This window comes from Aquarana catesbeiana, linkage group LG01 (genome assembly GCF_042186555.1).
Source record: "Aquarana catesbeiana isolate 2022-GZ linkage group LG01, ASM4218655v1, whole genome shotgun sequence".
NCBI classification, from domain to species: domain Eukaryota; kingdom Metazoa; phylum Chordata; class Amphibia; order Anura; family Ranidae; genus Aquarana; species Aquarana catesbeiana.
In genome coordinates this window covers 940,149,736-940,293,914 of record NC_133324.1, presented here as the reverse complement: position 1 = coordinate 940,293,914, position 144,179 = coordinate 940,149,736, and positions in this window count along the sequence as shown.

Below are 144,179 nucleotides of genomic sequence, written 5' to 3'. Positions count from 1 at the left end.
TTTGGTGTCTGTTGTTGTCAGAAAGTGGTTACCCATACCCGGTGGGAAGTCTGGATTATCTTTTAGCGGTGTGAGCGGGCTTAGCGGGGAAGAGAATTTAGACTGCTTTTCTAGGATGTGGAAAATGTCTAGGGAGGTACCAATAAGTGGATGAGTCTTTACCGTGTGGGGATATGTCAGTTTTGAAACCCAAGGTAGAAATTGAAGTGGGAGAGAGCACATATCGTTTTCTATGGTGACCCAGTCCTTATTTTTTGAGTGGCAATGCCAATCAATGATACAGGCAAGATGGGAGGCATGGTAATATCTCTTAAAGTCAGGTATCCCCAGACCCCCCAGTTTTTTGGGTCTGGTAAGGAGTGAGGCTTTAATGCGGGGCGGTTTGTGGACCCAAATGAATCTCATTTGTAGTGCGTGTAGTTTTTTGAAAAAACTATGGGGGATTTTTACAGGTAAAGTGCGTAATAAGTATAGGATTTTTGGCAGGACAGTCATCTTACATATGGCTGCCCTGCCGAACCATGAAAAGTATGAGGTGTGCCAGTTTTGTAGGTCTTTTTCAATAGTTTTAAGAATAGGTGGAAAATTCCGTTCATATACTGAGGAGAGTTTAGGTGTCAGCCAGGTGCCCAGATATTTTATTGCATTGTTCTCCCATTTAAAGGGGCTGTTGCTCTGAGCTCTATTCAATTTATCAGTCGGCAGAGTAATGTTCATGGCTTCAGACTTCGAAAAATTGATTTTAAGGTTGGAAACGTAGCCGTATATGGAGAACTCTTTTAATAATGAAGGGATGGAAATGTGTGGGTCTGTCAAAAAGAATAAAAGATCATCTGCGTAAGCAGCAACTTTGAATTCTCTGTTAGTTAGATTGAAGCCTCTAATGGAGCTATTCAATAAGATATGTCTAATGAACGGTTCCAGTGATATGATGAAGAGTAGCGGAGACAGTGGACACCCCTGTCTAGTCCCGTTTTTTATACTGACACTCTCTGATAATGTGCCATTAATTTTAATTTTGGCTGAGGGATTTTGATACAGAGCCGAGATCCATGTCAACATATGTGGACCCAGTCCTATGTGCTCACAGGTCTTCATCATATAATCCCAAGCTACTCGATCGAAGGCCTTCTCAGCGTCAGTGGACAAGAGAAAGCCCTCGATCTTTCGCTGATGGGCTGCATAAATCAGGTCCAATGATTTCGTAACATTGTCTTTAGCTTCCCTATTGGGGACAAAGCCCACTTGGTCTGGTCCAATTATATCATGCAGTAGAGGCTTCATCCTATTGGCGATAATTTTGGCTAGTAACTTGACGTCAAGGTTCAATAGAGAGATCGGGCGATAGCTGGCGCAATGTGTTGGGTCTTTGCCTTCTTTAGGTAGTACTGTTATGTGTGCTGCCAGGAAGTCATGTGGGACGGATCTCTGAGTAGATAGTGAGTTCAGTGCGTTTGTTAAAGGGGAAGTCAGGATGTCTAAAAATGTTTTGTAATAAATGGCGCTAAAGCCATCTGGGCCTGGACTCTTTCCTGTTTTCAACTCTTTGATAGCTTTCTGAATTTCTGAAGTTTCTATTTGTTTCTCTAATTGTGAGATGTCCTCTATAGCTAGAGGTGGGAGTTTGGATTCTTTTAGGTAATTTTTTATGGCCATATCCCTATCTCTCACTACGTTGTTGGGTTTATGTTGGGGTGGGAGGTTATATAGCGCCGTGTAGAATTCGTGGAAATGTTGTGCAATTTTATTCGTTGCTCTATCTATTTTACCTGCTTTATTCTGGATGCCTAAAATTGAGTGTTGGGAAATTTGACCTCTCAGTGCTCGTGCTAAAATTTTTCCCGTTTTGTCCCCATGTTCATAGTAGATCTTTTTTTTGAAGAAGAGAAATCTCTTGGATTTGGTTTCTAGAATGTCTTTGAGGGACTTTCTTGTTTCCAATAATAATGTCGCTGATTGGGTAGTAAGTGATTGCTTATGCTGGGTTTCTAAGTCACGTATTTTGTTAGTCAGTTTATTTATTTCCAACTCAGTTTCTTTTTTCCTTCGTGTGCCCATTTGGATCAGTTCCCCTCTGATGTAGCATTTGTGTGCCTGCCAGACCATTAAGGGGTCTGCTGTCGGGGTGACGTTAAGTGTAAAGTATTCTCTTAACGATGACGTCAGTTTTGGTAGTAAGGATGGGTCTGTTAAAAGTGACGAATTTAATCTCCACGTGCTGGATTTCACAATGGGTTCTAATATGTTCAGTGTAATGGCTATTGGGGCATGGTCAGAAATGGACTGTATGCCTATGTCCGCCTCACTTAATGTGTCAAGGTCCCTTTGTGAGATGAATAAGAAGTCTATTCTCGCGTGTCGGTTATGTGGTATTGAGTAAAAGGTGTAGTCTCGATCCTCTGGGTGTAGGGATGAGCCGAACACCCCCCGGTTCGGTTCGCACCAGAACCCGCGAACGGACCGCAAGTTCGCACGAACGTTAGAACCCCATTGACGTCTATGGGACTCGAACGTTCGAAATCAAAAGTGCTCATTTTAAAGGCTAATTTGCATGGTATTGTCCTAAAAAGGGTTTGGGGACCCGGGTCCTACCCCAGGGGACATGTATCAATGCAAAAAAAACTTTTAAAAACGGCCGTTTTTTCGGGAGCAGTGATTTTAATGATGCTTAAAGTAAAAAAAAAAAAGTGAAATATTCCTTTAAATATCGTACCTGGGGGGTGTCTATAGTATGCCTGTAAAGTGACGCGTGTTTCCCATGTTTAGAACAGTCCCTGCACCAAATGTCATTTTTAAAGGAAAAAATCTAATTTAAAACTGCTTGCGGGTTTAATGTCATGTCGGGTCATGGCAATATGGATGAAAATCAGTGAGACAAACGGCATGGGTACCCCCCCAGTCCATTACCAGGCCCTTTGGGTCCTGTATGGGGAACCCCGCACCCAAATTAAAATAAGGAAAGGCCCTATATACTCTGAACAGCAGTATACAGGCGGTGCAAACAAGACAGGGACTGTAGGTTTGTTGTTAAGTAGAATCTGTTTGTAATTTTGAACGGGTACATTTTTAACGTGTTTAGCTCCAGCCAAAAAATCTTTTTTAAGCTTTTTGGAAAACATAGGGAAGGGTTATCACCCCTGTGACATTTGTTTTGCTGTCTTTCCTCCTCTTCAGAAGATTTCACCTCACTTTTTTGTCCCAATGAAAAATGTTTTTTGAAAATTTGGGTTTTTTTGTGGAACAAGGATTGGAAAGCATCAGTGGAAAGGAGAAATTGTTTTCCCATATTAACTCTTACAGGAGAGAATTTCCCTTCCTAGGGGTAGATTTCATCTCACTTCCTGTTGTCTCCTTCCGTTTGCAAGTAGGAGTCGTTTGTAAGTTAGATGTTTGAAAGTAGGGTCCTGCCCTATATACTCAGCAGAAATTTGGGCCTTAGGTGTTGCTGTGGCCACAACACTGTAAGCCCTCACAGGGCCCTGCTGTGAAATATTAGATCAAGAATTGTAATTACATGCCCCTGTTGAACAGGAGCTGAAAAATTAGGCCTTAGGCACTGGTGCTGGTGCCACAACACTGCAACCCCTCACAGACACTCTAGTTGGAACGCAGGAACGAGCCCTGCTGCAAAGTATTGCATCAAAAATTGTAATTACACGCCCCTGTTAGACAGGGGCAGAAAAATTGGTCCTTAGGCACTGGTGCTGGTGCCACAACACTGCAACCCCTCATAGACACTCTAGTTGGAACGCAGGAACGAGCCCTGCTGCAAAGTATTGCATCAAAAATTGTAATTACACGCCCCTGTTAGACAGGGGCAGAAAAATTGGGCCTTAGGCACTGGTGCTGGTGCCACAACACTGCAACCCCTCACAGACACTCTAGTTGGAATGCAGGAACGAGCCCTGCTGCAAAGTATTGCATCAAAAATTGTAATTACACGCCCCTGTTAGACAGGGGCAGAAAAATTGGGCCTTAGGCACTGGTGCTGGTGCCACAACACTGCAACCCCTCACAGACACTCTAGTTGGAATGCAGGAACGAGCCCTGCTGCAAAGTATTACATCAAAAATTGTAATTACACGCCCCTGTTAAACAGGGGCTGAAAAATTGTGCCTTAGGCACTGGTGGTGGCGCCCAGAACCAAAAATGTTCTTACAAGCTATCAGCGTGATGATTGAGGAGGAAGAGGATAATTACTCACTCAATTAGTCACTCAGCATCAGCATAGGCAGTCTTTGAAGGGATCTGAAAAAAATTATTCAGTTACATCAGCATCAGGTGCTTGGTAGCTGGTGGTGATCCAAGACTGATTCATTTTTATGAAGGTCAGCCGATCGACCGAGTCAGTGGACAGACGCACCCTGTGATCGGTTACCACGCCTCCAGCAGCACTGAATGTGCGTTCCAAAAGAATGCTGGATGCAGGACAGGCCAGTAGCTCAATTGCATACTGTGCAAGCTCTGGCCAGTGATCCATCCTCAAGACCCAGTAACCCAGAGGATTTTCGGTGGGAAAGGTGTCCAAGTCTGATCTTGCCCCTAGGTATTCCTGCACCATGTAAAACAGACGCTGGCGATGGTTGCTGGAACCGATCATACCTTGGGGCTGCGGACCAAAAAATTGTCTGAACGCATCGGTCAGACGGCCACCTTCTCCACCGCTCCTTCTTTGACTGACCGAAGCCTCAGCAACACGTTGTCCAGAAACAGGAGTTTGTAACCTCCCAGTCTCTGGGAACGCGTTGCACAGACCTTTCTGCAAGGCCTCCCGAAGATGTTTCATCCTCTGCTCCCTCTGCGATGGCAAGATAAGGTCCGCAACCTTACCCTTGTAACGTGGATCAAGGAGGGTTGCCAGCCAGTATTGGTCCTTCTCCTTGATACCACGAATACAAGGATCCTTACGCAGGCTTTGCAGAATCAGGGAGGCCATGCAGCGTAGGTTTGCTGAGGCATTCGGTCCGGAGTCCTCTGGGTCACTAAGGACAACAACGTCCGCAGCCACCTCCTCCCAGCCACGTACAAGTCCATGTGTTCCTTGGGACTGATCCCTTAAAGACTGCTGATGCTGAGTGCCAGGCTCCACCTCCATACTGACACAATCTTCCTCCTCCTCCTCCTCCTCCTCCTTGTCCTCTTCCTGTGTGATCGGCGGGCACGCAGGAACACTGTCTGGATAAAGGGGGCCTTGAGAGCTAAGGAAGTCCTCCTCTTCCTGCCTCTGTTCTGCCTCAAGTGCCCTGTCCATTATTCCACGCAGCGTGTGCTCCAACAGGTGGACAAGGGGGACAGTGTCACTGATGCATGCACTGTCAGTGCTCACCATCCTCGTGGCCTCCTCGAATGGTGACAGGACAGTGCATGCATCCCTGATCATGGCCCACTGGCGTGGGGAAAAAAACCAAGGTCCCCTGACCCTGTCCTGGTGCCATAGTCACACAGGTACTCATTGATGGCCCTCTGCTGCGTGTGCAGCCGCTGCAGCATGGCCAATGTCGAGTTCCACCTGGTGGGCATGTCACAGATTAGGCGGTTCTTGGGCAGGTTAAACTCCTTTTGGAGGTCCGTCAGCCGAGCACTGGCATTATATGACCGGCGGAAATGCACACAGACTTTCCTGGCCTGCCTCAGGACATCCTGTAAGCCCGGGTACCTGCCCAAGAACCGCTGCACCACCAAGTTAAGGACGTGAGCCAAACAGGGCACATGGGTCAGTTGTCCCTGTCGGAGGGCAGAGAGGAGGTTGGTGCCATTGTCGCAAACCACCATTCCTGGCCTAAGTTGGCGTGGCGTCAACCACCTCTGAACCTGCCCCTGCAGAGCTGACAGAACCTCTGCCCCAGTGTGGCTCCTGTCCCCCAAGCACACCAGCTCAAGCACCGCATGGTATCTTTTGGCCTGCGTACTTGCGTAGCCCCTTGAACGCCTACGGAGCACCGCTGGTTCCGAGGAAGAGGCCATGGAGGAAGAAGAAGAGGAGGGGGTGGAGGAGAGAGGTGTGTCACAATCAGCATTTTGGAGGCGTGGTGGCGGAACAACCTCCAACACTACTGCACCTTGTCCTGCATCCTTCCCAGCTGCCAGCAGAGTCACCCAATGCGCCGTGAAACTTAAGTAACGTCCCTGTCCATGCCTGCTGGACCATGAGTCAGCGGTAATATGCACCTTACCGCTGACCGCCCTGTCCAGCGAGGCATGGACATTGCCTTCCACATGCCGGTAGAGAGCCGGAATCGCCTTCCGTGAGAAAAAGTGGCGTTTGGGTACCTGCCACTGAGGAACCGCACATTCCACAAACTCACGGAAGGGGGCAGAGTCTACCAACTGAAAAGGCAGCAGTTGAAGTGCTAGCAATTTTGCCAAGCTAGCATTCAACCGCTGGGCATGTGGATGGCTGGGAGCAAACTTCTTTCGGCGGTGCAGCAGCTGGGGCAGGGAAATTTGCCTGGTACAATCTGACGTCGGTGTACCAAAAGCAGATTGCCCACAAGTACTTGGCTGTGACACACCTAATTCTACACCTTCATTCCTCTCACTGCAGGTCTCAGAGAGGACTGAAGGTCTAGTGGGGTTGGAAATCTCAGCTGATGAGGAGCAAGGAGAGATCCTCTTTGTTCTTTGGTGTGGGTCTTTTAGATATGCTTGCCAACGAACTGCATGGCAGGTCAACATATGTCTGGTCAAGCATGTGGTACCCAAGCGGGAGATGTTTTGGCCACGCGAGATACGCTTGAGACATATGTTGCAAATAGCAGCGGTGCGATCTGATGCACTCGTCTCAAAAAAGGCCCACACCAAAGAACTTTTTGAATAACGCGCAGAGACTGCAGCGCCCTGCACATGTGGAGCTTTGGGGTGTGATGCAGTCAATGTGCTGCCCTTAGGCTGGCCCCTGGAGGGCATCCTGCCTCGTTGGTGATGTGCCGCCTCCTCCTCCTCCTCCTCCTCTCTCCTATCAGGCACCCACGTTGAGTCAGTGACCTCATCATCCCCTCCCTCCTCATCACTGGAGCAAACCTGGCAGTATGCTGCAGCAGGGGGAGCATGACTGCCAGATTGCTGTCCTTCTTGGGCACCCCCTCTGTCCGTGCTCATGTTACTGCCTTCATCGAGCTCAGTATCATCATCAGAGCCTTCCAAACGCTGGGCATCCTCCTGGAGCATGTACCCAACACTGTGGTCAAACAGTTCGAGGGAATCCTCAGGAGGACATGGTGGAGCTAGGGAAGGAGTCGCTGATGACATTGAGCTGAGGGAAGAGGCCGCTGCTTTGCCAGACAAAGCACCCTGGGCATGGGTGAGAGAGGATGAGGAGGATGAGGACGGCTTGGTCATCCACTCGACCAAGTTTTCTGCATGTTGCGGCTCAACACGGCCAGCTGCCGAAAAAAAGGCCAAGCGTGTCCCATGGCCACGTGCTGATGAGGATGCACCGTCTCCACGACCAGCACTAGACACAGAGCCTGCTTGCCCTCTCTTATTGGCTTTTGACTGTCTGCCTCTCCTTCTTGGCCTTCCAGACATACTAATGGCCTGTAGCTGCACTAAGCTGGGATAGAACACCTGTAATTTTCTTCAGGTAGCTTTATATACTGTAACCAGACAAGCCTGCCTGTCAGTAGGAAGATAACAGGAACGGATCTAGCTGAACACTGTGAGCAGGACCCACTGCACTAAATGTAAATAGCAGGAACGGATCTAGCTGAACACTGTGAGCAGGACGCACTGACTGCACTAAATTTAAATAGCAGGAACGGATCTAGCTGAACACTGTGAGCAGGACGCACTGACTGCACTAAATGTAAATAGCAGGAACAGATCTAGCTGAACACTGTGAGCAGGACGCACTGACTGCACTAAATGTAAATAGCAGGAACGGATCTAGCTGAACACTGTGAGCAGGACGCACTGACTGCACTAAATGTAAATAGCAGGAACGGATCTAGCTGAACACTGTGAGCAGTACGCACTGCACTAAATGTAAATAGCAGGAACGGATCTAGCTGAACACTGTGAGCAGGACGCACTGACTGCACTAAATGTAAATAGCAGGAACGGATCTAGCTGAACACTGTGAGCAGGACGCACTGACTGCACTAAATGTAAATAGCAGGAACGGATCTAGCTGAACACTGTGAGCAGGACGCACTGCACTAAATGTAAATAGCAGGAACAGATCTAGCTGAACACTGTGAGCAGGACGCACTGCACTAAATGTAAATAGCAGGAACGGATCTAGCTGAACACTGTGAGCAGGACGCACTGACTGCACTAAATGTAAATAGCAGGAACGGATCTAGCTGAACACTGTGAGCAGGACGCACTGACTGCACTAAATGTAAATAGCAGGAACGGATCTAGCTGAACACTGTGAGCAGGACGCACTGACTGCACTAAATGTAAATAGCAGGAACGGATCTAGCTGAACACTGTGAGCAGGACGCACTGACTGCACTAAATGTAAATAGCAGGAACGGATCTAGCTGAACACTGTGAGCAGGACGCACTGCACTAAATGTAAATAGCAGGAACGGATCTAGCTGAACACTGTGAGCAGGACGCACTGCACTAAATGTAAATAGCAGGAACGGATCTAGCTGAACACTGTGAGCAGGACGCACTGCACTAAATGTAAATAGCAGGAACAGATCTAGCTGAACACTGTGAGCAGGACGCACTGCACTAAATGTAAATAGCAGGAACGGATCTAGCTGAACACTGTGAGCAGGACGCACTGCACTAAATGTAAATAGCAGGAACGGATCTAGCTGAACACTGTGAGCAGGACGCACTGCACTAAATGTAAATAGCAGGAACAGATCTAGCTGAACACTGTGAGCAGGACGCACTGCACTAAATGTAAATAGCAGGAACGGATCTAGCTGAACACTGTGAGCAGGACGCACTGACTGCACTAAATGTAAATAGCAGGAACGGATCTAGCTGAACACTGTGAGCAGGACGCACTGCACTAAATGTAAATAGCAGGAACAGATCTAGCTGAACACTGTGAGCAGGACGCACTGCACTAAATGTAAATAGCAGGAACAGATCTAGCCTAATCTATCTAACTCAAATCAAATGACACTGTCTGTCTCTCTCTCTATCAGCACACCGGAACACACTACACAGGGCCGCCGTGCAGGCGGCCTTATATAGTGTGGGGCATGTACTAAATCCCCTGAGCCATAATTGGCCAAAGCCACCCTGGCTTTGGCCAATTACAGCTCTCTCTACTGACGGCGCTGTGATTGGCCAAGCATGCGGGTCATAGTGCATGCTTGGCAAATCATCAGCCAGCAATGCACTGCGATGCCGCAGTGAATTATGGGCCGTGACGCGCCACACGAATTTGGCGCGAACGGCCCATATCGTTCGCAATTCGGCGAACGACCGAACAGCCGATGTTCGAGTCGAACATGGGTTCGACTCGAACACGAAGCTCATCCCTATCTGGGTGTAAAAATCGCCATGTGTCTATCAGTGACAGAGAATTTATTAAATTTTTAATTTTTTTGAGAATTTTATATGTGAGATATGTTTTCCCAGTGGAAGTGTCTTCAGAGGGGTTAAGAGGGACGTTAAAATCCCCTCCCAGTATCACGCGTCCCGCATGGAAACTTGTCAGTGCTGCAATCATTTTCTGACAAAATGTGATTTGCCCTGAATTCGGAAAGTATACGTTGGCCAAAGTTATGGTAGTTCCGTGACATGATCCCTTCAGGAAGATGAATCTTCCTTCTGGATCCACTACTTTATCTGTTAAGTCAAATTTTGCGTCTTTGTTGATTAGAATTGAAACCCCTTTGGATTTAGAAGTATTCTGTGTAGCATGGTGTGCCTCTGTGAAGTATCTGTCAGTTAGTTTTGGTATATGATTCGTTTGGAAGTGTGTTTCCTGGAGGAAAACAAAATTGGGCCTACCTTTCTTCAGTTCTCTGAGGAGAGAGGATCTCTTCTCAGGGATGTTCAAACCCTTCACGTTGTGTGAGATGATTGTGGGGTTGCGTCCTAAGCCTGAGTAAGCCATGGTGAGAAGTCAGAGAGAGATGGTCCAATATTCCCCTGTACCCTGCTTAGTGGGGAATACAAACAAACAAAAAACAAAGAAAAAAGGATTAAATTAACTGAAATTAAATTAAATAAAATTAAAATTAGATTAACTGAAATTATTTACGGTAACAAAAAATAAAACAATGTGAAGTTATATACCGTAAAATGAGGAATATGTGGACAACAGATATACGTCCGTTGTCTGAGGATTGTATCGCTCTGTACAGGTATATATATGTAAAATAGATATCCCAGAGAGGGATAGGAAAAGAAGTAAGGAGTTAGGTTAAAGAAGTGAGAGTGGAGAAGATCTAGGTACTTCCTCCTCGGGCGAAATAGTACGCCCTGGAAGATCAAATTTAGTGCGATTCAATGGGCACAACCGTTGCCCACCGCACACACTATTGTGGGGTTGGGGAAGGAACCCAGCGAGGGGGACCCCTGAGAGCAAACAGCCATCCACACGTGACGTGGGTGTCTATATAGTCTGTGGAAGTTAGGTGTTGTTCAACAGTGGGTGAACCAAGCCTGGCCAGACTACGGCCTAGTATTCTCATTTAAAGTGCTAGAAGGTCTGATCTGCACTATACAACTAGTTAAACAACAATTAAAGAAAAAAAAAAAAGAACTCAATAATAATAGTCAGCCATCTATAGGCTCATTTTTTGCCACCCTGTTAAGCGGTTATGATTTGCAAATTAAGGGATATTTGTACAACTCTTATGGTTGTCTATAACTATGGATGAGTTCATCGTTACTCTTGGTAAGTTGTAGGGTGAACACGAAGCCCTTCAGTCCTCACAGGTGCGATCTGAGTTTGAGACAGAGTCCATGTGAAGCGTGAAGTAGGCCGTGTCCCATATCCCTAACTGTCTCCTAGCCATAAGAGGAGGACACAGCCATTGAGCACATCATAAACGAGAAGTGAAGTCACAATGGTCAAGAAGAAAAATAAAAAACAAAGACCGTTTCAAACACACTACTGCTTTTCCTTCATGCTTAGATGTATCTGTTAGGAGTATTGCAATAAGCAGAAAGTCCACTCCTAAAAAACCCCATCGGTGCACTGAGATATGTTAAGCAAGCTGAGATTGGTTATACTTAACCGAAGACCATACATGACCATGAGATGTGAGAGTAACTCAGCTCAAATTGGGTCTGGTAGCGTCAGAGTTCGAGGCAAATGAAAAAAATAAAAAAAGAACAAACAGATGAAAAAATAAAAAGAACCATAAAGCAGATCTGTGTCTCTCAAAAATAAACCAAACCGCTTGTATGGAAGCTATCCATGAGAAACATTGGTAGACACGGTTTCCACAGTCATAACTATGTGAAGGTATAACTGATGCTGTTAATCCCGTTCCTCCATCATGCTTCCAGCGGGATGTGAGCGGCTGCGCGGTGTGCCATTAGACTGTGGCTCAAGACGAGAGTGCTTCTGTTTCTTTGTATGTTGTTTTTCAGGCGTGTTTAGAGGAGAGCGTAGAGGGCTCCGTACTTGGGGTGGAATGATAAATTCCTGGTACCAGTCCGGAAGCTCAATTACTCCAAGTTGGAGTGCATCACAAAAATCCGGGAGGTCTTCTGGCGAGCGAAGCGTGTGCTGTCTGCCATCAAAAGTGAACAATAAGGCGAAGGGAAAGCGCCAAGTATATCTGATCTCTTTCTCCCTTAGTTTATCCAGTAAAGGTCGCAAGGCCCTGTGATTTTTCAGGGTGATCTGAGATAGATCTTGAAATAGTTTAATGCATTCTCTGTTGAAAATGATTTGGTCATTCCTGCGGGCTTTAAACATTATTTCCTCTTTGAGTGCAAAGTTTTGCAAGCAGCAAATTATGTCTCTTGGGGGTAAAGTGTCTGGACCCCTGGCTCTCAGAGCTCTATGCGCCCACACAAACTCAATTTCTGTGTCTTCAGGCTTTTCTAAGAGGCTGTTGAAAACTCTCTGTAAGACTGAGGGGATTTGATCAGCCAGGACAGATTCAGGGATGCCGCGGACTCTTATATTATTGCGTCTTCCTCTATTGTCGAGATCCTCTAAATGCCTATTCATTTCTATGAAATGGCGTGCATGGGAGGAAGTAACTTTATCCAGTCTATGGATTCTGGTGTCCCTACGCTTCCCTGCTGTTTCTTCAGCGGCCATCTTTTCTTGTAATACTAATAGGCTGGTTTTGAGGTCTGTAATTGCAGCAGAAAATGAGGCCTTTATGTCGGCTGCGAAGCCTGACATGTCCTCATATGTGAGGGGGTGACCCGCTCGTGAGCTTCTCCTACCGTACTCCTCTGCTGCCGACTGAGAGTCCTCACTGAATTCATCGTCCGCGTGAACCGGCGCCATCTTGCCCCCCTCCATATCTTTCAGAGCCGCGGCCTGGTTCCTGAAAATGTCAGAGATATCTCTCCCAGCGCTTGAGGCCATGGATCTCCGCGATCGGGTGTGATGAGGGTGTTTGGTTTGTCTGCTCATCCTCTGTGCTGAGTGCAGAAAAGACGTGCTTGGGCCGAATGTCTGGCGGAGCTCTGGAGTTAAGCTGCCATCCTCGCTGCGCACCAAGCCACGCCCCTGGGTCACTTTTATTCCTATTACAAGGAATGTAAACATCCCTTGTAATAGAAAAAAAACATGACAGGGCCTCTTAAATGTGAGATCTGGGGTCAAACAGACCTCAGATCTCATATTTACATATAAATGCAATTTTAAAAAAAAAAGGCATTAAAAAAAAAAAAAATGTTCCCTTTAAGACCATTGGGCGGAACAGACGGTTGACGTCACTTGCGTCATCCAATGTTATGGAGCGGGGACCATCTTTCCCTCACTCGGGTCCATGTCTCAGAGGGGAGAGGACCCGATCGGTTCTGCCTCTACCAATGGCTCCGGAGATCTTGCGGTGAAACTGCCACGGAGACAACTTTTATCAGAAAGAGGACCCTCTGCCATTTAATAATATACCAGGATTATGGCAGCTATCCAGTATTCTACGTCAAAGTACAGACGTAAATTTATAAATCATAAATATCCTAAAAAATCTTTTGCAGCTCCCAATAAATCTTTATTGAACAATAAATGTGTGTTTTTTGTGCATTAATATGGTGTAGGCAGAGTCAAAGATGATTGATACATCCAAGGCTCTTTTTGTTTTACTTTAAAGGTTATAGCCATTACATTTGATATATTTAATACTAATTTACAGTATATTAAAACTAAGATTTTTGTGAGTTTCTTATGCCGCGTACACACGAGCAAACTTTACGGCAGACTTTGTCCGGCAGACTTTTCAACAGACTTTATGATGGACGGATTGGTACGTGATGACGTACGACCGGACTAAAACAAGGAAGTTCATAGCCAGTAGCCAATAGCTGCCCTAGCGTCGGTTTTTGTCCGTCGGACTAGCATACAGACGTGCGGGCTTTTCGACCGGACTCGAGTCCATCGGACAGATTTGAAACATGTTTCAAATCTAAGTCCATCAAACTTTTGAGAAAAAAAAAGTCTGCTGGAGCCCACACACAATCGAATTGTCCGACGGACTCCGGTACGCCGGACCAAGTATGCCGGAAAGTCCGCTCATGTGTACGCGGCATTAGTGATCTAACCAAGCTGTTCTGATAGTGTGAAGGACAGGGGAGATATTAAACCCCTAATGTCTCCATAAAGAGTATCTGTCACCTTCCCAATGATATCACATTGGGGATTAATAACCCTTTGTTATGGCAATCAAGGAAAAATACAACCATAAATAAATAAAAATATAAATAAATAAAAGAAAAAAAGTTTTTTAAAAAATATAATAAAATGTGTTAAAAAATAAAACAAAATTGCTGTAACATCTGTTGCCTGCATACATGCGCAAACACACACCCAGGGTGCGCATGGGTATGTAAACTACGGTTACACCACATGTGTGAGGTGTCACTGTGAACATCAGAGGGAGCACAATAATTCTAGCACAAGAGCTTCTAGTTAATTCTAAACTGATGAGCTGTAAAGACTTTTAAAGCATCATCTATGACATTTTTTTGGGTACCATCATTTTTTGAAATATCACAGGCACACGCAACTATCATCTTTTTATTTTACATGGCCTCTGCTTTCAGAAAATATATAATGTTCTGGGGGTTTAACGTTTTTGTGAAGGCGGAAGGTTTTTTTTATCTTAAGGCATTCTATGCCTTAAGATAAAAAGCGTTCTGTTTGCAGCAGCCCCCCTCAGCCCCTCTAATACTTACCTGAGCCCCATCTCTATCCAGGGATGTTGCAGCAGTGTCTCAGCTGCCCAGGACTCCCCTCCTCATTGGCTGAGACAGCAGTGCAGCGCAATTGGCTCCCACTGCTGTCAATCAAAGTCAGCCAATGAGAAGAGAAAGGGGCAGGGCCGGGCCTCGGCTCTGTGTCTGAATGGACACACAGAGCTGTGATTCGGCTCAGGAGCTCCAATAGCAAGCTGCTTGCTGTGGGGGCACCCAACAGGAGGGAGGGGCCAGGAGCACCGAAGAGGGACCCCAGAAGAGGAGGACCCGGATGCTCTGTGCAAAACCACACTACAGGGAAGGTAAGTATAACATGTTTGTTATTTAAAACTAGAAAAAAACAAGACTTTACAATCACTTTAAGTGATTTTATTGCCAAAATGAAGCTTTTTACATGTGTGCAAAAAATGAAAAAAATTTCTGTGGTGCCGAACTGGGAAAACCTTTCTGTGGAAGGAGACAGAGACAAGCCTTCAAATTAGGAAAGTCACAATTCTCATATTGTCCCAGGTTTGTGATCAAGGAATAACTGAAATTGGAGGATCAGCATTTAGACCAGGAAACTAATATTTGTAGAAGGAGAGGTCACCAATGACAGTCCAATACTTCCACAATACAGGTTTCTAAACACGACATTAAAGGCAACTCCTATTTTTACATTTTCACAGAATCCCTTTAATTTCTAATCACTGGATTAGAAAATGAGGATGTCATCAATTACATTCAAACAAAAGAGAAAAAAAATAGAAGGGAGGACAAAGAAAAATGTAAACTATACTGTAAAATGCAACTTACGGTTGACAGAAAAGTATCCTGCATTTGTCTTCTATATGTGTGTGATCTAAAGTAATTGTGGATATTGTGAACACTCCTCCAATGATTAGATCACCCTCCTGATAGAAATCCATCTCTACTCCTCTCAATTCAAACTGGACCTTAAAGATCGGTTCTGAGCTCTGAGTCTTATATATAAAAAATGTCATCCTCAGAACAATCCAGAAGAGCCAGCTTTTATAGGAATTAGAGGAAGATAAGGTTTTGATCTTCATATACATAGAAAATAAAACGATCTCTGCCATTCTGAATATCACAGACTGTGTACATAATTCTGTGACCTGATGCTGAACATTAATTAGTGACATTCCCACAGTAAGTTAGTGACAATGTAATCATCTCTCCTCTCCTCTCTCTTTTTATGTATTTCAATTTCTCATTGTACTGAATATGTTTCTTTATTCTCCTTCTACTTTCAGCTGTTTTGCTTGCTGAACTTTCCATAAATGCAACATTTTAAATCTGCTTTATTTTATTTCATTTTTTTTTAGCAATACATATAAAAAATATTATTTACTAGCAAAAACACACAATGATCCTTATCAAATTTGTCTCTCACATCTTTACACCCCCTATGGACCAGAGCAGTTCTTACATTTCTGCTGTTTGAGCTGTTTGTTCAGCAATAACTTTATCATACTTTGCCTTGAGATAAGATAACAGATTAATTTATCCATACAATATAATATATATATACACACAGTATCTCACAAAAGTGAGTACACCCCTCACATCTTTATAAATAAATTTATTATATCTTTTCATGTGACAACACTGAAAAAATGACACTTTGCTACAATGTAAAGTAGTGAGTGTACAGCTTGTATAACAGTGTACATTTGCTGTCCCCTCAAAATAACTCAACACACAGCCATTAATATCTAAACCGCTGGCAACAAAAGTGAGTACACCCCTAAGTGAAAATGTCCAAATTAGGCACAAAGTGTCAATATTTTGTGTGGTCACCATTATTTTCCAGCACTGTCTTAACCCTCTTGGGCATGGAGTTCACCAGAGCTTCACAGGTTGCCACTGGAGTCCTCTTCTACTCCTCCATGACGACATCACGGAGCTGGTGAATGTTAGAATGTTAGAGACCTTGTGCTCATCCACCTTCCATTTGAGGATGTCCCAGATGCTCTGGAGACCTGCTTGGCCAGTCCATCACCTTTACCCTCAGCTTCTTTAGCAAGGAAGTGGTCATCTTGGAGGTGTGTTTGGGGTCGTTATCATGTTGGAATACTGCCCTGCGGGCCAGTCTCCGAAGGGAGGGGATCATGCTCTGCTTCAGTATGTCACAATACATGTTGGCATTCATGTTCCCTCAATGAACTGTAGCTCCCCAGTGTCCGCAGCACTCATGTAGCCGCAGATCATGACACTCCCACCAACATGCTTGACTGTAGGCAAGAACACTTGTCTTTATACTCCTCATCTGGTTGCCGCCACACACGCTTGACACCATCTGAACTAAATACATTTATCTTAGTCTCATCAGACCACATGACATGGTTCCAGTAATCCATGTCTTTAGTCTGCTTGTCTTCAGCAAACTGTTTGCGGGCTTTCTTGTGCATCATCTTTAGAAGAGGCTTCCTTCTGGGACGACAGCCATGCAGACCAATTTGATGCAGTGTGTGGCAGATGGACTGAGCACTGACAGGCTGACCATCCCACTCCTTTAACCTCTGCAGCAATGCTGGCAGCACTCATATGTCTATTTACCAAAGACAACCTCTGGATATGACACTGAGCATGTACACTCAACTTCTTTGGTCGACCATGGCAAAGCCTGTTCTGAGTGGAACCTGCCCTGTTAAACTGCTGTATGGTCTTGGCCACCGTGCTGCAGCTCAGTTTCTTGGCAACCTTCTTATAGCTGAGTTGCCATACTGAACTTCCAGTGACCAGTATGAGATAGTGAGAGCGATAACACCAAATTTAACACACCTGCTCCCCATTCACACCTGAGACCTAGTAACACTAACGAGTCACATGACACCGGGGAGGGAAAATGGCTAATTGGGCCCAATTTGGACATTTTCACTTAGGGGTGTACTCACTTTTGTTTAGACATTAATGGCTGTGGGTTGAGTTATTTTGAGGGGACAGCAAATTTACACTGTTATACAAGCTGTACACTCACTACTTTACATTGTATCAAAGGGTCATTTGTTCAGTGTTGTCACATGAAAAGATATAATAAAATATTTACAAGCATGTGAGGGGTGTACTCACTTTTGTGAGATAATGTTTACGTATATGTATATACATATAAATACAGCGTATATAATATATTTATTAGCACAAACTGGGGGATTTACACTAGAGGGATTATACTGTGGGGAGTACACTGCAGAGAGTACACTGGGGAAATTAATCTGGGGGAAGTAGACTGTAGGGGTACACTGAGGAGATTACACTGGGAGGATCACACATTGGGGGATTTACATTGGGGGAGTACACTGGGGGGATTACAATGCAGGGAGTATACTGGGTGGATTATACTTCGGGAAGTATACTGAGGGGATTGCATTGAGAGGAATACACTGGGGGGATTACACTGAGGGGATTACACTGGGAGGTTTTCAGTGGTGGGATTACACTAGGGGGTTTACACTGCTGGGAGTACACTAGGGGGATTACACTGAGAGGATTACACTGGGGGGAAGGGATGAGCTTCGTGTTCGAGTCGAACCCATGTTCGACTCGAACATCGGCTGTTCGCCCGTCCGCCGAATTGCGAACGATATGGGCCGTTCGCGCTAAATTCGTGTGGCGCGTCACGGCCCATAATTCACTGCGGCATCGCAGTGCATTGCTGGCTGATGATTGGCCAAGCATGCACTATGACCCGCATGCTTGGTCAATCACAGCGCCGTCAGTAGAGAGAGCTGTAATTGGCCAAAGCCAGGGTGGCTTTGGCCAATTATGGCTCAGGGGATTTAGTACACACCCCACACTATATAAGGCCGCCTGCACGGCGGCCCTGTGTAGTGTGTGTTCCGGTGTGCTGAGAGATAGAGAGAGAGAGAGAGACAGTGTCATTTGATTTGAGTTAGATAGATTAGGCAGAACAGTCAGTCAGTTAGCTGCACTTACAGTGTATTGTGTATATATATGCATCCCAGGTGTTGCATATATATATATACACTGTATTCAGTTTAGCTAGATCCGTTCCTGTTATCTTCTATCTAGACTATTTACATTTAGTGCAGTGCGTCCTGCTCACAGTGTTCAGCTAGATCCGTTCCTGTTATTTACATTTAGTGCAGTGCGTCCTGCTCACAGTGTTCAGCTAGATCCGTTCCTGTTATCTTCTAGACTATTTACATTTAGTGCAGTGCGTCCTGCTCACAGTGTTCAGCTAGATCCGTTCCTGCTATTTACATTTAGTGCAGTGCGTCCTGCTCACAGTGTTCAGCTAGATCCGTTCCTGCTATTTACATTTAGTGCAGTGCGTCCTGCTCACAGTGTTCAGCTAGATCCGTTCCTGTTATTTACATTTAGTGCAGTGCGTCCTGCTCACAGTGTTCAGCTAGATCCGTTCCTGCAATTTACATTTAGTGCAGTGCGTCCTGCTCACAGTGTTCAGCTAGATCCGTTCCTGCTATTTACATTTAGTGCAGTGCGTCCTGCTCACAGTGTTCAGCTAGATCCGTTCCTGCTATTTACATTTAGTGCAGTGCGTCCTGCTCACAGTGTTCAGCTAGATCCGTTCCTGTTATTTACATTTAGTGCAGTACGTCCTGCTCACAGTGTTCAGCTAGATCCGTTCCTGCTATTTACATTTAGTGCAGTGCGTCCTGCTCACAGTGTTCAGCTAGATCCGTTCCTGCTATTTACATTTAGTGCAGTGCGTCCTGCTCACAGTGTTCAGCTAGATCCGTTCCTGTTATTCACATTTAGTGCAGTGCGTCCTGCTCACAGTGTTCAGCTAGATCCGTTCCTGCTATTTACATTTAGTGCAGTGCGTCCTGCTCACAGTGTTCAGCTAGATCCGTTCCTGCTATTTACATTTAGTGCAGTGCGTCCTGCTCACAGTGTTCAGCTAGATCCGTTCCTGCTATTTACATTTAGTGCAGTGCGTCCTGCTCACAGTGTTCAGCTAGATCCGTTCCTGCTATTTACATTTAGTGCAGTGCGTCCTGCTCACAGTGTTCAGCTAGATCCGTTCCTGCTATTTACATTTAGTGCAGTGCGTCCTGCTCACAGTGTTCAGCTAGATCCGTTCCTGCTATTTACATTTAGTGCAGTGCGTCCTGCTCACAGTGTTCAGCTAGATCCGTTCCTGTTATTTACATTTAGTGCAGTGCGTCCTGCTCACAGTGTTCAGCTAGATCCGTTCCTGCTATTTACATTTAGTGCAGTGCGTCCTGCTCAGTGTTCAGCTAGATCCGTTCCTGCTATTTACATTTAGTGCAGTGCGTCCTGCTCACAGTGTTCAGCTAGATCCGTTCCTGCTATTTACATTTAGTGCAGTGCGTCCTGCTCACAGTGTTCAGCTAGATCCGTTCCTGTTATCTTCTAGACTATTTACATTTAGTGCAGTGCGTCCTGCTCACAGTGTTCAGCTAGAGCCGTTCCTGTTATCTTCCTACTGACAGGCAGGTTTGTCTGGTTACAGTATATAAAGCTACCTGAAGAAAATTGCAGGTGTGCAGCTACAGGCCATTAGTATGTCTGGAAGGCCAAGAAGGAGAGGCAGACAGTCACAAGCCAATAAGAGAGGGCAAGCAGGCTCTGTGTCTAGTGCTGGACGTGGAGACGGTGCATCCTCATCAGCACGTGGCCATGGGACATGCTTGGCCTTTTTTTCGGCAGCTGGCCATGTTGAGCCGCAACATGCGGAAGACTTGGTCGAGTGGATGACCAAGCCGTCCTCATCCTCCTCATCCTCTCTCACCCATGCCCAGGGTGCTTTGTCTGGCAAAGCAGCGGCCTCTTCCCTCAGCTCAATGTCATCAGTGACTCCTTCCCTAGCTCCACCATGTCCTCATGAGGATTCCCTCGAACTGTTTGACCACAGTGTTGGGTACATGCCCCAGGAGGATGCCCAGCGTTTGGAAGGCTCTGATGACAATACTGAGCTCGATGAAGGCAGTAACATGAGCACGGACAGAGGGGGTGCCCAAGAAGGACAGCAATCTGGCAGTCATGCTCCCCCTGCTGCAGCATACTGCCAGGTTTGCTCCAGTGATGAGGAGGGAGGGGATGATGAGGTCACTGACTCAACGTGGGTGCCTGATAGGAGAGAGGAGGAGGAGGAGGAGGAGGAGGAGGAGGAGGAGGAGGCGGCGGCACATCACCAACGAGGCAGGATGCCCTCCAGGGGCCAGCCTAAGGGCAGCACATTGACTGCATCACACCCCAAAGCTCCACATGTGCAGGGCGCTGCAGTCTCTGCGCGTTATTCAAAAAGTTCTTTGGTGTGGGCCTTTTTTGAGACGAGTGCATCAGATCGCACCGCTGCTATTTGCAACATATGTCTCAAGCGTATCTCGCGTGGCCAAAACATCTCCCGCTTGGGTACCACATGCTTGACCAGACATATGTTGACCTGCCATGCAGTTCGTTGGCAAGCGTATCTAAAAGACCCACACCAAAGAACAAAGAGGATCTCTCCTTGCTCCTCATCAGCTGAGATTTCCAACCCCACTAGACCTTCAGTCCTCTCTGAGACCTGCAGTGAGAGGAATGAAGGTGTAGAATTAGGTGTGTCACAGTCAAGTACTTGTGGGCAATCTGCTTTTGGTACACCGACGTCAGATTGTACCAGGCAAATTTCCCTGCCCCAGCTGCTGCACCGCCGAAAGAAGTTTGCTCCCAGCCATCCACATGCCCAGCGCTTGAATGCTAGCTTGGCAAAATTGCTAGCACTTCAACTGCTGCCTTTTCAGTTGGTAGACTCTGCCCCCTTCCATGAGTTTGTGGAATGTGCGGTTCCTCAGTGGCAGGTACCCAAACGCCACTTTTTCTCACAGAAGGCGATTCCGGCTCTCTACCGGCATGTGGAAGGCAATGTCCATGCCTCGCTGGACAGGGCGGTCAGCGGTAAGGTGCATATTACCGCTGACTCATGGTCCAGCAGGCATGGACAGGGATGTTACCTAAGTTTCACGGCACATTGGGTGACTCTGCTGGCAGCTGGGAAGGATGCAGAACAAGGTGCAGTAGTGTTGGAGGTTGTTCCGCCACCACGCCTCCAAAATGCTGATTGTGACACACCTCTCTCCTCCACCCCCTCCTCTTCTTCTTCCTCCATGGCCTCTTCCTCGGAACCAGCGGTGCTCCGTAGGCGTTCAAGGGGTTACGCAAGTACGCAGGCCAAAAGATACCATGTGGTGCTTGAGCTGGTGTGCTTGGGGGACAGGAGCCACACTGGGGCAGAGGTTCTGTCAGCTCTGCAGGGGCAGGTTCAGAGGTGGTTGACGCCACGCCAACTTAAGGCAGGAATGATGGTTTGCGACAATGGCACCAACCTCCTCTCTGCCCTCCGACAGGGACAAATGACCGATGTGCCCTGTTTGGCTCACGTCCTTAACTTGGTGGTGCAGCGGTTCTTGGGCAGGTACCCGGGCTTACAGGATGTCCTGAGGCAGGCCAGGAAAGTCTGTGTGCATTTCCGCCGGTCATATAATGCCAGTGCTCGGCTGACGGACCTCCAAAAGGAGTTTAACCTGCCCAAGAACCGCCTAATCTGTGACATGCCCACCAGGTGGAACTCAACGTTGGCCATGCTGCAGCGGCTGCACACGCAGCAGAGGGCCATCAATGAGTACCTGTGCGACTATGGCACCAGGACAGGGTCAGGGGAGCTTGGTTTTTTTTTGCCCACGCCAGTGGGCCATGATCAGGGATGCATGCACTGTCCTGTCACCATTCGAGGAGGCCACGAGGATGGTGAGCACTGACAGTGCATGCATCAGTGACACTGTCCCCCTTGTCCACCTGTTGGAGCACACGCTGCGTGGAATAATGGACAGGGCACTTGAGGCAGAACAGAGGCAGGAAGAGGAGGACTTCCTTAGCTCTCAAGGCCCCCTTTATCCAGACAGTGTTCCTGCGTGCCCGCCGATCACACAGGAAGAGGACGAGGAGGAGGAGGAAGATTGTGTCAGTATGGAGGTGGAGCCTGGCACTCAGCATCAGCAGCAGTCTTTAAGGGATCAGTCCCAAGGAACACATGGACTTGTACGTGGCTGGGAGGAGGTGGCTGCGGACGTTGTTGTCCTTAGTGACCCAGAGGACTCCGGACCGAATGCCTCAGCAAACCTACGCTGCATGGCCTCCCTGATCCTGCAAAGCCTGCGTAAGGATCCTCGTATTCGTGGTATCAAGGAGAAGGACCAATACTGGCTGGCAACCCTCCTTGATCCACGTTACAAGGGTAAGGTTGCGGACCTTATCTTTCCATCGCAGAGGGAGCAGAGGATGAAACATCTTCGGGAGGCCTTGCAGAAAGGTCTGTGCAACGCGTTCCCAGAGACTGGGAGGTTACAAACACCTGTTTCTGGACAACGTGTTGCTGAGGCTTCGGTCAGTCAAAGAAGGAGCGGTGGAGAAGGTGGCCGTCTGACCGATGCGTTCAGACAATTTTTTGGTCCGCAGCCCCAAGGTATGATCGGTTCCAGCAACCATCGCCAGCGTCTGTTTTACATGGTGCAGGAATACCTAGGGGCAAGATCAGACTTGGACACCTTTCCCACCGAAAATCCTCTGGGTTACTGGGTCTTGAGGATGGATCACTGGCCAGAGCTTGCACAGTATGCAATTCAGCTACTGGCCTGTCCTGCATCCAGCGTTCTTTCGGAACGCACATTCAGTGCTGCTGGAGGCTTGGTAACCGATCACAGGGTGCATCTGTCCACCGACTCGGTCGATCGGCTGACCTTCATAAAAATGAATGAGTCTTGGATCACCACCAGCTACCAAGCACCTGATGCTGATGTAACCGAATAATTTTTTTTGAATTCTCAGATCCCTTCAAAGACTGCCTATGCTGATGCTGAGTGACTATCCCTGAGTATTTATCCTCTTCCTCCTCAATCATCACGCTGATAGCTTGTAAGAACATTTTTGGTTCTGGGCGCCACCACCAGTGCCTAAGGCACAATTTTTCAGCCCCTGTTTAACAGGGGCGTGTAATTACAATTTTTGATGTAATACTTTGCAGCAGGGCTCGTTCCTGCGTTCCAACTAGAGTGTCTGTGAGGGGTTGCAGTGTTGTGGCACCAGCACCAGTGCCTAAGGCCCAATTTTTCTGCCCCTGTCTAACAGGGGCGTGTAATTACAATTTTTGAAGCAATACTTTGCAGCAGGGCTCGTTCCTGCGTTCCAACTAGGGTGTCTGTGAGGGGTTGCAGTGTTGTGGCACCAGCACCAGTGCCTAAGGCCCAATTTTTCTGCCCCTGTCTAACAGGGGCGTGTAATTACAATTTTTGAAGCAATACTTTGCAGCAGGGCTCGTTCCTGCGTTCCAACTAGAGTGTCTGTGAGGGGTTGCAGTGTTGTGGCACCAGCACCAGTGCCTAAGGCCTAATTTTTCAGCTCCTGTTCAACAGGGGCATGTAATTACAATTCTTGATCTAATATTTCACAGCAGGGCCCTGTGAGGGCTTACAGTGTTGTGGCCACAGCAATACCTAAGGCCCAAATTTCTGCTGAGTATATAGGGCAGGACCCTACTTTCAAACATCTAACTTACAAACGACTCCTACTTGCAAACGGAAGGAGACAACAGGAAGTGAGATGAAATCTACCCCTAGGAAGGGAAATTCTCTCCTGTAAGAGTTAATATGGGAAAACAATTTCTCCTTTCCACTGATGCTTTCCAATCCTTGTTCCACAAAAAAACCCAAATTTAAAAAAAACATTTTTCATTGGGACAAAAAAGTGAGGTGAAATCTTCTGAAGAGGAGGAAAGACAGCAAAACAAATGTCACAGGGGTGATAACCCTTCCCTATGTTTTCCAAAAAGCTTAGAAAAGATTTTTTGGCTGGAGCTAAACACGTTAAAAATGTTCAAAATTACAAACAGATTCTACTTAACAACAAACCTACAGTCCCTGTCTTGTTTGCACCGCCTGTATACTGCTGTTCAGAGTATATAGGGCCTGGTGGCCCCACACCTTTCCTTATTTTAATTTGGGTGCGGGGTTCCCCTTAATATCCATACAAGACCCAAAGGGCCTGGTAATGGACTGGGGGGTATCCATGCCGTTTGTCTCACTGATTTTCATCCATATTGCCATGACCCGACATGACATTAAACCCGCAAGCAGTTTTAAATGAGATTTTTTCCTTTAAAAATGACATTTGGTGCAGGGACTGTTCTAAACATGGGAAACACGCGTCACTTTACAGGCATACTATAGACACCCCCCAGGTACGATATTTAAAGGAATATTTCACTTTTTTTTTTTTTACTTTAAGCATCATTAAAATCACTGCTCCCGAAAAAACGGCCGTTTTTAAAAGTTTTTTTTGCATTGATACATGTCCCCTGGGGTAGGACCCGGGTCCCCAAACCCTTTTTAGGACAATACCATGCAAATTAGCCTTTAAAATGAGCACTTTTGATTTCGAACGTTCGAGTCCCATAGACGTCAATGGGGTTCTAACGTTCGTGCGAACTTTCGGTCCGTTCGCGGGTTCTGGTGCGAACCGAACCGGGGGGTGTTCGGCTCATCCCTACTGGGGGGGAGTACACTGAGGGGATTACACTGGGGGGAATTACACTAGGGGGATTACACTGGGGGGGATTACACTATGGGGATTACACTAGGGGTTTTACACTGCAGGGAGTACACTAGGGGGATTACACTGGGAGGATTACATGGGGGAGTACACTGAGGGAATTACACTAGGGGAGGGTTACACTAGGGGGATTGCACTATAGGGATTACACTATGGGGATTACACTGCAAGGAGTACACTAGGGGGGTTACACTGAGAGAGAGTACACTGAGGGAATTACCCTATGGGAATTACACTAGGGAGATTGCACTGCAGGAAGTACACTGGGGGATTACACTGTGGGGATTACACTGGGGTATTTCAGAGGGGGGATACACTAGTGGGATTACACTGTGGGGAGTACACTGAGGGGATTACACTGGCCATAGTACACTAGGGGGTTACACTGCAGGGGGTACACTAGGGGGGTTACATTGGGGGAATTACTGTACACTTAGGGGATTACACTACAAGGATTACACTGCAGGGATAACACTGGGGGGGGAATTACACAGGAGATAAACAAAAGGAGAAACAAAACTGAAAATTTTATACTTACCTGACGGTATTTTTCCTTTCCTGATGCAAAGCATGACAGCATACATATATGGGATAGGCTCCGCCTCTCGCCCAATCAGGACTGGTTATACTATATTTAGAGAAAATGTATTAGTTATCCACTCGGCTTATTACAGAACGACTGAACCCTAGGGTCATTAACGCTGCTGGATCCACTTTATAGTGAGTCAGGAATGTATCATATGTTGACCATGTTGCAGCTCTGCAAATAATTTCTGGGGATACCCCCCTGAATTCTACCCATGATGCCGCCAGGCTTCTTGTCGAATGTGCTCTTACATTTGTTGGAGGCTCCAGGCCTCTTGTTTCATAAGCTCTCATAATGGTCCTGACTAGGGATGAGCTTCGAGTTCGAGTCAAACTCATGTTCGACTCGAACATAGGCTGTTCGCCTGTTCGCCGAACAGCGAACAATTTGGGGTGTTCGCGGCAAATTCGAAAGCTGCGGAACACCCTTTAAAAGTCTATGGGAGAAATCAAAAGTGCTCATTTTGAAGGCTAATATGCATGGTATTGTCATAAAAAGTGTTTGGGGACCCGGGTCCTGCCCCAGGGGACGTGGATCAATGCAAAAAAAAGTTTTAAAAACGGACGTTTTTTCAGGAGCAGTGATTTTAATAATGCTTAAAGTCAAACAACAAAAGTGTAATATTCCTTTAAATTTCGTACCTGGGGGGTGTCTATAGTATGCCTGTAAAGGGGCGCATTTTTCCCATGCTTAGAACAGTCTGTCAGCAAAATGACATTTCAAAGGAAAAAAAGTCATTTAAAACTACTCGTGGCTAGGGATGAGCTTCGTGTTCGAGTCGAACCCATGTTCGACTCGAACATCGGCTGTTCGGTCGTTCGCCGAATTGCGAACGATATGGGCCGTTCGCGCCAAATTCGTGTGGCGCGTCACGGCCCATAATTCACTGCGGCATCGCAGTGCATTGCTTGCTGATGATTGGCCAAGCATGCACTATGACCCGCATGCTTGGCCAATCACAGCGCCGCCTTAACAGAGAGCCGTAATTGTCCAAAGCCAAGGAGGCTTTGGCCAATTATGGCTCAGGGGATTTAGTACACGCCCCACACTATATAAGGCTGCCTGCACGGCGGCCCTGTGCAGTGTGTTCCGGTGTGCTGAGAAATAGAGAGAGAGAGAGACAGTGTCATTTCATTTGAGTTAGCTAGATTAGGCAGGACAGTCAGTCAGTTAGCTGCACTTAAAGTGTATTGTGTATATATATGCATCCCAGGTGTTGCATATATATATATATATATATATATATATATATATATATATATATATATATATATATATATATATATATATATATATATATATATATATATATATATATATATATACACTGTATTCAGTTTAGCTAGATCCGTTCCTGTTATCTTCTAGACTATTTACATTTAGTGCAGTGCGTCCTGCTCACAGTGTTCAGCTAGATCCGTTCCTGTTATCTTCCTACTGACAGGCAGGCTTGTCTTGTTACAGTATATAAAGCTACCTGAAGAAAATTACTGGTGTTCTTTTGATCCTATTAGTACCACAGTCAGGCAGCTAGACTATTTACATTTAGTGCAGTGCGTCCTGCTCACAGTGTTCAGCTAGATCCGTTTCTGTTATCTTCTTACTGACAGGCAGGCTTGTCTTGTTACAGTAAATACAGCTACCTGAAGAAAATTGCTGGTGTTCTTTTGATCCTATTAGTACCACAGTCAGGCAGCTAGACTATTTACAGTTAGTGCAGTGCGTCCTGCTCACAGTGTTCTGCTAAACCTACAAGTTAGTGGGGTGTGTCCTGCTCACAGTGTTCAGCTAAACCTACAAGTTAGTGGGGTGCGTCCACCTCACAGTGTTCAGCTAAACCTACAAGCTAGTGGGGTGCGTCCTGCTCACAGTGTTCAGCTAGATCCGTTTCTGTTATCTTCTTACTGACAGGCAGGCTTGTCTTGTTACAGTAAATACAGCTACCTGAAGAAAATTGCTGGTGTTCTTTTGATCCTATTAGTACCACAGTCAGGCAGCTAGACTATTTACAGTTAGTGCAGTGCATCCTGCTCACAGTGTTCTGCTAAACCTACAAGTTAGTGGGGTGCGTCCTGCTCACAGTGTTCAGCTAAAGCTACCTGTAGAAGGTTGGTGGTGTTCTCATACTACAGGCAGGCAGTTGATTTTGCTAGCTGCAGTATCAGTACATATATATATATATATATATATATATATATATATATATCCCAGCTTAGTGCAGCTACAGGCCATTAGTATGTCTGGAAGGCCAAGAAGGAGAGGCAGACAGTCACAAGCCAATAAGAGAGGGCAAGCAGGCTCTGTGTCTAGTGCTGGTCGTGGAGACGGTGCATCCTCATCAGCACGTGGCCATGGGACACGCTTGGCCTTTTTTTCGGCAGCTGGCCATGTTGAGCCGCAACATGCGGAAGACTTGGTCGAGTGGATGACCAAGCCGTCCTCATCCTCCTCATCCTCTCTCACCCATGCCCAGGGTACTTTGTCTGGCAAAGCAGCGGCCTCTTCCCTCGGCTCAATGTCATCAGTGACTCCTTCCCTAGCCCCACCATGTCCTCCTGAGGAGTCCCTCGAACTGTTTGACCACAGTGTTGGGTACATGCTCCAGGAGGATGCCCAGCGTTTGGAAGGCTCTGATGATGATACTGAGCTCAATGAAGGCAGTAACATGAGCACGGAGAGAGGGGGTGCCCAAGAAGGACAGCAATCTGGCAGTCATGCTCCCCCTGCTGCAGCATACTGCCAGGTTTGCTCCAGTGATGAGGAGGGAGGGGATGATGAGGTCACTGACTCAACGTGGGTGCCTGATAGGAGAGAGGAGGAGGAGGAGGAGGAGGAGGCGGCACATCACCAACGAGGCAGGATGCCCTCCAGGGGCCAGCCTAAGGGCAGCACATTGACTGCATCACACCCCAAAGCTCCACATGTGCAGGGCGCTGCAGTCTCTGCGCGTTATTCAAAAAGTTCTTTGGTGTGGGCCTTTTTTGAGACGAGTGCATCAGATCGCACCGCTGCTATTTGCAACATATGTCTCAAGCTTATCTCACGTGGCCAAAACATCTCCCGCTTGGGTACCACATGCTTGACCAGACATATGTTGACCTGCCATGCAGTTCGTTGGCAAGCGTATCTAAAAGACCCACACCAAAGAACAAAGAGGACCTCTCCTTGCTCCTCATCAGCTGAGATTTCCAACCCCACTAGACCTTCAGTCCTCTCTGAGACCTGCACTGAGAGGAATGAAGGTGTAGAATTAGGTGTGTCACAGCCAAGTACTTGTGGGCAATCTGCTTTTGGTACACCGACGTCAGATTGTACCAGGCAAATTTCCCTGCCCCAGCTGCTGCACCGCCGAAAGTAGTTTGCTCCCAGCCATCCACATGCCCAGCGGTTGAATGCTAGCTTGGCAAAATTGCTAGCACTTCAACTGCTGCCTTTTCAGTTGGTAGACTCTGCCCCCTTCCGTGAGTTTGTGCAATGTGCGGTTCCTCAGTGGCAGGTACCCAAACACCACTTTTTCTCAAGGAAGGCGATTCCGGCTCTCTACCAGCATGTGGAAGGCAATGTCCATGCCTCGCTGGACAGGGCGGTCAGCGGTAAGGTGCATATTACCGCTGACTCATGGTCCAGCAGGCATGGACAGGGACGTTACCTAAGTTTCACGGCGCATTGGGTGACTCTGCTGGCAGCTGGGAAGGATGCAGGACAAGGTGCAGTAGTGTTGGAGGTTGTTCCGCCACCACGCCTCCAAAATACTAATGATTGTGACACACCTCTCTCCTCCACCCCCTCCTCTTCTTCTTCCTCCATGGCCTCTTCCTTGGAACCAGCGGTGCTCCGTAGTCGTTCAAGGGGCTACGCAAGTACGCAGGCCAAAAGATGCCATGCGGTGCTTGAGCTGGTGTGCTTGGGGGACAGGAGGCACACTGGGGCAGAGGTTCTGTCAGCTCTGCAGGGGCAGGTTCAGAGGTGGTTGACGCCACGCCAACTTAAGGCAGGAATGGTGGTTTGCGACAATGGCACCAACCTCCTCTCTGCCCTTTGACAGGGACAAATGACCCATGTGCCCTGTTTGGCTCACGTCCTTAACTTGGTGGTGCAGCGGTTCTTGGGCAGGTACCCGGGCTTACAGGATGTCCTGAGGCAGGCCAGGAAAGTCTGTGTGCATTTCCGCCGGTCATATAATGCCAGTGCTCGGCTGACGGACCTCCAAAAGGAGTTTAACCTGCCCAAGAACCGCCTAATCTGTGACATGCCCACTAGGTGGAACTCAACATTGGCCATGCTGCAGCGGCTGCACACGCAGCAGAGGGCCATCAATGAGTACCTGTGCGACCATGGCACCAGGACAGGGTCAGGGGAGCTTGTTTTTTTTTCCCCACGCCAGTGGGCCATGATCAGGGATGCATGCACTGTCCTGTCACCATTTGAGGAGGCCACGAGGATGGTGAGCAGTGACAGTGCATGCATCAGTGACACTGTCCCCCTTGTCCACCTGTTGGAGCACACGCTGCGTGGAATAATGGACAGGGCACTTGAGGCAGAACAGAGGCAGGAAGAGGAGGACTTCCTTAGCTCTCAAGGCCCCCTTTATCCAGACAGTGTTCCTGCATGCCCGCCGATCACACAGGAAGAGGACGAGGAGGAGGAGGAGGAGGAAGATTGTGTCAGTATGGAGGTGGAGCCTGGCACTCAGCATCAGCAGCAGTCTTTAAGGGATCAGTCCCAAGAAACACATGGACTTGTACGTGGCTGGGAGGAGGTGGCTGCGGACCATGTCGCCCTTAGTGACCCAGAGGACTCCGGACCGAATGCCTCAGCAAACCTACGCTGCATGGCCTCCCTGATCCTGCAAAGCCTGCGTAAGGATCCTCGTATTCGTGGTATCAAGGAGAAGGACCAATACTGGCTTGCAACCCTCCTTGATCCACGTTACAAGGGTAAGGTTGCGGACCTTATCTTGCCATCGCAGAGGGAGCAGAGGATGAAACATCTTCGGGAGGCCTTGCAGAAAGGTCTGTGCAACGCGTTCCCAGAGACTGGGAGGTTACAAACTCCTGTTTCTGGACAACGTGTTGCTGAGGCTTCGGTCAGTCAAAGAAGGAGCGGTGGAGAAGGTGGCCGTCTGACCGATGCGTTCAGACAATTTTTTGGTCCACAGCCCCAAGGTATGATTGGTTCCAGCAACCATCGCCAGCGTCTGTTTTACATGGGGCAGGAATACCTAGGGGCAAGATCAGACTTGGACACCTTCCCCACAGAAAATCCTCTGGGTTACTGGGTCTTGAGGATGGATCACTGGCCAGAGCTTGCACAGTATGCAATTGAGCTACTGGCCTGTCCTGCATCCAGTGTTCTTTCGGAACGCACATTCAGTGCTGCTGGAGGCTTTGTAACCGATCACAGGGTGCGTCTGTCCACTGACTCGGTCGATCGACTGACCTTCATAAAAAAGAATCAGTCTTGGATCACCACCAGCTACCAAGCACCTGATGCTGATGTAACCGAATAATTTTTTTTGAAATCTCAGATCCCTTCAAAGACTGCCTATGCTGATGCTGAGTGACTATCCCTGAGTAATTATCCTCTTCCTCCTCAATCATCACGCTGATAGCTTGTAAGAACATTTTTGGTTCTGGGCGCCACCACCAGTGCCTAAGGCACAATTTTTCAGCCCCTGTTTAACAGGGGCGTGTAATTACAATTTTTGATGTAATACTTTGCAGCAGGGCTCGTTCCTGCATTCCAACTAGAGTGTCTGTGAGGGGTTGCAGTGTTGTGGCACCAGCACCAGTGCCTAAGGCCCATTTTTTCTGCCCCTGTTTAACAGGGGCGTGTAATTACAATTTTTGATGCAATACTTTGCAGCAGGGCTCGTTCCTGCGTTCCAACTAGAGTGTCTGTGAGGGGTTGCAGTGTTGTGGCACCAGCACCAGTGCCTAAGGCCTAATTTTTCAGCTCCTGTTCAACAGGGGCATGTAATTACAATTCTTGATCTAATATTTCACAGCAGGGCCCTGTGAGGGCTTACAGTGTTGTGGCCACAGCAACACCTAAGGCCCAAATTTCTGCTGAGTATATAGGGCAGGACCCTACTTTCAAACAACTAACTTACAAAGGACTCCTACTTGCAAACGGAAGGAGACAACAGGAAGTGAGATGAAATCTACCCCTAGGAAGGGAAATTCTCTCCTGTAAGAGTTAATATGGGAAAAACATTTCTCCTTTCCACTGATGCTTTCCAATCCTTGTTCCACAAAAAAACCCAAATTTTCAAAAAACATTTTTCATTGGGACAAAAAGTGAGGTGAAATCTTCTGAAGAGGAGGAAAGACAACCAAAACAAATGTCACAGGGGTGATAACCCTTCCGTATGTTTTCCAAAAAGCTTAAAAAAGATTTTTTGGCTGGAGCTAAACATGTTAAAAATGTACCCGTTCAAAATTACAAAGAGATTCTACTTAACAACAAACCTACAGTCCCTGTCTTGTTTGCACCGCCTGTATACTGCTGTTCAGAGTATATAGGGCCTGGTGGCCCCACACCTTTCCTTATTTTAATTTGGGTGCGGGGTTCCCCTTAATATCCATACAAGACCCAAAGGGCCTGGTAATGGACTGGGGGGTACCCATGCCGTTTGTCTCACTGATTTTCATCCATATTGCCAGGACCCGACATTACATTAAACCCGCAAGCAGTTTTAAATGAGATTTTTCCTTTAAAAATGACATTTGGTGCAGGGACTGTTCTAAACACGGGAAACACGCGTCACTTTACAGGCATACTATAGACACCCCTCAGGTACGATATTTAAAGGAATATTTCACTTTTTTTTTTTTTACTTTAAGCATCATTAAAATCACTGCTCCCGAAAAAACGGCCGTTTTTAAAAGTTTTTTTTGCATTGATACATGTCCCCTGGGGTAGGACCCGGGTCCCCAAACCCTTTTTAGGACAATACCATGCAAATTAGCCTTTAAAATGAGCACTTTTGATTTCGAACGTTCGAGTCCCATAGACGTCAATGGGGTTCTAACGTTCGTGGGAACTTTCGGTCCGTTCGCAGATTCTGGTGCGAACCGAACAGGGGGGTGTTCGGCTCATCCCTACTCGTGGCTATTAATGAATTGCCGGTCCCGAGTCTCCCAACAATACACATAAAAGTTCATTGATAAAAATGGCATGGGAATTCACCACAGGGGAACTCCGAACCAAAATTAAAAAAAAAAATGATGTGGGGGTCCCCCTAAATTCGATACCAGGCCCTTCAGGTCTGGTATGGATATTAAGGGGAACCCCGTGCCAAAATTTAAAAAAAAATGACGTAGGGGTCCCCCTCAAAATTCTTACCAGACCCTTCAGGTCTGGTATGGATTTTAAGGGGAACCCCGCGCCTAAATTTTTTAAAAAATTGGCGTGGGGTCCCCCCAAAAATCCATACCAGACCCTTATCCGAGCACACAACCTGGCAGGCCGCAGGAAAAGAGGGGGGGACGAGAGAGCGCCCCCCCTCCTGAACCATACCAGGCCATATGCCCTCAACATTGGGAGGGTGCTTTGGGGTCCCCCCTAAAGCACCTTGTCCCCATGTTGATGAGGACAAGGGCCTCATCCCCACAACTCTGGCCGGTGGTTGTGGGGGTCTGCGGGCATGGGGCTTATCAGAATCCGGAAGCCCCCTTTAACAAGGGGACCCCCAGATCCCGGCCCTCCCCCCTGTGTGAAATGGTAAGGGGATATAAAAGTACCCCTACCATTTCACAAAAAAACTGTCACAAATGTTAAAAATGACAAGAGACAGTTTTTGACAATTCCTTTTTTTCTTCTATCTTCTTTCTTCTAACTTCTTTCTTCCTTCATGCTTGGGTTTCTTCCTCCATCTTCTTCCTCTTCTGGTTCTTCTGGTTGTTATGGTTCTTCTGGTGTTCTCGTCCAGCATCTTCCTCCGCCGCGCCTCCTTGTCTTCATCTTCTTTTCTTCATCTTCTTCTAGGGCCGCTACGCATCCACGATTGGATGGAAGGCTCCCGCTGTGTGACGCTTCTCCTCTTCTGACGGTTCTTATATAATGGAGGGCGGGGCTACCCGGTGACCCCGCCCCCTTTGATGCACGGGGACTTCCCTGTGGCATTCCCTGTGACGTCAGAGGGGAGCGGGGTTACCCGTAATGTAACGGGTGACCCCCTCTGACATCACGGGGACTGCCACAGGGAAGTCCCCGTGCGTCAGAGGGGGCAGGGTCACCGGGTGGCCCCACCCTCCGTTATATAAGAACTGTCAGAAGAGGAGAAGCGTCACACAGCGGGAGCCTTCCATCTAATCGTGGATGCGTAGCGGCCCGAGAAGAAGATGAAGAAAAGAAGATGAAGACAAGGAGGCGCGGCGGAGGAAGATGCTGGACGAGAACACCAGAAGAACCATAACAACCAGAAGAACCAGAAGAGGAAGAAGATGGAGGAAGAAACCGAAGCATGAAGGAAGAAAGAAGTTAAAAGAAAGAAGATACAAGAAATAAAGGAATTGTCAAAAACTGTCTTGTAATTTTTAACATTTTTGACAGTTTTTTTGTGAAATGGTAGGGGTACATTTGTACCCCCTTACCATTTCACACAGGGGGGAGGGCCGGGATCTGGGGGACACCTTGTTAAAGGGGGCTTCCAGATTCCGATAAGCCCCCCGCCCGCAGACCCCCACAACCACCGGCCAGGGTTGTGGGGATGAGGCCCTTGTCCTCATCAACATGGGGACAAGGTGCTTTAGGGGGGCCCCAAAGCACCCTCCCAATGTTGAGGGCATGTGGCCTGGTATGGTTCAGGAGGGGGGGGGGCGCTCTCTCGTCCCCCCTCTTTTCCTGCGGACTGCCAGGTTGCATGCTCAGATAGGGGTCTGGTATGGATTTTGGGGGGACCCCACACCAATTTTTTTTTAAATTTTGGCGCGGGGTTCCCCTTAAAATCCATACCAGACCTGAAGGGTCTGGTATGTATTTTGAGGGGGACCCCTACGTCATTTTTTAAAAAATTTTGGCACGGAGTTCCCCTTAATATCCATACCAGACCTGAAGGGCCTGGTATTGAATTTATGGGGACCCCCCACGTCATTTTTTTTTTTAATTTTGGTTCGGGGTTCCCCTGTGGGGAATTCCCATGCCGTTTTTATCAATGAACTTTTATGTGTATTGTCGGGAGACTCGGGACCGGCAATTCATTAATAGCTGCGAGTAGTTTTAAATGACTTTTTTTCCTTTGAAATGTCATTTTGCTGTTAGACTGTTCTAAGCATGGGAAACATGCACCCCTTTACAGGCATACTATAGACACCCCTACAGGTACGAAATTTAACCACTTGACGACCGCCTCACGCTGATATACGTCAGCAGAATGGCACGGACAGGCAAAATCATGTACCTGGTACGTGATTGCCTTTCCGCGGGCGGGGGGTCCGATCGGACCCCCCCGGTGCCTGCGGCGGTCGCCTTTGGTCAGGCAGAGATCAAAGATGAGGGGGAGGCCATCCGATCGTGGCCCCCCCTCGCGATCGCTCCCAGCCAGTGAGATTCTTCCCCTGCCTCTGTGTAGTACACAGAGTCAGGGGATGTGATGTCATCTCTCCTCGGCTCGGCATTTTCCGTTCCGGCGCAGAGAAGAGAAGACTGAAATGTGAGTGCACAACACACACACATCACAGTAGAACATGCCAGGCACACATAACACCCCCCTGTGCCCCCCAATCCCCGCCCCGATCACCCCCTAATCACCCCTCCCCCCCCTGTCACATTGACACCAAGCAGTTTTTTTTTTCTGATTACTGCATGGTGTCAGTTTGTGACAGTTACTGTGGTAGGGCAGTTAGTATTAGCCCCCTGTAGGTCTAGGGTACCCCCCTAACCCCCCCTAATAAAGTTTTAACCCCTTGATCACCCCCTGTTGCCAGTGTCACTAAGCGATCATTTTTCTGATCGCTGTATTAGTGTCACTGGTGACGCTAGTTAGGAACGTAAATATTTAGGTTCGCCGTCAGTGTTTTATAGCGACAGGGACCCCCATATACTACCTAATAAATGTTTTAACACCTTGATTGCCCCCTAGTTAACCCTTGCCCCACTGATCACCGTATAACTGTTACGGGTGACGCTGGTTAGTTTGTTTATTTTTTATAGTGTCAGGGCACCCGCCGTGTATTACCTAATAAAGGTTTAGCCCCCTGATTGCCCGGCGGTGATATGCGTCGCCCCAGGCAGCGTCAGATTAGCGCCAGTACCGCTAACACCCACGCACGCAGCATACGCCTCCCTTAGTGGTATAGTATCTGAACGGATCAATATCTGATCCGATCAGATATATACTAGCGTCCCCAGCAGTTTAGGGTTCCTAAAAATGCAGTGTTAGCGGGATCAGCCCAGATACCTGCTAGCACCTGCGTTTTGCCCCCTCCGCCCAGCCCAGCCCACTCAAGTGCAGTATCGATCGATCACTGTCACTTACAAAACACTAAACGCATAACTGCAGCGTTTGCAGAGTCAGGCCTGATCACTGCGATCGCTAACAGTTTTTTTGGTAGCATTTTGGTGAACTGGTAAGCACCAGGCCCAAGCAGCGTCAGGTTAGCGCCAGTAGCGCTAACACCCATGCACGCACCGTACACCTCCCTTAGTGGTATAGTATCTGAACGGATCAATATCTGATCCGATCAGATCTATACTAGCGTCCCCAGCAGTTTAGGGTTCCCAAAAACACAGTGTTAGCGGGATCAGCCCAGATACCTGCTAGCACCTGCGTTTTGCCCCTCCGCCTGGCCCAGCCCAGCCCACCCAAGTGCAGTATCGATCAATCACTGACACTTACAAAACACTAAACGCATAACTGCAGCATTCGCAGAGTCAGGCCTGATCCCTGCGATCGCTAACAGTTTTTTTGGTAGCGTTTTGGTGAACTGGCAAGCACCAGCGGCCTAGTACACCCCAGTCGTAGTCAAACCAGCACTGCAGTAACACTTGGTGACGTGGCGAGTCCCATAAGTGCAGTTCAAGCTGGTGAGGTGGCAAGCACAAGTAGTGTCCCGCTGCCACCAAGAAGACAAACACAGGCCGTCGTGCCCATAATGCCCTTCCTGCTGCATTCGCCAATCCTAATTGGGAACCCACCACTTCTGCAGCGCCCGTACTTCCCCCATTCACATCCCCAACCAAATGCAGTCGGCTGCATGAGAGGCATTTTCTTTATGTCCTCCCGAGTACCCCTACCCAACAAACCCCCCCAAAAAAGATGTCGTGTCTGCAGAAAGCGCGGATATAGGGGTGACACCCGCTATTATTGTCCCTCCTGTCCTGACAAATCTGGTCTTTGCATTGGTGAATGTTTTGAATGCTACCATGCACTAGTTGAGTATTAGCGTAGGGTACAGCATTGCACAGACTAGGCACACTTTCACAGGGTCTCCCAAGATGTCATCACATTTTGAGAGACCCGAACCTGGAACCGGTTACCGTTATAAAAGTTACAGTTATAAAAACAGTGTAAAAAAAAAAAAAAAAAAACACAAAACAAAATATAAAATAAAAAAAAATAGTTGTTGTTTTATTGTTCTCTCTCTATTCCCTCTCTATTGTTCTGCTCTTTTTTACTGTATTCTATTCTGCAATGTTTTATTGTTATTATGTTTTATCATGTTTGCTTTTCAGGTATGCAATTTTTTATACTTTACTGTTTACTGTACTTTATTGTTAACCATTTTTTTGTCTTCAAGTACGCCATTCACGACTTTGAGTGGTTATACCAGAATGATGCCTGCAGGTTTAGGTATCATCTTGGTATCATTCTTATCAGCCAGCGGTCGGCTTTCATGTAAAAGCAATCCTAGCAGCTAATTAGCCTCTAGACTGCTTTTACAAGCAGTGGGAGGGAATGCCCCCCCCACCGTCTTCCGTGTTTTTCTCTGGCTCTCCTGTCTCAACAGGGAACCTAAAAATGCAGCCGGTGATTCAGCCAGCTGACCATAGAGCTGATCAGAGACCAGAGTGGCTCCAAACATCTCTATGGCCTAAGAAACCGGAAGCTACGAGCATTTCATGACTTAGATTTCGCCGGATGTAAACAGCGCCATTGGGAAATTGGGAAAGCATTTTATCACACCGATCTTGGTGTGGTCAGATGCTTTGAGGGCAGAGGAGAGATCTAGGGTCTAATAGACACCCAATTTTTTCAAAAAAGAGTACCTGTCACTACCTATTGCTATCATAGAGGATATTTACATTCCCTGAGATAACAATAAAAATGATTTAAAAATAAGATAAAAAAGCAAAAAAAATAAAAAAAAAAAAAAAAAAAAAAAAAAAGCACCCCTGTCCCCCCCTGCTCTCGCGCTAAGGCGAACGCAAGCGTCGGTCTGGCGTCAAATGTAAACAGCAATTGCACCATGCATGTGAGGTATCACCGCGAAGGTCAGATCGAGGGCAGTAAGTTTAGCAGTAGACCTCCTCTGTAAATCTAAAGTGGTAACCTGTAAAGGCTTTTAAAGGCTTTTAAAAATGTATTTATTTTGTTGCCACTGCACGTATGTGCGCAATTTTAAAGCATGTCATGTTTGGTATCCATGTACTCGGCCTAAGATCACCTTTTTCATTTCATCAAACATTTGGGCAATATAGTGTGTTTTAGTGCATTAAAATTTAAAAAAGTGTGTTTTTTCCCCAAAAAATGCGTTTGAAAAATCGCTGCGCAAATACTGTGTGAAAAAATGAAACACCCACCATTTTAATCTGTAGGGCATTTGCTTTAAAAAAATATATAATGTTTGGGGGTTTAAAGTAATTTTCTTGCAAAAAAAATAATTTTTTCACGTAAACAAAAAGTGTCAGAAGGGGCTTTGTCTTCAAGTGGTTAGAAGAGTGGGTGATGTGTGACATAAGCTTCTAAATGTTGTGCATAAAATGCCAGGACAGTTCAAACCCCCCCCAAATGACCCCATTTTGGAAAGACACCCCAAGCTATTTGCTGAGAGGCATGTCGAGTCCATGGAATTTTTTTTTATCATTTCAAGTTTATTGAAAGAAAGAAAGAAACATAGAAATGCTTTGTACATTGCAAATTTCGCAGGTGCAACTGCGTACTTTTCGTCTTTTACAAAATAAATTGTTAGTGTCAAGTTCGTATAGAGGTCTCATTACTTTTCAAACAACAAGAATCTAAGGTTGTTTCTATTAAGTTAATTTTGTGTCTGTATCAAATATAGGATTTCTATCTGCACTGCACTATCTAATGCAACAGAAATCTCCTATCAGCTATTCAGAGTATTTATTGTTGATAACCTGTAGAAGCGAGGTCTCTGTAGTTATCTGAAACAATCTTACTCATGCCTAAGAGAGAAGTACATGTAATTTATGTATATACCAGTGAGAACATATGTTAAAGGTCAGTCAGCGAGAGATAAGGTAGTAGATGTAAAGGAAACAGTAAGTGAAAGTGGAGTAGGAAAAAATGGAGTGGAGGACACCCATAAGGTATAGAGGCAAGACCCCCGTCCAGGGCCCCAGCGTCTTCCCACCTATAATTCAGGTAGGAAAATCTGCAGAGTATTTGAAAAGCAGCCACGGCTGCCACGTTTTATGGAATCGTTCAATATGGCCTTTGTCTTGGACCAGTGTGTCTTCCATTCCGTGGATTTCGCTAACCTTCGACAACCACCCCCTAACAGAGGGAGTAGACGTAGACAGCCAGTGTAGAGGAATTTGAGATTTAACTGCATTGAGGAGATGAATCGTCAATGAGTGTTTATAGCGTTTAAAAGAGGAATTGGCCAGATGTAATAAACAACATGCTGGAGTTAGCTCCACTCTAGTTTCTGTAATTTTTTTAATTAAGGCCTTTACCTCATTCCAGTATGGTTCGATTTTGGAGCAGTGCCACCAAATGTGGGCTAGTGTGCCCTTCTCAGAGAGACATCTCCAGCATGTGTCCGGTTTTTGTGTATCCCATTTGTGTAGTTTGTCAGGAGTACTGTACCAGTGGGTCAGGAGTTTGTAATTTGTCTCTTGCAGTTTTGTGCTTATGGAACATTTATGTGCTGAAATGGCCACGTACCTCCATTGTTTGTCTGAAATCTCCGTTTCAAGTTCCTCCAACCATCTCCTCCTGTGCCCGTCTGATGTATCCGCTCCCGAGCGACTCAACCACACGTATGCAATAGAGGTAGCCTTTTCAATTGGAATCCCCTCCCTACAGACTGACTCCAAGGCTGTCAGGGGTCTATGTAGTGTTTGGGGTTCTTTAATGTTACCTAAATAACTTCTTATCTGGAAGTATGTCCACTGCTTCAGTTGGGGTCGGTTTATTTCTGTCTTAAAAGACGACCAGTCTCTGAATTTGTTTTCAGTAAAGCAGTCCCCAGCCAATAGGGGCTCACTCACCGGAGTCGACTTGAGGGTCGGGTTATGTAGACCTGGAGTAAAATCTGGGTTGTCTGACAGGGGCGTTAGGGGACTAGGTATTGTGGTCAGTTTTTTGTGTTTAGCTATCAGATTAATGACCTTCAACGTCGTGCCAGTGATCGGGTGTGTTCGGATGACGTGAGGTAGTGTTTTGAGGGAGGACCATGGTAAGTATTTAAGCGGAAGCATTGCAAGTGTTGTCTCTAGTGCAACCCAGTCCTTCATCGAATCATGGCAATGCCAGTCTATGATTCTGGTTATATGTGAGGCCTGATAATATCTGCGGAAGTTCGGGAATTGAATTCCTCCTAAGTCTTTGGATTTAACCAAGGTGTCTAGTTTGAGTCTGGGTTTTTTATGTTGCCAGAGAAATCTTGTGACCATTGTATTAAGTTCATTGAAAAACTTCTGAGGAATCTCTATCGGTAACGAGCGGGTTAGATACAGAAATGTGGGCAATATAACCATTTTTACTATGGCCGCTCTATCGAACCAAGAAAAAAACTTCTCATTCCACTTTGTTAGATCTTTCGCACAATTTTTAAGAAAGGTCACAAAATTTTTCTCAAAAGCAGTTTTTAAAGATGGTGTAAGCCAGATCCCCAAATATTTTAGTTTGGTCTTATCCCAGTTGAAAGTCGAGTTTGCCTGTGTTATCGTGAGCAGTCTGTCTGGAAGGGAGAGGTTCAAAGCCTCTGACTTTGTGTAATTGATTTGTAAGTTGGATACATATCCGTATTGTGCAAATTCATGTAATAGGTTAGGCAGAGTTGTAGTCAGTTTCGTTAAAAAAAACAATAAATCGGGGCGTGGCTTGGCGCGCAGTGAAGATGGCAGCACAGTGAAGGAGCTCTGCAGCACACGCGGCCGTTCACAGCTCTCCACCCGACCCACAGCGCTCAAATGCCGAGCAAGAAGCCTCAACCGACCCCGCAGTCTCGCTCACGCCGTTACTCGGGGTCTTCAGCGAACATTGCGGAGATCTTTAAAAATCAGCCGGCGGCCCGTAACAGCGAGACCAGGTCTAAAATGGCGCCGACTTACCATGAGGACGACGGCAGTGAGGATTCACAGTCAGCTCCAGAAAGCTCAGCCAGGGGTAAGTCCAGAGTGGATCACCCCCTAACATTCTCAGATATGTCAGTGTTTGCAGCTGACATTAAAGCTACCTTTTCAGCCGCTATTACGGACCTAAAAACGAGCATGCTTGTCCTTAATGAGAAAATGGCGGTGACTGAGGCAGAAGGAAAACACAGAGACCGGGCTATTCACAAACTTGAGAAAATCACAGTTACACAATCACAACATTTTATAGAGATGAGTAGACACATCGAGGACCTCGATAACAGGGGCAGAAGATGTAATATAAGAGTAAGGGGGATCCCTGAATCGGTAGACACTGACCAGATTGTACCAGCATTAAAAAGAGTATTTAACAGCCTACTCGAAAGGCAGGAGGACATTGAAATTGAGTTTGTAAGGGCACACAGAGCACTCAGGCCTAAGGGACCTGACACAGCGCCACCTAGAGACGTGATCTGCTGCCTGCAAAGCTTTGGGCTGAAAGAAGCAATAATGCGCAAAGCAAGAAGAAATGATCAAATCATATTCAATGGAGAGACAATAATGCTTTTCCAGGATCTCTCTCAGATCACGTTGAGAAACAGATGTGCATTACGTCCCCTGTTGGAGAAGCTGAGGGAAAGAGATCTGAGATATTCCTGGCGTTTCCCATTCGCTCTTACGGTCACGTACAATGGTCACCAGTACACTTTACGTACCCCAACAGACCTCCCAGATTTCTGTGCAGCATTGGATCTAGGCCTGATTAGTCTTCCAGAGTGGTATGCCGACTACATACAGCCCCCACTGGAACGAACCCCCCCGTCGTCGCCATCCACCACACCAGATAAAAGGCTGTCTAAAAAATATAAAAGTTACCGTGGCAGCAGCTCCAATCAAGGAACTCCACAGAGACTGCTGGGAGACAACAGAGATCAAGAAGATGAGTGAGTTCACCGTACTCAAACCTCACTGCCTTGCACAATACTAAATCTTCAGCTCATACGGTCTTTATTCTGCAAAGTTTGGTTTTACCGTTGACTAAGGGATATCCTTCCAGACTGCTCTCGACATCCAGCACCTTTACAGGAGCCCGTGCCTTGGTTGGGTAAAGTAGAATTTAAGACACATATAACGATCATTCACTTGATGGTGCAGGATTCCTACAGTTGGGCACGGTCACCCATGACTCTGATTTACATGTACCCACCAAACATAATCAAATGTGACTTTTAATCATCCATGGCCTCAGCTTGGTTTACTGATCATCGCACTGAGACATAAGCCATATCCCACTGGTTACAGCTAAACCATAAAATCTTATTACCTCTGCAGGAGCTACTCCCAACTGACGTGTTCAGCTTCCAGTTAGGTCATATAACCTAACTACGTACGGTCGGGACACCACCCATAATCTTATTTACTTAATATATGGCTTGATGGATATGTGGGTACATCTTAGAACTGTACTTAGTAGCTGACAAGCTATGAACAGAACCACCTCCTGACCCAAAGACTATACTTCAACCATTTTTTGTGTTATTTAGGTTCAGGTATCGCTTATGAATATGAGAACAAATTATATGATTATATGTTTATATGTCTATATTAATCACTTTAGAGACAGTAGACTATTACATAGGATATTATCCCTGGTCCATTTAAAACATATGCAGAACTGGTTTGATGACCGATAGATTTAACAAGTTAACATAAGTTTCGTGTACACACCAGGGTCGGGTGTGATCCCTCTTTTAGCTATGTTATACTCCATTAATACAGTTCGGCTGCGTGTGCGGCACCCAGGAAGAGTTTTTTTTTTCCTTTTTTCTTTTCATTTTTTTTCTTTTTTTACATAGGTGTGCTGACACTTGGTTGTTTGCGCCTCCCTCGAACCCCACAGTGTATCTTCGCGACTTTGAAAAAGGGACGCGGGCTACAACATATAGAATTGGCAGACTGCGTCCGTGGATAGAGTGGTTAGCTCTTCTGCGAGACGGTCTCCCAATACTTCGCTCAGACTCTACATATTTCCTTTATATCTTTCTTCCTCTTTTCTATTCCCTTAATACTTTAACTATTACTACTCATCACAGTACTGAGTGGACAGTAAGGTTATTGTAGAATTGTTGTGCCAGGTAATCGATTAAATACTGATTCGTGTGCCGAAGTTGTGATCTCTCTACAGAAGGGTGGACCGAGCACCTTCTCCTAATCTTCAGCCATGGCCTATTCCTCCTTGGGACACTGCCCATTGATAATCTCGCACAATATCAGAGGACTCAACATACCAGAACGACGCTCCACCATCCTAAGAGAACTTAAAAAGGGTAAGCCCCATTTTGTATATCTTCAAGAAACCCATTTCAAAACTCAACAGACACCAAAACTCACGGACTCATACTTTACGAGGGCATTTCATGCCACTAACTCTGAATCAAAATCAAAGGGGGTTTCCATCTTGATTAGTAGGGAAGCTCCCTTTGAACTAACGGAACAATTGTGCGATTCAGAAGGCAGATTTGTCTTCTTGAAAGGAACTTATGGAGGTATTCCGTTGACACTAGCCAACGTTTACTTTCCTAATAGACGACACATACCTTTTTGCCAAACCATTGTCAGGAAGCTCGCGGGGTTTGCATCGGGATGCTTGATCTTGGGAGGAGATTTTAACATACCGTTGAATCCTCTAGCAGATACTTCCAATGGAAAGACATGTATCTCATACAAAATCCTTAAAAGGATCAAATCCCTTTTGCAGTCTCTGCAGCTGATAGACACTTGGCGCTTCGCAAATCCTGACGGAAGAGATTATACACATTTCTCTATACCACACTCAAGATATGCCCGCTTGGACTACATTTTTGTGTCACAGAGAGACCTTGCCCAAGTGACGGGAGCCAACATAGGTGCCCAAACGATATCAGATCATTCACCCATTTCCCTCACCATGAATTTACTAGGCCCCACAAAACGACAACCGACATGGCGGCTGAACGCGTCGATCCTAACTGACCCGTCCTTGGTAAAAGAACTGAGTACCAATCTGACACAGTTTTTCGAAGAAAATAACACCCCAGATATAGATCCTCTGATGGTATGGGAGGCCCACAAGTGTACTATAAGAGGGAAACTAATCCAGATGGGCTCTAAACGTAAGAGAGAGAGAGAAACCCAAATTAAAACACTGATAACACAGATCAACGCTCTAGAAAGACTGCACAAACAATCCCTTTCCATTTACTCAGCCACGAAACTCCTAGACAATAGGAAAGAATTACAACAGATACTGGACACAACAGCCAAACGAATGCTGTTTTTCAAGCGTAAAGTCTATTATGAATCGGGAAATAAGACAGGCAAATACCTAGCAAGAGCACTGCGAGATCATAAGCGGAACAATCACATAGCAGGTATTAAAAACAAAAATGGAAAACTCGATGTAACAACGGAAGCGATAGCGGAACACTTTCACGCCTTTTATACCAGACTATACAATTTACCAAAACAACACAAACAACCTCACATGACAGGGGATAGGGCACATATTATCCAAGAATACCTCACCCAAAGTGGATTACCAACCCTTAACACCTCTGACTCTAATTTATTAGAAGAACCTATTACATCCCTAGAATTGAAATTGGCTATAGCTCAACTCAAACCGGGCAAAAGCCCAGGGCCAGACGGCTTTTCTGCAATTTATTACAAAACCTTCACTGACACTCTCACAGAACCTCTTAGAAATGCATTGAACTCCATGTCATCACCAAGGGGACTAACACCCGATTTTCTCTCAGCACACATTGCGATCTTGCCAAAAGAGGGAAAGGACACTGGGGAATGTGCTAGTTACAGACCCATATCCTTGCTAAATCTCGACGTTAAATTATTCGCGAAAATTCTTGCACTAAGGTTGAGTCCCCTCTTCCCAGGGCTGATAGGACTGGAGCAAGTGGGCTTTGTTCCAGGCAGAGAAGCCAAAGATAATATTATCAAGGCCTTGCTTTTGATCCACACAGCAAAAACGCGAAATATCGAGGGCCTTCTCCTTTCCACGGATGCGGAGAAGGCCTTCGATAGAGTAGCATGGGATTACATGCTGGCAGTATGTGAACACATAGGATTGGGACCACGCATGATGTCGTGGATTTCTACGTTATACCACAACCCATCCGCACAACTGAAAATTAATGGAACACTGTCAAGGAAAGTGCACATTACAAACAGGGCCAGACAGGGATGCCCTCTATCACCTTTATTATTCATCCTTGCTTTAGAACCCTTTATCAGAAAAGTTAAATCTAACGGGGCGATCCATGGATTTAAGGTGAAGGATAGGGAGTTTAAGGTGGCAGCTTATGCCGATGACCTATTGTTCTTCCTGACTGATCCATTGCTATCCCTCCCTAACCTACTAAAAGATTTCTCATACTACGGATACCTGTCGAACCTGAAAATCAACTACACCAAATCCGAGGCCCTAAACATTTCACTACCAGACAAGATTCTTAAACAAACCACGGTAAACTCAACATTTAGATGGGAACCCTCAGCATTAAAGTACCTAGGAACCTGGTTGACACCTCAGTTGCAATCTATATTTGAGAGGAACTATATCCCACTCCTTAGAAGTTGCGAGAGAGACCTCAGAGATTGGAACTTAGGATATTTTTCGTGGTTTGGGAGAGCAGCAATTATCAAGATGGTGATACTACCCAGATTCCTTTACCTTATGCGCACTCTGCCAGTGAAAATACCACAGAAATTTTTTGCAACTTTGAATTCCGCCATACTGAGATTCCTCTGGCAACATAAGAAACCTAGGATAAAATTATCCAAACTAACACTACCCAAAGATTTAGGAGGGATCGGATTACCAAACTTCAAACACTATTATTACGCGTCCCATATAACGAGGGTCATTGACTGGCATTGTCATGAACAAGCGAAAGATTGGGTCTCTTTAGAAGCAGACCTAAGTCCCATCCCTCTAATCTATTTACCCTGGATCCCACGAAAAAAATATCCAAACATATTGAAAAATCACCCCTTAACAGGAACCACATTAGACATAACAAATATCTTAGCAGAACGAAAAGGCATTACAACACTCCCCAGCCCATTAACACCATTGAAGGACAACCCTGGCTTCCCTCCAGGTGACCAAAATTCTTCCCTATTAAACACAACTGACAAATCCCCCCTGATTGCAGGCGACTGTTTCCAGGGAGATAAACTTAAAGATTGGCTATCCATTAAATCAGAAAGTAATCTCCCCCTCCTTCGACAATGGACATATTTTCAGATTAGGAGTTACCTAAAAAAATTTACGCACTCTAGTGACCTGTTCAGACCCCTGACTGAACTAGAATTGGTTTGCCACAGCAAATCTCCTTTGGAGAGGGCCACTTCAATTGCTTATTCATGGCTACAAAATTTGAAAGACATGGCGGAGGATGAACACAGGAGGAGGTGGTCGGAGGACTTGAAGACAGAGATCTCAACGAAACAATGGAGGTATGCTTGCATAATGGCACATAAATGCTCTGTGAACACGAGACAACAAGAAACAAGTTACAAATTATTAATGCACTGGTACAATACTCCTGATAGACTTCATAAATGGGATAATCAGAGATCAGAGATGTGCTGGAGATGTCAACAAGAAACAGGAACATTGCCACATATCTGGTGGCAATGTAACCTGATCAAAGATTACTGGGAAAAGGTCCGAAACTTAATCAAACTGATTACAGATACAAGCCTGAATCTAGATGCAGCATGCTGCCTATTACATGTGACTGACTTCTCTTTCAGGAGATATAAAAATTCTCTGACCAAACACCTGCTTAATGCAGCAAAATCACTAATCCCTTTGCACTGGAATTAACCCAGGGTTCCCTCCATCTCGGAGTGGCTGCTGAAAATCCGTGAGATTTGTGAGATGGAGGACACCTTGGCCCAGGAAAGAGGAAATGTGGAAAGATTTCATAAGACATGGCAACCATGGTTTAGTTTCAGGTATTCTCAAACTTACAGGGAAATTACAAATAACGGACTCTCATAGACACAGAGGGAATATGTGAGGTCAGCATACATTCCCCGGTCTATATAACGGTGATTTAAAGTAAACTTAAGAATGGCACATTGGTTCTACATTTATTCTTCTTTATCTTTTTTTCCTTTCTTTTCTCATTCTCCCTCTTCATCTATACATTCAACACTAAAATTTAAGCAGATGCGATGCATATATAACATGAGTTAATAATACGGACACTCTGTACTTGTTAACGATGAACGATGTGAAATTATTGAAAAGAGGTCAGTAAGACTCCTTATAAGTCTACATTTAACTTTTTGCTGATCAAATACGAGTACTGTAACCATACTATAAGATACATGTTTGTTTAGACTTATAGCCAATCTATGGTTCAAGGTTTGATATCTTCCTTGTTTTTCTTATGATATATTGATAATCAAAACATTAGCAGTTGCATCTGCGAGTACGAATTCTGCATGTTATTACTCTTACTTTCTCCTGAATAAAATCTTAATGTGAAAAAAAAAAAAAAAAAACAATAAATCCTCCGCATAAGCGGCTATCTTGTACTCTTTATTTTTAATCTGGAAACCCTGTATTGCGGTATTCTTTTGCACTGTTTTGATAAAGGGTTCTAGTGAAAGGATAAATAATAGGGGCGATAAGGGACAGCCCTGTCTAGTCCCATTTTTGCTATATACTTTTTCTGATAGGATACCATTTATTTTTAGTTCCGCTGTCGGATTCTGATAAAGGGCTGCGATCCAATTCAACATGTTTGGTCCTAGACCCACCCCTCCACACACCGCTAGCATGAAGTCCCATGCCACATGATCAAAGGCCTTCTCCGCATCTGTTGAGAGGAGAAAGCCTTCGATCTTCCTCTGCCTAGCAGCCTGAGTCAGCAAGAGTGCCTTAGTGACATTGTCTCTGGCCTCCCTGTTTGGCATAAAGCCCACCTGCTCCAGGCCAATTAGTTTTGAAAGCAACGGCCCCATCCTCAGTGCTATGATCTTTGCGAACAACTTGACATCCAAGTTCAGCAAAGAGATGGGGCGGTAGCTAGCACACTCCTCGGGGTTCTTGCCCTCTTTCGGTATAACCGTAATGTGTGCTGAAAGGAAACCTGGATTTACACATCTTGGCCTGGATAAGGAGTTCAGGGCATTTTTTTAGGGGTTCAGCTAGAATTTCTATAAAGGATTTGTAATATGTGGCGGAATATCCGTCCGGACCCGGGCTCTTGCCTGATTTTAGTAATTTGATGGCCTGTTTAAGTTCTTCCGATGTGATTGGGGCTTCTGGTTGATCTGTATCTTCCTTGGGCAAGGTTGGGAGTCCACTATTTAGTATGTAGTCTTGTATGATTTGTGCTCTGTCTCCCAACATTTGTGGATGTTTATGTTGTGGTGGCAGGTTATAGAGTTTCAAGTAGAAGGCGTGGAAGTGTTTTGCTATTGCCTCAGATGCTACCTCCAGCTTTCCCTCTTTAGATCTGATTCCAGCTATCTGATTACTTGAGTTTTGTTCTCTCAGGGCCCTCGCCAAAAACCTCCCAGCTTTGTCGCCTGACTCATAATAGAGCCGCCTCTTAAAGAAAAGCATCCGTTTGGCCTTATGCCCTGTACACACGGTCGGATTTTCCGATGGAAAATGTCCGATCGGAGCGTGTTGTCGGAAATTCCGACCGTGTGTGGGCTCCATCGGACATTTTCCATCGGATTTTCCGACACACAAAGTTGGACAGCAGGAGATAAAATTTTCCGACAACAAAATCCGTTGTCGGAAATTCCGATCGTGTGTACACAAATCCGACGGACAAAGTGCCACGCATGCTCAGAATAAATAAAGAGATGAAAGCTATTGGCTACTGCCCCGTTTATAGGCCCGACGTACATGTTTTACGTCACCACGTTTAAAACGATCGGATTTTCCGACAACTTTGTGTGACCGTGTGCATGCAAGACAAGTTTGAGCCAACATCCGTCGGAAAAAATCCTAGGATTTTGTTGTCGGAATGTCCGAACAAAGTCCGACCGTGTGTACGGGGCATTAGTGTGGAGTATCTGCTGTAACTCTTTCCTTGCCTCTAGAAGGCTCTTGGCTGAGGCCTCCGAGAGAGATTGTTTGTGTGACAGTTCCAGTGTCTCAATTTGGGTGAGTAATTTTCTAATCTGAGCGTCCCTTTCCTTTTTGCGTCTTGAGCCCATCCCTATCAAGACTCCTCGTATAGTACATTTATGTGCTTCCCACACTAGTAGTGGGTCTACCCCAGGTGTGTTATTGTGTTTGAAAAAATCGGTGACGTGTCTCGTAAGTATTGGCAAGAGTGTCTGGTCTGTCAGTAAGGACGTGTTCAATCTCCATGTCTGTTGTTGTCTGTTTGTGTTCTTCAAATCTAGCGTTATTGAAATAGGAGCATGATCCGAAATTGTTTGGGAGCCTATATGCGCGGTGGAAATTTTCGATAGATCTCTCTGAGAGACAAATAAACAATCCAACCGAGCATATCTGTTATGCGGAACTAATAAATGGGTGTAGTCTCTACCGTCGGGATTAAGGAAGCGCCAGGAGTCCACCAACTGGAGTTGGTGTAGGAGTGATTTAATCTTTTTCAAGATTTTATAGGTAATGCAGGTCCTGCCGTTGGACGTATCCAAAAGTGGATTTAGAGGCACATTAAAATCTCCTCCTAATATAATGCAGCCACTGGCAAACTCCTGTAACCCCCCCACAATGTGCTGGCAAAAAGCTATGTGAGACTTATTGGGGAAGTACACATTGGCAAGAGTCAAGGGGAGGCCATTGTATGAACCCTTCAGAAACACGAATCTGCCCTCAGGATCACACAACTGTTCGGTTAATTTAAATGGTGTGTCTCTGCCTACTAGTATCGTGACCCCCTTCGACTTGGAGTCAGCTGTTGTGGCGTGAAAAGCTCTCGGGAACTGTGGGGATGTTAATTTAGGAATGTTATTTGTCTTAAAATGGGTCTCTTATAGAAACACAAATTAAGGTTTACCTTTTTTAAGTTCTCTCAGCAGGGTGGAGCGCCGCTCGGGGATATTTAAGCCTCTAATGTTGTGAGAAATCACAAGGGGTCGGGTCCCCAGCGATGAGTATACCATGGTGGCGGCAGAGGAGGAGACGGTCGGAGCCCGGATCTGTAAAGACAAAACTGTTATGTGAGGTTTGGCACTAGACCTCCGTTCAGAAATAAAATTTCTCTAGTGGTCCGAGTAGGCGCCCTCCCTCCACTAAACAGACAGGTGCAGAAAGAAAAGAAGAAAGGGGAGAGAAGAAAGGGTGAGTAGGAAAGAAAAAAAAAAAAAAAAAGAGGAAAGATCAGTAGGAAGTTATTACAATGGGGATCACTCTCCAAAGACACTAAACCGCCCCAAATGGAGAAGTGCCCCCAGACGTAATATGAATATCAATCAGAATTTGCGGGGTCTGTGGGAGGCGACCACGGCTAGACGTAACCTAGGCTCCAAGTGGTTGGAGAACTGTGTTATCTAGATAAGAATGGTCTCAGCGAGACACACACGGTGATTCAAACTAATAAAAATGGTGATATTATATTGATCACACCCGACCAGGATGTGTAATATGTAAACTCGGGTCTACTCGTGAAAACGTAAACTCACAGGTATAACTATAACAAATATGTCATCAAACTATTATCTAGCTGGTTAACATTAACTGTCATCCATGGGTATGGCTCCCCACAGATTGCACAACTATTTCAAATCTGCTCATACTAAATTGGTTCAGGTCGGTACCGGGAAACAAAAAAAAAAAAAAAAATAGTTATGCAGATCTTTGTGCTTCACAACTGAAGTCTCAACGATTCTTGTGGGGAGTGTTGGTGTATCAGTGAGCCACGTCCAGGGCATATCTACTGTCACCTCTGAGATCAGTGTCCTTCCCTCCGTCAAAAGAGATGTGGCTCGGGTATAGCAATTCTCCTCCAAGATTTGTGCCAGTATCTGTATTCAGGGCATATCGGTTGTGCAGAAAGTTATGGGGTGTTGTCAGAACTTCCCCTTAAAAGGAATCTTGTGAAGGTGGTTATCCCCTTTCCCCTTTTTCTCCTTCCTTCCCCTTTGGAGAGGACAACCCATGGGTCCCCACAGATTGCACAACTATTTCAAATCTGCTCATACTAAATTGGTTCAGGTCGGTACCGGGAAACAAAAAAAAAAAAAAAAATAGTTATGCAGATCTTTGTGCTTCACAACTGAAGTCTCAACGATTCTTGTGGGGAGTGTTGGTGTATCAGTGAGCCACGTCCAGGGCATATCTACTGTCACCTCTGAGATCAGTGTCCTTCCCTCCATCAAAAGAGATGTGGCTCGGGTATAGCAATTCTCCTCCAAGATTTGTGCCAGTATCCGTATTCAGGGCATATCGGTTGTGCAGAAAGTTATGGGGTGTTGTCAGAACTTCCCCTTAAAAGGAATCTTGTGTAGGTGGTTATCCTTCCCCTTTGGGGAGGACAACCCATGGGCAACAAGATATATAATATGAACTCCTGTGTGTTAAAAGTTATGCTGTAGACATCGGATTTGCCAAGGACAGGTCCAGAATGGCATAAGGCATCTATTCACATTCCTGTGCTCTGGATGGACCGGCCAGTCTCCTCGGGGTATCAGCGTAGGAGCTATTTCCTTTGTTCTGTTTATATTTCTTCGGCAATCTTTTGTCTGGGGAAGAGAGCGGAGAAGAGGGAGGGCTCCTGACCAGGGGTGGTTGTAAGATTTCCTCATACCACTCTGGTAAATCCAATAGTTCCAAGCCTAATGATTCACAGAACTCTGGTAAGTCAGCCGGCGTGCGGAGGACAGCTTGATGGCCATTATAAGTGACTGTGAGGGCGAAGGGAAATCTCCAGGCATATCTCAAGTCCTTTGCTCTTAATTTCTCCAGTAGGGGTCGCAGTGCACGCCTATTCTTCAGAGTGATCTGTGATAGATCCTGGAACAGCATAATCGTGGTGCCATTAAATATGATTTGGTCATTTTGTCTCGCTTTCCGCATGATCTCCTCTTTGGTAGTAAAGCTCTGTAAGCAGCAGATTATGTCACGGGGCGGTGCGGTGTCAGAACCTCTGGGCCTGAGAGCTCTGTGAGCTCTAACAAAATCAATTTCAGTGTCTTCCTGCCTCTCAAGCAGGCAGTTGAAGACTCTCCGGAGTGCTGTGGTGATCTGATCTTGATCTACTGACTCCGGTATACCCCTGACTCTGATGTTGCATCTCCTCCCCTGATTGTCAAGGTCTTCAATGTGTCTATTCATGTTAATAAAGTGCTGCATATGATTAGTTGATACCATCTCCAGCTTGTGAATTGCCTTGTCCCTCTGTCTGCCTGCACTTTCGGCCGCCGCCATCTTTTCATTTATCACCATCATGCTCGTTTTCAGATCTGTTATGGCGGCTGAAAACTTAGCTTTGATGTCCGCAGCAAATACAGACATGTCTGCGAACGTGAGCGGGTGGTCCGGTTTGGACTTACCCCTGCTGGTGTCTTCAGTGGCAGACATTGAGTCCTCGCTCTCTCCCTCCTCCTGTGGTTTCGGCGCCATCTTGCCTCTCGTGGTCCCGCTACGGGCCGCTGATTTGTGTCTGAAGATTTCAGCGATGTTGGCGCTGGCAGAAGTTGAGTTTCGGCGCGTCCGCAGTCCAGGGGTCCAGTGCAGCTTTCTGCCCTGCATTTGTGAGCTGTAGGTCGGGTGTAAGGCTTAGAATCCCCGCGTGTGCCTCAGAGCCTCCTCAATGAGCAGCCATCTCCGCCGCGCGCCAAGCCACGCCCCGTCCATGGAATATTTTATATTGTGACACAAGTTACGGGAAAGAGACAATTTTTTTCTTTTTTTTGCACAAAGTTGTCACTAAATGATATATTGCTCAAACATGCCATGGGAATATGTGAAATTAAACCCCAAAATGCATTCTGTTGCTTCTCCTGAGTACGGGGATACCACATGTGTGAGACTTTTTGGGAGCCTAGCCATGTACGGGACCCCGAAAACCAAGCACTGCCTTCAGGCTCTCTAAGGGCGTAAATTTTTGATTTCACTCTTCACTGCCTATCACAGTTTCGGAGGCCATGGAATGCCCAGGTGGCACAAACCCCCCCCAAATGACCCCATTTTGGAAAGTGGACACCCCAAGCTATTTGCTGAGAGGTATAGTGAGTATTTTGCAGACCCCACTTTTTGTCACAAAGTTTTGAAAATTGAAAAAAGAAAAAAAAAATTTGTTCTTGTCTTTCTTCATTTTCAAAAACAAATGAAAGCTGCAAAATACTAACCATGCCTCTCAGCAAATAGCTTGGGGTGTCAACTTTCCAAAATGGGGTCATTTGGGGGGGGTTTGTGCCATCTGGGCATTCCATGACCTCCGAAACTGAGATAGGCAGTGAAGAGTGAAATCAAAAATTTACACCCTTAGAAATCCTGAAGGCGGTGATTGGTTTTCGGGGCCCCGTACGCGGCTAGCCTCCCAAAAAGTCCCACACATGTGGTATCCCCATACTCAGGAGAAGCAGCTAAACGTATTTTGGGGTGCAATTCCACATATGCCCATGGCCTGTGTGAGCAATATATCATTTCGTGACAACTTTGTGCAAAAAAAAAAAAAAATTGTCACTTTCCCACAACTTGTGTCAAAATATAAAATATTCCATGGACTCAACATGCCTCAAAGCAAATAGCTTGGGGTGTCTACTTTCCAAAATGGGGTCATTTGGGGGGGTTTTGTGTCATCTGGGCATTTTATGGCCTTCAAAACTGTGATAGGTAGTGAGGAGTAAAATAAAAAATTTACGCCCTTAGAAATCCTGAAGGCTGTGATTGGTTTTCGGGGCCCCGTACGCGGCTAGGCTCCCAAAAAGCCCCACACATGTGGTATTCCTGTACTCAGGAGAAGCAGCTGAATATATTTTGGGGTGCAATTGCACATATGCCCATGACCTGTGTGAGCAATATATCATTTAGTGACAACTTTTTGTAATTTTTTTTTTTTTTTTGTCATTATTCAATCACTTGGGACAAAAAAAATTAATATTCAATGGGCTCAACATGCCTCTCAGCAATTTCCTTGGGGTGTCTACTTTCCAAAATGGGGTCATTTTGGGGGGTTTTGTACCGCCCTGCCATTTTAGCACCTCAAGAAATGACATAGGCAGTCATAAACTAAAAGCTGTGTAAATTCCAGAAAATGTACCCTAGTTTGTAGACACTATAATTTTTGCGCAAACCAATAAATATACACTTATTGACATATTTTTTTACTAAAGACATGTGGCCGAATACATTTTGGCCTAAATGTATGACTAAAATTGAGTTTATTGGATTTTTTTTATAACAAAAAATATCATTTTTTTTCAAAATTTTCGGTCTTTTTCCGTTTATAGCGCAAAAAATAAAAACGGCAGAGGTAATCAAATACCATCAAAAGAAAGCTCTATTTGTGGGAAGAAAAGGACGCAAATCTTGTTTGGATACAGCATTGCATGACCGCGCAATCATCAGTTAAAACAGCGCAGTGCCAAATTGTAAAAAGTCCTCTGGTCTTTAGGCAGCCAAATGGTCCGAGGCTTAAGTGGTTAAAGGAATATTACACTTTTATTGTTTGACTTTAAGCATTATTAAAATCACTGCTCCCGAAAAAACGGACGTTTTTAAAACTTTTTTTTGCATTGATCCATGTCCCCTGGGGCAGGACCCGGGTCCCCAAACACTTTTTAGGACAATACCATGCATATTAGCCTTTAAAATGAGCACTTTTGATTTCCAACGTTCGAGTCCCATAGACTTCAATGGGGTTCTAAAGTTCTTGTGAAGTTTTGGTCTGTTCGCAAGTTCTGATGCGAACCGAACCGGGGGGTGTTCGGCTCATCCTTAGTCCTGACCAGCCACACTGCCAGAGTCCTTTTGGATGTTGCTAGCCCTTTTCTTTTCCCATTTGGAATAATGAACAGGTTTTCAGCCCTTCTGAAAGAGGCCGTTTTCTGTATGTATGTTTATAGAGTAACCCCGACATCTAACTCATGTTTTTGATTGGATGCTGCATTGTTGGGAGGACAATGTCCTGTTTTCTGTGAAATTATTTATTTACCTTCGGTCGGTGTTGTGATAATGTCCTTAATACCACTCTGTCGGGTAGGTGACAACAGTAAGGGAGTTTGTACCCTAAAGCTTGGATGTCTGACACCCTTCTGCCCGATGTGATGGTAGTGAGAAAGACTGCCCTAATTGTAAAGTCCCATAGTGAAGTTGTTTGAGTCTCTAAAGATGATGACTGGGAAAACATCTCCAGCACTACTTGTAGGTCCCATGGGACACAAACGATCTTGCCTGAGGTCAGAGTCTGCCACAGGCCTTCAAAAATAGTTGTACTAACTGGTGGGTAGCCCATCTCACTCCTGTCAGTGCCGACAGGGCTGATATCTGCACCCTCAATGTGTTGGTTTGTAGGCCCTTTTCCAGGCCTGCCTGTAAAAACTCCAACACCTGCGCTTCCCAAGGCACTAGAGGATCAAATCCTTTGGATTTTGAAAAGGCGTCAAATCTTTCCCATATTCTAGAATACGTTTTGTTAGTCGTAATGGGAACCATGGTCTGTGTGGCCACATAGGTATGACTGCTTTCACTGTTCCTTTATGGTTGCATATTCTGTTCAGTAGTCTGGAAATTATCGCTATTGGTGGAAATGCGTATGCCAGTGTGCAGATCCATTTGGAGATGAGTGCATCCACTGCTTCCGCCTGCAGAAACTTCACCCTTGCCAGAAATCGTTTGCATTTGCTGTTGGTCGGGGATGCCATTAAGTCGAGGCCTGGTTGACCCCACTGATCGCTGAACCATTAAAAGACCTTCTGGTCTAGTGCCCACTCATTGTTGTCCAAAGTTTTCGGGCTCAGTGTATCCACTAGGTAGTTCTTTGGGGCCAGAATGTATATGGCTGTTAGTTGTCAGGTCACCTGAGTTCAGGTGACAGATGCACCCCGTTGGGGTCAGGAGTGCACCGCTAAGATAGTGGACCCTAAGGCTGACTGTTGCGGATGGAACTCGGGGTGGTTCAGGAAGGCAGGTCCCCTGGAGCACCAACACGGATCCCACAGGGAGTTAGAGCATAGATTCCCCAGGGCACGGAGTCTAAGAGCCAGCAGGTGTTCACCAGAGCCTCTAGTGGTGAGGATGGACTGGGCTGCAACTGGCTCCAGGTCGCGGCCCCCAGGGTCTCCCAGCTCACGCTCACGGTAGGCTACAGGAGGATGGAGAGGAAACAGCAGCCCAGGACAGCAAGGGATAGTAAGGAGGTAGCCAAATGTCGGGGCGACTAGCAGACAAGGATAACAGAGAACACGCCAAAGGTCAGGGTCACAGGCAAACAGGGATAGTCGAGAATGCGCCAAAGGTCAGGGTCACAAGCAGACAGGGTTCGTCAGGAACACGCCAAGATCGGTAACAGAGACAAACTTAGAGCACACGGCAAACAGGAAGCCAAACGCACAATATTGCACGGCAAGGCAGGCTTGGAGAATACAGTGTTAAATAGTGGTTCCTGTTGAGGCTAGGGTGGAGCCACACCGAGGGAAGATTACTTAAGCATGCAGGTGTGAGAGTACAAGCCTCAAGGCTGATACACAGACCAGGTAAGAGATAGACAGGTCATGAATGTATTACTGCAAGGTCATGACAGTACCCCCCCTCTTACGAGGTCTCCCCCTCCACCACTTTGGACCAGGTTTGGAGTGAAACTTCAAATGGAACTTCCTCAGAAGACAAGGTGCAAAGACTTCAGATGCAGAAATCCACAATCTCTTCTCAGGATCGAAACCTTTCCAATCCACGAGATATTGAAGGACACCTTTACAGAAGCGAGAATCCAAAATTTGACTAACCTCGTACTCCTGATCATCTTCAGAGACTGGAGCCAAGGTAGGGAGAGGACGAGAGAACTTATTGAAAACTAAAGGTTTCAGAAGGGATACATGAAAGGTGTTTGAGATCCTGAGGCTTTTAGGGATCTGGAGTTTAAAACAAACAGGATTCAGCTTAGAAATTATATATATTAAAAGGACGTCTGCGCTACTAGGAAAGTGACATATAAAACGTGTGGTTAAATAATCTCTAGTGTAATGCTGCAAAATCTAAAGTGTACACATAGACACCTCAAAAAATATATAAAACAGGTAGTTAATTTTGCGCAAAACACATCAATGCAAGTGGGACTTAATCCCATAACTGACTTGTGTAAAAACACTTATGGCTGTATGAAATGATCATCAAATATTCAATCCGAGATAAGATGTGCAACAAAAGAAAAAATGTCCAATGAAGAGAAATAGTCAGTGATGAAAAACTAAAATCACATAAAAAATAAATAAATAAAATGATGATACCAGATAGACTGTAACAAATGGTGAACCCAATACGGTGAAAAATTGGGAGTGGTAATAGTGACCAAAAAAAACGTTCATAGACAAAACTAAAAAACAGTGTTAGTGCATCAATAATGTTAAAGTTCATAAATAATAATCCATGGTTGTGGTGAAAAGTTTAGACGTGAATTACTCCTGGTGCATACGTGCTCACAGTGCCCTTACCTTAAGGGGCTTTTGATAAAGCCTTAATTGCAGGAACTCATCAATAGCACTGAGGGTGGTTAAATCAAATGCTGCTGGATGGTAGATGCTTAGATGGTTTTCAGATGTACAGACGTCCTTGGTAGATGTCCATCCGGCTTGCCTCTCGGTCCCCAGAATCATGCCATAGGGCTATGAGCAGGGAGGGGCGTGCTGTTCACAGAGCGCTCTGGAAGGCTGACACTAAGCACGCACATGACGGCCCCCCTATGTTTCCTTTCTTTTTTCTGGCATGATTCTGGGGACCGAGAGGCAAGCCTGATGGACATCTACCAAAGACGTCTATACATATGAAAACCATCTAAGCATCTACCATCCAGCAGCATTTGATTTAACCACCCTCAGTGCTATTGAAGAGTTCCTGCAATTAAGGCTTTATCAAAAGCCCCTTAAGGAAAGGGCACTGTGAGCACGTATGCACCAGGAGTAATTCACGTCTAAACTTTTCATCACAACCATGGATTATTATATATGAACTTTAACATTATTGATGCACATACACCGTTTTTTAGTTTTGCCTATGAACGTTATTTTTGGTCACTATTACCACTCCCAATTTTTCACCGTATTGGGTTCACCATTTGTTACAGTCTATCTGGTATCATCATTTTATTTATTTATTTTTTATGTGATTTTAGTTTTTCATCACTGACTATTTCTCTTCATTGGACATTTTTTCTTTTGTTGCACATCTTATCTCGGATTGAATATTTGATGATCATTTCATACAGCCACTTAGTGTTTTTACACAAGTCAGTTATGGGATTAAGTCCCACTTGCATTGATGTGTTTTGCGCAAAATTAACTACCAGCTTAGAAATTATATTGTAAGGACCAATGAATCTTGGGGAAAACTTGAGAGAAGGACCCCGGAGTCTGATGTTCCTGGTAAAAAGCCAGACTTTGTCTCCTGGCTGTAGAGAATGCGGCTTACGCCTGCAACGGTCAGCAAAACTTTTGAACTTGTTGGCAGCTTTCTGGAGGGAATCATGAACGTCAACCCACATGGAATTGAATGATTCCTGAACAGTAGCCAAAGCTGGGATGTCAGAAGAACAGGTCATAGGAAGAGGAAGCTGAGGATGTCTTCCATAAACAGTGACAAAGGGTGTCTTCTGAGAACTGACATTGACATGATTGTTGTGGGAGAACTCTGCCCACGGGAGTAATGATGCCCAATCATCGTGATGAGCCGAGACCAAGGTATGGAGAAAGACCTCCAACTCCTGATTAACCCTTTCAGTCTGGCCATTGGATTGGGGATGGTAAGAAGAGGTAAAATCCAAGGTAATGTTGAGGGATTTGCAAAAGCGTGAAGTAAACTGAATACCCCTGTCCGAAACAACATGGGAAGGGACACCATGAAATCGGAAAATCTCTTGTACGAAAATGGGAACCAAGGCAGGAGCAGAAGGGAGACCAGAAAGAGGAACAAAATGGGCCATCTTGGAGAATCGATCAATTACCACCCAAATGACCGTATTCTTCTCAGAAGGTGGAAGATCGGTGATGAAGTCCATGGCTATGTGAGACCAGGGCTCCTTGGGAATGGGCAAGGGCATGAGAAGACCAGCAGGAGCCTGCGTGGAGGACTTAGACTGGGCACAGACATGACAAGCCTTAACATAGTCTTTAACATTCGAATGGAGAGTAGGCCACCAGTAGTGGCGACTGATGAGGAGGAAGGAAACCCAGCATGACCTGCCACCTTGAGTCATGTACCCAATGAAGGATCTTCGCTCTTAGCTCAGTGGGGACAAAGGTCTTGCCAGGAGGAATTTTTAACTTCAGGGTGGTAGAATGGGCAAGGATGCATGAAGTAGGGATAATCGGCTCAAGTTCAATGGTAGGCTCCTCATCCTGAATGTCAAAAGATCTAGAGAGTGCATCAGCCCGACTGTTGCAGGAACCAGGTTTGAATGTAATGTTGAAGTTAAAACGGGAAAAGAAGAGACTCCAACCGGTTGGTTGGACTGGATGGACTTGTGTCTTTTTTCAACCTGACTATGTAACTATGTAACTATGTAACCGGCTTGTCTGGGATTCAATCGTTTGGCATTCTGTAAGTACTGCAGATTTTTATGGTCAGTGAAAATTGTTATGGAATATGGGGAACCCTCCAAGAGATGACGCCACTCCTCCAACGCCAATTTAATCGCAAGATGTTCCCGATCACAAATAGTGTAATTCTTCTGCGCTTGAGAAAATTTGCTGGAGAAAAAAGCACATGGTAGATGTTTTTTCCCAAAGGATTGAAGAAGCACAGCTCCCACCTCAGTTGAGGAAGCATCCACTTCAATAAAAAATGGATCCCCCGGGTCAGGTCGCCTCAGCAAAGGTCTAGAAATGAAGGCCTGTTTCAAATCACGAAAGGCAGAGACAGCTTCGGGGGACCACTCCTTGGCATTAGCACCCTTCTTGGTCAAGGCGATAATTGGCACAGCAATAGAGGAGTAATTCCTAGTGAACTGCCTGTAATAATTAGTGAACCCAAGAAAGTGCTGCGTGGCCTTGAGGCCGGCAGGAAGAGACCAGTTGGTAATGGCTGAGACCTTCCCAGGATCCATATGAAGACCGAAGTTCGAGACGAAGCATCCCAGAAACAGGACTTTAGAACATTAAAAAAGAACATTTGTCTAGCTTGGCGTACAGATTATTTTCTCGAAGGCGCTGAAGTGCAACCCAGACATGGCCTCTGTGAACCAACAGACTATCGGAAAAGATGAGGATGTCATCCAGGTAGATGACAACAAATTGGTAAAGCAGATCCCTGAAGATTTCGTTAACAAAGTTTTGGAACACCGCTGGGGCGTTACACAAACCAAAGGGCATGACCAAGTACTCGTAATGCCCATCTCTAGTGTTAAACGCAGTTTTCCATTCATCCCCTTCCCATATTCGGATCAAATTGTATGCACCCCTGAGATCCAACTTGGTAAAAATGGAGGCATCTTTCAACCTGTCAAATAGTTCCGATATTATCGGTAGGAATATAGATTTTTTATCCTTACTGCGTTTAGTCCTCGGTAGTCAATGTAGGGTCTTAGGGTACCATCCTTTTTGGCAACAAAAAAGAACCCTGCTCCTGCAGGCGATGAGGATTTCCAGATGAATCCCTTTTCTAGATTTTCTGCAACATACTCAGACATGGCCTGGGTCTCTGGGATGGACAGAGGGTAGGTATGACCCCTGGGTAGAGCTGCTCCTGGAACAAGGTCAATGGCACAGTCAAAGGACCTGTGAGGAGGAAGCACCTCAGCTGACTTTTTACAGAACACATCCCGGAAATCGCTATATGCAGTGGGAAAGGCAGAGGATACTGAAGTGGTAGCCATGGGAAGTCTGCCCTTAGAGGCAACCTTGAGTAGGCAGGAAGAGAAACAGGATGGAGCCAGGATCTGCCCAGAAGTCCAGTCAATGTGTAGAGAGTGGAGCTGCAACCAAGAAGGCCCCAATACGATAGGGGTTGAGACCTTAGGAAGGATAAGAATTGATATCCACTCCTGGTGGAGTATCCCTACCGACATCTTAACAGGAGGGGTCTGGAAGCGGATAGGGCCCCCTGGAAGAACAGTGTCATCAATCGCTGAGACCACCAATGGAGTGGTGAGGGGTGAAAGGGTAAGGTTCATGGAAGATGCAGTTCTCCAGTAAATAAAGTTGCCAGCGGCTCCCGAATCCAGATAAGCCAAGGCCGAGTGGGAGGAAACGCCAACATGAAGAAACACCGAAAGAAGGAGATGAGAAGATGACTTTTCTGGGTCCAATACTCCACCTGCCAGATGTATTACCCAAGCTTTTCCTGGACGAAATGAGCATGTGTCACGAAAATGACCTTTGCCCCCACAGCAGAGACACAAGCCCAGAGTTCTGCACCTAGCACGTTCCTCGGGGGATGGCCTGGTCTGGCCCAGCTGCATGGGTTCCTCAGTCAGCAGGAGATGCTCCACAGGACGAAAAGAGGGGAGCTTGGGCTGACTAAGGACCAAGGAGTGCTGGCGTCGCTTTTCTAGGGTCCTTTCCTGAAAACGAATAACAATCTGGTTACACAGGGAGATAACTTCGTCCAGATCAGTGGGGATGGTTCTTTCTGCTAATTCGTCCTTCACTCTATCAGAAAGGCCATGCAGAAAGGTTGCGACTAAGGTCTCATTGTTCCAGCTCAGTTCAGCCGCCAGTATGCGGAAACAAAGTGCATACTGTCCCATAGAAGCAGACTCTTGGCGGATACGTAAAAGGGCGCTTGCCGCCCAAGAGACACGACCTGGTTCCTCAAAGATATTCCGGAAGATTTTCAAAAAATTAGAGAGGCTGGAAACCACTGGGTCTTTCCTCTCCCACATAGGGGCAGCCCAAGCTAAAGCCTCACCGGACAGGAGAGAAATAATATAGGCTACCTTTGCCTGATCAGATTGGAAGTTTTGGGGCTGGAGTTCGAAATGAATGGTACATTGGCTAAGGAACCCTCTGCAGGCCTTGGAATCCCCAAAGTAACGGGACGGAGCTGGTAAGTGCAAAGGGTTAGCGGCTGCGACTGTAAGCGGAGCTGATATGGCAGCCAATTGCGGTTGTGGAACCGGGGAGCCTAAGGAGGCTTGAAGTTGTTCAAACAGGAAGCCAAATCCTGAAGGAATCGCATTACTTGGGTCTGATTAGATTTCTGGGTCTTGAGTCTGTGGACTATGCCTTGCAGCTGATCATAGTCAGGTAGCGGCACATCAGCCGGGTCCATGGCCGTGCAAACTGTCAGGTCACCTGAGTCCAGGTGACAGATGCACCCAGTTGGGGTCAGGAGTGCACCACAAAGATAGCGGACCCTAAGACTGACTGCTGCGGATGAAACTCAGGGTGGTTCAGGAAGGCAGATCCCCTGGAGCACCAACACGGATCCCACAGGGAGTTAGAGCATAGATTCCCCAGGGACGTGGAGTCTAAGAGCCAGCAGGTGTTCACCAGAGCCTCTAGTGGTGGGGATGGACTGGGCTGCAACTGGCTCCAGGTCGCGGCCCCCAGGGTCTCCCAGCTCACGCTCACGGTAGGCTACAGGAGGATGGAGAGGAAACAGCAGCCCAGGACAGCAAGGGATAGTAAGGAGGTAGCCAAATGTTGGGGCAACTAGCAGACAAGGATAACAGAGAACACGCCAAAGGTCAGGGTCACAGGCAAACAGGGATAGTCGAGAACGCGCCAAAGGTCAGGGTCACAAGCAAACAGGGATAGTCGAAAAAACGCCAAGATCGGTAACAGTGACAAACTTAGAGCACACGGCAAACAGGAAGCCAAACACACAATATTGCATGGCAAGGCAGGCTTGGAGAATACGGTGTTAAATAGTGGTTCCTGTTGAGGCTAGGGTGGGGCCACACTGAGGGAAGATTACTTAAGCATGCAGGTGTGAGAGTACAAGCCTCAAGGCTGATACGCAGGTAAGAGACAGACAGGTCATGAATGTATTACTGCAAGGTCATGACATTAGATTTGTGAAGTTTTGTTGTGCCCAATTCATGATTGGTGAGACTTCTGTTAGGAGTGCTTGACCCCTCGTTCCTCCCTGATGGTGTATATATGCTACTGCTGCCTTGTTGTCCATTTGAAGTGTGACACTGGCCCCTCTTATCTGATCCTGAAATGCCTTCAGTGCTTGGAAGGCTGCCCTTAACTCTCTTATGTTGGAAACCTCCTTCTTCTTGTTTTCCCATCGGCCCTGGGCTAGGTGCCCATTGCAGTGTGCTCCCCAGCCCATCGCCGATGCATCCGACGTGACAATTATTGGCACTGGTGGATTGAGTTGGTGAAGGTTCGCTATCACCAATTGGGGGAATGTTTCATTATTGGTGACAACCTGATCCGCTGATGAGTGGAGCAGTGCTTCCACTGTTTCAAGAATCCAAATTGAAATGTCCTCATCCGCCAATGGGCCCACTTTATCATAGGGATTGTGGCAGCTAACGATCCTAGTAGTCTGAGGCAGTGAGATGCTGAGAGTATGATTGAGCTGCTGTTCTCTCTAGTCGGGAGATTAACGCTGTTGCCTTCTCTAGAGGGAATTCCACCATGTTTTTCTCGGTGTCCAGAATGGCCCCCAAAAATAACATTCTTTGTGTGGGCATTGGTTGACTCTTCTTTCAACCTAGACCTAGCAAGGTTCTGACTAGGATCTCCCGATATTCCACTAAGACTTGAGGTGTTCGGACTACTAGTAGGACGTCGTCCAAGTAATGGAACACACGCAGGCCTTTTTTGTGTAATTTGGCTATGGCCAGGAGTAGTACCTTGGAAAATATTCTTGGGGATGTCGATAGGCCGAATGGTAAACATACAAACTGAAAGTGGTATTTCATTATTGCAAAGCGCAAATATTTGTGGCATTGTTGATGGACCGGACACGTAGATATGCGTCCTTCAAGTCCAAGGACAACATCCACTCCCCCTGGCTGATAGCTTGTATGATTGATTGTAGAGATTCCATTCGGAATTTCTGCACCGTTATGTACTGGTTTAATTCTCAGAGATCTAATACCAGCCTTAAATCACCTGTTTTTTTCTTTATTAAGAAAAGAGGAGAATAGAATGGCTGGTATCTTTCTAGGTCCGGTACTGGTTCTATTTCTCTTTTCTGTAATAGTGTTTGAACATATTCGAGAACTATTATGCCCTGTACACACGGTCGGACATTGATCGGACATTCCCACAACAAAATCCATGGATTTTTTCCGACGGATGTTGGTTCAAATTTGTCTTGCATACACACGGTCGCACAAAGTTGTCGGAAAATCCGATCGTTCTGAATGCGGTGACTTAAAACACGTACGTCGGGACTATAAAAGGGGCAGTAGCCAATAGCTTTCGTCTCTTAATTTATTCTGAGCACGCATGGCACTTTGTGCGTCGGATTTGTGTACACACGATCGGAATTTCCGATAACGGATTTTGTTGTCGGAAAATTTTATAGCAAGCTCTCAAACTTTGTGTGTCGGAAATTCCGATGGAAAATGTGTGATGGAGCCCACACATGGTCGGAATTTCCGTCAACGAGGTCCTATCACACATTTTCCGTCGGAAAATCCGACCGTGTGTACAGGGCATAAGTGTTTTGTGTTTGCATCGGGAAAGTTTTGTGCGGGTAAACCGGGGTAGCTCTGGAGGATTCAGAAATTGCCAACGATGGCCCTCCTGAATTATTTTTATGATCCAAGGGTCCTGGATCTGCTCAGCCCAAACTTTTGCATAGTGGAGCAGTCGGGTACCAACTAGGCCAGTTTGGGTGGAGGGATCCTCAAAAAGGTTTCTGCATCGTGCTTTGTTTATCTTTGTTCACCCGTGTTACTGATGTTTGTGGGTTTCTCCAACTGCTTCTGACGTTTCTGTTTGCTCCAAATGACCTTCTCTCTTGCTTTATTTGTAAATTGTCTTCTTTCTGGTTGTCGCTGACGTATGGTTTTCAGGTCTTGCGGGATCAACCCTGACTTACCCCCTGTTAATTTTTCAGATAGCAGCTTCTAGTTTGCTACCGAATAAGGGTTTCCCATCAAAGGGAATACGGCACCAATTGATTTTCGATGACCCGTCTGCCATCCAAGGCTTGAGCCACAACGCTCTCCTCGCCATTACTGATGACAACATTATTCTGGCTGCACTCCACAGCATATCGATCGCAGCTTCGCCAACAAAGTCGCCTGCCATCTAGGGATGAGCTTCGAGTTCGAGTCGAACTCATGTTCGACTCGAACATTAGCTGTTCGCAAGTTCGCCGAACACCGAACAATTTGGGGTGTTCGCGGCAAATTCGAATGCCGCGGAACACCCTTTAAAAGTCTATGGGAGAAATCAAAAGTGCTAATTTTAAAGGCTTATATGCAAGTTATTGTCATAAAAAGTGTTTGGGGACCCGGGTCCTGCCCCAGGGGACATGTATCAATGCAAAAAAAAGTTTTAAAAACGGACGTTTTTTCAGGAGCAGTGATTTTAATAATGCTTAAAGTCAAACAATAAAAGTGTAATATCCCTTTAAATTTCGTACCTGGGGGGTGTCTATAGTATGCCTGTAAAGGGGCGCATGTTTCCCGTGTTTAGAACAGTCTGACAGCAAAATGACATTTGGAAGGAAAAAACACATTTAAAACTACCCGCGGCTATTGCATTGCTGACAATACACATAGAAGTTCATTGATAAAAACGGCATGGGAATTCCCCCCAGGGAAACCCCGAACCAAAATTAAAAAAAAAAAAAAATGACGTGGGGGGGTCCCCCTAAATTCCATACCAGGCCCTTCAGGTCTGGTATGGATATTAAGGGGAACCCCGGCCAAAATTAAAAAAAAAAGACGTGGGGTTCCCCCTAAATTCCATACCAGACCCTTCAGGTCTGGTATGGATTTTAAGGGGAACCCCGCGCCAAAAAAAAAAAAAAAAAAAACGGCGTGGGGTTCCCCCAAAAATCCATACCAGACCCTTATCCGAGCACGCAACCTGGCAGGCCGCAGGAAAAGAGGGGGGGACGAGAGTGCGGCCCCCCCCCCTCCTGAACCGTACCAGGCCACATGCCCTCAACATTGGGAGGGTGCTTTGGGGTAGCCCCCCAAAACACCTTGTCCCCATGTTGATGAGGACAAGGGCCTCATCCCCACAACCGTGGCCGGTGGTTGTGGGGGTCTGCGGGCGGGGGGCTTATCGGAATCTGGAAGCCCCCTTTAACAAGGGGACCCCCAGATCCCGGCCCCCCCCCTGTGTGAAATGGTAAGGGGGTACTTACCCCTACCATTTCACTAAAAAACTGTCAAAATAGTTAAAAATGACAAGAGACAGTTTTTGACAATTCCTTTATTTAAATGCTTCTTCTATCTTCCTTCATCTTCTTCTTCTTCTGGTTCTTCTGGCTCTTCTGGTTCTTCCTCCGGCGTTCTCGTCCAGCATCTTCTCCGCGGCGTCTTCTATCTTCTTCTCCTCGGGCCGCTCCGCACCCATGGCATGAGGGGAGGCTCCCGCTCTTCTCTTCATCTTCTTCTTCATCCTCTTCTCTTCTTCATCTTCATCTTCTCTTCTTTTCTTCTGCGGGCATGCATGGAGGGAGGCTCCCGCTGTGTGACGGCGTCTCCTCGTCTGACGGTTCTTAAATAACGGGGGGCGGGGCCACCCGGTGACCCCGCCCCCCTCTGACGCACGGGACATGACGGGACTTCCCTGTGGCATTCCCCGTGACGTCACAGGGAAGTCCCGCAAGTCACCGTGCGTCAGAGGGGGGCGGGGTCACCGGGTGGCCCCGCCCCCCGTTATTTAAGAACCGTCAGACGAGGAGACGCCGTCACACAGCGGGAGCCTCCCTTCATGCATGGATGCGGAGCGGCCCGGAGAAGAAAAGAAGAGAAGATGAAGATGAAGAAGATGAAGAAGAGAAGAGGATGAAGAAGAAGATGAAGAGAAGAGCGGGAGCCTCCCCTCATGCCATGGGTGCGGAGCGGCCCGAGGAGAAGAAGACGGGACTTCCCTGTGGCATTCCTGTGTGGCATTCCCCGTGACGTCACAGGGAAGTCCCGCAAGTCACCGTGCGTCAGAGGGGGGCGGGGTCACCGGGTGGCCCCGCCCCCCGTTATTTAAGAACCGTCAGATGAGGAGACGCCGTCACACAGCGGGAGCCTCCCTTCATGCATGGATGCGGAGCGGCCCGGAGAAGAAAAGAAGAGAAGATGAAGATGAAGAAGATGAAGAAGAGAAGAGGATGAAGAAGAAGATGAAGAGAAGAGCGGGAGCCTCCCCTCATGCCATGGGTGCGGAGCGGCCCGAGGAGAAGAAGATAGAAGACGCCGCGGAGAAGATGCTGGACGAGAACGCCGGAGGAAGAACCAGAAGAGCCAGAAGAACAAGATGAAGGAAGATAGAAGAAGCATTTAAATAAAGGAATTGTCAAAAACTGTCTCTTGTCATTTTTAACTATTTTGACAGTTTTTTAGTGAAATGGTAGGGGTAAGTACCCCCTTACCATTTCACACAGGGGGGGGGCCGGGATCTGGGGGTCCCCTTGTTAAAGGGGGCTTCCAGATTCCGATAAGCCCCCCGCCCGCAGACCCCCACAACCACCGGCCACGGTTGTGGGGATGAGGCCCTTGTCCTCATCAACATGGGGACAAGGTGTTTTGGGGGGCTACCCCAAAGCACCCTCCCAATGTTGAGGGCATATGGCCTGGTACGGTTCAGGAGGGGGGGGGGGGCGCACTCTCGTCCCCCCCTCTTTTCCTGCGGCCTGCCAGGTTGCGTGCTCGGATAAGGGTCTGGTATGGATTTTTGGGGGAACCCCACGCCGTTTTTTTTTTTTTTTTTGGCGCGGGGTTCCCCTTAAAATCCATACCAGACCTGAAGGGTCTGGTATGGAATTTAGGTGGAACCCCACGTCATTTTTTTTTTAAATTTTGGCCAGGGTTCCCCTTAATATCCATACCAGACCTGAAGGGCCTGGTATGGAATTTAGGGGGACCCCCCCACGTCATTTTTTTTTTTTTTAATTTTGGTTCGGGGTTTCCCTGGGGGGAATTCCCATGCTGTTTTTATCAATGAACTTCTATGTGTATTGTCGGCAATGCAATAGCCGCGGGTAGTTTTAAATGTGTTTTTTCCTTCCAAATGTCATTTTGCTGTCAGACTGTTCTAAACACAGGAAACATGCACCCCTTTACAGGCATACTATAGACACCCCCCAGGTACGAAATTTAAAGGGATATTACACTTTTATTGTTTGACTTTAAGCATTATTAAAATCACTGCTCCTGAAAAAACGGCCGTTTTTAAAACTTTTTTTTGCATTGATCCATGTCCCCTGGGGCAGGACCCAGGTCCCCAAACACTTTTTATGACAATAACTTGCATATAAGCCTTTAAAATTAGCACTTTTGATTATTCATGTTCGTGTCCCATAGACTTTAACGGTGTTCGCTTGTTCGAGCGAACTTTTTTCCTGTTCGCATGTTCTGGTGCGAACCGAACAGGGGGGTGTTCGGCTCATCCCTACTGCCATCTTAATTTCGCCTAGTAGCTTTGTTACTAATGTGTTTCCTGTGTCTGTCATCAGTTCTGCCTCCCCATGCTCTGCCCATGCTGTTATGGCTTTGGCTACTGACGTTAGTGCCAGTGCTGGCTTACAGGCACTCCCTGCGACCGTATAGACTTTCTTTAGTTCTATGTCTATCTTCCTTTCGGACACATCCTTGAAGGAGACTGCATCATCCATCGGCAGTGTAACGTGCCTAGATAGTCTGATGACAGCTGCGTCCACTAATGGTGGTTCTTCCCATGCCTGGACATCCTCCTCCTTGAAGGGGTACATTTTCTCAAACCTGTTTGATAGAGATGGCTTTTTGTCAAATTTCTTCCACTCGTCATACACGACAAGGGAAATGAGAGTATTGTCTTTTTTAAATGCAGATAGTATTTCCTGGGTTTTACAGGTTGTACGATTTCCTCCTCCCACTCGAGGGCTTCTCTTACTGCCTTTATCAGTGGTTGTACTAGAGCAAAGTCAAACCCAGCAAATGACCCTTCTCCTGCCGGAGATTCATCCTCTGAGCCTGACGCTAGTGAAGGTTCTCTTTTGGTATTTCTCTGTTCTAATGATGGGCTGGACACTGCCCCTGGCTGTGTAAGTTTGCTTGACACTTCCTGCAGGGAGTCTCATACTGTCTGTTTGATTAATGCAATCATGTCAGCCTTTTCTGTCTCCTTTTTTTTTTTTTTTTTTAACAAGGAACATGTTTATTGTTGTCAAACACATCATACAGATAAAATTTATGACATAGATTAGTCAGGGAAGCGACAGACATTATTTGTATTCAAACATACATTTCTGATATTGCATTTATATGTTTAGAAAGGTGTAGACAGATATACAGTTATGATACTTTGTCTAGATCATTCATTTACACTATGGTCTTATAACAGGCTAGACATTACCCGAGGTTGGGTTCTTGCGTCTGTGAATGCGTCATCTTCCCCCGGCCTACATCTATCACCTATTGATCACGTGGAGCAAGTGTTTGTGCTTTCTAGCCATTTACCCCATATCTTATAATTTTTTTTGGGCATCCTCTGTGGCTATACAACACTTTTTTATATGGCAAGGACGTGTTTACATCTCTCAGCCAGTCCTGGACGGTGGGAGAGGTGGTTCTCATCCAATGTTTGGCGATTAATTTTCTGGCGCTAAATAGGGTTTCACTAAGAAGTGTAGTCATGGGCCTAGTCATGGTGTCTGGGAGTAGGCCCAGGAGGCACAGCCTGGGGTCTAGTTGTATTGGTGAACCCATGTGATCGTGGAGGAACTTTACAATCTGTGTCCAGTAGTCTTGTATCACTGGGCAGGACCAGATCAGGTGAAAGAAGGAGCATGGGGTGCTTAAGCATCTTGGACAGTTTAGATTTTGGTTTTGGTTAGGGGAGAATTTGGCTATTCTGGCAGGCGTGAGATAGGACTTATGAATTATATATAATTGAGTCAGGCGTTCAGATATTTTAGGTGAGGTTTTCCGTACGTTCTCTAGTATATCTTCCCAGTCATTGATGTCTATTTGGCCCAGGTCTGCCTCCCATTTGAATCTTGCTGTGTCTACTATTCTGGCAGATTCTCTGTTTCTTAGCGTGGTGTACAGGGTAGATATGAGTTTTTCTGGATTGGATCCTGTGATTACATCTACTACTGGGATCATTTGGGAATTAGGGAAGGCACCCGCGAACTGCTTCTGAAGCGTGTGTTTCAGTTGCAAGTAGCTGAATTGCATGTCAAGGGGGAGGTCAAATTCTTCGCAGAGTGTTTGAAAGTGTCTCACGCCAAATAAAGTGACAACTTGGAAAAGGAACACTATCCCCTTAGCTGCCCATCTGGCGGCCCCAGGTAATGACCTCAGTTCCCCTAAAAGGGGATTGTGCCAGAGGGGTGTATGTGAATGAAAAAAATCAACGCCCAACATTTTAATCGCCTTTTCCCATATGTGGCGGTGTTGAAGTAGCAGTGAGTGTTGGTCTGCTTTTGTCTGTTTCTTATTCCCTTTTCTAAATAAGACTTATAGTGGAGAGTGCATGTTGTTATTTGGCCTTTCGCATACTAGTGCTTGGTATCTAGTTTCGTCAGTCTTGTGAATATGGTAAAAATGTGAAAGCTGTGCAGCTATATAGTAGGTGTATAAGTCTGGTGTGGCCGCTCCACCCGATGAGGTAGGGTTTTTAAGCGTGTTCCAGGCCAATTTGTGTCTACTAGACCCCCAAATGAAAGAGTTGATAATTTGATCCATTTTTTTGAAGAGCGTTAGCGGGATTAGTACTGGGGAGTTCCAAAACATATAAAGAAATTTTGGCAGAAGTATCATTTTAAATAAATTGATTCTCCCCATTACCCCTAGGGGAAGTCTTGCCCAGGATTGTGTGCGGGATTTCAGATAGGGGAAGAGTGGTTCAATGTTATTAGCTATGTATTCAGAAGGGTCTCTTGTAATTGTTACACCCAGATATTTAATAGAGGCGACTCTTTGTAGCGGGAGGGACGCTGCAACAGATGATGGGGGCGAGAGGTCAAGGGGGAGAGTCTGTGACTTGGACCAGTTCATGCTCAATCCCGAATGTTTCCCAAACTCGCCAATGATCTCGAGGACTTTTCGTAGGGAAGGACCGGTGTCTTCAAGGTATAGCAGCATGTCATCTGCATATAAGCTTAGTTTTTCTGACACAGAGCCCTTATTCAGCCCTCGTACATTGGGGTTTAGCCTAAGGGAGATGGCAAGAGGTTCTACCGCAAGGGCATACAGCAGGGGAGACAACGGGCATCTCTGTCGAGTTCCCCGACCTAAAGGAAATGAGTCAGATGTGTACCCGTTCACCACCACTCTGGCTGAGGGGGAGAAGTATAACAATTTTACCCATTTTGTGAAATTGGGTCCAAACCCGAATCCCTTGAGGCATTCCCACAGGTACCCCCATTCCACCGAATCAAAAGCTTTTGCGGCATCCAACGCCACCACCGCCCTCTCTCCCACATTCTCGTGCTCCGCCTCAATGTTCATATATAAGCGCCGTAGGTTCATGGCCGTATTTTTGCCAGGCATGAACCCCGTCTGATCCGGGTGGATTAATGAGAGAATACTTTGATTGAGGCGCGTGGCCAATATTTTGGCTAGAATTTTAATATCCGCTTATAGGAGCGAGATGGGGCGATAGGATTCTATGTGGCTTGGGAATCACTATAATAACTGCCTGACGTAGGGACTCAGGAAGAGACCCAGACTCGAATATATAGTTGTAAAGTGCCAGTAGTTCGGGAATAAGTATTTCTGAGTAGGCTGCATAAAAGTCAAGTGGAGATGCTATGGCGAGCGCTATTTCGTCCGTCGTTAGGGGGGCCTCTAGGTCTGTAAGTTGGGATTCTGATAATTGGGGGAATGGAATGTCTTGGAGAAAGACCTGGGTTTCTTGTGCGGTAGTCTGTACTTTAGATGAGTATAGATCAGCAAAGTATGTTTGAAAAGCTTTTGCAACCACTGGGGGATCTGAGTATGTGACATTGTTGGGGCCCGTGAGTGTGACTACTATCGGTGGGTTTGTATCTTGACGGGCAAGATATGCCAGCAATTTCCCCGCGCGTTCCCCCTGCTCAAAAACCCATTGTCGCACAAAAAAAAGTTTTTGCTTAGCTTTTTCAAACTGTAACTGGTCTACAAGGCGGGTCTGCAACCTGATTGCAGATGCCTTTTCCTGTGTAGGGTCGTTCTGAAATTCCCTAGTAATCGAGTCTAGTTTGTCAGAGGCCTGAAGCATTAGGGCTTTGGAGGAGGTCTTGACTCTGTTTATTCGGGAAGATAAAATGGCGCGTGCGTGGAGTTTGAATGTTTCCCATATCGTGCCCATCGGGGCCGTGTTCTTATTGGTGTTGAAAAAATACTGCCACTCCCTGTGGATATCCTCTTGGTCTTTTAGTGTTGCTAGCCAAAATGGGTGTAGGCGCCAGGTTCGGGGACCTGTGTTTGGGACTAGTTGTAATGTGGCCCAACATGGAGCGTGATCTGAAAGAGATCTCGTGTGGTAACCTGAGTCAGTTAGTGTTGGAATTAGAGTGTTTGATATTAGGATGAGATCAATTCAGGACATGGTGGAGTGTGTCGCTGAAAAGCAGGAGTAAGCCTTAGTGTCTGGGTATTTGTATCTCCATGCATCGGTTAACGAAAATTCTGCTAGCGTGCGCGCAAGTCTAGTGGTATCGGGATAGTGGGTGTTTTGCTGTATTTGTAATCTATCCTTATGGGGGTTAAGAACCATATTAAAATCCCCTAGCCAAATGCATTGGATATTGGGGTGTTGTGCCATATATAGCAATCCCTCATTAATTAAAGTGGACTTATATGGAGGGGGAATGTAGAATGCCATTATTAAGTATTGTATACCATTTAGTGTGCAATGCAAGAAAATATATCTCCCCTGAGGGTTGGTACATACTGAAATGATTGCAAATGGGGTTGTTTTTGCTATTAGGATCGAAATTCCACGAGAATGCGGAGTGTGGGTGGCATGAAACGCCCAACCTATCCAGGGACGCTTCAGTGCGAGTTGGAGTTGACCTGTGGCATGGGTTTCCACAAGGACTATAATGTCAGCTCTGTATGATTTAAGATTATTGAATATCGCAGTGCGTTTGATTTTATCTCGGATCCCCCGGATATTCCAGGAGAGAAATTTTATGTTAGCCATAGTAATTTAGTACAGATATTGGAAGGATAAACGTGGATCGTTGCGTGGACTCCCATACCACCACACTCCGCATGGGCAAAAAGAAGAAACACATTAATTTTAAACTCTGTCACCTTTCCCAAAGGACAACAATTATGTATTAACGTATGAAGGCATGAGGTATCATCAAACATGTTCCTAAACCAAATATTTCCCTCATCCCCCCTCCCTGCCCTCAGTCCCCCAAACTTGACTGGGGCATATAACCCAAAACTAGTGCATCTACAGTGCCTTAGCAGCATTCAGCAATCAAACATAAACTGCTGCACTTTTAAACATATCACCACCGACGGAAGCCTATTTGGCAGCGCCGCTGGTGGAGTAACCAGAACCCTTTGGGTGCGAGTAAGTTCTGGAGGTAAAATCAGCAATGGAGAACGTGTGACTTCTGCAATTCAGGCGGAGGTATATCGCATAAGCCTGGGCCTATGCTCCTCTGTGGCATAGAGTCTTGTCATATTGGCACCAAGAAGGTTGGAATCCAAAGTGCTGTGGTGGCAATAGGGGGGTGCGTCTGGTTCCGGTATTTGGGGGGTATAGTAGGAATCGGATAGTTCCTTGTATTTGGCAATGTAGTGTCCCTGATAGGAAGAGGGCCTCTGTGGGGCCAATCCGTTAAACGCACCATGTGAGCGGGTATGAGGGTTTTCAAGCACTCAGTACTTTGGAGGAACATAGTGGTAGGCTCCGAGTCCTGGCAGTGTTGAATAAAGAGAGGAGGGGGACAAAATGGTGTGTGGGCCTAAGGCCAAAGGCGTTGTAGACACAGAGTGCGAATGTCTATGCACAAACGAGAGGCCATGTATAGTAAAGGAGGATCAGAGATAGTGGGATCAGGTAGAAAGTTAACTTAGTGGGTTAAGATTAGGCACTTACAATATTAGTAGGGCAAGAAGATGGTCAAGCTGGGCGATTTCTTGCAGCATCTCGTTGATCTAGCCAGTCCGCAGCCAGGGCAGGGTCCTCGAAGAAGTGCACCCTGTCCTCACCAACCACGCGGAGTCGAGCTGGGAAGAGCATTGCGTATTTGATGTGATGAGCTCTTAGGCGGCGTTTGATTTCTGTGAACCGTGCCCGTTGTTTTTGCACCTCAGCAGAGAAATCTGGAAATGCTGAAATGAATCCGGCCTGGAAAGGGATGTTAGCTTTAATCCTTGCCAATCGGAGCACCGCGTCGCGGTCTCTGAAGTTTAGCAGCTTCGCTATAAAAGTGCGGGGTGGTGCTCCTTCGGGCGGGCGGTGTGCAGGCATGCGGTGGGCCCGTTCTACCACAAAAGTGGTAGAGAAGGCGTCTCTACCATACGTAGTAATCAGAAGCTGCTCAAGGAAGGTGGCAGGTTCTGTGCCCTCCGAGCCCTCAGGTAGCCCAATGAAGCGCAGATTGGACCTGCGGGAACGGTTCTCAAGGTCATCATGTTTCTGTGCAAGTTGCTGCAGCTGCCTCTGCAGATCCTCATGGGAATGCTGTAAAGGGTACAGTGTGTCCTCCGCACGCCCTATCCTGGTCTCGGCTTCAGTAACTCGCTCCCTCAGCTTAGTCATGTCATGCCTGATTAAAGATATGTCCACCTTCACTTCTTCTATTTTAGTCGTCAGGGTGGACTGGCAGAGCGATATAGCCTCAAGTACTTTGGCTGTGCCGTCTGCTGCTGTGTCTGTGTGAGGAGCCGCGTGTGCCGCTGGCACGGCGCCATCTTGCTCCTCCGTGCCTCGCTCCGTCCTCCGATATTTTTCTAGGGACGAGGAGGCAGCGGTGCTTCTTTTTGGAGGGGACATTGTTCGGCTTGCCTACGCTGCTGGTTCCCACAGTTTGGGCAGAAATCTAGCCCGTATTTGGTGCAGGATGGGGGAATAAGGATTACCACAAGCGGAGCTCCGGTCTTTCACGTCCTCTCACATCAATGTCCAGGCCACGCCCCCCACCTTTTCTGTCTCCTTATCTCCTGCGGCTTCCAGCAGGCATGCCCGGCGTAAAAAACCTTTTGGGGTAATGCCTTAAAACCGCATCCTAGACATTGGCCCTCTGTATCTTCCTCAGCCTGCGTATCCTCCATTCTAAGTCGGCTCTCTTGGCAGGTCTTTGAATGGGCTGTTGCTGAGCTTGGGCTTCTATCTGTCCTCTTTGAGGAGCGGTATTGGCTGTGGGGGCTGCAAAGATTTACATTTGATTAGCCCAAGTGCTCTCTTTTAATGTATTTATTACCTACTTACCTAACCCTCACCTTATATTGTGTGGCTGGTCTCTAGGAGAACTCATGTTGTTTCTGAGGAAACTGCAATACACATTTGTGCTATAGCTTCTAATACTGCTGCAACATTAGTAAGTTTTAGGAGTGTGTTTTACCTCTGTAGATGTAATGACCCATACACAGCACAAACAGGCAACCTGTTAGTTAATGACATTTTAATGCTTTGCTATGCAGTGTTACAGTTCCTATCTCCTCCCCTCTGCAGCCTTTGTTTCCCCCTTACCTGGCGTCCGCTGTGTGCACTCTCTCCTGTTGTGCACCGTACTGTTGCATCTCTCTAGTTTGAAGTGCATGGGGGAAGGGTTTCTACCTCTCTCAGGTGTTCCTTGATTACTTACAGCTTCTCTCCTAGCTAACAGGAAGTCAGACCTGACGCCATCTTGGTTCACCTCCGCCGACCCGTAGTCCGTTAACCGCCATTTTGAAAGAGGGCGCTGCCCTCATTTTCGTGTTTCTGCTGTAGTTTGCTTCCTGGACATTCAGTGAATGTCCAACAGTGCTTGTTTTTACCAGAATGATGTCCTGTTTATGGAGTAAAGTGCCAGCAAAGGGGGAACCATGCTGCCTGAGCGTACAGAGGGGTTTGCGTCCTACCTGTCCTAGATACAAGTACATATTTGGGGGGCACACCATACAATGCATTTAAATTCAAGATGGTGCTGCTGTAAGACCTATAAACAGTACAAAATATTTTACAGCGCACACATACAAGAATGACATTTCCTGCAGGGCTAGTTAAAAACACCTGAACATATTCAAAAAATACGGGGGTTTGGTCACACTATATGGTCATATAGTGCTAAGCCCACTTACTGCGACAAAGTACCCCGAATTAGTGGGTCCTACACTAGTAATAGAATGGAAGATCCTCTGTCTCAACCATGGGAGCTGAACTCCTCTATGTGGGAGAACTGAAAGGGATACATCCTAATCACTGGTGGCCACTAAATAGGAGGTAATGAGGAGGGGGAGGGGTGCTCCAGCCCAAAAACCTGGTCAGGGCCTATTACAACATACAAGTACATATTTGGGGGGCACACCATACAATGCATTTAAATTCAAGATGGTGCTGCTGTAAGACCTATAAACAGTACAAAATATTTTACAGCGCACACATACAAGAATGACATTTCCTGCAGGGCTAGTTAAAAACACCTGAACACCTGAACATATTCAAAAAATACGGGGGTTTGGTCACACTATATGGTCATATAGTGCTAAGCCCACTTACTGCGACAAAGTACCCCGAATTAGTGGGTCCTACACTAGTAATAGAATGGAAGATCCTCTGTCTCAACCATGGGAGCTGAACTCCTCTATGTGGGAGAACTGAAAGGGATACATCCTAATCACTGGTGGCCACTAAATAGGAGGTAATGAGGAGGGGGAGGGGTGCTCCAGCCCAAAAACCTGGTCAGGGCCTATTACAACATACAAGTACATATTTGGGGGGCACACCATACAATGCATTTAAATTCAAGATGGTGCTGCTGTAAGACCTATAAACAGTACAAAATATTTTACAGCGCACACATACAAGAATGACATTTCCTGCAGGGCTAGTTAAAAACACCTGAACACCTGAACATATTCAAAAAATACGGGGGTTTGGTCACACTATATGGTCATATAGTGCTAAGCCCACTTACTGCCCACTTACTGCCCACTTACTTTGTCGCAGTAAGTGGGCTTAGCACTATATGACCATATAGTGTGACCAAACCCCCGTATTTTTTGAATATGTTCAGGTGTTCAGGTGTTTTTAACTAGCCCTGCAGGAAATGTCATTCTTGTATGTGTGCGCTGTAAAATATTTTGTACCTGTCCTAGAGACCAGTATCCTGGCCCCTCCAGCACCTGGGTCTGGAGGGGGGGGCTCCCTCTGTTATGCCCCTCACTACACGTGACTGAGGTGTATTCGGGCACACTGTTAACTACTCTCATACCAATGCATTCCAGTAGGCGCAGAATCCTTTTGAACTTTTATTGATACAAGATAGAGTAAAACTGTAACAGATACAGACAAAATGCAATTAACAAAGATCATACAATTAGTGCCATCCTATCTATCTATCTATCTATCTATCTATCTATCTATCTATCTATCTAGCTGAAGATACAATTAGTAAACATACCGAAGATGGATCCGGATGGCTAACGTAGAGCTTAGCAGCAGATGTGTATGCTTCCATGGTAAGAAAAGATGAAAATGGTGGAGGAAGCTGATGCAAGGCCTGATGGGATTGAAAGTACGGAGGCTTTCATGTACCAAATCTAACCAGCTATATTAAATGACTACATGAAATAGATATAGCGCAGTTATGCAAAATGGTCACTAGATGGCAGCATAGAGCAATCTAATTAAATCAAAGAGTCAATAGGAAAATCACAAGCCTTATTAAAGAAGGCATGACACTCCCCGCTTGGTTTCCCACGGATACCACACATCATGGCACTCCGGAGGAGAGTAACAAAATAAGTTCAGAAACAGGTCTGAGGAAAAGTTTAGGCTGGCCTTGCCTAATGACTTTGAGCTCAGCTTTCCTGACGTTTCCATCTTCACTGGGAAACACTTGGGTTATCAGACCCAAAGGCCACTCGTTTCTCCTCGATTGAGAGTCTTTCATGAGAACGATGGCACCAGGCTGTAAGCTGGGTTTGCTGTCTTGCCACTTGTTCCTGGTCTGTAGATTAGACAAGTATTGTTTCTTCCACTTGTTCCAAAAGGTGTCAGCTAACACTTGTACTCTTTTCCATTGACATCTATATAAGTCCTTTGTGTCTAGATTGACTGGAGGAGCTGTGATCACCTCAACTTTCTGAGTGAGCAAAGTGGAAGGTATAAGCAAGAAAGGATCATCAGGATCATTAGGTATAGATGTCAAAGGTCTGGCATTCATTACAGCTGATACTTCAGCCATGAAGGTTGTCAGAGTCTCATGTGTGAGTTTTGAAGTTCCCAAATGTAGAAACATTGAATCTAGGATTCTTTGAGCAATACCAATCATACGCTCCCAGGCACCTCCCATGTGAGAAGAGTGTGGGGGGTTAAATGTCCATGTACAACCCTGTTCTGAAAGGTATCTCTCTACACGTTCTGTGTCGAGGTTTGAAGTGATATTCAATTCTTTGCAAGCTCCAACAAAGTTGGTTCCTCTATCAGAGCGTATGTGTTTGACAGGGCCTCTAATAGAGATGAAACGTCTCAGGGCATTGATAAAGCTGGATGTGTCTAAAGACTCAGTTACTTCTATGTGTACAGCTCTAATGCACATACAAGTAAACATGACAGCCCAACGTTTGCTGTTGGCACTGCCTCCTCTGGTTTGTCGTGTGATGACAGCCAAAGGCCCAAACACATCAAGGCCGACGTTTGTGAAAGGGGGTTCTGTACTGAGTCGGTCTGCAGGAAGGTTGGCCATTTTCTGGGTTTGAAACATACCACGAAGCTTACGACAGGTGATACATTTGAAAATGGTTTTACTCACAAGTCTCTTGGCTCCCACTATCCAGAGTCCAGCTGCACACAAGGCTCCTTCGGTGAACAAACGTCCTTGGTGTTTTATCTGTGTGTGGTAGAATTCCACAAGTAAAGACGCAACATGGTTGTTTGGTATTATGATAGGATTACTTTCACCACTATCAAGTCCTGCATTTGAAATACGTCATCCAACTCTTAACAGTCCTTCATTGTCTATAAAGGGGTTGAGTTTCCTTAGAGGACAGTTCTTTGGAATGTTCTTGCGATTTTGAAGACATTCTAGTGTTACTGCATAAGTCTCTTGTTGGACACAACGGATGATTACATTTTTTGCTTCTGTGAGTTCATCTACTGTATATGGTTTGTGGCAGTAATGCCAACCTTTGAAACAACTTGGTCTTGTAGGGGTACGTTTAAAGGATCTGGCTACGTGAACCAAGCAAGCAGTAGCTCTTTGTAAGGACTTCCAAGTGGAGAATTTGAGGAAGCGCTTGGATCCCAACAGTTGGTTAGAAATTGTTGTATGTAGTGTGGAAACCTGAGGACGGATATCTGAGTCAGATTCAGGTTCTAGCAGTACATATGTCTCCCTTACTGGAGTAGTAGGCACTGACTTGTAAAGGAAAGGTGGTCGTGTGAGCCATGTAGTGTCTTTGAGACAGGATGCTGGTACAGACCTTGTAGCATGATCTGCTCGGTTATGATCAGTTGAGACATAATGCCACTGGGTGGGCTGTGTCGACTTCCTGATTCTTAGGACTCTGTTGTGTACATAGACATAGAATCTCCTACTTTCGTTGTAAATGTAACCCAACGCTACCTTGCTGTCTGTGTAAAACTCTGTGTCCTCGAGTTCTAGATCCATCTCAGATGTAATAAGTTCTGCTAGTTCTACTGCTAGTACAGCAGCACACAGTTCCAATCTTGGAATGGTGGTTTCAGGACATGGTGCTAGCTTGGCTTTGCCCATAACAAACCCAATATGAACTTGGCCCTCGATGTCTACTGACTTGAGGTAGGTTACTGCTCCTATTGCTTTAACTGAAGCATCGCAGAATACACATAACTTTGTAGACTGAACCCTTGTGGGAGGAAAGTGGGTGTATGGTCTATGTACGTGTAGGTTGGATAAAGTCTTTAAAGAGTCTCTCCATGTTACCCATAATGTCTCTTTCTCAGGAGGTAGTGGAGAATCCCAATCACATGTGTCTGCAGTAAGCTCTCTAAGCAGAATCTTACCTTGGATGGTAATTGGTGCTGCAAACCCGAGTGGATCATAGAGGCTGTTGATGGTGGATAAGACACCTCGCCGTGTGAAGGGCTTTGTCTCTTGGTCAACCTGAAAGGTAAGGGTGTCAGACTTGAGGTCCCAGTTGAGTCCTAGGCTGCGTTGCATAGGAAGGGAGTCTGTAGCTAAGTCCAGATCTTTGAAGTCGCTGGCATAATCTTGGGAAGGGAAGGCCTCCATGACGACCTTGCTGTTTGATGCTATCTTATGCAGTCTGAGATTTGAAGAGGCAAGCGTGCTTTGAGTCCTCTTGAGTAGACTTATTGCAGCTTCAGGTGAAGAAAGTGATTTCAGACCATCATCTACATAAAAGTCTCTTTCAATAAACTGTGTAACGTCTTTCTCACCTTCTTGGGCAGATAGCTTAAGTCCATAGATGGCAACAGCAGGAGATAGACTGTTACCAAAAACGTGCACTTTCATGCGGTATTCTGTAATGTTTTTAGTAGGGTCATTGTCTTTGAACCATAGGAATCTCAAGAAGTTCCTGTGTTCTTCCTTGACTTGGAAGCTGTGGAACATTTGCTGAATGTCTGCAACTATGGCAACTGCTTCTTTGCGGAATCTGATGAGAACACCAAGAAGTGTGTTGTTGAGATCTGGTCCCTTTAGGAGGACATAATTTAATGAGACCCCTTGATGCCGTGAGCTGGAGTCAAACACTACCCGGATTTTACCTGGCTTCTTGGGGTGGTAGACACGGAAGATTGGTAGGTACCAGCACTCTTCTTTGTCTTTTAGAGGTGGGGCTATCTCAGCATGGTCATCCTCAAACATCTTACTCATGAATGAGAAGAAATGCCCTTTCATTTCTGTTTTTCTTTGAAAATTGGATCTGAGGGAAGAAAAGCGTTTCAAAGCTTGTTCTCTGTTGTTAGCAAGATGGGGTCTCTGCGCTTTGAAAGGCAGGGGTGCCACCCAGCTGTTTTCGTTGGTTTTGTAGAATCCCTGTCTCATTATCTCCAAGAAGATATGATCTTCAATAGATGGGCCAATTTTGTGATCTTCTTTAGTCCTTTGGAAAACTGAGCACCCTAAATGATCTCTGTCTTCATGACAAAGAAGATTAGCGGTGTAAGGGCTGGAATGAATTACACTGGCAGGCTTCTCTCTTACAAGGAATCTGTTGGTGCAAGGCTGAAATAGGGATGGACGCCCGCCTTCTAGTGTCTTTGTAAAGAGAGAGTTCACGCTGGTTGGTTTGTGAACACTCCCTAGGCATACGTTGCCTATGATGATCCATCCCAGATCTAGTTTCTGGGCATAAGGGGAATTGTGAGGACCATTGATTTGTTTTCTCACCTTGTGAACTCTGATGATGTCCCTCCCAAGGAGAAGCGCTATCTCGGCCTGGGCATCCAGTTCATGGATGAGATGTGCTATTCCCTTCAGATGTCCATGATGAAGTGCCACCTCTGGTGTAGGGATCTCCTCTCTGTCCGTTGGGAACTGATTACACTCGATTAGAGTTGGCAGAGGCAGGGTTTTCTGACCATCAAAGGATTCGATTTGGTAACCAATGGCTCTTCTCCCAGTTTCTTCACTTACCCCTGTACAAGTCTTAAGTAAGTATGAAGAGCCGGCATCCTTGATTTTGAAAGTGTCAAAGAAGGCTGAGCTGGCGAGTGATCTGTTGCTTTGATCGTCCAGGATCACGTATAGCTTCACTGCTTTTCTCTGCGACCCGTGGGGTAAACTGTGACAAGACAAATCTTAGAGCAGGATTTGTTAGACAGACCTTCTCCACAGACTTGGGTGCACCGGGGTGTAACTACAGGAGGTACTGTGTCTTGTTGCTCCCCGCCGTGCTCTTCCACTGTGGGTGAGGGGGTAAGAGTCCATGGCGCTGGCCCTGGATGTAGAGCTGTGTTGTGCTCTGAGCTGTTGCACTCAGAGCAGTTGATGCTCACCTTACAGTCTTTCCCAAGGTGAGAAGTTGATGCGCAGCACCTGTAACAAAGTCTGTTTTCCTTGAGGAAGGTTCTGCGATCTTGGAGAGTCTTTTCTCTAAAACCTCTGCACTTTGACAATGAATGAGGCTTCTTGTGAAGAGGACACTCTCTGCTTGGATCCTGTGTTGGAGATACACTTGTTTTGCGTACTGCAACAGGTGCGTCTTTGAAGTTGCGGGTTAGAGCAGGCTTACTTGACCTAGGGTGAGCAGAGTCAGATGATGAGATGTCAAAACTAGGATCATTTTTAACCTTTGCTTGATAGCGAATAAAGTCCACAAAATAAGAGAATGGTGGGAAGGGGGCGTTGTGCTTTTGCTTGTATTTGGAGCCTCGTGAAATCCAGGTTTCTTGAAGGCTGTAAGGTAGCTTTTGCACTATAGAGTTAACGCCGCGGGCTGTGTCCAGAAAGGCAAGGCCTGGCAAGTCTCCTTCTGCTTTGGCTATTTGGAGTTCTGTCACTAGGTCACTCAATTCTCTCAGCTTCTGGTAGCCTTTGTTAGGAATCCTGGGAAAGTCCTCTATTCTTTTAAAAAGAGAGTTTTCTATAACTTCTGGGGAACCGTAACATTCATCAACCCTTTCCCATATCATGCTCAGCCCTCTGGTTGGGTAATTAATGTTAATGTCTCTGATTCTCCTTGCATGCTCTGACGACTCATTCCCCAGCCAATTGACTAAGAGGTCGGCTTCTTCACTTGCATTTAGCTCAAGGTCTCTAGATGCATTTCTGAAGGACGAACGCCATGCTCTATAACTTTCAGGGCGATCATTAAACTTTGCAAGTCCCTTTGCTAACAGTTCACGTCGTGCTAAGAACTTGAAGAAATCTGACATACCTTGATTGTTGTGTGAGTAGCCAGGGGGCGCTCTGTTGTGCCAGGAACTTGGTGGGTATTTGCGGTCATCAGAGATACAGTCGCTGTGTCTTTTAACCCGTCGTTCTTCATTTTCGATTTGGTCAACTGTGACGTAGTGTTTTGATAGCCTGGCTGCAGAATGTGCTGAAAACTGACTGAGTGCGGGTTTACTTTCTTGCTTGACGTAAGGCCTGTGAATGGCGGGGTTGATTCTGCTCTCGGTGCTGTAAGTGGGCAGTTGTCTGGTTCGGCGTGTCGCCGCACATATTCTGAGGTACGCTCTGTACCGTCGCCAGGAACTAATTTTCTTTCAAGTACATTGCTGAGTCGCTCACTGGTGGGCTTTGCAAGTTCTTCTAAGATGTCTGCCTCGGCCGCAGCAGTCGCTGACTCCTTCTCTGCAGCTAGTTCCTCCAATGCAGTTTCCATACGTAACTTTTCTAATTTAAGTTGCATCTCGGCAAATGCAGCTTTTATTTCTTTTTCGGCAAATGCAGCTTTTATTTTGACCTCCTTTGCCGCAAAGTCAGCTTTTACTTTTGCAGATTCCGTCTTTGCGCGGGCAATGGCAATTGTTTCGCTTTTCACTGACCTCCTTGTGCTCATGGAGTAAACTTCTGACCTTGTTGTGAAGTGCTCTGACTTTGTCTGTGACATGGTGTCCGGCTATATGGAAGCTGATAACACTGCTGTATTACTGGCGTTCTGTATGATAGCTGTGCTTAGAAGCCTTTGCTTTGCTGCTGTTCTGTATGCCAGCCGTGCTTAGAAGCCTTCGTTTTACTGCTGTTCTGTATGCCAGCCGTGCTTGGAAGCCTTCGTTTTACTGTTATGCCCCTCACTAGGGATGAGCCGAACACCCCCCTGTTCGGTTCGCACCAGAACATGCGAACAGGAAAAAAGTTCGCTCGAACACACGAACAACGTTAAAGTCTATGGGACACGAACATGAATAATCAAAAGTGCTAATTTTAAAGGCTTATATGCAAGTTATTGTCATAAAAAGTGTTTGGGGACCTGGGTCCTACCCCAGGGGACATGGATCAATGCAAAAAAAAGTTTTAAAAACGGCCGTTTTTTCAGGAGCAGTGATTTTAATAATGCTTAAAGTCAAACAATAAAAGTGTAATATCCCTTTAAATTTCGTACCTGGGGGGTGTCTATAGTATGCCTGTAAAGGGGCGCATGTTTCCTGTGTTTAGAACAGTCTGACAGCAAAATGACATTTTGAAGGAAAAAAACCCATTTAAAACTACCCGCGGCTATTGCATTGCCGACAATACACATAGAAGTTCATTGATAAAAACGGCATGGGAATTCCCCCCAGGGAAACCCCGAACCAAAATTAAAAAAAAAAAAAATGACGTGGGGGGGGTCCCCCTAAATTCCATACCAGGCCCTTCAGGTCTGGTATGGATATTAAGGGGAACCCCGGCCAAAATTTAAAAAAAAAATGACGTGGGGTTCCCCCTAAATTCCATACCAGACCCTTCAGGTCTGGTATGGATTTTAAGGGGAACCCCGCGCCAAAAAAAAAAAAAAAAAACGGCGTGGGGTTCCCCCAAAAATCCATACCAGACCCTTATCCGAGCACGCAACCTGGCAGGCCGCAGGAAAAGAGGGGGGGACGAGAGTGCGGCCCCCCCCCTCCTGAACCGTACCAGGCCACATGCCCTCAACATTGGGAGGGTGCTTTGGGGTAGCCCCCCAAAACACCTTGTCCCCATGTTGATGAGGACAAGGGCCTCATCCCCACAACCGTGGCCGGTGGTTGTGGGGGTCTGCGGGCGGGGGGCTTATCGGAATCTGGAAGCCCCCTTTAACAAGGGGACCCCCAGATCCCGGCCCCCCCCTGTGTGAAATGGTAAGGGGGTACTTACCCCTACCATTTCACTAAAAAACTGTCAAAATAGTTAAAAATGACAAGAGACAGTTTTTGACAATTCCTTTATTTAAATGCTTCTTCTATCTTCCTTCATCTTCTTCTTCTTCTGGTTCTTCTGGCTCTTCTGGTTCTTCCTCCGGCGTTCTCGTCCAGCATCTTCTCCGCGGCGTCTTCTATCTTCTTCTCCTCGGGCCGCTCCGCACCCATGGCATGAGGGGAGGCTCCCGCTCTTCTCTTCTTCTTTTCTTCTCTTCTTCTCTTCTTCATCTTCATCTTCTCTTCTTTTCTTCTCCGGGCCGCTCCGCATCCATGCATGAAGAGAGGCTCCCGCTGTGTGACGGCGTCTCCTCGTCTGACGGTTCCTAAATAACGGGGGGCGGGGCCACCCGGTGACCCCGCCCCCCTCTGACGCACGGTGACTTGACGGGACTTCCCTGTGACGTCACGGGGAATGCCACAGGGAAGTCCCGTCATGTCCCGTGCGTCAGAGGGGGGCGGGGTCACCGGGTGGCCCCGCCCCCCGTTATTTAAGAACCGTCAGACGAGGAGACGCCGTCACACAGCGGGAGCCTCCCTCCATGCATGGATGCGGAGCGGCCCGCAGAAGAAAAGAAGAGAAGATGAAGATGAAGAAGATGAAGAAGATGAAGAAGAGAAGAGGATGAAGAAGAAGATGAAGAGAAGAGCGGGAGCCTCCCCTCATGCCATGGGTGCGGAGCGGCCCGAGGAGAAGAAGATAGAAGACGCCGCGGAGAAGATGCTGGACGAGAACGCCGGAGGAAGAACCAGAAGAGCCAGAAGAACCAGAAGAAGAAGAAGATGAAGGAAGATAGAAGAAGCATTTAAATAAAGGAATTGTCAAAAACTGTCTCTTGTCATTTTTAACTATTTTGACAGTTTTTTAGTGAAATGGTAGGGGTAAGTACCCCCTTACCATTTCACACAGGGGGGGCCGAGATCTGGGGGTCCCCTTGTTAAAGGGGGCTTCCAGATTCCGATAAGCCCCCCGCCCGCAGACCCCCACAACCACCGGCCACGGTTGTGGGGATGAGGCCCTTGTCCTCATCAACATGGGGACAAGGTGTTTTGGGGGGCTACCCCAAAGCACCCTCCCAATGTTGAGGGCATGTGGCCTGGTACGGTTCAGGAGGGGGGGGGGCCGCACTCTCGTCCCCCCCTCTTTTCCTGCGGCCTGCCAGGTTGCGTGCTCGGATAAGGGTCTGGTATGGAATTTAGGGGGAACCCCACGTCATTTTTTTTTTTTAATTTTGGCCGGGGTTCCCCTTAATATCCATACCAGACCTGAAGGGCCTGGTATGGAATTTAGGGGGACCCCCCCACGTCATTTTTTTTTTTTTTTAATTTTGGTTCGGGGTTTCCCTGGGGGGAATTCCCATGCCGTTTTTATCAATGAACTTCTATGTGTATTGTCGGCAATGCAATAGCCGCGGGTAGTTTTAAATGTGTTTTTTCCTTCCAAATGTCATTTTGCTGTCAGACTGTTCTAAACACGGGAAACACGCGCCCCTTTACAGGCATACTATAGACACCCCCCAGGTATGAAATTTAAAGGGATATTACACTTTTATTGTTTGACTTTAAGCATTATTAAAATCACTGCTCCTGAAAAAACGTCCGTTTTTAAAACTTTTTTTTACATTGATCCATGTCCCCTGGGGCAGGACCCGGGTCCCCAAACACTTTTTATGACAATAACTTGCATATAAGCCTTTAAAATTAGCACTTTTGATTTCTCCCATAGACTTTTAAAGGGTGTTCCGTGGCATTCGAATTTGCCGCGAACACCCCAAATTGTTCGGTGTTCGGCGAACTTGCGAACAGCTAATGTTCGAGTCGAACATGAGTTCGACTCGAACTCGAAGCTCATCCCTACCCCTCACTACACGTGACTGAGGTGTATTCGGGCACACTGTTAACTCCTCTCATACCAATGCATTCCAGTAGGCGCAGAATCCTTTTGAACTTTTATTGATACAAGATAGAGTAAAACTGTAACAGATACAGACAAAATGCAATTAACAAAGATCATACAATTAGTGCCATCCTATCTATCTATATAGCTGAAGATACAATTAGTAAACATACCGAAGATGGATCCGGATGGCTAACGTAGAGCTTAGCAGCAGATGTGTATGCTTCCATGGTAAGAAAAGATGAAAATGGTGGAGGAAGCTGATGCAAGGCCTGATGGGATTGAAAGTACGGAGACTTTCATGTACCAAATCTAACCAGCTATACTAAATGACTACATGAAATAGATATAGCGCAGTTATGCAAAATGGTCACTAGATGGCAGCATAGAGCAATCTAATGAAATCAAAGAGTCAATAGGAAAATCACAAGCCTTATTAAAGAAGGCATGACACCCTCATATGGATGATTTACAACCAAACAGAGGGGCTTCGCTACAGGAAAGAGGCTGAGCCTGTGCGGCTGGCCAGATGAACCCGGTAAGGTGAGGGAAAAATTAAAAAATCTTCTGTAGTTATGTAGTTATGGTTAGTATTTTGAATTTAATTCACTGAGTGATTGGGAGCCAGTGTAGGGATTGGAGGAGAGGGTTGGCAGACACTGAGCGGTTGGTAAGGTGTATAAGTCTGGCAGCAGCATTCATGATAGACTGAAGAGGGGATAGCCTATGGAGAGGCAGGCCAATGAGAAGGGAGTTGCAATAGTCAAGGCGAGAGATAACAAGGGAGTGAATGAGGAACTTGGTGGTTTCATTTGTTAAAAAGGGGCACATTTTAGAGCTGTAACTGACACTTTTGACACTTTTTGGGGACCAGTGGCACAAATACAGTTTTTAGTGCTAAAAAAAATATACACTGTCACTGTACTAATGACACTGGCAGAGAAGGGGTTAACATCAGGGGCAATTAAAGGGTTAAATGTGTTCCCTAGGAGTGCTTGCTAACTGTGTGGGGGAGGTGCTTTGACTGGGGAAATGTAAAGATCCGTGTTCCTGGTCAGCACATTCCTCTCTCACAGAACGGCGGTCTGCCTTGTTTACATAGGCCATCACCTTGCAGACTCCAATTGACCTTGACCTGCCTACAGTCCTCAGAGTGGATTTTTATGACATTATGCACTGTAAATTGTGAATTCTAATGAGACTTCTCCCTGTGTGCAAGTTTTTTTGTTTTTCTGTGGTGGCATATTTGTTACCCAATAAAATATTTGAAAAAGAAAAAAAAAAAGTCTAAAAAAATTGTTTATTCTAAAAAGACAACTCTCTACTATACTGTATTTCTACGCATGCTCTGATAATAAAAATAATCTCCTCCTTTCCTGGTCTGCCAGGATGCATGCTCGGAAAAGGGTCTAGTGTAGATTTTTGGGAGGGCCTCACTCTTTGCTTTTTTCAAATGGTCTAGTATAGCATTGAGGGGCTCACATCTTTTTTTTTTGCATGGGGCGTGGCTACGTGGCCACCATATGTGACGTCAGGACGTTGATTCAGGAAGTGCGAACGTCCGCTCTGATCCATGAGGGATCGCTGAGATCGCAGTACTGTGACGCCTGACACTGATTTCAATTATGGGCATGTTTTTTTGGAGTCTTGATGTAAGTGCATTCATTTAAAAAAAGTGGCTACCTTAAGGTCTTTACACTATTGGAGGCATTGTCTCTATTTTCCTCTACATGTGGATATCTTCATGTCATCTGAATGGTGACTGGAGTGTTCTGGCGTTTTTAGTAAAAGCATAAGCGCTATTTGCCAGTCATGGAAATCAATGACAATACCAGGAAAAGTGGATTGTTGTTATCATTGATGGTTTTAATAAAGATACAGTATACAGCAAGGGTCTTCAAACTACGGACCTCCAGTTGTTCAAGAACTACAATTCCCATCATGCCTAGCCATGTCTGTGAATGTCAGAGTTTTACAATGCCTCATGGGAACAGCTGGAGGGCAGTAGTTTGAGGATCCCTGGTATACAGTATATGTGCCTTTCTTTCTCTGTGCATTCCTTAACCACTTCCCGCCCGCCCTATGGCGGATTGACGTCCGGGAAGTGGTTCTGTTATCCTGACTGGACGTTATATGACGTCCAGCAGGATAACATGCCGCAGCGCGACCCCGGGGGCATGAATCGCGGCGATCGGTGGAGCGGTGTGTCAGTCTGACACGCCGCTACACTGATCTTGGTAAAGAGCCTCCGGCGGAGGCTCTTTACCACGTGATCAGCCGTGTCCAATCACGGCTGATCACGCTGTCAATAGGAAGAGCCGTTGATCGGCTCTTCCTCACTCGCGTCTGACAGACGCGAGTAGAGGAGAGCCGATCGGCGGCTCTCCTGGCAGGGGGGGTCTGCGCTGATTGTTTATCAGCGCAGCCCCCCCGCAGATCACCACACTGGACCACCAGGGATCACCACTAGGACCACCAGGGAAGGGGCAACATGTGGATGGCCAGGTATGTACCCCATGGCCATCCACATGTGCCCAGTGTGCCAAATCTGTGCCAATCAGTGCCCACAAATGGGCACTGATTGGCACCATTATGTTGCAGTGATGCCCAGCAATGCCACCCTTAGGGGCATCACTGCAAACAAGCAGTGCCATCAGTGCCACCCATCAGTGTCCATTCATGCCACCTGTCAGTGCCCATCCATGCCCATCAGTGCCCATCTATCAGTGCCCATCCATGCCCATCTGTGCCAACTATCAGTGCCACCCATAAGTAACCATCAATGCCACCTACGAGTGCCCATCAATGCCACCTACGAGTGCCCATCAGTGCCGCCTATAAGTGCCCATCCGTGCCACCTATGAGTGCCCATCAGTGCCACATACCAGTGCCACCTATCAGTGCCTATCAGTGCCACCTATCAGTGCCCATCCGTGCCGCCTATCAGTGCCCATCATCAGTGCCCATCAGTGCCACCTCATCAGTGCCACCTCATTGGTGCCACCTCATCAGTACCCATCAGTGCCGCCGTATCAGTGCCCGTCACTGAAGAAGAAAACTTACTTATTTACAAAAAATTTTAACAGAAACAAAGAAAAAAATTTTCGGTCTTTTTTTATTTGTTGCGCAAAAAATAAAAACCGCAGAGGTGATCAAATACCACCAAAAGAAAGCTCTATTTGTGGGAACAAAATGATAAAAAATTTGTTTGGGTACAGTGTAGCATGACCGCGCAATTGTCATTCAAACTGCGACAGCGCTGAAAGCTGAAAATTGGCCGGGGCGGGAAGGTGTCTAAGTGCCTGGTATTGAAGTGGTTAAAGGGTTACTAAGCCCTCATTTTTTTTTTTTTTTTAGCCACTTCAATACCAGGCACTTAGACACCTTCCCGCCCAGGCCAAGATCATCTTTCAGCGCTGTTGCAATTTGAATGACAATGGCGCGGTCATGCAACACTGTACCCAAACAAATTTTTTATCATTTTGTTACCACAAATAGAGCTTTCTTTTGGTGGTATTTTATCACCTCTGCGGTTTTTATTTTTTGCGCAACAAATAAAAAAGACCAAAAATTTTGAAAAAAAACAAGTTTTTCTTTGTTTCTGTTAAAATTTTGTGTAAAAAAAGTATGTTTTCTTCTTCAATGTCGGGCACTGATATGGCTGCACTGACGGGCACTGATACTACGGCACTGATTGGCACCGATGAGGTGGCACAAATGAGGTGCCACTGAGGGGCATTGATGATGGGCACTGATAGGCGGCACTGATGGGCACTGATAGGTGGCACTGATGGACACTGATAGGTGGCACTGATATGCAGCACTGTTGGGCACTCATAGGTGGCACCGATGGGCACTCATAGGTGGCACTGATGGGCACTCGTAGGTGGCATTGATGGGTACTTATGGGTGGCACTGATAGGTGGCACGGATAAGCACTGATGGGCACTGATACGTGGGCACTGATACGTGGGCACTGGTGGGCACGGATGGGCACTGATAGGTGGCACAGATAGACACTTATGGGTGGCAATGTTGACACTGATTGGTGGCACTGATCACATTGATGGGTGGCATTGCTGGGCATCCCTGATTTAAAATGGTGCCAGTCAGTGCCCATTTGTGGGCACTGATTGGCACAGATTGGGCACATTGGGCACATGTGGATGGCCATGGGGTACATACCTGGCCATCCACATGTTGCCCGGCTCCCTGGTGGTCCTGGAGGCTTCCCTAGTGGTCCAGTGCGGGCATCCGAGGGGGGGCTGCGCTGATAAACAATCAGTGCAGAACCCCCCTGCCAGGAGAGCCGCCGATCGGCTCTCCTCTACTCGCGCCTATGGCGAGTGAGGAAAATCCGATCAACGGCTCTTCCTATTGACATCGTGATCAGCCGTGATTGGACACGGCTGATCACGTGGTAAAGAGACGATCGGCGGCTCTCCTGGCAGGGGGGGTCTGCGCTGATTGTTTATCAGTGCAGCCCCCCCTCGGAAAGATCGGTGGAGCGGTGTGTCAGACTGACACACCGCTCCACCGATCACCGCGATGCGCGCCCCCGCGGGCACATGAAGGCATGTTATCCTGCTGGACGTCATATGATGCCCAGTCAGGATAACTGAACCACCGCCCGGCCGTCATCTGCTATGGGCCGGGCGGGAAGTGGTTAAATAACAAACATATCATACTTACCTCAACTGTGCAGTTTGTTTTGCACAGAGTGGCCCCAATCCTCGTCTTCTCAGGTCCCCCAACAGCGCTCGCAGCTCCTCCCCACATCGGGAAACCACCTAGGAGAAGCGCTCTCCTTTGGGGTCCCCGTTCGGGCGTGCTCCCGAGTCCAGCATTTGCATCCATAGACACAGAATGCCAGACTCGGCCCCACCCCCCGGCGCCCACGTCATTGAATTTGATTCACAGCAGCCAATGGCTGTGCTGCTATCAATCTATCCAATCAAGAGCTGAGACAACAGACAGAGAAGGTGAGCGCGTCTCCAGCGTGGGAGTTACGGGGCTCAGGTGAGTAAAATGTGGGGCTGGTCACTGACAGAAGTTTTTTCACCTTAATGCATGGGATGGATTAAGGTGAAAAAACACGAGGGTTTACAAACCCTTTAATAGGGGTATGTGAAAGCATTTAAGGACCCAACTGTCCTCTGAATATTGGGTATTTGCTACTGTGTGCATCTTTGAAAAAAGTGGTCAAATAAATCCGTTGAGTGTTTTGAGCCACTGGGGTGCATCTGGAAGGCTGTGAAGCACAAGCACTTTATTTTCCCTGAAAGTGGAAGTCTGTTCACTTGTCCAGCTGTAGAATTTATTATATGGACACTGATACAGTAGATGGATTTGCAACTAGTTAAACCATTTTGGTGTTATGTTTGGTGTTATATTATATAAGTGTGCATTATATACTGTATGTAAATAATATGGTTTAAATACCACATGTTATGTATTTGCACTTCATGGGATTTGTGTTTTCTTTTTTCATTTCATATTTAGGGTTGTTTGAGGTTGTTTGAAGGGCACTGTCATTTTGTGTATAATATTTTGCTAATATCTCTAGATATGTTTATACATTTGTAAAGGTGGTGCAGCGCTTAGCAAATCAATATGTCCATAAGAAATAAATCCAAAGACGGTGTTCAGCACACTTCTCATCAAAGAGGGTTCAATCTCCATGTGTCTCAATCAGGACCAGTGCATAGGAACACAGATGTAAAAACCCCGGTCTTGGCTTTCCTTCTCCAGATACTCCAGCAATGACCACCATAGGTTAATCCATCCCTAGGAGGAGTCGGCGATGTGATGCTGGTGTATGCTGGGACGCGGAGCCATCTTGTTGGTGGGAAACGCTGGATATTATTATCTAATATAATGGCTGACTAATAACAACATAATACAGAGTATAGTTGGCATGTTTGCTATCTGCTTCATCCATCTATTCTAATAGACATTTTTTTTTTCTATCGAGACATCTATTGTACCATCATGCACTTCCACCCTTTGGACTTCTCTGAATGGCTCATGGCAGCAAATATTCCTTGGTTTTTAATATGATGCAATACCAATAATATTTTACACAAACCACATGGTCAGTGTATATCAATACTGTTGTTGAATGTCTATTTCATTGTGAATTTAATTTAGGATGAATTTTTATATTATTTGTTTTTGTCTATTATAGACATAAATGCTTTTTCCATAACCACTCACCCCTGATGAAGAGGATCAATGCTGTAACTTGAAACGCATTGGGTGCACTCTGTCGAGTATACTTACTTAATAAGAACTTTAGGAATTATTAATAATTCTTAAGTTCTTATTAAGGTGCCAGTCATCAATTTTACTTAACCACTTCAATACCAGGCACTTTCACCCCCTTCCTGCCCAGGCCAAATTTCATCTTTCAGCGCTGTCGCACTTTAATTGACAATTGCAGGGTCATGCACACTGTACCCATAATTATTTTTTACATTTTTTTGAGACAGATAGAGCTTTCTTTTGGTGGTATTTAATCCCCCACTGGGTTTTTTTACTTTTTACTAAACAAACAAAAATAGACAGAAAATTTAGAAAAAAAGTTTTTCTTAGCTTCTGTATGACATTTTGCAAATAAAATATAAAATATCAATATAAAATAGTTTTCCATTGGTACCAAACCCCAGAAGCCCTAAGCAAAACCTACCCAACAACCATGGATACATGCATTGCAAGAATGACTTCAGCCCCCTGCAACATATAGTACTGGCCACTAATTCAGCCATATTGGGAAAACAATTGGGAATTACATATGAAGACCAGGATCAGATTCTCCCAGCCCATCTCCACAATGCTATAGAAAACTACAACAGGCTTTTGAAATCATACCTGACCACATGCCCTTAACATGGGGGTGCCCTCCACCCCAAAGCACCTTGTCCCATAGTGATGGAGACAAGGGCCTCTTCCCCAAAACCTTGGTCAGTGATTTTGGTTGTCTACGGGCGGGGGGCTTATCGGAATCTGGAAACCCCCCAGATTCCGACTCCCCCATGTAAATGAGTATGGGGTACCCTACCCAATCATCAAAAAAGTGTAAAAAGGATTAAAGACACTACACAAGTTTTTGACAATTTCTTTATTAAAAAATAAAAAAACAATGTCCCTCAGTTTAGACCCTTTATCAATCACGCCGAATGCCAAATCCAAAAAAAAACCCTCCGGCGTCGAAGACTCCCCGCCAACTGCTTGCTCCTCCATCTGACATTTCTTCAATAGCTAAGGGGAGGAGTCACCCAATGACATCAGCGGGTGAACCCATCCCCTTTGAAAGTCATCGACCCAGCATGCCCTGGTTGGTGAGGGGTGGGGGCAAAAAGGGGTGGGGTCTCCCAGGGACGTGAAATTCTATTTGTGTTTAGTAACTTGTACCCTATGTCCCCTAATGGCAGAAAGCAGAAAAGGAATAAAAAATGATTCAATCTCTCATATCTAAGCACAAGTCTTCTAGTTGCTTAGCATGAAACATATACTACAAATAAAAAAAGCAAAAAAAAAAAAAGCATTTTATTTTATAATTCTTATTTTATTTTCTGCAATCTTCTTATCCATTTCGGCTCTCACACCTGTTCACCCCTTATGGACCCGAGCAATTTTCACATTTCTGCTATGAGCCTGTTTATTTGGCAATGATTTTGTCATTACATAACAATGTATTACGTATATTATTTTTTCTAAGGACAACAAGGCTTTCTTTTTGTGAATATTTTCCTGCAACAATGATTTTTTTTTTTCGCAATCCTTTTTTGAGCAGTGTTAGTTTAAAAATAAATAGTGTTACTGCACATAAAAAGAGTGCATTTTATGCTGTAATTTGTCCCGTTTAACCACTTGCCGACCGTCTCACGCCGATATACATTGGCAAAGTGGCACGGGTGCGCAAAATCCCATATGGATACGTCGGCCCTTTAAGAGCTGCCAGAGGGGACACGATGCGCGTGGCCGACAGGTGCAATCACCGCCGGCCACGCGAGATCGCGTGCACGAGCGCCAGCATGGGGAGTTGTGTGTAAACACACAAATCCCTGTGCTGTCAGGGGAGTAAATAGGAACAACTATATGTCTCCTCTCTTACTCAGTCCTATCCCCATACAGTTAGAACACACTGGAGAAACACACATTTAACTCCTTGATCGCCCCCTAGTGTTAACTCCTCCCCTACCCGTGACAATTACAGAGTAATCGGTGCATTTTTATAGCACTGATCACTGTATAAGTCTCAATGGTCCCAAAAATGTGTCAAAAGTGTCGGATCTGTCTGCCGCAATGTCGCAATCCCGATAAAAATTGTAGCTTGCCGCCCTTACTAGTAAAAAAATAATAATAATAATAAAATGCCATGAATCTTTTCCATAGTTTGCAGACGCTATAACTTTTGTGCAAAACAATCAATATATGCTTGCAATTTTTTTTACCATTAATATGTAGAAGAATATATATTGGCCTAAACTGATGAAGAAATTTGTTTTTTAAAAACATTTTTGGGGATATTTATTATAGCAAAAAGTAAAAAATATTGTTGTTTTTTTTTCAAAATTGACGCTGTTTTTTGTTTATAGCGCAAAAAAAAAAAAAACGCAGAGGTAATCAAATACCACCAAAAGAAAGCTCAATTTGGAGGAAAAAAGGATGCAAATTTTGTTTGGGTACAGCATCACATGACCGCACAATTACTAGTAAAAGTGACGCAGTGCCAAATTGTAAAAAGTGCTCTGGTCAGGAAGAGGGTAAAATCTTCTGGGGCGGAAGTGGTTAAAAACAACAATAAAATTATGATTTTTTGCAAAGTTATTTACAAATATGGGTTTTTTCAATTTTGCATTTTTTTTTCAGTGTGATACGTATAAATATATTTAAAAGGTGTAAAATTATTAATAAACAAAGCAAACAAAAAACTGAAAAAACGTTTAAATATTAGTTGATATAAAAAAAAAAATCACCAGGAAAATTATAATTGAAAGGAGAAGGAGAATAAGGAGTTAATTAGGGCTGATTAAAGTAAACAAAGGGTTCAACAGAGGAGCATTTAATAGAGCATTTAATTTGCTATAATAAATATCCCCAAAAATGTTTTTAAAAAACAAATTTCTTCATCAGTTTAGGACAATATATATTCTTCTACATATTCTTGGTAAAAAAAATTGCATGTTGATGGGGACAAGGGCCTCGTTCCCACAACCCTTACCTGGTGGTTGTGGGGGTCTGCGGGTGGGAGGCTTATCAGAATCTGGAAGTCCCCTTTAACAAGGGGGCCCCCATATCCCACCCCCCCATGTGAATTCACCCAAAAAAGTGTCAAAAAGTAAAAGCCAGAAAAGACAGTTTTTGACATTTCCTTTATAAAAAAAAAAAGTGTCCTGGGACCTGGGCCCAAACCTGGGACCTCTTCTGTGCCTGGCTTTGAGTCTTCACACTGAGCTATCTGGGATGCTGGACAGCTACCTACTGGATGTATTGAACAATCCTACCTGATCCATTGGAACAACCCTGCTTAGTGTCTTGATTGCTGTTGAATCTTGAAATCCTTGCCCCTCCCATGAACTTCCTATATAAGCCTTGCCTCGGCTCTTCCTGTTGCCAGATTATTGTGGTATGATCCTGCATACTACTGGAGCTACATCTATTGCTGTTGGAAACTACTTTGGCTTTGACCCCGACTGGGAAACTCTCCTCCTGCATAGACTTTGGCTTGTGACCCTGACTATGAAACTCTCCTCCTGCATCGACCTTGGCTTGTGACCCCGACTACAAAACTCTTCTCCTGCATAAACCTTGGCTTGTGACCCCAAAACTGATGAAAGGTCTAGCTATTCAGACTTTCCAAGGAAAAGGTAAGTTTTTTTTTTCTAATTGTGGCTTTGGACCTCTCCATAGTGTAATTTTCAGGTAAAATTGTAATATAAAATAATATAATAAAATGTACAATCTTGTAATTATTGTTTTTTCATTGTAGATATTGCACCCATATTTTTGATATAGAGAGCTTGTGGATCCTGAAAAAGCAATGGACTTATGCGAAATGTGTTGGTCCATTAGGCTCAATATTTTGGATATCTATATATTTATTAGTGATGAGCCGATCACCCCCCGGTTTGGTTCGCATACAGAACATGCGAACGGACCGAAAGTTCGCACGAACATTCGAACACCGTTAAAGTCTATGGGACTCGATCATGAGAAATCAAAAGTGTGAATTTTAAAGGCTAATATGCAAGTTATTGTCATAAAAAGGGTTTGGAGACCTGGGTCCTGCCCCAGGGGACATGTATCAATGTAAAAAAAAGTTTTAAAACCGGCCATTTTTTCGGGAGCAGTGATTTTAATGATGCTTAAAGTGAAAAAATAAAAGTGAAATATTTCTTTAAATATCGTACCTGGGGGGTGTCTATAGTATGCCTGTAAAGTGGCGCGTGTTTCCTGTGTTTAGAACAGTCCCTGCACAAAATGACATTTCTAAAGGAAAGAAAGTCATTTAAAACTGCTTGCGGCTGTATTGTAATGTCAGGTCCAAGGCAATATGGATGAAAGTTATTGAGAAAAATGGCATGGGTACCCCCCCCAGCCCATTACCAGGCCCTTTGGGAACCCCGCACCCAAATTAAAAAAAGAAAAGCGTGGGGCCCCCAGGCCCTATATACTCTGAACAGCAGTACACAGGCGGTCCCCGGGTTACAAACAAGATAGGGACTGTTGAATCTGTTTGTAATTTGGGACAGGTACATTTTTTTAAGTGTAGCTCCAGCCAAAAAATCAATTTTTAAGCTTTTTGGATAACATAGGGAAGGGTTATCACCCCTGTAACATTTGTTTTGCTGTCTGTGCCCCTGTTCAGAAGATTTCACCTCACTTTCTGTCCCAATGACAATTGGATTTTTAAAATTTGGGGTTTTTAGGGAAACAAGGATTGGTGATAAAGCATCAGTGGAGACACCTTTTTCCCATATTAACTCTTACAGGAGAGAATTTCCCTTCCTAGGGGTAGATTTCCTCTCACTTCCTGTTGTCTTCCTCCGTTTGTAAGTAGGAGTCGTTTGTAAGTCGGATGTTTGAAAGTAGGGGACCGCCTTTATATACTATATGGCCTGTCCTTTATACTCTGCAGAAATTTGGGCCTTAGGTGTTGGTGGTACCAGAAAACTGTAAGCCCTCACAGTTACTCTTGGTGGGTGCTGGAATGGGCCCTGCTGTGAAATATTATATCAAGAATTGTAATTATAAGCCTCTGTTGAACAGGGGTAGAAAAACTGGGCCTTTGGTGGTGGTAGTGCCACAACACTGTAAGCCCTCACAGTTACTCTTGGTGGGCGCTGGAACGGGCCCTGCTGTGAAATATTAGACCAAAAATTGTAATTACATGCTCCTGTTAAACAGGGGCAGAAAAATTGGGCATTAGGTGCTGGTGCCACAACACTGCAACCCTTCACAGATACTCTAGTTGAGTGCAGAAACGAGCCCTGCTGCAAAATATTACAGCAAAAATTGTAATTACACGCCCCTGTTAAACAGAGGCAGAAAAATTGGGCTTTAGGCACTGGTGCTGGTGCCCAGAACCAAAAATGTTCTTAGAAGCTATCAACATGAACATTGAGGAGGAATAGGATAGTCACTCAGCATAACAGGATTGTCACTCAGCATCAGCATAGGCAGTCTTCAAGGGATCTCACATTCATAAAAAAATGAATCGGTTACATCAGCATCGGGTGCTTAGTAGCTGGTGATCCAAGACTGATTCATTTTTATGAAGGTGAGCTGATCAACCGAGTTTGTGGACAGGCGCGCTCTGTGATCGGTTACAAAGCCTCCATCAGCACTGAATGTGCGTTCAGAAAGAACGCTGGATGCAGGACAGGCCAGTAGCTCAGTTGCATACTGTGTAAGCTCTGGCCAGCGATCCATCCTCAAGACCCAGTAACCCAGTGGATTTTCGGTTGGAAAGGTCTCCAAGTCTGATCTTGCCCCAAGGTATTCCTGCACCATGTGAATCAGACCCTGATGATGGTTGCTGGAACCGATCAGACCTTGGGGCTGCGGACTAAAAAATTGTCTGAACGCATTGGTCAGACGGCCACCTTCCCCACCGCTCCTTCTGTGACTGACCGAAGCCTCAGCAACACATTGTCCAGGAGGACCAGGAAATTGCAACCTGCCAGGCTCTGGAAATAAATGCACAAACCATTCTGCAAGGCTTCGCGAAGATGTTTCATCCTCTGCTCCCTCTGCGAAGGCTGTATAAGTTCTGCAACCTTACCCTTGTAACATGGACTTAACCCCCTGAGCCATAATTGACCAAAGCCACCCTGCCTTTGGCCAATTATGGCTCTCTTTGCTGACGGTGCTGTGATTGGCCAAAGCATGCGGGTCATAGTGCATGCTTGGCCAGTCATCAGCCAGCAATGCACTGCAATTAGGCAGTGCATTACGGGGCATGATGCGCCGCTCAAATTTGGCGCAAATGCCCCATAATGTTCGATCTTCATCAAACGATCGAACAGCCGATGTTCGAATCGAACTCGAAGCTCATCCCTAATATTTATAATACGGATCAATTTTCAATAAGGACAATTGTATTTTAAGTAATAATAAAGAGTTTTTTTTTTTTCATCTGTATAGTTTGCTAAAACATCTCTGCACATACATTTTTCCCCAGACATGTACAAATTTATCTAATTCATGTTATATTGTTTAGCCTTATATATGTGCATGTATTGAATGCTTTATCAAACACTTTGTAATAATTTTTTGTTTTGTTAAGTAACCATGCTGATTGCACTACCTATTAACATTATTCCTTTAGGACCCAGTGCTTTCTCCCCTCCCTCCTGGGAGTACTCTCATACATAGGGTACACTCCTGAGAGATAATGAGGCAATTAGCCCTCTTTGTGCCTCAGAAGAGGGTGGGGTTTGGTATCTGTTTCCCTATAAATGTTTTTATTTCATTGTAAACTTGCTATGAGTAAGGCCTCTTTCACACGGATGATCCGTATGTCCGTTTTTCATCCATCCGTTTTCGGATGAAAAACGGACATACAGTCATCCCTATGGAGCGTCGGATGTCAGCGGTGACATGTCCGCTGACATCCGACCCCGCTCCGATCCGAAAAGTGTAACGGAGGAAAAACCTACTTTTCCCTCCGTTTTCGGATCGGATCGGATGACGACGGACACTACGGACCGTCATCATCCGATCCCCCCATAGGGGAGAGCGGCGCTCTGACAGGTCCGTCGCTGCACAGCGTGCAGCGATGCACCTGTCATCTTCCTGCTCAGCGGGGATCGGCGGAGCGATCCCCGCTGAGCCAGCGTGTGTTCACGGGGCGGATCATGACTGATCTGCCCCGTGTGAAAGAGGCTTAAGTCTCATGCTGAAACACGTCAGTGCTTTTTAATGCTCATATGTAGCCAATACATTTTTGCAACAAGGACTTTGGAGTTGCGGGCTCTTCTCTCTTATATATAATAATAAAGATTTATTGTTTCGTTTTAACCATCATTTCTATTTTGGGTATTGTGTGACAATCAGACATCTCCTACTCCAGGCTCCCTTGTTGGAGACTTAAGGGTTTCTTTTTCCCCTTTGTTTATAACATTGTAATAGGGATCAAAGGGTTTGGGTTTTTAAAGGTGCAAAGATACCACGACAAAGGTATAAAAAAATATATACAAATGTATTTAACCACTTCAGCCCCGGAAGATTTGGCTGCTCAATGACCACAAAATTTTTTTGCGATTCAGCACTGCGTTGCTTTAACTGACATTTGCGCTGTCTTGCGACGCTGTACCCAAACAAAATTGACGTTCTTCTTTCCCACAGATAAGCTTTCTTTTGGTGGTATTTTTGCTATAATAAATATCCCAATCTTTTTTTAAAAAAAACTAATTTTTTCCTTAATTTACGCCGATATGTATTCTTCTACATATTTTTGGTAAAAAAATTGTGATAAGCGTATATTGATTGGTTTACGCAAAAGTAGACGTTCTGAATCGAAAATCGCACAAATTTTTCATTATTCAGAAATTCGTATGCATCCGAATTTCCAAATTACAAAAGTAACTAATTTAAACGAATCCAAAAAAATTGAATGAATTTGAAAACAAATTCGAATTGAATTCGAAAACAATAGAAATCGATTTTCTAAAAAATACAATAAAATAGAATATAAAATAATAAAGCAATAGAATATATATATATATATATATATATATATATATATATATATATATATATATATATATATATATATATATATATATATATATATATATATATATATATATATATATATATATATATATATATAATTTTTTTTTTTTTTTTTATTCTGTTCTATTGTTTTTCTATGCTTTTCTTTTCTTTTCTATTTTCTGAAGATTGAATTTCGTATAGAAAAGATTTAAATAGAAAAGAATAGACTAGAAATTCGAATATCATATAGAATGACATTGAATTTGAACAGAAAAGATTAGAATAGAAAAGAAAAGAAAATAATAGAAAAGAATAAACTAGAAAAACATATATTGTATTTTATTCTATTCTTTTTTTTTATTCTGTTCTATTGTTTTTCTATTTTCTATTCTATAATAGTCTTTTCTATTCAAATTGAAATTCATTCTATACGAAATTCGAATTTCGGAACATGGCTACTGAAGATCGAATTTCGTATAGAATGAATTTGAATTTGAATAGAAAAGAATAGAAAAAAATAGAAAAGAATAGACTAGAAATTCGAATATCATATAGAATGAAATCAAACTTGAATAGAAAAGATTAAAATAGAAAAGAAAATAATAGAAAAGAATAACTAGAAAAACATATATTGTATTTTATTCTATTCTGTTCTATTGTTTTTCTATTCTTTTCTTTTTTATTATTTTCTATTTTATTCTAATCTTTTCTATTCAAATTCAAAGTCATTCTATACGAAATTCGAATTTCGGAAAATGGTGTTTTATTTATATATATATATATATATATATATATATATATATATATATATATATAAACCATTTTCCGAAACTCGAATTTCATATAGAATGAAATCGAATTAAAATAGAAGAAAATAAAAAGAAAATAATAGAAAAGAATAGACTAGAAAAACAAACAGAATAATGTATATATTTTTTCTATTCTGTTATATTGTTTTTCTATTCTAAACTTTTCTTTTCGAATTTAAATTTTTTCTACGTGAAATTCGAATTTCGGAAGATGGCTTCTGAAATTCAAATTTCGTATAGAATGAATTTGAATAGAAAAGATTAGAATAGAAAATAATAAGAGGAAGAATAGACTAGAAAAACAATAGAACAGAATAGAATCAAATATAATATATATATTATATTTGATTCTATTCTGTTCTATTGTTTTTCTAGTCTATTCTTTTCTACTCTATTCTAATCTTTTCTATTCAAATTCTAAATCATTCTATATGAAATTCAAATTTCGCAAAATGGATATGTATATATATATATATATATATAACATTTTCCGAAATTCTAATTTCATATAGAATTAAATCAAATTAGAATAGAAGAAAATAATAGAAAAGAATAGACTAGAAAAACAAACAGAATTATATAAATATAAATATATATATGTATGTGTATACATTATATTTTTATTCTATGCTATTCTTTTATATTCTATTCTATTCTAATATTTTCTATTGAAATTCGATGTCATTCTATACGAAATTCGAATTTCGCAAAATGGTTATATATAGTATACTTTTTTGAATGCAGTAGAATTTTTTTCCAATTTGAATACGAAACTAAACAAATCCCAAAAACGAATGTAACAAATTTAACTAAACAAATTTAGTTAAATAATGAATCGAAACTAAACTAAACACATTTTTTCATCCTACACATGTCTACGCAAAAGTTCTAGCATCTACAAAATAGGGGATAGATTTTTATAATTTTTATATTATTAAATTTTTTTTTACTAGTAATGGCGGTAATCAGCAATTTTTATTGGGACCTCGATTTTGCAGCGGACACATCGGACACTTTTGACACATTCTTGGGACCAGTGGCAATTATACAGCGATCAGTGCTATAAAAATGCACTGATTACTGTATAAATGTCACTGGCAGGGAAGGAGTTAACACTAGGGTGCAATCAAGGGGTTAACTGTGCTCCCTAGGTGTGTGTTCTAACTGTGGGGGGATGGGACTGACTGGGAGAGATGACAGATCGTTTTTCATATCAGTATGAACACACGATCAGTCTCCTCTCCCCTGAGAGAACCAGGATCTGTGTGCACACACAGATCCTGGTTCTCGCTCTGTCACGAGCGATCACGGGTGCCTGGCGGTCATTGCGCCCGTCGGGCACTCACATCGGCTCCGGCGGCGTGCCTCCAGCAGAGGGTGCGTCCCTCTAGTGACCAAAAGGCAAAGTGACATAAGGTAACGTGGTTTTGCGCAGGGGAGCAAACCAGCCGCAGTAAAACTGCGGTGGCTGGTCCTGAAGCGGTTAAAGAGCATTAAAAACAATATAAAGACATAAAAATGTCTGATATAATCATACAATACATAGACAGGTGCAGACTGATTAGATCTCATAGACCTCTTAGATCTCACGTTGTAATAGGGATGGTGTCAGGTTTTTTCTTTTAATATAAAACCTTCCTTTAAAAAATGATGTCCCACAATGACAATTATGTTGTCCAGAGATGTAGATCTACATTTACATCATTCACAATGAATTGATCCCCCCCCCCCCCGCTGCTCCCATTGCAAATGACAGCTCCTCTGTGCAGCTGGAATGTAATGGATGATGTCATTGACCAAATATGGTTATGTCCATATATGGTTAATGATGAGACGTGGGATCCCAGACAGATTTTTACAAGCTTGCTCGGATTCGTCATTTAGTGGCGGTAGTGAATCTGCCATTAAGTGATTGCTTACTGACTTGATCAGTTGGAGATGTGGGCAGTCTGGCCAAATCTGCCCATTTTGTTCATCCATTTGCTGAACAGCCAACAGGCTGGGTTTGGGTCGAACTCGTATTTAACCCAAATCTCATCTCTATTAATGAATGGGCACATTTAGTTCAAAATATGTTAAGGTCCTTTGTTAATGGAATGTTGCTGTTATATGCTGTCTTGAAAATCAGTCTATAATTGACAGTGAGTACCTGGAACCTATTTTTTTTTTTGTGCTGGTACCAGATTCTTATATACAAACTTCCTTCTTGGATTGTATGGAGAAAATGAATATTCCCTTTTAGCAGCAGCTTTTAAGGAAATTTATATAAGGAGAAAATGTGTTTTTATCCCATAAAGAAAATATTATTTAAAATGAAGTAAACGTATCAATTATAATGTGAACAAACTGTAAACATGCTCTCATCAAGTTTAATTAGTATTAGAGAAATATTTTAGAATGCACCAAACAAAATGTACTTGCTAATATAGCCATCTACATGCAATATATTTGAAGCAACCCTGTCAAAAATACTTTACAAACAGTTTATAAAAGAATATGTTTAATGGAAGGTTCTGGAATGCAGTGAGTGAAATCTTCTCTCTCTTGAAGATATGGGTGGCACTGGTGTCCTACTTTAGGATCATTTGGTAACTATGCTGCCCTCTGATCACAGTGGTTCCTCCCTGCTAAGTGATTACTTTGTTCTGTAGTAGGCCAGTGGTAAGAACCATTACACCAAGCAGGGGACAAGGTCTGCAACACATCCACAGTGTTGGATACCAGTGGTGTCCAAAGCTCTTCAAGAAAGCAAAAAATTCTACTAACTGCCCATTGGAAGAGTAAGTATTAATAATTAAACTTTACACTTTAACAGTATTCGTTCTCTTCCTAATACATTAGTAAAATACTACAATTTACAATGATATAGATATAACTATAATGTTAGCTCTATATATTATAGATAATATTTTTATTTCCAAGGGTCATCATACATAAAAAATAATAATAATTATCCTTTATTTTCAAGCAAACCTGTTTTTGTATTCAGGTCAGGCTTGAACAGAATTAAGTAGCATTTCGGGAAAAATATACAGCCAAGAAGTACAACACTTGATGCCAATATAGCAAAAATCTCCACAGACACCATGTCTTTCCCTTTAGTGCTCAGATAAGCCGGGATCATGGCAATCCAGACACTGCAGAACACCAGCATGCTGAAGGTGATATACTTGGCCTCATTAAAACGGTCTGGCAATGTTTTGGCTAAAAAAGCTATAATGAAACTCACAGTTGCCAGAAGCCCCATATATCCCAGGACAGAGTAGAAGCCGATAACTGAACCCTCATTACACTGAATGATGATTTTTCCCTGGTAAGAGTGAGTGTCTTTATCCTGGAATGGAGGAGAAATGGATAACCAAGAAACACAGATTATTACTTGAAGCAGTGAAAACATGCAAATGATAAAATTGGGCAGCTTGGCTCCCATCCATTTCCTCCAGGGACTCCCAGGTTTGGTGGCTTTAAAAGCAATACACACCATGATACTTTTGGCAAGTAGAGAAGAGACAGCAACTGAGAAGATGACACCAAAAGAGGTCACACGTAGCATGCAGGTTACATCTACTGGACGTCCGAGGAACAAGAAGACACAGAGGAAGCTCAACATGATGGAGACCAGGAGAAGATAGCTCAGGTTCCGGTTATTAGCTTTAACAATGGGGGTGTCCTGGTATTGTATAAATATCCCCAATATTAAACCAGTCAGAAGACAACAGAGGATGGAGACAGATGAAAATACTGGAACAATTGTATCATCAGTGTAGGAGAGAAATTCCACCAATTTGGGAACACATCGATCCTTCTTCTCATTTGGCCATTCATCATCAGGACAGTTCATGCAGTTTTCACTGTCTGCAGGAAGGAAAATACAAAGTTTCTGAGTTAAAAAATGATCCTTGCCTTACAGCTAGCAGCTGGATTTTCATCAGTGCATTGTGGGAAAGTAAAATAAAATATACTAATGCCCTTATATTGTAGAAAGGGGAGACATTGAAAAAGGGTGCGGGACTTTAAATGAGATTTATGAGAACATAATCTCCATCCCTATTACTTGAATTGAAGGACGGGGTTCGGGACTTTAAATGAGGAATGCATGAACGGACCCAGGGATAAAACAATGTAATACGGATGTGTTTATTAATATAAAACACCCAGCAGAGCGTGCATTTGAAAATACATACATAGTAGTAGGCATACATAGTAGTAGACACGTATAACAAAGCATGATGCAGAAAACCATAAAACACAGTAAAGCGACTACTCAATCGCATTGCTATACAATCCTTTCACGAGTGAAAACATTAAAACCAGGGTGAGTCCTAGAGTAAAATCATGTTGCATCTGTATGTGCCCGACGCGTTTCATGGCGTACCAGCCAATCTTCAGGGGCGGATGCATAATTGAGTAAAATCTGCAAAAGGACATAAATGTAGCGTATAATTATGGTCATGTCACCCAATAGCTAAATGAAACTACAAATAGAGATGAAAAATAAATAAACCAGCTCCAAACAACTTACTAAGTTGCAGAGTGCGACAATGTGCGTGCGAGTTGGAACACGTGGGCCACCGAATGGTCTGCACACCGGGAGCTGAAGTGGGGCCAGTGGAAAACAACAACCATGTACATATTTCCAGGTAGGTGGATGTCCACCTGATAGGTGAAAACTGCAGGGGCTCCAATCTAAATAAGTAATAGAAATCATAAATAACCCAATAGATAGATTGGAAGTGGACCAAAACACCCCCAATCCCAATAGGAACATGAACAAACAATGTATGTGTACCTGGATTGCCCCAAGGAGATATACAACCCAGCAGTGGGGATGTGTCAGGAAGCGTAGGAGTAAACTGCAAGGGATGGCTGGGGTGAGTGTGCCCAGTGTTAGTCCAGTAAGCCCAACTAGCGTCACGCTGGCATATCATACGGGAGGCACGTCTGGACCAAGAGGCGGCCAGAGCCGCTCTCTTGAAGCCAGGCGAGGCCCCCCATTGGATAGCCAGATTCACATGACTCGTCCCGACATTCCGACGCTGGAGGTGTCTGGTGTGTCGGGCGGATGCGTGATGCCGATGCGCTGAGGAAAAACCCACCCATCTCCCCGCACCCAAAACTGAGTGACCACAGGAGGAGATGACATGGCACCTGAGAGCATCGCAGCTCCCGGAAATGCAGAAAAGAGCAGCCCCGTGGTCACTCAGCACACACCACAGCACTTGCCGTAATAAATCAAATGAGATAAAGTAAAGGGTGGCATGAAACATAAATAATAAAAATATAATAAAAAGTAAAAATAAAGAAAAAGGATTGCCCTAATGCGTAAGAACACAGTACCATGGGGTATGAGTCACAGCTGATTGGATTGCAGCAACTTGAAAAAAGAGTCGCAACATAACCCTGGGGCCATCATGCATCCTCCATCCCTAAAGGCGAGACATTGAAAAAGGGTGGCAGACTTTAAATGAGATTTATGAGAACATAATCTCCATCCCTATTACTTGAATTGAAGGACGGGGTTCGGGACTTTAAATGAGGAATGCATGAACGGACCCAGGGATAAAACCATGTAATACGGATGTGTTTATTAATATAAAACACCCAGCAGAGCGTGCATTTGAAAATACATACATAGTAGTAGGCATACATAGTAGTAGACACGTATAACAAAGCATGATGCAGAAAACGATAAAACACAGTAAAGCGACTACTCAATCGCATTGCTATACAATCCTTTCACGAGTTTATGTCCTTTTGCAGATTTTACTCAATTATGCATCCGCCCCTGAAGATTGGCTGGTACGCCATGAAATGCGTCGGGCACATACAGATGCAACATGATTTTACTCTAGGACTCACCCTGGTTTTAATGTTTTCACTCTTGAAAGGATTGTATAGCAATGCGATTGAGTAGTCGCTTTACTGTGTTTTATGGTTTTCTGCATCATGCTTTGTTATACGTGTCTACTATTATGTATGCCTACTACTATGTATGTATTTTCAAATGCACGCTCTGCTGGGTGTTTTATATTAATAAACACATCCGTATTACATGGTTTTATCCCTGGGTCCGTTCATGCATTCCTCATTTAAAGTCCCGAACCCCGTCCTTCAATTATATTGTAGAAATGTATTTCAATTTGGCCCTTGACTTCATCCAGACCGGCCACTTTAATTTTGTAAACACGCACAAAAACAAGTGAACAAGTGAAGTTGGAGGGATAACATCATGCAGGAACATTGATACAGCCTCATTGGCTGGAATTTCAGGAACCGGCATTGCTGCACAGCCATTCGCTGCCTTTCAGCAATGCAGCGGTGCTGAGACTGAGCCGGGTTGCGCACTATGAAGTGAGGTGATTGGCAGTGCAGATGAAAGGTCTCCCCCCGGCCGGCCACTCAAACCCCCCCATCTTCACTGGCCATTAGCCGTTCTACATTTATATCAGGGGTACTGAATTAAAATTCATGGGGGTCCGGTTGGAAAAATTTTCTTCCAGCGGAGATCCGAGTGTCATATTGGTGCTTTGACTCCACATGATATCCTCCACATCGCAGCCTCCCGTGCACATCACAGCGCCCCCCCCCCCCACACACACACACATACACACATACATGCACACACCTTTAAGGCTCACACACATCACACTTTGTGCTTTTTTTCCTTCAACTTTATTGAAATGTCAAAATACAGTTCATTCATTTTTATGCACCGCAGCTCAGTTGCAATGCATAGAAAAAATATGCATTTTACACCGTACTGCTCAGCACTCAGGGGCGCTGTTGCAGTGTGAACAGGATACATAGAAAACAATTGTTTTCTATTGCCCTTGCAGAGACCTGTGTTTTGCTAGTGCAGAAATCACAGATCCCCTTTAACATCAGTGTCCTTTGTCCCTCCCTTCACATCACATCTCCCCCCTATTTTATATTACAGGCTGCCTCATCACAGACCCCCATTACAGACTGACCCATCACAGACTGACCCCCCATCACAGACCCCGATCACAGACCCCGATCACAGACTGACTTGATCCATCACAGACCCCCAAATCACAGACTCCCACCATCACAGACTGACCCCCAAATCACAGACCCCCCATTACAGACTGACCCCCCATTACAGACTGACCCATCACAGACTGACCCACCCATCACAGACCCACACCATCACAGACTGACCTGACCCATCACAGACCCCCACCATCACAGACTGACCCCCAAATCACAGACCCCCCATTACAGACTGACCCATCACAGACTGAACCCCCATTACAGACCCCCCATCACAGACTGACCTGACCCATCACAGATCCCCATTACAGACCCCCCATAACAGACTGACTCCCAGAAATCACAGACCCCTATCACAGACTGACCCCCCAATTTACATACTGACCCCACCAATCACAGACCCCCATTGCAGACTGACCCCCCCAATCACAGACCCTCATAACAGACTGACCCCCCATCATAGACAGACTCCCCATCACAGACTGACCCTATAACAGACTGACACCCCCAATCACAGACCCCCATCACAGACTGACCCCCCAATGTACAGACTGACCCCACCATCACAGACTGACACCCCCAATCACAGACCCCATCACAGACTGACCCCCCCAATCACAGACCCTCACATCACAGACTGACCCCCCATCATAGACAGACTCCCCATCACAGACTGACCCCATCACAGACTGACACCCCCAATCACAGACTCCCATCACAGACTGACCCCCCCAATCACAGACTCCCATCACAGTCCTCTCTCGATATCAAACCCCCTGTCCTTTTCATAACATAACAGCACAGCACTGCCCCCTCCCCACAGAGCTCTATCTTATTCACACAAAACATGAAGCACAGCCGCTTTGGACAAAGGGCAGGACTTTTCACGTTAAAGGTGGATGATTGATTGCTGGGTCCGCTCTGCTGCCTAGCAACCAATCCCCCACTTCTTAAAATTGGGAAAAATATACTGCGCTGTGAAAAAATACACAAACTAGCAGCCAGCACAGCTATAGACAAAAAAGCAATACTGTGGAAAAAATCCCCCATTTCTTAACTTAAAAAGTCTCGCCCTTTGTCCAGAGCGGCCACGCTTCATGTTTTGTGTGACTAAGAAAGGCAGTGTGGGGAGGGGTCAGTGCAGCAATATTACAGAAGAGACGGACATGCCACGCCTGCCATGCTGTGAACATAGTGGCATCAGCAGAGGCAGGCAGGCGGGCAAGTCGGTGATGGGGAGAGGACACACAGGAAACTACTTGGCGAGGGATGCGGTTCGGTCAAAATGGCTACTGGGGCCAGACCGTGGTCCACCATTTAGTGATGTCTGTCTTATAGGCAGTACAGCTGTGCTCAAATTAATGGCTGCGCAAGCCGCACAGCCATTACTTTGACAGGCTGTCACTGAAATCGTTCCACTGAGCCATTGGCCCACCGGGAAATTCTCGGTAGTCCCGATGGCCAGTACATGACTGGATAGATTGCATACGTTTTGAGTTTTTACTTGTTTCTTTGTTCTATAGCTACAAAGTATCATAAAAATAGGACTGTTTGACTTGTCTGTATGCACTGCTTTCCTTCCAAGTCTGCTGATCAGTTTTGCCGCGTACACACAAGTGGACTTTCCGGCAGAAAAGACCGGACGGAACCATTTCGTCGGACATTCCGATCGTGTGTGGGCTTCATCGGACCTTTTTTTTTGAAAATTACGACGGACCAAGAAATAGAAAAAGTTTCAAATCTTTCCGATGGACTCAGTTCCTATTGGGAAAACAGAAATTGGCTACTCGCTATTGAACTTCCTCTTTCTAGTCCCTTTGTACGTCATCACGTTCTAAACAAACGGGCTTTGGTGTGATCGTGTGTAGGCAAGTCCATTTCAGCAGAAGTCCGTCTGAACTCCGCCGGAAAACCGGCAGACTTCGGTCAGACGGAAAGACCGGTCGTGTGTACGTGGCATTAGATAGCAAGATGCCAAAAGCGTTTTCTTCTGTATATAGTTAGACTTTTATATGTAGTGACCGCTCATGACAAGTGGTAAAATACTAAAAAGGATGTTGATGCTCTATAGATATGTGGAAAATAAAAATGGGAAAAAATGCACAGGAAGTTTGGTATGAAACATGGGCAGAAGATGATAAAGACTGGGATTTTATTTAATATATGTATTTAATGTGTGAACAAGGAAATAAAAAAGTTCCACCCGCAAGAACAGCTGACCGCTGGATGCCTGCTCCACCGCTTGACAGTTCTTAAATAGGTTTAAATCGGTGGGGCCATGCAGGGGCAGTGAAGTCACAAGCGGCGGGGTCATCCTGTTAAATCACCAGGTGGCCCCACCCCTTACTTATTTAGGAACTGTCAAATGGTGGAGCAGGCATTTGGGGGTTAGCTGTCCTCATGGACGGACGTTTTTTTTTTTACTTTTTTGGTTCCAGGTTTGTACCCCCATACTCATCCCCCCAGGTGGGGGGCCAGAATCTGGAGCCCCCATCATTAAAGGGGCCTCCAGATTACGATAAGACCCCTGCCTGCACACTCCCACAACCACCGGCAAGGATTTTGGGGAAGAGGCCCTTGTCCCCATCAACATGGGGCAAGGTGCTTTGGGGGTAGAGCCCCCCTGCCCCAAAGCACCCCCTCATGTTGAGGACATGTGGTCTGGTATAGTTCAGGAGGTGGAGGGTTTGTTCATCCCCCCCCCTTTCCTGGACTGCCAGGCTGCATGTTAAGGGTCTGGTATAGATTTTCGGGAGACCCCATGCCTTTTTTTTTTATTTTGGCGTGGGGTTCCCCTTAAAATCCATACCAGACCCGAAGGGCCTGATATGGATTGGGAGGGACACCCACACAGTTTTTTCACTTTTTTCAATTGCCGGCAATGTTTTTTTGTTCCATTCAAAGGAAGCCCGTTGGCAGCTGATGACCCATCCGTTGTTAAGGATTCAGCAGCCCACTCCTTAACAACCAGCTATTCACTGTGCCCTGATTGAGCATCAGAGATTAGAATGCACTATGCAGCATGCAGTGCATTGTGGGGCACTCTCCCCACAACTGTAGCTCACATTTCACCTCAGGGTGCTGGTTCCTAGGCATTGTGTGCATGGACGGTTGCAGAAAATAGGTGCCGGTCACTTTTAGGCTGAACAAAAGTGAGTTTTTTGCTCACTATGGCAATACGTAAGGAGAGAGTATTAGGGCACAGGACTACCTAGGACAATAGGCAAACAGACCAGAAGACTCCAAAGACAGAAACAGACAGGTAGACAGCAATACAGAACAAGGGCCTTGGGGGTGCATTCAATGTTCTGTACCTACGTAGCAACAGCTGTCTCCTATAGCAACCAAAAAAAAAAAACACAGCACCATGCATAGATTCTTTAGATGAGTCTGTCTTGACACTTTTCCAGGCTCTACACAGCCCCCAGCTCATGGAAAAGTAATCTCTGGTACTACATCTCAGAACTCCATCCCTTTCCTCATGCCTCCAGGCAACAAACAGGCTCTCTCTTAGAGCAGATGGCCAGGCCTTATGCCGCGTACACACGAGCGGACTTTACGGCAGACTTTGCTCGACTGACTTTTCGCCGGACTTTGTCGGCTCCTTGCGCCGGACTTAAAAAGGGACGGACTTGGCCACACACGATCACTGCAAAAGTCCGCTGGTTTGGAACGCGGTGACGTACAGCACGTACGACAGGACTATAAAAAGGAAGTTCAAGCCCCACTACGGCACCCTTTTGGCTCCTTCTGCTAATCTCGTGTTTATCTCGTGTTAGTAGAAGTTTGGTTAGAGACGATTTGCGCTTTTCACACTTCAGCTTATTTCGATCATTTTCTGAGGTTCAGTTTGTGCTTGTGAGGTTTGTATCTGCTTTTCAGTGCGTGTTGGTCAGTTCGTAACCTGCCTTGCAGGCCGTTCTGGTCCGCTCGTTCCTGATTTTCAGGTCGTTCTTCATAGGCCTTGCTGTTCTTCAGTGCGTTTGTTATAAGTTTGTTTGTTTGACCAGCCGACCGTTTTGAAGCCATGTCGCGTGGACGTACTCGTTCTCGAGTTCGTGCTGCGTGGGGACTTGGTGTTGGGGTTAATATTTTGACCCGAGTCCAGTCCATGAACAGGGCGAGGAGGAGTTCATGGATGAAGAATTGGTTGCGCCAGCGTGACCAATTCTCGCACATGCTTTTGCTCTGTGAGATCCATGAGAATAATCCTGAGGATTTCAGGAATTATCTCCAGATGACGGACCCCGTTTTTGAGCATCTGCTGGCTATGCTGACCTCCTATATCAGCAGGCAGGATACCTGCATGAGGCAAGCCATCAGTGCGGAGCAGAGGCTAGTTGCCACGTTACGTTACTTGGCGACTGGGAGAAGTCTTCAGGACTTGAAGTTCTCGACAGGCATCTCTCCCCAGGCTCGGGGGATAATAATCCCAGAGACCTGTTCTGCCATCATTCAGGTCCTGCAGAAGGACTATATGAAGGTAAGTTTTCTACTTTAACATTACATGATATGTATTAAATGTTTGCTAATTTATCGTATAAATGTCCTCCTTACCTAATTGCCATGCTTTCAATATGCTGTGAATGTCCCCTTTATCTTCATACATGCCTGTTTTTGGACATTAATTATTTATTGCCCTACATGCATATTTACCTTCAATAACCTCCCCACCATGCAATCCTGGGTCCATTTATATCTCTAGCCTATAGTCCCTTGAACAATGTATATTGTCTGCTCCATTGTCTTGTTTGACCCTCCCCACCCCTTAAATGTTTAAAACAGTCAGGTGTGTTAGTTAACCTAATTAGAACCCCTCCCCCCACATTCAAATGGATCAATGGGCCATCACAGGGGGTGATTAATCTTATAAGTGGGCCTTATGTTTTTTACAATTTAAATTACACACACACATATTAATAATGTTTGACTGCTGTTGTTCACTAATGTTATGTAATCTGATATCCAAGTTATGTTTAAAAGTCCTTATCTTAATGTTTGATTTTTTTTTTTCACTCCACGGTTTCCTTCCAGTACACAGGAATGGCAGACTGTAGCCTCCCAGTTCACTGACCGTTGGGACTTTCCCAACTGTGTTGGGGCGATTGACGGGAAGCATGTCCGCATTGTGCCACCACCGCATTCTGGGTCTTATTTCTACAACTATAAGGGGTTCCATAGTGTAGTTTTGATGGCGGTGGTCTCGGCACATTTGGACTTTCTGTTTGTGGATGTGGGGAAGAACGGCCGGATGTCTGATGGAGGAGTCTTTGCACAGACCGAGCTGTGCCAGCGTCTCCAGACTGGTGGCCTGGGATTGCCACCTGATGACCAGAATGTTGATGGACTCCCCTCAGTTTTTATCGCTAATGAAGCGTTTGCTCTCAGTGAGCACTTGATGAGGCTGTTCCCCCAAAGGACGCTCACCCCTGAGAGGAGGGTATTTAATTACCGGCTGGCCAGGGCAAGAAGAGTTGTGGAGAATGCCTTTGGGATTCTGGCCAGCCGGTTCCGTTTGTTCCTTTCAGCAATAAATCTGGCAGACTATAAACTAAATTACGTCATACTTGCTTGCTGCATCCTACATAACTTTTTACGTAGACATTCTGCGACATATATTTCTTCTGTTGGGCCTGAGGCCGGACTGGTACAAGATCAAACAATGACAGGCCTAGAAATTGGCCGTATTGGCTTGGCCCCCCAGATCCTCACATCAAGTGCGTGAGCGATATGTGAATTATTTTAATGGTCGGGGGGCCATTGCTATTCAGCAAGAGCTTTAATTTTTCAAAAAAATACAATAAAAAAAATTGTTAAATATCTTGTTTTTATTCTTGTTTGCATTTAGTTTGGTCTGTCTCCTAGTGCACTTGTAGTAGTGGCAAGTGCATTTACCTTTAGTTAATCAGGCCCTTTGTCACTGTAACCACACAAAAAATAAAAAAATATTATTGAAAAATAATCAGCCACACACATTGTAGTAGTAAAAACATTTTACTGTGTGCACATTGAAAGGTGCATTTTTTAAAACTTTTTTTATTATTTTTTAGAATTTTTTTTTTGGGTAAAAATATTTATTTTGTTTTAACATTATTAAAGGCATATTTTTACAAAAATAGACCTTGTTTAAAATCTTTACATTCACAACAGTGTTTTGAAAAACATACCAAAAAATTAAAGAACTTACAAAGTTCAACATTTTAAGAACGGTGCATGTGATGTCACCCTTGTAAATCGTTAATTTTTAATATGCTCAAAATTGAGCATTACAAAAGGGTCAAGTCAACATGTGCTATTTCCCATCATGGGTGAGCAATGTACGTGTTTTGTGTGTGCAATCCCTTTGTTCCTACCACTAAATAATTTTGAGGATGAAGGGGTTGCAAACACAAAACAAGTACATTGATAACCCATGATGGAAGATAGCACATGATGACACACCGTGTGCATCCTAAAAATATTTTTGGGATCCAAAAACAAATTACAAACAAATTTCTAGAAGAAACAAACTTCACAAGGAAATGAAGAACATGATTGATGTTTTAAGGAAAAAAGTTATTATATTCTGCCCAAAACATCAATCATGTTCTTCATTTCCTGTTGCATGGAGTCCAGGTGAAGTTGCATGCTGTGAACTTGGTCACGCATTTTATCAATTTGGCCATTCCACAGCATTATCTGGCCAATCAGTCTTTGGGCACTGTCTGTGCTGAATGGCTCTGCCGCTTGGCCTTCCACAACCAGAAGCTCACCTAAAATGAGTGAATAAAAACAAGGGTTAAAATATGCACGCCTAAATACATTACCTTAAGCTGGGGTGTCAGTCACTCACTCGGTGGGGTTGAAACCTCGCACACTTCCTCCACCTCTACTTCCTCCAGGTCGTCGGGTGGACATGGTCTTGGGGTATCTTCAGCCTCAGGCTGGTGACTTGGGGGGGTCCTGGGATCCTTGGACTGTTGTCTGAGTCTTTTCTCCCCTATGATAATTCAACAAAAGGTATAGTTAAAACACAGTGATATTTTAGATATTATCAAATAATATGAAACGTTGGTTAGGAGTTGTTGACAATGGCCTTTTTTTGTCCACAAAAATTTAGAAGACAGGATGAACATTCCCTCTGAACAACAATTATAAACAATGCACATTTTCAGGCAAGTTTCACAGATGCAGACACCTCAATTATCTCCTATGTGTATTACCCCTCAAAAATGTATTTATGGTCACATAGTACACTATAGTGCTCATGAGTCCAGATGTGGAAACAGCTGCTTTGTCCTGTCCTTACATTACACTGAATCATTTTTGAAGAAGCATTATATTTTCCAACACATCTACACCACATCAACAAATTGTGGGAATACGAAAAATTATCAAGACATAAATGTATGTCCAACCCTGTACCATCGTATTTGGCAAAAAAATAACGTCATTTTCTAAAGTATCATATGTATTTTACAAAGAACGGTCTTTACGAACGATGCTGTATAAAGTAAAAAAATATGGATCAGCATGCAAGTTAAGTATCTCAATATGAAAACACAACAAGTACTTACTTTTTTTAAGCAGCTTCTCTATTCGCCAATATTGTTCTGGCTCCCGACTTTTGATGTCAGACCACCGCTTCCTCAATTGTTCTTTCGACCGTTTAGTGCCAAATTTTGCTTCTAGAGCGGCGACATCTGAGGACATTATTTTGTCCTTACGCATATTCGGTCGTGTGTACGGTCCTTTTTTGCCATCGTAGTCCTCCCTTCTCAATGTGGACACCATCTCCACCATCTCTTCAAAAGCCATGTTGGTGACCTTATATCTCCTCCGGGATGTGGATGGTTGTGGCTCCGGGCTTTCCTCCGCGCTACTTCCACTGATTCTCTCCGCCATCTTTAGCTATATACTCCCACTGCGCAACGAAGAGTGAAGGGGCGAGGACAAATCGTACTAAAGAACGTCAGGGGCGGGAGACGCAGGCGGAGCATGACACATGTGCAGTGTATATAAAGCTATTGCGATGGCCTACGCATGTCCGTGCGGAAGTAGCGAGTGTCAGAAACGAAGGTAAGATTAAGGTGGGGGTGTGTGTGTTTGGTGAATGTGTGTGTGTGTGTGAGTGTGTGTGTGTATGTGTCCCCTAGATTCCAAACACAAATAATCCTGTGATTTGTGACTGACATTAGTTTGGATCTTGTGTCTTGTCTTTCAGAATCAATGAATCTCTTTAAAGAGGCAGATTTTTTGTCCCAATTTATTGAGCTTAATCAGGAAAAGAAAAACCTGTGGGAGGTCAAACACCCACTATATTACAATAGAGATGTAAGGAAGGCAACACTGGGCACACTTTTAGAATTTGTGAAGACTCGAGTCCGCCAGGCAGACCTCAAGTTTGTGGACAAGAAAATTGGTAAAATTGGTATCTTGCGAAACATGTACAAGCGGGAACACAATAAAATCCAGGAGTCACTCAGATCCGGTGCAGCAGCCAACCAAGTTTATGTACCCAAGCTGTGGTACTACCACAAAATATGATTCCTGGATGACCAGACAGAAGCCAGGCAATCACTTTCGACCCTCCCCCCCCCACCCTTCCCTCTAGCCTTCCCTCCACTCTTCCCTCCAGCCTTCCATCCACCTCCACCCCAGCTGAGGAGTCCCAGGAAGAACTGGGCCTTTTCATCATTGATGAAGTTGATGCGCCCAGCTTCAGCCAGGTATCCTTTTTTGTGGAATTTGTGATTGTGTAAATGTTTTTAATGATGTTAACGTGTTACATTTTTAAGTGCTTCATAAAAAATGACTTCATCACAAATATTAATATGTAGACATATCACTAGACAGTAGTGGCCAAAAATTTACTTCTGTGCGCAGCCTCTTGAATTAGGGTGTGCACCCCAAAGCTCAAATACATATGCATGTGTATATGTACTGATGGTGTCAGTAGGGCAGTGGACAGTGTAATTTTGTTAGGCTCTGTTTCCACTAGTGCGACTTTTCATGCGACTTGGGACTGAAAAGTCGCATGACAAATTGTTTCCCATGATTTCCAATGAGTACCGTTCATATCTGTGCGACTTCAAGTCGCAGCGACTTCAAAGTAGTCCCTGCACTACTTTGGTCCCACTTTGATGCGACTTGAGGTCTATAGATACAGGCATTGCTTCAAGTCGCGGTAAAATCGCGGTAAAAAGTCGCGGTAAAATCGCGGTAAAAAATCGCGGCAAAATCACGCGACTTTGGGGACGCACTAGTGGAAACCTAGCCTTAATTTTCTTTTCCCAAAATTTTTTAGCTTGTGTAACATTTTTTTGGAGGGGTGAAATATCAGTGGTCTAAACAGGGGGGAATATGCACCACACAAGGCAATTAGGGTGTGCCCAGGCACACCTGGCACACCCTGTGTGCACGCCTATGTACTTCAGATATTATTGATCACCTGAAATAATGGTGGTGTCAAATAGATAGCCTTTACTATTTGTTGAGAATTATATTTGCAATCATGAGCTTAAAATTGTGTGTGATTGCTTAACACAAAATTACAACTATGTCCCTTTTTTTTGACACAGGATGACCTCAGCCAGGAGGAGGCCTTGACCAGTGGGAGAAAGGAGGAGGCCTTGCCCAGTGGGAGAGAGGAGGAGGCTGTGGCTGGGCCAAGTAGAAGCCGCACGGAGTGTCAGGTGCCTCCCCTCCGCATTCTCCACCAAAGGCCCAGGAGAATGACACAAACTGAGCAGGAATCCCTAGCCCTCATACAGGAAGCAAGCCAAATCCTGAGTACACCACCCAATGCAGAGGAGGCATATGGCACCTATATAGCCAGCAGATTGCTGGAGTTGGAAAAGGGCCAATGCCTCCTCTATGAGGGTTTGATTTTTCAGGCATATCAGAAGGGCTTGAGAGGGGAGCTTACTGCTACCACGTATCTGGCAGATGAAGCCACTCCTCTTCCTCCTCCTGCCCCAAGTACACCACCAGAGGCCCAACCTCCGAGAAAGGCTGCAGAGAAGCGTGGAGGGAAGGCTGCAGAGAAGCGTGCAGGGAAGGCTCCACGGAAGAGTCGAAAGTGATTGCCTGGTTTCTGTCTGGTCTGACTGTACTCCCTGTGCTCCCTATAGTCGCAAGATAACAATTTTCTTGTCCTAAAACTTGATGTGTGTCCTGGGGGACGAAAGGCTTCACAGATTCTAAAAGTGTCTCCAGTGTTGCCTTCCTAATTTTTTTTTAGACCAAAATAAATGGATTTTTATGTTACCTTACATTATTGACTATGTGTTTTGATTCAAAAACACCATTTTGCTTGGGAGTAGGCAGGTACAGGTCAAAAAAACTATGGGGTTGATTTAATAAAAGCAAATAGACTGTGCACTTTGCAGAGGGCAGTTGCCCCCTGCAAGTGCAATTGCTCCAGAGCTTCGGAAATGAGGTAGGGCTTGACTTTGCAAAGAGTACCCAATCCTGTGCAAGGAAAATTCTAAAAACTGCATTTTTGCTTGCACATGATTGGATGATGGAAGTCAGCAGAGCTTCTGCTCATTTACTAAGCTCTGGAGCAACTGCTCTTGCAGAGGGCAACTGCAATTTGCAAAGTGCACAGTCTTTTTCCCTTTAGTAAATCAACCCCTATGTGTGTTTTTGCCAAAAGGCTAAATCATTTCTAAAATCAAGTGGAAAGTACTAGTGAAAAGTTCACTTTAGAAATTGCACAGCAAGTGCACTTGTTGGAAGTGCAGTCGCTGTAAATCTGAGGGGAAGAGCTGAAATGAGGGGAAGCTCTGCTGATTTTGTCATACAATCATGTGCAATAAAAAGGTTTTTTTTGGGGTAGGGTTCCTTGCATGTGCCCCTCGGATCCACAGGGAAGGCAATTCAAAATGCTCTTTTTGTGCAATTCCAAGTAGAATTTGCACTTGTAGTGAAAAATGAATTTGCCTTTGGAAAATACACCCCCCTATGTCTAATTAACAAGGGACACCAACCTCATTAAGGCTCATTAAAACAACACAAAATATTAAGGTTATTGTGGTAACTAGAAAATCCACAAAAAAAAAAAAATGTCGGTATAATTTAGCACACATTCTAAAATAGATAAGTCTTGAAATCAATAAAAAAATAAAGATGAGTCCAAAATCTAATTTAATACTTTATTTATGGAAATCTGTCTTTTTAAAAATATCATATTAGTCATGGCATGAGGATAAATCATGAAGGGACTTCCACTCAAAATACCGCTCAGCTCCTCTCCCCAAGCCCTTCCCTCACCCTCACATACCCCTTTACCTGCCCAACTCCCCCCCCCCCCCATCCCCTTTTTTTTTTTTTTTTTTTTTTTTTTTTTTCTTTCCTCGCCTCCCTCCCCCAATCCCATCTGCCCTAGAAGGTATGCTACAGGTGAGCCTTAAAATCCACTTGGCTTGTAACAATTTCTGATGCCAAAGCTCAATAATTTTTATGAATGTACTTTCTTACACTCTGGTTGGGTGACTTATGGGGGGCGACGCCACACAGATGCCAACCCCCCTTCCAGGTCCAACAATGGACCTATTCCGCCTTGCTAGCGCTCACCCCTCCTATAATGAGCTGAATTTAATCTTTCAATCACCCCTAGAGTACTCGACAGCACTAGTCACTCTAATAAACCTCCGTATTATGGCATCTGTGGAGGCCTCACCCTTCCCCCTGGCGCCTCGCATGGGTAAAAAGTTAAGGTTATATGTTTGTTCATGTTTAGAAATTATACTATACTAGAAAATCCATGCTCCTCACTAAGGCAATATCCTCAAATCCTAGATATCTAATCAAGGGGACTGTCCCCAATATGATTCAAACATATTCAGATTACTTATCTATCACCATAGCAGAGGGAGCGGATTGCTCACCTGCTACCTCTGAGATGGTCAATTCATATTTGGGTTGGGGGGGTCAACTTCCCAGCCCAATTTAAAATGTACTTTGTTGAAACACCGACCATAATCTGTAGACTGCCCGGATGCATACGCAAATGAGAAGGGCTATTTTCAGTTAATGAGTCGGTGGTAACCCGATGGTGTAAAACGCTTCGGAAGAATATAATTATCAGGACTGTTATGTTTAACTGCTAGAGTCCCTCCTCTTCCCCATTCCCTTGATGACACAATGGGGCCTCCTGTTACATTTTACATTTTAGATTAGAGGACCCCTGTTAAGGTCCTGGCGTTAATACCAACCTACGTGATATACAATGTAGTGCAAATTCTGTTTATACAACGTTGATTCAATATATCTGTTAAATGACCTGTTTAGTTTGTCATATGTTTGACCCCCATGAGATTAGACCCAAGGGTTTCTCTCTTAAATCTTAAAACTCTATTGGCTCTCGCCTACACTCACAGGCACGAGCCTCGGTGGACGGGTGATACTAAATATCGACGGTCTTGATCCGACACTTTCCACCCTCTCACAAGACAGGAAAGTCAGTATTCCTGTCAAAACAAACCGGACACTTTTCGATCTGTAGGGTAGGTTTTATATAACCTCCCTCACTCCGGAATATCCCCTATCTTATTTTTTCCCAAACCCCAGTCAACTTCTCCCTCTCTCTTTCCATCTCTCTCCCGTGACCCCTCTCACTCCCTCTCTCTCTCTCGCTTCCTCCCTCTCCTTCCCCTCTTCCTCTACTCTTATCCTCTTTCCTCTTTCTCTTTTCTCCCTCCTTCTCCTTTCTTGCAGTCTCCGCCACCCCTACATCCTGACTAAGGCAAAAACCTGCAAACAGACCTTTCCTCCGAAACTTTCTAAATTCCCACAGGAAGGTTGAGCTACTACCTATTTACCGCTCACTCGCTAGCATTCTAACTGAACGACTACACTCCACAACAAAACCTTCTTCACTCAAAATAGTTTCGCTAAATGCAAAGGGATTAAACATCCCGGAGAAGCGTAGTCAAGTACTTGATATGATGTCTAAACTTAAAGCCAATGTAGTGTTCCTACAAGAGACACACTTCCACACAAACAAAATACCCAAACTCTTGAACCGCATGTTCCCAACGGTTTACCATGCCACCAATTCTCTTGCAAAGTCCAAAGGGGTCTCAATTCTCTTATCCAAAAATCTAGACTGGCAACTCGAGGACTCACTCATAGATACCGAAGGCAGATACCTCTTTTTGAAAGGACGACTCCAGGGACGACCAGTTACCCTGGCCAACCTATATAGCCCCAATTCTGCACAAGTAAGTTTCTTTAGATCAATCTCGCGACTACTCTCAGATTTCCATACCGGACTGACCATTCTAGGGGGTGACTTCAACATCCCTCTTTCCCCAATCTTAGATACCTCCACAGGCACGACATCTCTACCGTACAAAGCTATCCGACAAATTAAAATGCAAATCCAAGACCTTCTCTTACATGACACGTGGCGAGCCCTTCACCCCGACGAGAAAGACTTCACTTTTTTCTCGGCCCCACACAACAAATATTCGAGGATCGACTATCTGTTCCTGTCCCAGAAAGATATTCCCTTTCTCTCGACTGCCACCATTGAACCAATGGTGCTATCAGACCACCATCCAATCACAATGACCCTGACGTTCCCTGACAATCACGTCTCCAAACAAAAAATTTGGCGCCTAGATGTGTCTCTGCTTACGTCGGAAGAAACTACCAATGACATCAACAATTGCATACACACCTTCTTCTTAGAAAACGACACACCAGACACTGCCCCTCTCTCACAATGGGAAGCCCACAAGTGCGTAGTCAGAGGCAAACTCATTGCTCTTAAAGCTTCACGTCGAAAGGCCCAACAACAGGAAATCACAGAGCTCCTTGACAAGATTAAAAAACTTGAACTTGCCCACAAACAATCACAAATACAGCAAACTTATCACGAACTCACCCAAATTAGGAAGATGTTACGAGATAAACTAAACCGTAAGACACAACGTAAATTTCTGTTACATCAAAAGATTTTCTATGAATACGGTAATAAAAGTGGTAAATACCTTGCTAAAGCCCTCCAGACCAGGAAAGCACAGGCAACCATTCATACTATTAAAGATCACCAGGGTAAATCGCACATCACCTCAACAGATATAGCAGCCCAATTTGAGACTTACTACTCTAAATTATACAATCTCCCAAAACAAGATACAAGCCAACATGGTTCTGAGAACAGAAGTAAGGTAATCAAATCGTTTCTCAGCAAATTTGCCCCCAAACCCATAGATAAAGAAGACGCAGCACACCTTGAAAACCCTATATCAGAAGAAGAACTAAAAGCAGCTATTAAACAACTTAAAAATGGGAAAAGTCCAGGCCCAGACAGGTTTACAGCCACCTACTTCAAAACCTTCACAGACACACTGGCCCCACATTTAATTAGGACCTTCAATTCCTTAACATCATCCACTCTCCCCTTCCATAGATTCCTTGAAGCACACATAACAGTGATCCCGAAAGATGAAAAAGATCCCACCTCAGTCAGTAATTATAGGCCGATATCCTTATTAAACGTGGACGTAAAACTCTATGCCAAGATTCTGGCCTCCCGTCTCTTGCCTCTCTTGCCTTCCCTGATAGGGAGGGACCAGGTGGGGTTCATCCCTGGAAGAGAGGCCAGAGACAACACAATCAAAGCGCTGAATTTACATCATTGGATCACGAACCAAAAACACAAGGGATTCTTCCTGTCCCTGGATGCAGAGAAGGCGTTCGACAGGTTGGCATGGGACTACCTTGGAGCAGTTCTGAGACGCATTGGTCTCCAAGATCGGATGTTCAACGCTATCATGTCCCTCTATACCACTCCGACTGCTAGAGTGCGTGTAAACGGCCACCTGTCGAACGCCTTCTCTATTAATAATGGAACAAGACAGGGATGTCCACTTTCCCCAATATTATTTGTTTTAACCCTAGAACCCTTTCTCCAATGTCTCAGAGCCAACGACAACATCAAAGGTTTCTGCATTGCTGACCGCACCTACAAGATCGCTGCATTCGCAGACGACATATTATTATTCCTGAGAGAACCACACATATCGATCCCAAGCCTCTTAAAAGAAGCAAATACCTTTCACACCATTTCCAATTTTAAGATCAATTTCACAAAATCCCAGGCACTAAATATTTCCCTCCCACAGGAACAGGTAACACAATGCAAAAGCAATTTTCCCTTCCATTGGAGACATGACCAAATTAAATACCTCGGGATTCAACTAACGTCAAAGCTTTCAGACCTATACTCCAAAAACTATCAACCCATCCTCAAAACCATTACGAACGACCTAAGCAAATGGAACAATCCTCATTTTTCCTGGTTTGGTAGGGCAGCAATCCTAAAGATGAATATCCTTCCCCGCATCCTCTATATCTTACAAACTATACCTATCAAACTCCCCCCAACTTTCTTCCAACTCTACAAACGACTATGCACTAAATTTCTATGGAGACAGAAAAGACCTAGAATAGCATACGACCAACTAACGCACCCTAAGACAAAAGGGGGCATCGGCCTCCCGGACCTTAAGAAATATTATTGGGCGTGCCACCTCTCTAGAATTATAGACTGGTCAGTACATGACAAATGCAAAGACTGGGTTACCCTTGAACATACATTCTCCCCATTACCACTGCGATCCTTGCCTTGGACTTTACCTAAACACACCCCGAGAATACTAAATAGTCATCCTCTCATCGCCCCGACACTCCAATGCTTTAAGGAAGCCTGTCGGAAGCTACACATTTCCTCCAATCCGGGACCCCTCACTCCGGTAAAACATAACCCAGCATTCCCTCCCGGCTTGTCCACTAACTTCCTGTCGGGTACTTGGCAACACTCAACGGTTCTAGCCCATCACTTCTTTCGCTCGGGCACTCTTTTAGAGCGCTCCTCCCTACCAATTAATGCAAATAGTACTCCCCTCCCACTCTGGACATACTTCCAGATCAGACATTTTTTGAAAGAAATAGACAGTAGCTCCTCAGTCTCCCGTCCACTCACGACTTTTGAACAACTATGTGCTCACTCTACACCCCAGCAACATATGATCTCAAACGTTTACAACCTGCTCTCCGCAGGAGGCTCAATGAAAACTATCAAAGCGTGCGTGAACTGGGAAAGAGACCTACAAACAGATTTAACTGAGGCACAATGGGAACACATTTCTATGATAGCACATAAAGGCTCCCTTAATGTCTCGATTCAAGAGAACAATTATAAAATTTTAATGCGTTGGTATAGAACCCCCGCAATTATCCACAAATTCTATCCTACCCTGTCTGACAAGTGCTGGAGATGCGCCAATGATGTAGGCACACTAGAACATATATGGTGGTCCTGTCCCCTAATCCAGCCCTTTTGGACCCAAGTCAGGGAACTGACCTCACAAATATCCACGTATACTCTCGAACACACCGCAGCACAATGCCTCCTTCATCACTCGGACATTCCGGTACATCACTATCGCAAAACGCTAATACCACCCTTACTTAATGCAGCCAAGTTGTGTATCCCTCTCCACTGGGGAACAACAAATGCACCCACTATCACGGAATGGCTCAAACGAGTAGAAAAAATTGCGGAAATGGAGGAATTGATCGCCATAGCCAAAGACTGCCCAACCAAATTCTCATTCACATGGGCATGCTGGTCCCACTTTTGTACCACTGATCAATATAAACAATTGACCAACCAAGCTCACACAAACCGCGATCCCTAAAAAGCGGACAACCAAGACTAACCTCTTTATATCATTCAGAAGTTAAACCTAAGAAGGTTTGTGGTGGCCGACCTCCCCCACCTAAACAAGGATTGAATGGGGGAGGTCGCCTAGCGCATTCTACACGTACCCGCCTAAAGACCTGTCAGTTGGGCAATCCTCCCTGCAAGATTACAAACCCCTTAAATATGGTGGCGGAGACTGCAAGTTACTGCTGACCCTATCCTCTCCCCCCCACTCCCTTCCCCCTCCCCCCCCTCCACCTTCTGTCTTCTTTTTCTCCCTCGCCCCCTACCCCCCTTTATCTCTCCTTTCCTATAAATCTAGGTCTACACCATAAGCTAGATTTCCTGCAGACAGAATCTCATCTTTGTATACACTGATGTTCAATCACCCTTAGCTGTTCAAATATTGAACGGAAATAGACTTTTACCATTAAACACTGTATGAAAACATAATTTCAGGATTATTAAAGAAATACACCCAAGCATCCGCACACACCAGACAAAACTATTAACAGTGGAACATATGCATTCATATATAAGTGACCTTTCACAACCATATTTCATTGTTTCTCACAAGGGTACACCTCTCCAAAGTTAGCGGAAGAAAGGTCCCCTTCTCGTTTGTGTATATTTTTTATCATAAGAGTTATTGTCTGTTAACTTTGAATGTCAGTGTTGCCGAATACTATGTTATGACCCAATTTCTGTAACCAAAGGCAATGTAAACCTAATTTTTATTTTACTAATAAAAGATTATGGAATAAAAAAAAAAAAAAAAAATCATGAAGAAAGTAGTTTGTGAGAACTCTGTGTGAATATAAAGCAGAAAAACAACTTCATTCGTCTCGCATTATAAATAAAAAAAAAAGCGCTGTATTAAAAGATCACAGAAGAGGAATGTGCTAGCTTCAATACAAAGGCTAGTTTTACCAGACCAAAGCTTCCATCTTGTAATTGCTTCAGAGCATGCGTCAGTTTGAGTTCGTCGGACTAGCACACAGACGACCGGTTTGTCCGCTAGAAAGAAGAGTCCGTCGGATAGATTTAAAACATGTTTCAAATCTAATGCCGCGTACACACAATCGGACTTTCTGGCATACTTGGTCCGGCACACTTTCCGACAGACTTTGTCTGCCAGGTGCGCCGGACTTTAAAACGGACAGACTTGCCCACACACGACCGGACTTTCATGCGGGCTAAGTCTGCCCGTCTTTCCGACGGACTTTCGCCGGAGTTACGGCGGACTTTCAGAATGAACGGACTTGCCCACACATGGACAAGTCCGTTCATTTCGAACGTGACTCAGGTACGACGGGGCTAGAAAAGGAAGTCAATCTTGCCGCTTTTATCGGCGAGATTGACACCTTGCGAGCCCCGTCGCGGGTCATACCAGGCCCTTAGGTCTAGTATGGATTATAAAGGGAAGCCCCTACGCCGAAAAAACGGCGTCGGGTCCGCCCTAAAATCCATACCAGACCCCGATCTGAGCACGCAGCACGGCCGGTCAGGAAAGGGGGTGGGGACGAGCGAGCGCCCCCCCTCCTGAACCATACCAGGCCCCATGCCCTCAACATGGGGGGGTGAGTGCCCCCCCACCCCAAAGCACCTTGTCCCCATGTTGATGAGGACAAGGGCCTCTACCCGACAACCCTGGCCGTTGGCATGCTGGGACTGTGATGTTTTAGGGGGCGTAGTCAACATCACCCGGTGACCACGCCCCCTAAAACGTCACATTCCCAGCATGCCCAGGGACTGTGACATCATAAGGGGGCGGGGTTTCCGCCTAAAAAAGTCACAACGGAGCCCTCAGAGAGCAGTCCAGCCGGAGAGAGCGTTGTGTCAACATCTGGAGAAGAGAAGAGGGAAGAAGACAAGAAGCCCAGAAGGCCGGACCTCCGCTGGCAAGAGAGCGGCCTGAAGACAGCGGAGGAGCCGGCCGAAGAACTGGAACACCGGGAGAAGAGGCCGGAGAGAGCGGAGAGGAACCAACGGGACGCCGGGAGAAGAGGAACCGGAGGGACCCCCGAAGCTGGAAGATGACCCCCGAAGCCGGAGGAAGACCCCCCGGAGCTGTTTAATAAATTATTTTAAAAATCTGTGTAGTGTGTTTTATTATTGACACTTTTTCCCTAGGTGAATGGGTAGGGGTACCATGTACCCCATACTCATTCACATAGGGTGGGGGGCTGGGATCTGGGGACCCTCTTATTATAGGGGGCTCCCAGATTCCGATAAGCCCCCCGCCCGCAGATCCTGACAACCAACGGCCAGGGTTGTCAGGAAGAGGCCCTTGTCCTCATCAACATGATGACAAGGTGCTTTGGGGTGGGGGGCCCCGCAGGGCGCCCCCTCCCCCAAAGAACCCACCCCCCCATGTTGAGGGCATGCGGCCTGGTACGGTTCAGGAGGGGGGGGCGCTCGCTCGTCCCCACCCCCTTTCCTGACTGGCCGGGCTGCGTGCTCGGATCGGGGTCTGGTATGGATTTTAGGGGGGACCCCACGCCATTTTTTCGGCGTAGGGGTTTCCCTTTATAATCCATACCAGACCTAAGGACCTGGTATGCCCCACGCTCGCCGCAATAGGAAAATTTGTTTTTCCTATTGCAGCGAGCGCGAAATGCAATACCCTGCCCTTGCGTCGTATCTGGTCCGTTGGACCAGCATACAGACGAACGGGCTTTCCGTCGGACCAGCACACAGACGAGTGGAAAGATTTAAAACATGTTTCAAAACTAGGTCGGGCTTTTGGGAAAAAGTCTGCCGGAAAAGTCCGCCGGAGCCTACACACGGTCGGATTGTTCGGCGGACTCTGGTCCGCCGGACCAAATATGCCGGAAAGTCCGACCATGTGTACGCGGCATTAGTCCGTCCAACTTTGGAGCAAACAAAGTCCGCTGGAGCCCACACACGATCGAATTGTCCGACGAAATCCAGTACGCCGGACCAAGTCTGCCGTAAAGTCCGCTCGTGTGTACGTGGCATTAGGCTTCAGGCCTACCCAATGCAACTGTTTCTCACACATCCACACCAGACCAAGGTCTGGATGGGAGGACCCTGATCACTTGACCTCCATATACTGTATATATATACACTTTCCCAGCATGCGTCAGTGGCCATGAAACTCCTACTGATTGGCAGAGTGAAGTATGCATATTCATAACCTAGATTTACTGTAGTTCATTATACTAATTCTAAAGGTAACATTGCCACCCCATACTCCAAAAAACATATAAAAAGTGCTGCGCAAATAAAAGTCCTTAAATAAAATAAATGTATAAAAATGGAGTGACAAAATCAGAAGACAAAGACCACCAGTGACAATTAAGCTGAGATCAATATCTGGATGGTGACAAATCCCTCCACCGGGCATGGATGGCCCCTCACCTCAGACATTCGACCTGAAACAGGTCACACCGCTTATAATCATAGATGGATCAATCTGTGTGGTTGTTGGTTCCTCCTTTACTTCACAGCACACGGTACAACAGCGGATGTTACATAAAAAACAAAGGGCAGACCATAGTGCACTCCGTGGCTACTTTATTAAATATATAAGGAAGGCAAATAAAACAGACACTTACAAAGACCGGCACTCCGATCTGAGTGCCGGCTGATAGGCGTGTGATCGTGTCTGCGACTGACCGCGGGTGACGTCATACGCTCCTTCCCCCGTACGCGTTACGTCCTGTGGGCGGGACTTCATCGGCGTGGGGCGGGATGCGCAATGACGGCCCGCACTGTTTATGTTTAGTGCCATGGTGATGGTAGCACCAATCAGAGGATTAGGGGCGATAATCAGGGAGTCTGGCACCTCCCATCACTGCATCTTAACCCATGGTTGCTAATGCGCTCCCCTTACAAAAGGGAAAACGAAACTTACAACACCTCCAGCAGTAAACAAATAATAAAAGAAAAGAAAATTATAAAAGGAACATTTCCTGCAATACCCGGATGACAAATTTCATTAGATGCAGTAAAGAAGTTCATCTTAAATTTAAAAATTGCGGGGGCGTGGCCTGGACGGAGACCAAGATGGCAGCATAAGTCGAGAGCTCCTGCGATCCGGGGACCGAATCTAGCCTTTAGGGGAACCTACGCCTTGCCAACATCATGAGCAGATCCACCCGGAGCTCCTCGACATCCCGCGCAACCATCGACTCAGGTACGCAGCTGAGTAGGAACATACCGGACATATTCCGGTCCCAGCGCTTGGCTGCACACGCGGCCCCACAGGCCCCAACCCCGTCCTCGCCTAGCATGGAACCCGACACTCCACTGCTTAGAAGTTCCGCCACAACTACAGGGCGAACTCACCCCCCAAGTCTGTTTGACTTAGAAACAGTGGCTGCAGACATTAAAAACACTGTCACAACGGCGATCGCTGACCTTAAAGTCGAAATACATGCAGTGGCACACAGGATTGATGAGGTGGAACAAACCTCTCAGACACACGCTGCCGCCATTCGACAAGTGCACACTGCCTTTGATTCCCAGCTCTCCCAGCTTCTGGACATACACAGGCATGTCGAAGACCTCGACAACCGCGGTCGGAGGCATAATATTAGAGTGAGGGGGGTACCTGAGGCCATAGAACCAGGGTCATTGCAACAAACCATCTGCACTATCTTTAATGAATTGATTGATCGCCCAGCAGACTCTCCTATAGAAATGGAAAGAGCCCACCGAGCCCTGCGCCCTGTACCCCGTGAAAATGAACCACCAAGGGATATAATATGTTGTGTAGTCAACTTCCCACTGAAAGAGGAGATACTTCGCAAAGCCAGGGAAAGAGGCCGCATCCTCCATAATGGCGCGGAAATTAAGCTATTTCAGGATCTTTCACAAATAACACTCCAGCATAGACGAGCACTACGCCCCCTTCTGGACGCCCTACGAGCCAGAAATATTCAATACCGCTGGAAATTCCCCTTTGGGCTGTCAGCATCCACCAGAGGTCGCTCTGCGCTCCTCCGCACACCTGATGACTTGCTGGGTTTCTGCGATCAACTCGATCTTCCGCACGTTGAACTTCCAGAATGGTAAGCTACCTTTTTCCCCTCTGAACCCTGGCTTCCGGTTTCGCTACACCCATCTCCAAAGGCCCAACGCCACAGATCCCGCAGATACAGAGCTGACCAACCTAATCTGGGAAACCACACTTCACGCCGTGATCAACATCAACGCAGCCCGGGATCCCCATCTACACCCTCCAGGAGGAGGGATCGTATGGATGCCTAACTCACCTTACTCCCTGCTCACCAGATGCTGCCGCCTGACTCCCTTTCCTTCACACCAGCCTCCAACCTCTCCGTGAAAATGCTTGACAGCATTACCCGATGGAGGTTCCGATCCACTTGCCGGATAATTACCTTGTAAGAGCCTGAGACGTCGCTCTGAGCCACTCTAACACCGCAAGAGAATACCCCCCAAACCACAGTGAGAATGCCCGGGATCCCTGTCTACACCACCCAGGAGATGAGACAGACGCCTTCCGGATGCCTAACATACCTTATCCCCTGTTCACCGGATGACGCCGCCTGATTCCTATTCTCACTGTCCCCTGCACCAGCCTCCAATCTCTATGTGAAAAAGCCTGGCAACACTACTCGATGGAGGCCACGATCCATCGACCGGATAAATACCCTGTAAGGTAAACAGCACTGAATCCTCACTACCCATCCTTCCTCGACATCCACACCATCTTCTACATTGCCTTTGTTGACACTGTCAACTTATTGCGGATTACGGGGGGGGGGTGGGTTTTGGAGGGGTGTTTTGGTTTTTTTTTTTTTTTTTTTTTATCTCAAAGACCCTACAAGCATATAAGAACTGTGAGGGTATTCTTTTTTTTTCTTTTTTATCCCTCTGTTTTCATGCATAGAGGTATATAAGAACTCCTGTCACTGCTTAGTTCAGCTAATGTAACCTTTATTTTAGCCTCTAAGAAAACAGTTTGCCTCTCTTTGCCAGCCTGAGGCGTCACTTTAGGCCATACTATTACCGCAGGATAATGCCCCCCAAATCACAGCGGGGTTGCCGGGGCTATCTTCCTGCGCAATCCCCCCGCCTCCTCCCGGGAAGGTGGGAGGAGGGGGGGAGCAGATTAGACCTGTTAATTGAATTGACACCGCTCTGCCTGTCTTGGCAATGTGTTTTGCTGTGTTTAACGCAATTAAACCAATTAAATTGAAGTCTGGTTTTTATAATGGTTGCTTAGATAAGTTCTGCTCTCCCTCACTTCTCGGTATAGAGAGGGAGAAGGGAAAAGAACTCCACTCGACGTCTCGGGCTCTCAAATAGTCACAGGTTACAGCTGATTTTCTTCTTTTGCCCCCCCTGATTACAGCTTCTTACTGCAGATGGGTCATGGTAATCAGCGGCGGCACTGGGCACATATGTTTCACTCACCTCAGTTGTAGCACAAAGAGTTCATAACAATCTGGCTTTAGAATGCACTTTAGTTATTGAGTTATGGTTTCTGCACTAGTGGTAGGTTCCCCACTACACTCACCCTACTTTAAACAATGATATCTACTCTTTCCCCGGATCGCAACCTCTCTGAGGTCGTCGTCCATTTTTACGTACCCACACAGCGATCCCTTTGGGATTTTTTGCTGACCCTCCAGACTCCCCTTTTCCTAAGGTGGCTTGGTTAGCCTAATTCCACCTCTGGTTGATCTTTATTCTGTCCCTTCTCTATTCTTCTTACTTCCTCTCTTTCCCAACTTACCTCTTTCTGACACTTCCCCCGTCTCCTTCCTTAGCCTCTTCTTTTCTTCTTCCCGCCCCTCTCTCCCCTTCCCCCCCCTTTTTTTTTTTTTTTCTTCTCTCCCGTTTTTCCCTTTCTTTCTCCCCCTTTTTCCCTTTCTTTCTCCCCCTTTTTCCTCGACTGGGTCCGCCCCTGTCTCTCCTAGTACTACCCCCGCACCGCGCACTCACTTACCCAATACTATCAGACCCAAGCCATGTCTTCCCTGACGTTGAAATGCCTATCCCTAAACGTGAAGGGCCTGAATTTACCAGAGAAAAGGTCACAAGTATTATCCTCTCTCACCACACATAGGGCTCATTTCATATTTCTGCAGGAGACCCATTTTCGCTCCGACGCCATACCTAAGCTGTCCAACCACATCTACCGGACTGCGTTTCACTCCACCAATCCTGAGTCTAAGACTAAGGGCGTTTCTATTCTCGTATCAAAAAACGCTAACTTCCAAATATCTGATTCACTTATCGACCCTGACGGCAGATACATTTTCCTTAAAGGTTCCTATGCATCCACACCAATTACATTAGCCAATATTTACTGCCCAAATGACCACCAAGTCGCCTTCTTTAGGAAAACATGTGACCTCCTGACCTCCTTTAAATCGGGAATAGTACTCCTGGGAGGGGATTTCAATGTGCCCCTAAACCCCTTACTGGATTCCTCCACAGGAACATCCACTTTAACTTATAAAGCGATACGTCAGATCAATCTACAACTACAATCATTGACCTTACATGACACATGGCGCACTTTATTCCCCTCTGACAAGGATTATACCTTTTTTTCAGCCCCACATCAAAAATATTCTAGGATCGACTTCTTTTTTCTCTCCCAGACTGACCTTCCCCTACTCCAACAGTCCACCATAGAACCAATGTTTTTGTCTGACCACCACCCAATAACGGTGACCTTATCTTTCCCCGAACCCAATTCTAGAACGAAGATTTGGCGTCTGAATCCCTCCCTCCTCAAAGATCCCCTGGTGATGGACCATGTCCGCACGAGAATTCAACAATATTTCACGGAAAACTCGAATCCGGAGATTTCCCCAACCTCCCTCTGGGAAGCACATAAATGCGTGATTCGAGGTGAACTAATCGCCCTTGCTACAAAAGCTAAGAAACAGCGCCAAGAATACATAAACTCTCTCATCAGGACGATTGGCTCCCTTGAAACTTCCCATAAATTGACACACGCACGAGCCACCCTACAGGAACTAACACACACCCGAGCTTTGCTCTTAGAAGAACTGGGCAAACGCTCTAGGAGACGATACATCCTCGGCCAGAGGATTTTCTATGAACAGGGCAACAAGTGCGGCCGTCTACTGGCGCGCACAGTCCAAAATTCAAAAATGTCCTCCACAATCCATCATTTACGTAACCCTAGGGGGGAGCTTCTAAACATGAATGCTGACATTGCCAAAGAATTTGAAAGGTTCTATCAAAAACTTTACAATTTACAACCCACCAATACCCCACGGAACAATACTGACTCCCGCACCGCAAATATCAAAGAGTTTCTCTCCAACTACAGCCCTAAACCAATATCTACCCAACAGTCCCGGGACCTGGATGGCCCTATATCAGCGTCGGAACTAGATACAGCTATGAAACAAATGAAAACAGGTAAAGCCCCTGGCCCAGACGGTTTTTCCCTCCAATATTATAAAGCCTTCATTGACTCCCTAGCTCCTAAACTCTTGGACACGTTTAACGCCCTCTCAAACCCCCAAACTAAATCTGATAGAATGCTAGCTGCGCAAATAGCGGTGATTCCCAAGGAGGGCAAGGACGCGTCCTTAGTCGCAAACTACCGACCGATATCTTTATTAAATGTGGATATTAAAATTTACGCGAAAATCTTAGCAAATAGACTACTTCCACTGATACCCGACCTCATATCTTTAGATCAAGTCGGCTTCGTCCCTGGGCGGGAAGCTAGGGACAACATCATCCGCACACTGAATTTACATCACTGGCTCACGACTTCCAATACACAAGGATTTTTTCTCTCACTTGATGCAGAAAAGGCGTTCGACAGAGTGGCCTGGGACTACATGCAGGAGGTGCTCACTGCCATAGGCTTGGGGACCCGCATGCTATCATTTATTATGGCCCTGTACAAGGGCCCCTCTGCAGTGGTAAAAGTCAATGGCCACCTGTCGGACGCCTTCCCCATTAGTAACGGCACACGCCAGGGATGTCCACTCTCACCACTGATATACGTCTTAACCCTGGAACCCTTCCTCAACAGGTTGAGAAGCAACCCAAATATCCAAGGGATCACTGTGAAGAACAGAGAGTTTAAGGTCGCTGCTTTCGCAGACGACATTTTGCTCTCCCTGCAACAGCCACACATCTCTCTACCCAATCTTCTCAAAGACATTGAATACTTTGGTACCTTATCAAACCTCAAAATTAATTATACCAAATCACAAGCCCTAAATGTCTCCCTCCCTTCTCAGACAGTGACACATTGCCAAGACTCATTCCCGTTTCAATGGGAACATGTTGCACTTACATACTTAGGTATTCGAATCCCCACCCACCTGTCAGATCTTTATTCAAAAAATTTCCTCCCGCTCCTCCTTCAGACACAAAAACACCTTAAGGACTGGAAAGGCCTAAATGTCTCCTGGTTCGGACGCTCTGCCTTAATCAAAATGATAATCCTGCCTCGCTTTCTTTATCTTATGCAATCGATCCCTATATCCTTACCAGCAAGTTTTTTTAAATCCTACCGGAAGGCATGTTCTGCTTTCCTGTGGAAGGACTCTCCACCTCGCATTAAATACTCCAGACTCACACTAGCTAAATCTAAAGGAGGAATAGGCCTACCTGACCTCCAAAAATATTACTCCGCTTGCCATCTCACAAGGATCGCTGACTGGAACATCCATGCCTCTAAAAAGACATGGGTCTTCCTAGAGAGATCCTTCTCGTCAGGTCCCTTACACCTTCTCCCATGGTTATCTCCTCGGAATTGGCCCCATACCCTCTTAACCCACCCCCTTATACACTCTACACTTCTGACTTTTAGAAAGACCATGATAAGGGGTTCGGTTACCCCTCCCCCGGGCCCTCTAACTACTCTCCGGGGGAACCCTGACTTTCCACCCGGGAACTCTGCAGACTTTTTAAGTAAGGAGTGGCCATTCGAAGACGTCCTAGCTCTTCAATTCTACTCAAATGAGAAGCCCATACCCTTTGAAACTTTAAAATCTAACACCAAGACGCTCTCATTTTCCTTTTGGACTTATAGACAAATCCGTCATTTCCTCACAACTCATGCCAGTCAGCCGAACTGGACTCGACAACTCTCACCCTTTGAAGCCTTATGCCATCGTAAACAGCCGCAAAGACACTTAATCTCCCTTTTGTATACCTTCCTTTCAGAAACCCCAACGCAGACCCCTGCCCCCTCACAGGTTTCCTGGAGTGAAGATCTTCAAAGATCTCTTTCCATGGAGGACTGGAACACTATCTATGAGTACGCACATAAGGGCTCTTTGAACGTTGCCATCCAAGAAAATGGCTACAAGGTGATCACAAAATGGTATAGGACTCCGTCACGTATCCACAAATTTTCCCCTAATACTCCTGATACCTGCTGGAGATGTGGGTTGGGAGTGGGAACTATGCTTCATGTGTGGTGGGATTGCGTGAACATTCAACCCTTTTGGAGGGAGGTTCACGGTCTCATCTCACATATCACTACCTACACCTTGGACTACACCCCGTCCCAGTTTCTCCTACACCTCACATCACTATCCAAAAGAGATTACTACAAATCACTACCGATGCATATGGTTAATGCCGCCAGGCTTTGTATACCCAGACATTGGCGCTCCACCAACACTCCAACAGTCAGGGAATGGTTTGCACGGATTTCCTCTATAAAAGAAATGGAGGAACTAATCTTTACCTCACAAGACAGGATGCATAAATTTTCAACCACATGGGCCTGCTGGTCTCATTTTGTTACTACTGATCGATACCTACAGTACGTATCGTAAAAGATACCTGTAGAGTGTACAACGTCTCAATCGACGCTTTCTGCGGGGGGGGGGGGGGCAGGCGCGGACCCACTCATCCTTCCCCTCTCACTTCCTTCATCCTTACTCCTCACCTAATAATTATCCCTTTTTCGCCCCCCTCCCCCCTTTTTTCTTCCCCCTCCCCTCCGTCCCCCACCCGTCCCCCCCCCCCCCCCTTTTTTTTTTTTTGTGTTTTTTTTTTTTTTTTTGTTTTTGTTCCTCTTCCCTTTCTCTCTTCTCTTTCTCTTTGCTCTTTCTCTTTCCCTTTTTCTCTCTCCTTATTCTCTTTTATCCCAGATCGACACTTAGTTCTCATCCTGTCAGGATACATTGTACTCTAGATGATGAACTTATTTAAGTGACTGATCCCTGCCCTTCCCGCAGTCCAACCGGGGGGGGTGGGACAATAGAAATGAAGATCCTCCACCTACTTACGCTTAATGACAATTTTAAGTTTCAGTAATGTTCACTTTTTTTCAGCTAGGAACTTTCTGTTGTATCGTGACATATATGCTCTTTATATGATTCTGTTAAATGATGTGTTGTGACAATACCTTTGTTCTGTATGTCTTGCCTTACTTTTTTTGAAATAAAAAACTTTTTGTGGAAAAAAAAAAAATTTAAAATTGCAGTATTTACTCTTAAACACGCATAAACACATGCTGCAAGTTTGCATGTAAAAAATCGCATAAAAAAAAACGCATATATACAAAATATATGGACCATATGAAACAATATATATAAAAAAGACATCAGACCACGGTCATCGACTAAACACGATCACATGTACAAAAGCTAAAAGATAAAAAATAAAAATCACCATAATAAACAGTTATCTATTAGAAATAAAACAATTCAAATCAAAATCAACATTCATTCCAAAAGGGGAGAGAACCTTTGTCTCATAGATCCAGAATGATTCCCTACGGCTAAGCTGCCTGATGTAATGGCCACCCCTCCATTGTCGCGGAACCTTTTCTACCCCCCAGAATTTTAGGCATCTGGGGTCACGTTGATGACAAAGGCGAAAATGCCTAGACACACTGTGGGTCTTGACCCCCCGTTTGATGTTACTAATGTGTTCACCAATTCTTACATGAAGGGCTCTTGAGGTCCGGCCCACATACTGGAGGCCACAGTCGCACTCCAGCATGTAGACCACCCCTTCTGATGAGTCAGTCGCAGACACGATCACACGCCTATCAGCCGGCACTCGGATCGGAGTGCCGGTCTTTGTAAGTGTCTGTTTTATTTGCCTTCCTTATATATTTAATAAAGTAGCCACGGAGTGCACTATGGTCTGCCCTTTGTTTTTTATGTAACATCCGCTGTTGTACCGTGTGCTGTGAAGTAAAGGAGGAACCAACAACCACACAGATTGATCCATCTATGATTATAAGCGGTGTGACCTGTTTCAGGTCGAATGTCTGAGGTGAGGGGCCATCCATGCCCGGTGGAGGGATTTGTCACCATCCAGATATTGATCTCAGCTTAATTGTCACTGGTGGTCTTTGTCTTCTGATTTTGTCACTCCATTTTTATACATTTATTTTATTTAAGGACTTTTATTTGCGCAGCACTTTTTATATGTTTTATGCTTTTGAGGTATTTCTTTGAATTGACCTTAGTGCCTGCTTGCATTTATTGTGTTAAGTCCATTTATTAGTCAGCGCTGAATTTCATTATCATTTTTTTATGTTTATTTCACCCCATACTCCAGCCAGGAGTCCAGGTGGACACAGAGAGTTGAAGGTTTTTTTAGGGCTCACATTTAATATGGGACTCACAAAAAAAAACACTTTGATGCCCTATTGGTCAACCCACCCCCTCCACCACATGCCAGTATTCTCCAAGGTAATGCCCAGAAACAGATACCTCATGATAATGAGGTTTCTTCATTTCAACAACAATACCCAATGCCCTCCCCGAAATGACCCAAACTATGACAGGCTTTTCAAAATTCGGCCACTTTTAAGTTATTTTTCTGCAGTATTCCCCCAGCTGTTTACCCCGGACCAAAACATATGTGTGGATGAGTCCCTTGTTAAGTTTAGTGGCAGGCTTAAAATAAAACAATATATTCCCAGTAAAAGGGCCCGCTATGGGATGAAGGTATACAAATTATGTGACCAAGTCACAGGTTACATGTATGCCTTCAAAGTGTACGAAGGGAAGGACACCCAGCTGCAACCCCCTAATTGCCCAGACTACTTGGGATCAAGCGGGAAAATTGTTTGGGACCTCATATACCCCCTACTGGAGAAAGGCTACCACCTGTATGTAGACAACTTCTACACATCTCTGCTCCTGTTCCACAACCTAAACCGGAAGAAGACGCCTGCATGTGGTACCATAAAAAAGAACTGGAAGGGCTTTCCTCAAAGTCTGGTCAAAAAGAAATTGAGGAAAGGAGAAACGGAAAGTCTACGAAAAAATGAGATTTTGGCAGTGAAGTGGAGGGACAAAAGAGATGTCTATATGTTGTCTTCAATCCACAATGATACCTTCATGGAAATCCCCAGAAGAAATGGCCCCATACAAAAACCTAAATGCATCTATGATTATAATTTGTTTATGGGGGGAGTCGACTTGAATGACCAGATGCTGGAACCGTACCTTGCCACAAGACGGACATACCATTGGTATAAAAAAGTCACAATTTATTTTTTTCATTTGGCCATCTACAATTCATATGTAATTTATCCTAGCTCCACCCAAAACCCCAAACGCTTCCTTGGCTAACCACCAGGAAGTTTTCACTGCCCTTACATTCCCAAACGGCCCACCAGAAAATATCTGATCAGATGTTCTAAGTCGACTCTCCGAGCGCCACTTTCCCGATAAAATCCCTCCCAATCCAACAGGCCAACGACGGCAAAAAAAATGTAAGGTGTGTACCAGAGCAGGATTCAGAAGAGACACATCTTTGTATTGTGCACAATGTCCTTCTGAACCAGGCCTCTGCTTAGGTGAATGTTTTCGCCGTTAACATACTTCAGTAAATTATTAGTGAAGTATGGTAAACGCAAGCCTCCGTTCCTGCAATTTACCCTCACACCCCTTATGCCACTGCCTGCTCTGTAACTGACCCTGGCTTGTTATTTGACCATGCTTCTGCCTAACGATTCTGTACATACCTCTGCCTGATCTGGAACTCACCCTGGACTGTTATTCGACCATGCTTCTGCCTAACGATTCTGTACATACATCTGCCTGATCTGGAACTGACCCTGGACTGTTATTCGACCATGCTTCTGCCTAACGATTCTGTACATACATCTGCCTGATCTGGAACTGACCTTGGACTGTTTGACCATGGTATTAGCCTGCCTCTTGAACTGATCGTGTACCCTGCTACTGGATTAGTGGGATTCAACATAGGGGTCTCACATATGTGAGGGGCTCCAGAATTGTTTTTCTGGATGAAGAAAACATTTTTTTTTGCTTTCTCAATCCTAGATTAGGGTCTGGAGACTCGGAGGCTTCAAAGAGATTTGGGTGGGAGAAGCCTCTACCCCTGTCCCCATTTTGTCCTGAACGAGGCCCTACTTCTGCCTGTAGGACTTACTGCCGTCATGCCTCTGCCTGTCGCACTGACCACACCACATGGACCTGCCTACTACCAGGACCAATATTTTTGGCACTGCTGACAATATCTCTGCCTGCACTGACCCTGGACTTTATATAGACAGTAACCCTGCCTGCTGCCTGGACAATTGTGTTCGCCGCTGCTGACCAAGTCCCTGCCTGCTGCCTGGACCAGTGATATCCTCCTGTGTACAACTGCGCTATTACAACCACAGGTAATCTTTTGTTTACGCTTTGCTCAGCATAATGTATTTTGGGGTGTAATTCTTGGTATGTGCATGCTATGTGTCCCTGGAACACCTGACGGTGTTCCTTGCATGTTGGATCTCTGTATGTGGCCAGGCTGTGTAGAAGTCTCACACATGTGGTATCGCCATACTCAGGAGGAGTAGCAGAATGTATTTTGGGGTGTCATTTTTGCTATCCAAATGCTATGTGTTGGAAATATCTTATAAACGGACAACTTTGTGTAAAAAAAATGTGTTTTCATTTTTTTTCCACATTTTCAAAAAACTTCTGGAAAAAAATGAACCGTTAAAAAGACTCATTATGCCTCATAGATTATACATTGGGGTGTAAGCTTTCCAAAATGGGGTCATTTTGTGGGTGTTTCCATTGTCCTGGTGCTCCAGGGCCTTCAAAAGTGTAATAGGTGGTTGAGAAATGTGATGTGTAATTTATGCTCCTAGAACACCTGATTGTGCTCCCTGCATGTTGGGCCTCTGTATGTGGCCAGGCAGTGAAAAAGTCACACACATGTGGTATCGTAATACTCAGGAGATGTAGCAGAATGTATTTTGGGGTGCCATTTTTGCTATCTAAATGCTATGTGTTGGAAATATCTTATAAACGGACAACTTTGTGTAAAAAAAAAAAAAATGCGTTTTCATTTTTTTTACACATTTTCAAAAACTTCTGGAAAAAAATAAACCATTCAAAAGACTAATTATGCCTCATAGTTTATACGGTGGGCTATTAGCTTTCCAAAATGGGGTCATTTTGTGGGTGTTTCCATTGTCCTGGTGCTCCAGGGCCTTCAAAAATGTAATAGGTGGTTGAGAAATGTGATGTGTAATTTATGCTCCTAGAACACCTGATGGTGCTCCATGCATGTTGGGCCTCTGTATGTGGCCAGGCAGTGAAAAAGTCCCACACATGTGGTATCGTAATACTCAGGAGGAGAAGCAGAATGTATTTTGGGGTGTCATTTGTGGTATACACATGCCATGTGAGAGAAATAAGCTATTACAATGACAATTTTGTGGGGAAAAAAATCTCAATTTTGCAAAGAATTGTGGGAAAAAAATACAACTTCAAATAACTCACTATGCCTCTAACTAAACATTGAAATGTCTACTTTCCAAAAAGGGGTTATTTGGGGGGCATTTGTACTTTCCTGGCTTGTTAGGGTCTCAGGAAATGAGATAGGCCACCAGTACATCAGATGTGATAATTTTTTTTTATGATTTGCACCATAGCTTGTAGACTCTAAAACTTTCACACAGACCAAATCATTTCCACAAAGTTTTGGTTATTTTTACCAAAGATATGTAGCAGTATAAATTGTGGCCAAAATGTATGAAGAAAAATTACTAATTTGCAAAATTTTATCACAGAAATTAAGAAAAATTAGTTTTTTTTCAAAATTACATATATACATAGTAGGTGAGGTTGAAAAAAGACACAAGTCCATCAAGTCCAACCCATGTGTGTGATTATGTGTCAGTATTACATTACATATCCCTGTATGTTGCTGTCATTCAGGTGCTTATCTAATAGTTTCTTGAAGCTATCAATGCTCCCCGCTGAGACCACCGCCTGTAGAAGGGAATTCCACATCCTTGCCGCTCTTACAGTAAAGAACCCTCTACGTAGTTTAAGGTTAAACCTCTTTTCTTCTAATTTTAATGAGTGGCCACGAGTCTTGTTAAACTCTCTTCTGCGAAAAAGTTTTAACCCTATTGTGGGGTCACCAGTCCGGCATTTGTAAATTGAAATCATATCCCCTCTCAAGCGTCTCTTCTCCAGAGAGAATAAGTTCACTGCTTGCAACCTTTCCTCATAACTAAGATCCTCCAGACCCTTTATTAGCTTTGTTGCCCTTCTTTGTACTCGCTCCATTTCCAGTACATCCTTCCTGAGGACTAGTGCCCAGAACTGGACCGCATACTCTAGGTGCGGCCGGACCAGAGTCTTGTAGAGCGGGAGAATTATCGTTTTATCTCTGGAGTTGATCCCCCTTTTAATGCATGCCAATATTCTGTTTGCTTTGTTAGCAGCAGCTTGGCATTGCATGCCATTGCTGAGCCGATTATCTACTAGGACCCCCAGGTCCTTTTCCATCCTAGATTCCCCCAGAGGTTCTCCCCCCAGTGTATAGATTGCATTCATATTTTTGCCACCCAACTGCATTATTTTACATTTTTCTACATTGAACCTCATTTGCCATGTAGTCACCCACCCCATTAATTTGTTCAGGTCTTTTTGCAAGATTTCCACATCCTGCGGAGAAGTTATTGCCCTGCTTAGCTTAGTATCGTCTGCAAATACAGAGATTGAACTGTTTATCCCATCCTCCAGATCGTTTATGAACAAATTAAATAGGATTGGTCCCAGCACAGAACCCTGGGGAACCCCACTACCCACCCCTGACCATTCCGAGTACTCCCCATTTATCACCACCCTCTGAACTCGCCCTTGTAGCCAGTTTTCAATCCATGTACTCACCCTATGATCCATGCCAATGGACCTTATCTTGTACAGTAAACGTTTATGGGGAACTGTGTCAAATGCTTTTGCAAAATCCAGATACACCACGTCTACGGGCCTTCCTTTATCTAGATGGCAACTCACCTCCTCATAGAAGGTTAATAGATTGGTTTGGCAAGAACGATTCTTCATGAATCCATGCTGATTACTGCTAATGATACCGTTCTTATTACTAAAATCTTGTATATAGTCCCTTATCATCCCCTCCAAGAGTTTACATACTATTGATGTTAGGCTAATTGGTCTGTAATTCCCAGGGATGTATTTTGGGCCCTTTTTAAATATTGGTGCTACATTGGCTTTTCTCCAATCAGCTGGTACCATTCCAGTCAGTAGACTATCTGTAAAAATTAGGAACAACGGTCTGGCAATCACTTGACTGAGTTCCCTAAGTACCCTTGGATGCAAGCCATCTGGTCCCGGTGATTTAATAATGTTAAGTTTCTCAAGTCTAATTTTAATTCCGTCCTCTGTTAACCATGGAGGTGCTTCCTGTGTTGTGTCATGAGGATAAACACTGCAGTTTTGGTTACTGAAGCCCCCTGATTCACTCGTGAAGACTGAGGAGAAGAATAAATTCAATACCTTTGCCATCTCCCCATCCTTTGTAACCAGATGTCCTTCCTCATTCTTTATGGGGCCAATATGGTCTGTCCTCCTTTTTTTACTGTTTACATACTTAAAGAATTTCTTGGGATTTTTTTTGCTCTCCTCCGCTATGTGTCTTTCATGTTCTATCTTAGCGGTCCTAATTGCACCCTTACATTTCTTATTGCATTCTTTATAAATTCTGAATGCTGAGGATGATCCCTCAACCTTGTATTTTTTGAAGGCCTTCTGCTTTGCTTTTATATGCATTTTTACATTGGAGTTAAGCCATCCAGGACTTTTGTTCGCTCTTTTAAATTTATTACCCAATGGGATACATTGGCTAATGCTCTTATTTAATATGCTCTTAAAGCAAACCCATCTCTCCTCCGTATTCTTTGTTCCTAATATTTTATCCCAGTTTATGCCTTTTAGCAAGGTTTGTAGTTTAGGGAAGTTGGCTCTTTTGAAATTCAGTGTCTTTGTATTCCCTTTATGTTTCCTATTTGTGTGATTTATACTGAAACTAATTGACCTGTGATCGCTGTTACCTAAATTGCCCCGTATTTCCACATCCGTGATCAGGTCTGTATTGTTGGTAATC